General features: G+C 38.6%; 1 protein-coding gene and 1 pseudogene across 1 annotated transcript; one reads left to right on the top strand and one right to left on the bottom strand.

Annotated features, from left to right (window-relative positions):
* Positions 1 to 25,791: 25,791 nt before the first annotated feature.
* LOC100661203 (RNA binding motif protein, X-linked-like-1) lies at positions 25,792 to 53,638 on the bottom strand (annotated as a pseudogene).
* A 13,889-nt stretch (positions 53,639 to 67,527) lies between these two features.
* LOC100677022 (serine/threonine-protein kinase WNK3) lies at positions 67,528 to 128,487 on the top strand. The gene is made up of 3 exons (XM_023539363.2): positions 67,528 to 68,172; positions 125,962 to 126,134; positions 127,746 to 128,487. The coding sequence occupies exons 1-3, from the start codon at positions 67,636 to 67,638 to the stop codon at positions 127,972 to 127,974; spliced, it is 939 nt and encodes a 312-aa protein (XP_023395131.2). The 5' UTR covers positions 67,528 to 67,635; the 3' UTR covers positions 127,975 to 128,487.
* The last annotated feature ends 15,692 nt before the right edge of the window (positions 128,488 to 144,179 follow it).

Below are 144,179 nucleotides of genomic sequence, written 5' to 3'. Positions count from 1 at the left end.
CCCTCTCCCGGGGTCAGTTCAGGGGGGTAGGGCTGCGCCCCACGTTTGCATTTTCACAGGATGTCCTGTTCAGCCCCCCTGCGCCCAGTCCAAAGTCCCATGCCAAGGTTCCCCGGCTGGGATGATGCACTCCCGGCTCCAAAACCAGTCGCTGGCTCCCGGCGACTTCTCCGCCCACCAGCTGCTTTGCCGCGCCGCCTGCGCTGACCGGCTGGGCCCCCTCCCGAGGTCAGTTCAGGGGGGGTAGGGCTGTGCCCCGTGTTTGCGCTGTCACAGGATGTTGTGTACAGCTCCCCTCCTCCCAGTCCTAAGCCTGGCGCCAAGGTTACCTGACTGGGACGGTGACTCCAGGCTCCGAAAACAGTCGCTGCTTCCCCATAGTTGTTCGTTCTCCGTCTCTGTCACTCAGGTCAACTCTTTAAATCTGTGTTTGTTGTTCAGGGTTCGTAGATTGTCACGTATGTGATCGATTCACTTGTTTTTCCAAGTCTTTGTTGCAAGAGGGATCTGAGGTAGCTTCTACCTAGTCAGCCATCTTGGCCCTCGCCTTGAATTAATCTCTGTGAAGTGCTTTTTATGAGTCGCTTGAGATGATCGTGTGTTTTTTCCCCTTCATTCTGTTAATGGGGTGTGTTACATTGATTTATTTTCTTATGTGGAACCACCCTTGCATCCCAGGGATAAATCGCACTTGTTCATGGTGTGCAATTCTTTAAATATGATATTGGGTCAGGTTTCCTGGTATTTTATTGAAGAGTTTTGCATCTATATTCATAAGGGATATTGTTGTATAGTTTTCTCGTGGTGTCGTTATCTGACTTTGGTGTCAGGATAACGCGGGCCTCAAAAGATGAGTTAGGAAGTATTTCCTCTCTCTCTGTTTTGTGGAAGACTTTGAGAAAGATTGGTGCTAATTTTTCTTTAAATGTTTGATAGAATTCACCAGTGAACCATCTGGTCCAGGATTTTTCCTTGGAAGTTTTTTTTTTATTACTATTTCAATCTCTTTCCTTGTTATAGGTCTTGGAGATTTGCTGTTTCTTCTTGAGTAAATTTAGGTAGTTTGCTTACAGGAATGTATTCATTTCATCTAGGTTATCTAGTTTGTTGGAATACAATGGTTCATAGTATTCTCTTTATAATTATTTAAATTTCTGTAAGGTTGGTAGTGATGTCTCTACCTTCATTTCTGGTTTTAGTTACTAGCATCCTCTCTTGTTTTCCCTTTGTCAGTGTAACTAGGGGTTTGTTAATTTTGTTGATATTTTCAAAGAAATGACTTTTGGTTTCATTGATGCTTTCTGTTCTTCTGTTCTCTATTTCATTTATGTTTACTCTAACCGTTATCATTTCTTTAGTTCTGGTTGCTTCGATCTTAGTTTTGTCTTCCTTTTCTAGTTTATTAAGATATTAAGTTATGTTATTGATTTGAACCGTTAAAAATTTTTTTTGATGTAGGCTTGCCGCATCGTTCAGTTTTTTGCCCATTGAATCCTTCAGTATTGCAACTTGAGGCTTGAGTTTTTTCTTCAGTTCCTCAGCTTGAGAAATGCCAAGCATGTTCTTCCCTTTTGGTTTTCTATTTCCAGGTTTTTGCGTGTTTCATTATAATGCATTGTCTTCTTGAGCTGCCCTTTGGTATCTTTTCTTCAACCCTTTTACTTCATTATTTTTTCCATTTGCTTTAGCTACTCTGTGTTCAAGAGCAAGTTTCAAAGTGTCTTCTGACATCCATTTTGTCTTTTTTTTCTTTCCTGTCTTTTTAATGACCTTTTGCTTTCTTTAAATGTCCTTCATGTCATCCGACAACACCTCTGGTCTTTGGTCATTAGTGTTTAGTGTGTCAAATCTGTTCTTGACATGGTCTGTAAATTCAGGTGGAATGTAGTCAGGGTCATACTTTGGCTCTTAAGGACTTATTTTAATTTTCTTCCACATCAACTTGAACTTGTGTTTCAGCAACTGATGGTCTGTACTGCAATCGGCCCCTGGCCATTTTCTGACTAGTGGTATTGAGCTACATCATCTCAATCCACAGGTGTAGTTGGTTTGATTCCAGTGTATTCCATCCAGTGAGGTCTGCATGTAGAGTTGTCATTTATGTTGTTGAGAAAAGGTATTTCTGATGAATAAGTGGTTGGTCTTGCAAAATTCTATCATGTGATCTTCAGCATCATTTCTATCACCAAGGCTGTATTTCCCAATTACTGACCCTTCTTTGTTCCCAACTTTTGCATTCCAATCACCAGTAAGTATCAGCACATCTTTTTTCATTAATTTTATTTTTTTTGTTGTTGTTGAGAATATACACAGCAATACATATACCAATTCAACAGTTTCTACATGTACAATTCAGTGACATTGATTACATTCTTCGAGTTGTACAACCATTCTAACCTTCCTTTTCTGAATTGGTACTCTCCTATTAACATAAATTCACTGTCCCTAAGGTTCCTATCTGGTCTTTCAAGTTGCTGTTGTTCAGTTTGATCCCGTATAGATATCTCTTAAAAGAGCATAATGCTCAAGGCAGACTTTTTTACTAGTTAAGCTAAACTATTGTTTTAAGAAGACTTCAGGGGATATTTTTGCTCTAAAATTTAAAGATTATCTCAGGGCAGTAGTTTCAGGGGCTCATCTAATGTTCATGGCTTCAAGAAGTCTGGAGTCCATGAGAATTTGAAATTCTCTTCTACATTTTCCCCCTTTTATTCAGGATTCTTCTATAGAATCTTTGATCAAAATGTTAGTAATGGTAGCCAGGCACCATCTGGTCCTTCTGGTCTCATGGCAAAGGCGATAGTTGTTCATGGAGGCAATTAGCCACACATTCTATATCCTCCTTCTATTCCTGACTCTGCTTTTTCTTCTCTTGCTCCAGGTGAATAGAGACCAATTGTTGTGTCTTCGAAGGCTGCTTTCAAGCTTTTAAGACCCCAGGTGCTACTCAATGAACTATGAGGTAGAACAGAAGCACTAAACAAGTTATTAGGCCAGTTAACTGGGATGTCCCATAAAACCATGACCCTAAACCTCCAAACTAAGAAACCAACTCCTGTGAGGATTTTGGTTGTACATAAGCATCTTCAGCAGCTACTCTTTTTTTTGTTGTTGTAAATATATCTGTCACACAACTTTTGCCAATTAAACTTTTTGCAGGTGTACAACTTACTGACAGCAATTACAGTAGTCAACTTTGAGACCCTATCCTTAATCAATGCGATATTTCCATCACTGTTAACACCTTCTCTTTTCCCCCATCTTCCGCCCCTGGTAATCACTAATAAACTTTGTTCTCTATACATTGCCTTTTTATATAAGTGAGGCTGTACAATATTTGCCCTTTTGTGATTGAGTTATTTCACTTAGCATAATGTCTTTTAGCTTCATCCATATTGTAGCATGTACCAAGACTTCATTTCTCTTACTGGCTTAGTAGTAGTACATTGTATATATGTACCACATTTTGCTTATCCGTTCATATGTTGATGGGCATTTAGGTTGTTTCCACCTTTTGGCTGTTGTGAATAGTGCTTCAGTGAACATTGGTGTGCACATTTCTGCTTTCAAGTCTTTTGGATATGTACCTAGGAGTGGAATTCCTGGGTCATATGGTAGCTTTTTTTTTTTAGGTTGAAAATAGCAGTTTTTATTCTCAAGGTATCACAGACGAGGTTTACAAAGCAACGAGTTAAAAGAACGCTGCAGGCAGCGCAACTGTGCTGGCAAATGGATCAGCCATTATGTGCCGAATAATAGCTCACACATGTATAAGTAATTAATGTCCTTCAGATCTCCTTTATCGTACTTACTTTTCACGGTGTTAAATTATTACCCGAATTTTTTAAAATAATTTTTATTGAGCTTTAAGTGAACGTTTACAAATCAAGTCAGTCTGTCACATATAAGCTTATATACACCTTTATCCATACTCCCACTCATTCTCCCCCTAAGGAGTCAGCCCTTCCAGTCTCTCCTTTCGTGACAATTTTGCCAGCCTCTAACCCTCTCTACCCTCCCATCTCCCCTCCAGACAGGAGATGCCAACACAGTCTCAAGTGTCCACCTGATACAAGTAGCTCACTCTTCATCAGCATTTCTCTCCTACACATTGTCCAGTCCCTTCCATGTCTGATGAGTTGTCTTCAGGAATGGTTCCTGTCCTGGGCCAACAGAAGGTTTGGGGACCATGACCGCCAGGATTCCTCTAGTCTCAGTCAGACAATAAAGTCTGGTCTTTTTATGAGAATTTGGGGACTGCATCCCACTGATCTCCTGCTCCCTCAGGGGTTCTCTGCTGTGCTCCCTGTCAGGGCAGTGATCGGTTGTGGCCGGGCACCATCTAGTTCTTCTTGTCTCAGGATGATGTAAGACTCAGGTTCATGGGGCCCTTTCTGTCTCTTGGGCTCTTAGTTGTCATGTGACCTTGGTGTTCTTCATTCTCCTTTGATCCAGGTGGGTTGAGACCAATTGATGCATCTTAGATGGCTGCTTGTTAGCATTTAAGACCCCAGACTCCACATTTCAAAGTGGGATGCAGAATGTTTTCATAATAGAATTATTTTGCCAGTTGACTTAGAAGTCCACTTAAGCCATAGTCCCCAAACCTCCGCCCTTGCGCCGCTGACCTTCGAAGCATTCAGTTTATCCTGGAAACTTCTTTGCTTTTGGTCCAGTCCAGTTGAGCTGACCTTCCGTGTATTGAGTATTGTCCTTCCCTTCACCTAAAGTAGTTCTTATCTACTAACTAATCAGTAAATAACCCTCTCCCACCCTCCCTCCCTCCCCCCATCGTAACCACAAAAGTATGTGTTCTTCTCAGTTTATACTATTTCTCAAGATCTTTTTTTTTTTTTATAATAGTGGTCTTATACAATATTTGTCCTTTTGCTTCTGACTAATTTCACTCAGCATAATGCCTTCCAGGTTCCTCCATATTATGAAATGTTTCACAGATTTGTCACTGTTCTTTATCGATGTGTAGTATTCCATTGTGTGAATATACCATAATTTATTTAACCATTCATCCGTGGATGGACACCTTGGTTGCTTCCAGCTTTTTGCTATTGTAAACAGAGCTGCAGTAAACATGGGTGTGCATATATCTGTTCACGTGAAGGCTCTTACTTCTCTAGGGTATATTCTGAGGAGTGGCATTTCTGGGTTGTATGGTAGTTCTATTTCTAACTTTTTAAGAAAACGCCAGATAGATTTCCAAAGTGGTTGTACCCTTTTACATTCCCACCAGCAGTGTATAAGAGTTCCAATCTCTCCGCAGTCTCTCCAACATTTATTATTTTGTGTTTTTTGGATTAATGCCAGCATTGTTGAAGTGAGATGGATTCTCATCGTAGTTTTAATTTGCATTTCTCTAATGGCTAATGATCGAGAGCATTTTCTCATGTATCTGTTAGCTGCCTGAATATCTTCTTCAGTGAAGTGCGTGTTCATATCCTTTGCCCACTTCTTGATTGGGTTGTTTGTCTTTTTGTGGTTGAGTTTTGACAGAATCATATAGATTTTAGAGATCAGGCGCTGGTCGGAGATGTCATAGCTGAAACTTCTTTCCCAGTCTGTAGGTGGTCTTTTTACTCTTTTGGTGAAGTCTTTAGATGAGCATAGGTGTTTGATTTTTAGGAGCTCCCAGTTATCTGGTTTCTCTTCATCACATTTGGTAATGTTTTGTATTCTGTTTATGCCTTGTATTAGGGCTCTTTGGTCCACTTGGAGTTAGTTTTTGTGCATGGTGTGAGGTATGGGTCCTGTTTCATTTTTTTGCAAATGGATATCCAGTTATGCCAGCACCATTTGTTAAAAAGACTCTCTTTTCCCCAATTAACTGCCACTGGGCCTTTGTCAAATATCAGCTGCTCATATGTGGATGGATTTATATCTGGGTTCTCAATTCTGTTCCATTGGTCTACGTGTCTGTTGTTGTACCAGTACCAGGCTGTTTTGACTACTGTGGCTGTATAATAGGTTCTAAAATCAGGTAGAGTGAGGCCTCCCACTTTTTTCTTCTTTTTCAGTAATGCTTTACTTATCTGGGGCTTCTTTCCCTTCCATATGAAGTTGGTGATTTGTTTCTCTCCCACATTAAAAAATGTCATTGGAATTTAGATCAGAAGTGCATTGTATGTATAGATGGCTTTTGGTAGAATAGACATTTTTACTATGTTAAGTCTTCCTATCCATGAGCAAGGTATGTTTTTCCACTTAGGTAGGTCCTTTTTTTAGTTTCTTGTAGTAGTACTTTGTAGTTTCTTTATATAGGTCTTTCACATCTTTGGTAAGATTTATTCCTAAGTGTTTTATCTTCTTGGGGGATACTGTGAATGGTACTGATTTGGTGATTTCCTCTTTGATATTCTTTTTGTTGATGTAGAGGAATCCAAGTGATTTTTGTATGTTTATTTTGTAATCTGAGACTCTGCCAAACTCTTCTATTAGTTTCAGTAGTTTTGTTGAGGATTCCTTAGGGTTTTCTGTGTATAAGATCATGTCATCTGCAAACAGAGATAATTTTACTTCCTCCTTGCCAATCTGGATGCCCTTTATTTCTTTGTCTAGCCTAATTGCTCTGGCTAGGACTTCTAACACAATGTTGAATAAGGGCGGTGATAAAGGGCATCCTTGTCTGGTTCCTGTTCTCAAGGGAAATGCTTTCAGGCTCTCTCCATTTAGAGTGATGTTGGCTGTTGGCTTTGTATAGATGCCCTTTATTATGTTGAGGAATTTTCCTTCAATTCCTCTTTTGCTGAGAGTTTGTATCATGAATGGGTGTTGGACTTTCTCAAATGCTTTTTCTGCATGACTTGATAAGATCGTGTGGTTATTGTCTTTTGTTGTATTTATGTGGTGGATTACATTAATGGTTTTTCTAATATTAAACCAGCCTTGTTTTTACCTGGTATAAATCCCACTTGATCGTGGTGAATTATTTTTTTGATATGTTGTTGAATTCTATTGGCTAGAATTTTGTTGTGGATTTTTGCATCTATGTTCATGAGGGATATAGGTCTGTAATTTTCTTTTTTTTTTGTGATGTCATTACCTGTTTTTGGTATCAGGAATATGGTGGCTTCATAGAATGAGTTAGGTAGTATTCTGTCATTTTCTATGCTTTGAAATACCTTTAGTAGTAGTGGTGTTAACTCTTCTCTGAAAGTTTGTTACAACTCTGCAATAAAGCCGTCCGGGCCAGGGCTTTTTTTTGTTGGGAGTTTTTTGATTACCGTTTCAATCTTTTTTGTTATGGGTCTATTTAGTTGTTCTACTTCTGATTGTGTTAGTTTAGGTAGGTAGTGTTTTTCTAGGAATTCATCCATTTCTTCAAGGTTTGCAAATTTCTTAGAATACAATTTTTCGTAATAATCTGATATGATTCTTTTAATTTCAGTTGGGTCTGTTGTGATGTGGCCCATCTCGTTTCTTATTTAGGTTATTTGTTTCCTTTCCTGTATTTCTTTAGTCAGTCTGGCCAATGGTGTATCAATTTTGTTAATGTTTTCAAAGAACCAGCTTTTGCCTTTGTTAATTCTTTCAATTGTTTTTCTGTTCTCTAACTCATTTAGTTCAGCTCTAATTTTTATGATTTGCTTTCTTCTGGTGCCTGATGGATTCTTTTGTTGCTCACTTTCTATTTGTTCAAGTTGTAGGGACAGTTCTCTGCTTTTGGCTCTTTCTTCTTTTTGTGTGTGTGCATTTATTGATATAAATTGACCTGTGAGCACTGCTTTTGCTGTGTCCCAGAGGTTTTGATAGGAAGTATTTTGATTCTTGTTGCATTCTATGAATTTCTTTATTCCCTCCTTAATGTCTTGTATAACCCAGTCTTTTTTGAGCAGGGTATTGTTCAGTTTCCAAGTATTTGATTTCTTTTCCCCAATTTTTCTGTTATTGTTTTCCACTTTTATGGCCTTGTGGTCTGAGAAGATGCTTTGTAATATTTTGATGTTTTGGATTCTGCAGAGGTTTGTTTTATGACCTAATAGGTCTATTCTGGATTATGTTCCATGTGCGCTAGAAAAAAAAGTATACTTTTCAGCAGCTGGGTGAAGTGTTCTGTATAAGGCAGTGAGGTCAAGTTGGTTGATGGTAGCAATTAGGTCTTCCGTGTCTCTGTTGAGCTTCTTACTGGATGTCCTGTCCTTCTCTGAAAGTGGTGTGTTGAAGTCTCCTACTATAATTGTGGAGGTGTCTATCTCACTTTTCAGTTCTCTTAAAGTTTGTTTTATGTATCTTGCAGCCCTGTCATTGGGTGCATAAATATTCAATATGGTTATATCTTCCTTGTCTATTGTCCCTTTAATCATTATGTAGTGTCCTTCTTTATCCTTTGTTGTGGATTTAACTTTAAAGTCTATTTTGTCAGAAATTAATATTGCTACTGCTGCTCTTTTTTGATTATTGTTTGCTTGATATATTTTTTTCCATCCTTTGAGTTTTAGTTTGTGTCTCTAAGTCTAAGGTGTGTCTCGTGTAGGCTGCATATAAACCAATCATGTTTCTTTATTCAGTATGAGACTCTCTGTCTCTTTATTGGTGCATTTAGGCCATTTACATTCAGCGTAATTATAGATATGTATGTATTTAGTGCTGTCATTTTGATACCTTATTATGTGTGTTGTTGACAATTTCTTTTTTCCACTTTTTTGTGCTGAGACGTTTTTCTCTGGAAATTGTGTGTTCCTCATTTTTATAGTAGTTGACTTCATGTTTGCTGAGTCCATATGTTTTTCTTGGTTTTTATTTTGAGTTATGGAGTTGTTATACCTCTTTGTGGTTACCTTAATGTTTACCCCTATTTTTCTAAGTAAAAACCTAACTCGTATCATCCTATATCACCTTGTATCCCTCTCCATATGGCAGTTCTGTGCCACCTGTATTTAGTCTCTCTTTTTGATTATTGTGATCTTTTACATATTGACTTCAATGATTCCCTGTTTTGAGCGTTTTTTTCTTTTTAAAATTAATCAATTTGTTTTTGTGATTTCCCTATTTGAGGTGATACTAGGATGCTCTGTTCTGTGACCTTGTGTTGTGCTGGTATCTGATATTATTGGTTTCCTGACCAAGCAATTTCCTTTATTATTTGTTGTAGCTTTGGTTTGGTTTTTGCAAATTCTCTAAGCTTGTGTTTATCTGTAAATGTGTTAATTTTGCCTTCGTATTTGAGAGAGAGTTTTGCTGGATATATGATCCTTGGCTGGCAGTTTTTCTCCTTCGGTGCTCTATATATGTCATCCCATTTCCTTCTTGCCTGCGTGGTTTCTGCTGAGTAGTCTGAACTTATTGATTCTCCTTTGTAGGAGACCTTTCTTTTATCCCTGACTGGTTTTAAAATTTTCTGTCCATCTTTGGTTTTGGCAAGTTTGATGATAATATGTCTTGGTGATTTTCTTTTTGGATCAATCTTAAATGGGGTTCGATGAGCATCTTGGGTAGGTATCCTTTCGTCTTTCCTGATGTCAGGGAAGTTTTCTGCCAACAGCTCTTCAACTATTCTCTCTGTGTTTATTGTTATCCCGCCCTGTTCTGGGACTCCAATCGCACACAAGTTACTCTTCTTGATAGAGTCCCACATGATTCTTAGGGTTTCTTCATTTTTTTAAATTCTTTTATCTGATTTTTTTTCAGCTATATTGGTGTCAATTCCCTGGTCCTCCACATCTGCCACTCTGCATTCCAATTGCTCGAGTCTCCTCCTCTGACTTCCTATTGCGTTGTCTAATTCTGTAATTTTATTGTTAATCTTTTGGATTTCTGAATGCTGTCTCTCTATGGATTCTTGCAACTTATTAATTTTTCTACTATGTTCTTGAATAATCTTTTTGATTTCTTCAACTGTTTTATCAGTGTGTTCCTTGGCTTTTTGTGTAGATTGCCTTATTTCATTTCTGAGGTCATCCCTGATGTCTTGAAGCATTCTGTAAATTAGTTTTTTATATTCTGTATCTGGCAATTCCAGGATTGTATCTTCATTTGGGAAAGATTTTGATTCTTTAGTTTGGGGAGTTGTAGAAGCAATCATGGTCTGGTTCTTTATGTGGTTTTAATATCGACTGCTGTCTCCGAGCCATCATTAAGATAGTGTAGTGATTTATTCTATATTTGCTCACTGAGTCTTATCTTGTTTTGTTTTCTTTCAATATACGTAGATGGGTTCCTAGATTGTGCTGTCTTGATTGTTGTAGCCTTTGAGTCACTTATGTCCTATTACCAGCTGGTTTTGGCTGTTACCAGATATAGAAGCCTGAGTCTATTCACTATTCTTGAGTAGAATCTGATTTTGGGTCATTAAGTGTGTGGTGCAGACTGTCACCTATCCACCTAGAGAAGTAGTGGTGATAGTTGTGTGCACCAGATTCTAGTAGCAGCAGGGGTGCACAACCCAGGGAGGGCAGGATGCTGACAGGCTTCCCCCAAGTGCCAGTGAGGTACGTGTGTCTCTATTCCTAAAGCACCTTGGTGGGTAAGCTCTGCAGCTGTACCTTAGGCCCCCCGTGCAAGTACTACTCCGTATTGGTAGGTGCCACCATCCTTAGACCCTTAAGTCAGGAGGCTAGATGGTCTGGGGGGAGCTTCAGCCCTCAGTTCCCTGTTGTGGGTCAGTGAGGGCTCTGTTGAATAGGCGGAGATATCAGACATGGGAAACTTGTCTTTCCAGTAATCCGCTAAAAGAATTACAGTCAGATCCCTATCAGAAATGCCTTTGCGTTATAATAGCCACCTTTTTCCCTTTAGGGATGAAAGCCGAAGACTGTGGATCACATATGCTTGGGTGTAGCTGGTTCTGTGTTTTTAGTCCAATTAGGGAAGGATTTTTGTTCCCTGGGTTTTTTGTAGCTGCTTCTCTCAGGCCAGGAGAATGGGTTAGGAAAATACCAAAAAGAAAGAAAAACCGCAGCGCAGTTCACTCTCTGCCTCAGGAAATTCCAATATTAATGAAGCCGCCTGGGAAGGGAAGGGGAGAGTTCAGATAAATAGTAGAGAGTAGCTACCTGGAATATAGAGAAAGTTACTTATCTTGCTTGGGATGACTCTTTTATCTGAGATTCCCGAGGGGCGCGTCGACTGTGTGCGCTGGCTGGGTAGAGATTGCCCCCGAGGGTCAGGCCCGCGTCCTGTGCCTGCGCTGTCTCAGAAGCCGTGGTCAGTTCCTCCGCTCTGAGTCCAAAGCCCAGCGCCAAAGTTCCCTGGCTGGGTCTCTGCACTCCCGGCTTCAAAACCAGTCTCTGCCTCCCAGTGACATCTCCTCCTGTCAGCCACGTCACTGCGCTGGCTGTGTGCACTGGCTGGGCTTCCCCCGAGGTCAGTTCTGGGGGCTAGGGCTGCATCCCATATTTGCGCCGTCTCAGGATGCCGTGCTCAGCTCTCCTGTGCCCAGTCCAAAGCCCGGTGCCAAGGTTTCCTGACTGGGATGCTGGCTCCAGGCTCCGAAAACAGTCGCTGCTTCCCCGTGGTTGTTCGTTCTCAGTCTCTGTCACTCAGGTCAATTCTTTAGATTTGTGTTCGATGGTCAGGGTTCGTAGATTGTCATACATGTGATCTATTCACTTGTTTTTCTGAGTCTTTGTTGCAAGAGGGATCTGAGGTAGCTTCTACCTAGTCAGCCATCGTGGCCCCGCCTCTAGTTTTTAGTTTTTTGAGGAACTGCCACACTATTTTCCACAATGGCTTACCATTTTGCATTCCCAGCAACAATGGGTTAGGATTCCAATTTCCCCACATTCTCACCAGCATCTGTTATTTTCTGTTATTTATTTATTTTATCTTAGCCATCCCAGTGGGAGCAAAATGGTATCATATTGTGGTTTTGATTTGTGTCTGTCTGATGGGTAATGACGCTGAGCATCTTTTGATGTTTTTGGTGGCCATTTAAATGTCCTCTTTGGTTAAATGTCTATTCAAGTCTTTTGCCCATCTTATGATTGGGTTATTTGTCTTTTTGTTGTTAGGTTGTGAAAGTTTTACATATACTTTTGTTATTAGATTCTTGTCGTATATATGGTTTCCGAGGATATTTTGCCACTTGGTAGCTTGTCTTTTTACTTAATTCGTCATTGTCGACATAGTAGATTATATGATTGTCTGATTCAAAATGCCCAATAGCAGTCTGTTGGAGTTTGCTAGTGCCTAGGATATTGATTTTCTAGTTTTCAGTTTCATCTTTGACGACTTCTAGTTTTCCTTGGCTCATACTTCATACATTCTAAGTTCCAGTTACTGATGGATGTTCGCATCTGTTTCTTCTCATTTTGGGTTGGTCTGCATCAGCAGAAGAAGGTCCCGAGAGCTTTACTCCATCCATGTCATTAAGATCGACTGCACTTTGAGGAGACAGCTCTTCCCAGTTGTATTTTGAGTGCTCCCAACTTGAGGGGCTCATTTTCAGCTTTGTATCAGACAGTGTTCTGCTGATATCTATAACGATTTTACTGGCTAATTTTTTTTTCTGGAAGTAGATCTTGAGGTCTTTCTTTCTAGTCTGTCTTAGTCTGGAAGCTCACTGAAACCTGTCCACCATGGGTGACCCTGCTGGTAATTGAAATACCACTGGCATATCTTCTAGTATCACATCAACACTCAAACCACCACAGTACGACATACTGACACTCAGTAAGTAGAGATGGTAGTAAAAGAACCTTCCAGGCTGAGGAAATAGCAGAATAGAAGGGGCAAAAAAAAAAAAAGGAATTATAGTATTTTTTTAACTTTTTTTTCCCACAGATTGTTAATGGTCAATTGTGCTTTCAAAGATTAAAATAATATGGAAAAAAAAGTTGTGCTTCATGTGATTTTCAATGGCTGATTTTTTGAGGTAGATGTAGAGGTAGATTAAAACCTGAAGGTCCCCCTTTACCCAATCTGTTGCTGTCAGAGAGGGTAACCATTGTTCAGACTTGTATGCACTTATACAGTTCTTTTTCTCTGTATATACTTGCATATGTATGTGCATATACAAATGAAAACACATAATATACATTTTGTGATTTTTTTTCACATGTGAATATGACTTTGGGCTCTTTTCATGTCAGTACATAAAAAAAAATTTTTTTTATGTTCATACCCACTTCATTCTTTTTAATGGGTACTTAGTATTCCATACTATATGCTTCTCTACCTGTAACCACTAGGATAACTTTAGAGCCTATCTTTCCATAGTTTTTTTATATGCATTTACACATATATGAGTGCATTTAGAAATATATAGCTTTGAGGAGTTTCTTTGTTAGATGTAATGTATATAACATTTTACGGTTTGTTTTTTTTATTTAACGGTATGTATGTGTTTTTTTTTTATGTGTTGGAGATTTTTTTTCATGTGTCCAAAACTTGCTTAATATTCATCTACATATTTGGACAGCCCCCCAAAATTAAATGTATATAATCATAACTGATTTAAAGTTTAAAGGGTTTTGCTAGAATTTTGAATATTAGGCAAAATTATGTTATTGATGTTTTGATTGTATTTTGTATGCACATGTGTGTATGGTTTTAAAAATGTAATTATTTTTTTGTAAAATACATAAAAAGAGACACCATTTCTATAATTTCTACATGTATAATTCAGTGACATTGATTACATTGTTCAAGTTGTACAACCATTCTCATTATCCTTTTCCAAATTATTCCACCACCATTAACATAAACTCACTGCCCCCTAGCCTTCTCATTCTAACCTGTCGAGTTGCTGTTATCAGTTTGCTTTCATATAGACAGTTCTTTAAAAAAGCAAAGCGCTCAAGGCAGATGTACTTTACTAGTTAAGCTAAACTATTTTTCAGTTCAAAGAAGACTTCAGGGGATAGATTTGGATTGAGGTTTAAAGATTAAAGATTATCTCAAGTTGATAGTTTCTCAGGTTTATCCAGCCTCAGTGACTCCAGAAAGTCTGGATTCCATTGAGAATTTAAATTTTTGTTTCGCATTTTCTCTTTTGGTCAGGATTCGTCTATAAGATCTTTGATCAAAATGTTCAATAGTGGTAGCTGGGCACTATCTAGTTCTTTTGGTCTCATGGAAAAGGAGGCAGTTGTTCATGGAGGCAACCAGAGAAGTGTTCCCTTTCCTCTTCTGATTCCTGACTTTGCTACTTTCTCTGCTGCTTTAGGTGAATGGAGACCAATTGTACCTTGGATGGCCACTTAAAAGCTTTTAAGACCCCAGGCACTACAGAACGAACTAGGTAGTAGAACAGAAGCACTGAAAAACAACATTAGGTCAATTGGCTGGGATGTCCCATGAAACCAAATTATGTGTAGGAGGTTTTTTATCCATCAGTATATATCCATTTCTCATTTTCTAAACAGGTGCATATTATTTCATAGTATGGTCATACCACTGTTTATTTTACCATTCTTTTATAGATGGATATTTAAGTTCTGTTCAGCTTTTGCTATTTCAAACAATGCTTTAATGAAAAATCCCTGTACATACATATGTGCCCACATGCAGTAGTATTTCTGAGGTAGATACTAAGACATGGAATTGGTGGATGACAAGTATGCACTATATACTTGGAATCTGCCCTATGAAAAGGCTATTCCTGTTTATCTACCCAGTTTCTCATACACTCCTCAAAACTTCATATTAATAAATACATTTTTTGTTCATCTAATGGACAAACAGTGATAACTCATTGTTTGTATTTGCATTTCCCTGTTTACTTACGAATTTGAGCAATATCCCCACCATATATTTTGGCAATTTGCATTTTTTCCTACTGATATTTTTAGTTGTCTTTATATTTTGGATATTAATGCTTTACTGTTGTATTGTGAAGGAGCCCTGGTGGCAGAATGGTTAGGCACTCGGCTGGTAACTAAAAGGTCAGTGATTTGAACCCAACAGTGTTTCTGTGGGAGGAAAGACCTGGTGATCTCCTCCCATAAAGATTACAGCCTAGGAAACCCTATGGGGCATTTCTGCTCTGTCCTATAGAGCCATTGTGAGTCACAGTCGACTCAGTGGCACACAACAACAACATATGTGTTGTAAATGTTTTCTCTCAGTCTGTTGCTTACATTTTAGCCTTGCTCATGGTCAAATGGCAGAACTTATTAGCTTTTTTTTTGTTCTTGGTCTTTGCATTTCGTATTTTTAAGGTAGTCATTCTTCCAGTTAGAAATATATTCTGCCATATTTTAATACTTTTGTTTTTAATATTTCGCCCTTTAAATCATTTGGAATGTGTTTTCCTGAACTGGTTTAGGTAGAGCTTTAACTTTTTTACCCTAAATGGATAGCTGAGTTATCCTGACATCATTTATTATACTATCTGTTCTTCACAAATTTGAATTGCCACCTTTCACATGGATTACATTCCCGTACACATGTGTGTTTCTCTATTGGCTCTGCTATTCCATTATTCCACTTGCCTATTTCTGTGCTGAAACCAAATTGTGTAAGTTACTAGAGCTATATTATATGTTAATACCTGGTAAGGCAAATTCTCACTCTTCTTTTTCAAAATCTTCTTTGTTTTCCTTGTGCTCTTTTGGGAATCAGCTTGTCAGTTTTGTTCAAAACCATATCTTTGGGATTTCGATTGGATTTGCATTGACTTAAGATGTTAATGTTGGGTCTTTCCACCAAAAACATGGTGCCTTTTTTTTTTAATATAATTTTTATTGTGCTTTAAGTGAAAGTTTACAAATCAAGTCAGTCTTTCCCATAAAAACTTATATATACCTTGCTACATACTCCTAATTACTCTCCCCCTAATGAGACAGCCTGCTCTCTCCTCCACTCTCTCTTTTCATGTCCATTTCGCCAGCTTCTAACCCCCTCTACCCTCTCATATATATATATATATATATATATATATATAAAATTTATATCGAAGAAACGGCTCACACGATTATACAGGCTGGAACATCCCAAGTCTGTGGATTAGGATAGAGGCTTGTCCCGATGCACGTAGCCGCAAGTTCTGGCAAATTCAGGATTGGCAGGTCGGAAAGCAGGAATCTTGCTCACAGGCTGTGACTATTGATGAATCCCAAGATTGGCAGGCAAGACCTCAAGGCTTCTCCTGATTTCCCGTAGCTGCAGGGGCTGGTGAACCCAAGATTGGCAGGTTGGAGAGCAGGGCTCCACGCACAGGCTGTGAAGATCAAAGAATCCCAAGATTGGCAGATAAGCTTTTAGCTGAAGTCCCAAGAATTGGAGGTCAGACGAACAGGTGGCAGCTGCAGGATCCAGAGCAAGCACGTCCAAAGCCAGAACGCCTGCTTATATTTGGGTGCAGGCCACACCCCCAAAGAAACTCCCTTTCAACTGATTGACTACTCACAGCAGATGCCTTCATGGGAATGATCACATATAAACACTGAGAATCATGGCCTAGCCATGTTGATACACAATCTTGACCATCATAGTAATCCTTGTCAGAGTAGTCAGTGGTGGTAACCGGGCACCATCTAGTTGTGCTGGACTCAGCCTGGTGGAGGCTGTGGTAGTTATGGTCCATTAGCTCTTTAGACTAATCTTACCATTGTTTGTTTGGTTTTCTTCATTCTCCCTTGTTCCAGACAGGGTGGGAAGAGTGGATTATCTTAGATGGCTGCTTACAAGCTTTAAAGACTGCAGCAAGCTTTGGGTTTTGCCTTCTCCTTTTCAGTATTCCCATGTCTTCCTTTTATTTTCTTCAGTGGTAGCAGTGATAATAGGAATTCTTGGCTTATTCCAGACTTATATGATTGTTTATGCGAAAGATGCCTAACCTTAAAAAAAACCTTACTAATATATAAATTCTAATTGAAACCACAGAGATTCTTTTTTTTAAACCTTTCAGATTGTTAGACTTCAAAACGTTTGATAACATCTGTTGTCAAGGCTGTGGGGTAAAAAACATCCTCACACACTGCAGGCAGGAGTTTAAATTAGCATAACTCCCATGAAAGGCAATTTGACAAAATAGTATAAAGGTACATATGTGTTATATGCACTCTTCTTGATATATGAAAAAACCAAACCCACTGCCATTGTCGATTCCGACTCATAGCGACCGTATAGGACAGAGTAGAGCTGCCCCATAGAGTTTCCAAGGAGCACCTGGTGGATACGAACTGCTGGCCTCTTGGTTAGCAGCTGTAGTACTTAACCACTACACCACCAGGGATTTCTCTGGATGTGTAGTATACTTCGGGGTATAGTATACTTTAATAAAAGTTGTTGTTGTTAGGTGCCATCCAGTTGGTTCCGACTCATAGGGACCCTATGTACCACAGAACGACACACTGCCCAGTCCTGTGCAGTCCTCAAAATTGTTATGCTTGAGCTGATTGTTGTAGCCACTATGTCCGTCCATCTCCTTGAGGGTCTTCCTCTTTTTCACTGACTGTGTACTTTACCAGGTATGATGTCCTTCTCTAGGGACTGATCCCTCCTGACAACAAGTCCAAAGTATGTAGGATGCAATCTCACCATCCTGGTTGTACTTCCAAGACAGATTTGTTCTTTTGGCAGTCCATGGTATATTCAATATTCTTTGCCAGTACCACAATTCAAAGGCGTCAATTCTTCTTCAGTCTTCCTTATTCATTGTCCAGCTTTCACATGCATATGATGCGATTGAAAATACCATGGCTTGGGTCAGGCACAACTTGGTCTTCAAGGTGACATCTTTGCTTTTCAACACTTTAAAGAGGTCCTTTGGAGCAGATTTGCCCAATGCAATGCATTTTTTGATTTCGTGACTGCTACTTCCATGGTTTCTGATTGTAGATCCAAGTAAAATGAAATCCTTGACAACATCAGTCTTTTCTCCATTTATCATGATGTTGCTTATTCGCCCAGTTGTGAGGATTTTTATTTTCTTTTTGTTGAGGTGTAATGTATAATGGTCTTTGATATTCATCAGTAAGTGCTTTAAGTCCTCTTTACTTTCAGCAAGCAAGGTCGTGTCATCTGCATAATGCAGGTTGTTAATGAGTTTTCCTCCGATACTGATGCCCCGTTCTTCTTCATATAGTCCAGCTTCTCAAATTATTTGCTCAGCATACAAACTGAATAGGTATGGTGAAAGGATACAACCCTGACGTACACCTTTCCTGACTTTAAACCACTCAGTATCCTGTTGTTCTATGCGAACAGCTGCCTCTTGATCTATGTACAGGTTCCTCATGAACACAATTAAGTGTTCTGAATTGCCATTCTTCTCGATGTAATCCATAATTTGTTATGACACACACAGTCCAATTCCTTTGCTTAGTCAGTACAGCACTGGTAAACATGCTTCTGATATTCTCTGTTTTCAGCCAGGATCCGTCTGACATCAGCAGTGATTTCCGTGGTTCCATGTACTCTTCTGAACCCAGCCTGAATTCCTGGCAGTTCCCTGTTGATATACTGCTGCAGCCGCTTTTGGATGACCTTCAGCAAAATTCTGCTTGCGTGTGATATTAATATTGTTCGATAATTTCCACATTTGGTTGGATCACCTCTCTTTAGAATAGGCATAGATATGGATCTCTTCCAGTTGGTTGGCTGGGTAGCTGTTTTTCAAATTTCTTGGCATAGATGAGTGAGCATTTCCAGTGCTGCATCTGTTTACTGAAACATTTCAATTGATATTCGATCAATTCCTGGAGCCTTGTTTTTCGCCAGTGCCTTCAGTGCAACTTGGACTTCCTCCCCGAGTACCTTCGGTTGAACGTCGACTAATTCTGTGTATTCCTTCCATCTTCTTTTGATGGCTCCTGCGTCGTTTAATATTTTTCTCATAGAATCCTTCACTATTGCAACTTGAGGCTTGAATTTTTTCTTCAGTTCTCTCAGCTTGAGAAACGCCTAGCATGTTCTTCCCTTTTTGTTTTCTATCTGTAGCTCTTTGCCCATGTCATTATAATACTTTACTTTGTGTTTTTGAGGCACCCTTTGCAATCTTCTGTTCAGTTCTTTTACTTCATCATTTCTTTCTTTTGCTTTAGCTGCTTGACGTTCAAGAGTAAGTTTCAGAGTCTCTTCTGACATCCATCTTGGTCTTTTCTTTCTTTCTTGTCTTTTCAGTGACCACTTGCTTTCTTCATGTGTGATGTCCTTGATGTCATTCCACAACTCTTCTGGTCTTTGGTCATTAGTGTTCAATGCATCTCATCTGTTCTTGAGATGGTCTCTAAATTCAGGTGGGATATACTCAAGGTCATGTTTTGGCTCTTGTGGACTTGCTCTGATTTTCTTCAGTTTCAACTTGAACTTGCAATAAATAAAATAAAAGTTAAAAACATAGATACGCAAATTCACTTTGATCCAGCAATGTCATTTCTCTGAGTTTATTCTACATATACATGTCCAAAAAGAAATATGTAATTTTGTATGTAATAGCAAACAATTCAATACTACATAGGTATTAAAAAAATAAGAATGAGAAACCTGTATTTATTGAAGTCTTGGTTATATAGTGCTGCTTTAACAGAAATACCACAAGCGGATGGCTTTAAAAGAGAAATTTATTCTCTCACAATCTAGGAGGCTAGAAATCTGAATTCAGGGTGCCAGCTCCAGGGGAAGGCTTTCTGTCTGCTCTGGGCAAAGTTCCTTGTCATTGATCTTCCCTGGTCGAGGAGTGTCTCAGTGCAGGGAGCCTGGATCCAAAGGATGCAATATTCTCTTGGCTCTTGTTTCTTGGTGGTATGAGGTCCCCATGTCTCTCTGCTCACTTCTCTCATATATCTCAAAAGAGATTGTTTTAAGACACAACCTAATCTTGTAGATTATCTCCTGCCTCGTTAACATAACTGCCTCTAATCCTACTTCTCCCACGCCATCCCTTAGCTTGTCATACTGTGGGGGCTTGTGTGTTGCCGTGATACTGAATGCTGTGCCACCAGCATTCAAATACCAGCAGGGTCACCCATGGTGGACAGGTTTCATCTGTGCCTACAGAATAAGACAGACTAGGAAGAAGGACCTGGCGGTCTACTTCTGAAAATAATTAGCCAGTGAAAACCTTATGAACAGCAGCAGAACATTTCTGATATAGTGCCAGAAGTTGAGACTCTGAGATTGGAGGGTACTCAAAAGACAACTGGGGAAGAGCTGCCTTCCCAAAGTAGAGTCGAACTTAATGGCGTCGATGGAGTCAAGCTTTCGGGACCTTTGTTTGCTGATGTAGCATGACTCAAAATGAGAAGAAACAGCTGCAAACATCCATTAATATTTGGAACGTGGAATGTATGAATTATGGATCTAGGAAAATTGGAAATCATCAAAAATGAAATAGAACACATAAAGATTGATATCCTAGGCATTAGTGAGCTAGACTGATATTAGCCATTTCGAGCCATGTGGTCTAATACGGCGAGAATGACAAACTGAAGAGAGTGGTGTTGCATTCATCATCAAAAAGAACATTTCAAGATCTATCCTAAAGCACAACACTGTCAGTGATAGGATAATATCTATACACCTACAAGGAAGACCAGCTAATATGACTATTATTCAAGTTTATGCAGCAACCACTAAGGCCAAAGATGAAGAAATTGAAAATTTTTACCAAGTTCTGCAGTCTGAAATTAATCAAACATGAAATCAGAATGCATTAATAATTACTGGTGATTGGAATGCGAAAGTTGGAAACAGAGAAGATGGGTCTGTAGTTGGAACATACGCCCTTGGTGATAGAAGCAATACCTGAGATTGCATGATAGAATTTTGCTAGACCAATGGCTTTTTCATTGCAAATACTTTTTCTCAACAACATGAACAGTGACTACACACGTGGACCTGGCTGAATGGAATACACAAGAATCAAATCAACTACATCTATGAAAAGAGACTGTGGAAAACCTGAATATCATCAGTCAGAACGAGGCCAGGGGCTGACTGCAGAACAGACTCATATGCAAGTTCAATTTGAAGTTGAAGAAAATTACAACAAGTCCACGAGAGCCAAAGTACGACCTTGAGTATATCCCACCTGAATTTAGAGGCCATTTCAGGAATAGATTTGATGCTTTGAACACTAATGACTGAAGACCAGATGAGTTGTGGAATGACATCAAGACATCATATATGAAGAAAGCAAGAGGTCATTAAAAAGACAGGGAAGAAAGAAAGGACTAAAATGGATGTCAGAAGGGACTCCGAAACTTGCTCTTGAACATTGAGTAGCTACAAGAAACAGAAGAAATGATGAAGTAAAAGAGCTGAACAGAATATTTCGATGGGCGGCTCAAGAAGACAGAGTAAAGTGTTATAATGACATGTGCAAAGACCTGGAGTTAGAAAACCAAAGGAGAAGGACACACTTGTCATTTCTTAAGGTGGAAGAACTGAACAAAAAGTTCAAGCCTCGAGTTGCAATATTGAAGGAATCTGTGGGTAAAATATTAAATGATACAGGAAGTATGCAAAGAAGATGGAAAGAATACACAGTCACTATACCAAAAAGAATTGGTGAACGTTGAACTATTTCCGGAGATAGTATATGATCAAGAACCAATGGTATTGAACAAGAGGTCCAGTCTGCACTGAGGACAATGGAGAAAAACAAGACTCCAGGAATTAACGGAATACCTGTTGAGATGTTTCAACAAATGGAAGTAGAGCTGGAAGTTCTCACTCTTCTGTGCCAAGAAATTTGGAAGACAGCTACCTTGCCAACAGACTGGATGAGATCTATATGCCTGTTCCATAGAAAGGTGATCTAGCAGAATAGGGAAAGTATTGAACAATGTCATTAATATCACATGCAAGTAAAATTTTGCTGAAGATCATTCAAAAGCGGTTGCAGCAGTACATCGATAGGGAACTGCCATAAAGTCAAGCCAGATTAAGAAGAGGACGTGGCATGAGGGATATCATTGCTGATACCAGAGGGATCCTGGCTGAAAGCAGAGAATACCAGAAAGATGTTTACCCATGTTTCATTGACTATGCAAAGACATTCAACTGTGTGGATCATAACAAATTATGGATAACATCGCAAGAATGGGAATCCCGGAACATTTAATTGTGCTCATGAGGTACCTGTGCATAGATCAAGAGGCAGTCATTCGAACAGAACAAGGGGATACTGCATGGTTTAAAGCTAGGAAAGGTGTGCGTCAGGTTTGTATCCTTCACCATACTTATTCAATCTGCATACTGAGCAAATAATCCGAGAAGTTGGACTATATGAAGAATGATGGGGCATCAAAATTGGAGAAGACTCATTAACAACCTGCGTTGTGCAGATGATACAACCTTGCTTGCTGAAAGCGAAGAGGACTTGAAGCACTTACTGATAAAGATCAAGGACTACAGCCTTCAGAATGAATTACACTTCAACGGAAAACAAAAATCTTCACAACTGGACCAATAAGCAACATCATGATAAACAGAGAAAAGATTGAAGTTGTCAAGGATTTCATTTTACTTGGATCCACAATAACACCAGTGGAAGCAGCAGTCAAGAAATCAAAGGATGCATTGCATTGGGCAAATCTGCTGCAAAAACCCTCTTTAAAGTATGAAAAAGCAAAGATGTCACTCTTAAACTAAGATGTATCTGACCTAAGCCATGGTGTTCTCAATTGCCTCATAGGCATGGGAAAGTTGAACAGTGAATAAGAAGACCGAAGAAGAATCGATGCCTTTGAATTATGGTGTTGGCAAAGAATATTGTATATACCAACCACCTACTGCCATTGTATATACCATGGACTGTCAAAAGAACGACCAAATTTGTCTTGGAAGAAATACAGCCAGAAAGCTCCTTAGAAGCAAGGATGGCGAGACTATGTCTCACGTACTTTGGACATGTTATCAGAAGGGATCAGTCCCTAGGTAAGGACATCATGCTTTATGAAGTAGAGGTCAGTGAAAAAGAGGAAGACCCTCAACGACATGCATTTGCACAGTGGCTGCAACAGTGGGCTCAAGCATAATAATGGTTGTGAGGATGGTGTGGGACCAGGCAGTTTTTCGTTCTGTTGTAGACAGGGTAGGTATTAGTTGGAACTGACTTGAATGCACCTAACAACAGCAGCAACAACAACAACAACAATCCTACCTCATTTACATCATAGAGGTGGGATTTACAACACATAGGAAAATCACATCAGGTGACAAAATTCTGGACAGTCACACAGTATTGGGAATCATGGAATAGCCATGTTGCCACACATTTTTGGGGAACACAGTTCAATCCATAACTGTTAAGGAAAAAATAAGTTATTGCGAATATGAAAAAGCATGGTTTCTTGTATGATACTTTTATGTAGAAGGGAGACTAATATATATTTATATTAGCTATTTGCATAAATAAATTCTGGAGGAATACACAAAAATCTAATGAGTGGTTACATTAGGGAGTGGTTAAAATGAGTGGCTGGATGGGAGATGGGGTGGGAGTAGCTTGATTATTATGTATCTCTTAATTTCTTTGATTTTTAAACCATATGTATTGTATATTTTAAAAATTTAGATTAAAAATTGTTTATGCTCCTCTAAGGACATTTTTTTTTCTTTTAGTTTATCTTTCACTTCTGTGTTTCAGGTTTTTTTTTCAAATGCTTGTCTCCTGATTCTGCTCATATTTAATAATAAGGTAATGGAAGGGCTGACTGGCATTTATGTGTATTTGGGCAGGGTTATCAGCTGGTAGGTTTTATTTTGAGATGAGTGGGTGGTAGCTGACTAATTACACTTGGAGGCTCCAAATATCAGAAGGCAGAGGGCTTTGCTCTGGGGTACACTAATTCTCCCGAGTTTGTTGAATTTGGTATTTTACATACAGGGGTTTGTTTTGGGGAAGATTAATCCAGTGTGTGATAATTCAGACTTTTAGTTAATCTGTTTTCACGTAATTTCTCACTCTGGCCCTCTTTGGGATCAGCTTTCTCTTGAGTATGGAGCCTGTCTGGGGTTTTGTCCTGCAAGTCTGCTCCTTCTGGATTGGAACACCTTCTATAACGTATTTTAGGCATAGCGTCCTTTGATTTATGTTATCAGGCAGTTCTTTTCTGTCTGCTCTGTCAGAAATTGTTGGAATCTTGTATCTGCAGTGTCGTTTTCCATGTGTGTCGTTAACTTGTGATTTATGCATTATAATTCTTTGTCATCACTTTTCTGGGGTCTTGGAAAGTACGAGAGACATAGGTAGTCAGTTCACCTTCTTGAACCAGAAGTCAACAATAGTGTTTTGTAAGCTTGGATCAGTTGTAGGCTCCTTGAGGAAAAGGACTGCCTTTTGTTCTTTTATCCCCAGAGCCTGGCACAGTGCTTGGAATGTAGGCACTTAGTAAATGTTTATTGCCGTGAATCTGTGTATAGGAAAGAGAGAGAGGATTGGTAATAGAAAAATTACCAATAATTTTGACTCTTTAAATATACGTTTTTTCAATTGCTAGTTCTAAAAGTTGAAGCTATTCTTTGACAAAGTACTGATTTTATGCTGGACTGCCCATGGATAGAACAATGATAAGCTACAGGGGAAAATTATTTTGAACTTTTAACTAAAATACTCCAATTTTATATATCAGATATTTTGAAGGAGTAGAGGTAGGGCAAAAATTTGTGAGATTTTTCCTGTAATTTCAACGTCTACAGAAGTGCTTTCACAGTTGTCATTATTTCTAGGGCTTATATCTGTGTGTTTAACACTTCATGAAGGAAAAAACTGTGTAGCATAGGTTATGATTATAGCCATGAACTCAGTAAGAGGCCCCAGGTTTGAGGCCTGATTTTTGTGGACTGTTTCACTCAGCCATGCTTCTGCATTGTTGAGTGTAGTAGAGATATTATCCTGGTAACTAAAGTATACCCTTTTAGCAATGCCAATATGGTTTATTACTGGGAGCACCAAGAGGTAGTGGCCGTGGAGGAAGCCAATCGGATAGCTTTTAAAAAATGTATTATAAACTTTTCTGCCTTTGTAAATAGAATCTTCTGAAAACCACTTAACATTTTGAGTATTGTCGAATGATGCTTTAACATAGTGCTGCCCCTAGGGATTATTAAGAGGCAGAAAACAAAAGCTACCATTTATTGATTATATCATGCCAGGCAGTGTGATAAGTTGTGTGTGTATGTATCTTCATATCAGTCCAGTGAGATTTTACAAATGAAATGGAGAATGAGTGAGATTAAGTAACTTGCTCAAAATTTCCCCGGAGGAGTTAGAGCCAGAATCAGGATTTGCTTCCAGCTTTCTCCCACTCCAGAGCCTATATTCTTAAACTTAGTTTTATTGTCAGGAAGCTACTGGATCCATGGTGAAAAGGCCTCTGATATGCTATGCTTAGTGAAGTTGTTGGCCTCTTTTTTTTTTGCCAAGCTTTTTATTTATTCTGTAGTTGTGTAACACATACTTAAATGGTCTTATTGGGGGGCAGGAGGAAAGGGGAGATTCTTGCAGATTCCCAAGGAAATGTCTGAAGGGCAAGATATGGCCAGCATTATCCATTTGCTTTTTTGAGTTTACAGGGTGAATAGCACTTTGCTTACAAAAGCATCTGATCTCAGGTTTTCCCCACAGAGAGCACTGAGATTTCAGTTTGAAGACACTCTGAAATCCTAAGAGTAGTAAACCCAACCACCCTTCTAATATCTAGCATGTTTGTGTAGGCAGAATGATTCATCTCTCCATTTTAGATGGCTAGATATTTGTGGAAGATCAGTATTGTTTGCCTCATTTACTGGGAAGAATCACATAGGAAGTGGCCTTTAGGGACACTTAGAGAATTACAAAGGAGCCCTGGTGGTGCAGCGGTTAAGTTTTCAGGATTGCTAACTGAAAGGTCAGTGGTTTGAACCCACCAGCTGCTCCACTCTGCAGGAAAAAGATGTGGCAATCTGCTTCTGTAAAGATTTAGAGCCTTGGAAACCCTGCGGGGCAGTTCTATTCTGTCCTGTGGGGTCACCTATGAGTCGAGGATCAACTTGCTGGCAATGGGTGTTTCAAGAGAATTACCACACTAGTACACAAGTCAAGTCTTACACATTTAACATTTTCTTGTTGAAAGCAATGTCATAAAATCAAGTAAAATTTAGTGTGTTTTACTTTTTTTCCTCACAAGAACATGAAAATTATGGAAGGGACCTTAACAGGAAATTTTTTAAAAAGTAACGTAGTTTTTCCTTTTAGTAGTCCTTGGGTAGTTGTGACAGAATAGTTTCCACTTTTTGTTTGTTTGTTTTGTTTCTTTGAACAGGAATTTTGGTCCAAAGTTTTATTTGTTTTTAGTATCTGCTTCTGCCTCCCCCTCTGTCAGATTGGCTTCCTCTGTGGCCACCACTCTTGTGCTCCATGGCTTGAACTACTGTAGGAATCATGTGGAGGAGGGTACCCCCTTTCTATAGAAGGGGGAAGTTCTGTTTCTTGTCTGCCAACCCAATCATGACCACTTGAGTAGAGGTCACTTCGGCTGTTTGAGTAACTGTCTCGACTTCCACTGTGTCTGTTACGCGAAGGCAAGGGCCCTCGTGTAGGTGGAGCACTATGTGAATTACCATAACTTTCATAGGAATCTCTGCTGGAACCTCCACTTGGATGATCTGAATAGTCATGATCACGACCAGAGCCATCTCTATCACTGTAACTTCTGGATGGATGGTCATCACATGAGCTGAAATGATCATAATCACAATACGTGTAATCTCTTGGTGGTGGTGCATAATCTCCTATATCATGAAAAATTGGGTAATCTCTGCTTGAATTGCTGTTATTAGTAGAATATCCATCATTCTTGGGGACAAACATGTCTACGAGAGGGCAGGGGTACCCTTTGTGGTGGGCCTCCATAACTATCCCTTCCATGTGATACAGGAGCTCTTCCTCCTATTCCACTGCTGCCGTGAACTGGTCCCAAAGGGGCAGATCTTTTAGGAGGAGAACCTCTATTTCGTGGTGGTGGTACTCTTTTTATTGGAAGAGGTCTCTTGAAAGAACTCATGTTAAAATTCATGGAATATGTACCATCATCTGTTATCCACCCCCCCATATGAAGGAGGTTCCCTGGTTCCTATACTTCCTCCTCTAAGACCTCTTGAAGGGCCTCTGCTTCTTGGAGGTTGGAGGAGGTCCACGTCTACCACTTTCAAATGATACGTTAATGGTTTGTTCAACTTTAATGGCTTTTCCATTTAAGGATTTTCCATTCCTATCTTTGGCTGTATCTTTGGCATCTGCCGGGCTTTCAAAGGTGACAAAAGGCAATCCTCTCGATTTGTTGGTTTCACGGTCTTTTATCAAGAGTACTTCCACATTTCGTCCATATTTGCCAAAAACTGCCTTAAGGGCTTTCGTATTTGTTTCTGTATTGAGCCCACCAATGGAGAGCTTTCCTGGACAGTTGGCTTCAAACCACCCCTTCCTGTGAGAGGGCCGGCTGCTGGGTCCTAGGACACAAGGGGTAAGCTGCTAGTAGTACTGTACAACCTTGGCCTAGTTTTTTTTTAAAGATCTGAAAATGAATATTTATTTAGAATGAGAAAAGAAATCACAACAAGTAATAAATTTTAAAAGACTGACAAATACTACCCACCAAACCTCCTGCCACTGAGTTGATTCTGATTCATAAGGACCCTATAGGACAGAGTAGAACTGCCCCATAGGATTTCCAAGGCTGTAAATCTTTAAGGAAATGGACTGGTTGGTGGGTTCGAACCACTGGCCTTTCGGTTAGCAGTCAGGTGCTTTAACCACTATACCACCAAGGCCTCGTTACAAATTCTACAAATAATCACAAAATCCAGAGAAATAAGCCAGAATAACTTCTGACTCCACATATTTCAATTTTTTTCTCTCTTACAATCCACAAATTTTTGGTGCTGGGCACTGTAGGACAAATTCATAGCATAATACAACGTCAGGTCTTCTACCTTAATGTCCCAACACTGGGAGAATTGGCACTGTGAGTGATAGGACCATTCTTGGAAGTCATTGCTACTCCATGGTGAACATAACTTAAGTGTACACAGAAGTCACTGCAGACTACATAAATAAAAACATCACACTAAACCCAAGCCAAGGTATCCTCAACTCATCTTCCCCTTATCAAATACTCAAAATAACCTGTGGCCACTCTGGCATCTCCCAACATGAGAAGTGTGATGGAAGAAGGCAAGTCAGAGTAGAAGGAGACAGCAGTCCCTACGCATTATGGTTAAAATATCTCTTACAAATTTTATAAAAATACATCCCCCAAGAACATACACCTAGGACCCCTCTCAAGGTCTGTGCAAAGTGAGCTTAAGTGTCATTAGCTTCACTGGAAATTCCTCTCTGATCCTTGGACATTATCCTGAAACACATTGACTGGCTCAGAAAGGTGGATTTCATTTTGCTTTGAACTTAGGCCTTAACCCCTTATGACCATGGGTTGGCAACCTTGGAGCTGTGAAAAGTTAAGCTGTTCAGCTGATCCAGATCCAATATATTTTTCTCTGTTGAATTCTGTGTTTATGCCCTGTGCATTGGAAAATGAAATTATGGTATTGATAGAACAAGAACAGCATCGGCTATAACATCATTTCCTTTCTTTCTGCCTCCTCTCCAGTGGAAGTTCAACTCTGACAAAGTTGTTGTTGTTAGGTGCCGTCGAGTCGGTTCCGACTCATAGCGACCCTATGCACAAAGGAAGGAAACACTGCCTGGTCCTGCGCCATCCTTACAATCCTTGTTATGCTTGAGCTCCTTGTTGCAGCCACTGTGTCATTCCACCTTGTTGAGGGTCTTCCTCTTTTCTGCTGACCCCGTACTCTGCCAAGCATGATGTCCTTCTCCAGGGACTCATCCCTCCTGACAACATGTCCAAAGTATGTAAGACGCAGTCTCGCCATCCTCTAAGGAGCATTCTGGCTGCACTTCTTCCAAGACAGATTTGTTCGTTCTTTTGGCAGTCCATGGTATATTCAATATTCTTCGCCAACACCACAATTCAAAGGCATCAACTCTTCTTTGGTCTTCTTTATTCATTGTCCAGTTTTCACATGAATATGATGTGATTGAAAATACCATGGCCTGGGTCAGGCGCACCTTAGTCTTCAAGGTGACATCTTTGCTCTTCACCACTTTGAAGAGGTCCTTTGCAGCAGATTTGCCCAATGCAATGCATCTTTTGATTTCTTGACTGCTGCTTCCATGGCTGCTGATTATGGATCCAAGTAAAATGAAATCCTCGACAACTTCAATCTTTTTTCTATCATGATGTTGCTCATTGGTCCAGTTGTGAGGATTTTTATTTTCTTTATGTTGAGGTGTAATCCATACTGAAGGCTGTGGTCTTTGATCTTCATTAGTAAGTGCTTCAGGTCCTCTTCACTTTCAGCAAGCAAGGTTGTGTCATCTGCATAATACAGGTTGTTAATGAGTCTTCCTCCAATCCTGATGCCCCATTCTTCTTCATATAGTCCAGCTTCTCAGATTATTTGTTCAGCATACAGATGAAATAGGTATGGTGAAAAAATACAACCCTGACGCACACCTTTCCTGACTTTAAGCCAATCAGTATCCCCTTGTTCTGTCTGAACAACTGCCTCTTGATCTATGTAAAGTTTCCTCATGAGCACAATTAAGTGTTCTGAAATTCCCATTCTTTGTACTGTTTGTTATGATCTACACAGTCAGATGCCTTTGCATAGTCAATAAAACACAGGTAAACATCCTTCTGGTATTCTCTGCTTTCAGCCAGGATCCATCTGACATCAGCAATGATATCCCTGGTCCCATGTTCTCTTCTGAATATGACCAGAATTTCTGGCAGTTCCCTGTGGGTATACTGCTGCAGCTGCTTTTGAGTGATCTTCAGCAAAATTTTGCTTATGTGTGATATTAATGATATTTATCAGATATGTGATATGCAAATATTTTTTCTCAGTCTGTGGGCTGTCTTTTTGCTTTCTTGATGGTATCCTTTGAAGTACAAAACTTTTTAATTTCGATGAAGTCCATCTTCTCACTTTTCTTTTTTATCACTTTTACTTTTGAAGTTGTACCTGGGAAATCATTTCCTAACCAGGAGCACTAAGTTACTTTTATATTTTCTTTTAAGAGTTTCTTCCAAGAATAATTTTAGTTCTTACATTTAGATCTTTGATCCACTTTGAGTTAATTTTTGTAAGTGGTGTGAGGTACGGCTTCCAGCTTCATTCTTTTTGCATGTGGACATACAGTTGTTCCAGCATCTTTTCTTGAAAAGACTGTTTTTCCCCACTGAATTGTCTTGGCCTCTGTTGAAAATAAATTGCCCATAAATGTTCGGGTTTATTTCTGGACTCTCAGTTCTATCCTATTGATCTAATATAGAAATCAACAACAGAACAATATCGTGATAGATTATACTTTGTCTGATTTTAATTACTTTAAAGTTATTGAGACTTGTTTTATTATATAGCATATGATCTGTCCTCAAGAATATTCTATGTGTGCTTGAAAAGAATGTGTATTTTGATGTTTTTGGATGGAGTGTTCTATAGATGTCAGTTAGGTTTAGTCGTTTTATAGTATTGTCCACGTTTTTCATATTCTTGCTGTTTTTTTTTTTGTCTAGCTGTTCCGTCCATTATTGAGAGTAGAGTGTTGAAATCTCCTACTGTTACTGAATTGTCTGCTTTTCCCTTCAATTCTGTCAGGTTTTATTTCATGTATACTGGGGACTCTGTTGTTAGATGTGTATATGTTTATAATTGTTATGTTGTCCTGATGGGTTAACCTTATCTCCTTATAAAATTTCCCACTTTGTCTGTAGTAACATTTTTTTTTTTTTAGTTATTTGTCTTTGAAGACTGAGGGGAGCTCTCTTTTCCACATCCTTTTTGTTTGCAGCTTCTTATCCTGTAGGTTGGGAAACCAGGTGATTAAACGGTTTAGATTTATTATACTAGAGCAACACTTTTTTAACACTACATGCCCCTGTTTTTTTTTAATATTACGGTTCTGAGTTAGATTTCACTTTTTGAAAGGGGTTCTGCAGTTAAATTTTTCTTTTTTTTTTTTCCTATTTTTTTAAAATTGAGGTTTAGATGAAGGTTTACAGAACAAACTAGTTTCTCATCAAACGGTTGGTACACACATTGTTGTATAACATTGGTTAACAACCCCACGACATGTCAACACTCTTCCTTCTCATTCCCGGGTCCCCTATTACCAGCTTTCCTGTTCCCTCCTGCCCTCTAGTCCCTGCCCCAGGGCTGGTGCTTCCCTCTAGTCTCGATTTGTTCCATAGGCCTGTTCAATCTTTGGCTGAAAGGTGAACCTCAGGAGTGGTCTCATTACTGAGCTGAAAGGGTATCTGGGGCCATATTCTAAGGGTGTCTCCAGTCTCTGTCAGGTCAGCAAATCTGATCTTTCTTTTTGAGTTATAATTTTGTTCTACATTTTTCTCCAGCTCTGTTCAGGACCCTCTATTGTGATCCCTGTTAGAGCAGTCAGTCATGGTAGCTGGGCACCGTCCAGTTGTACTGGACTCAGTCTGGTGGAGGCCGTGGTAGATGTGGTCCATTAGTCCTTTGGACTGATCTTTCCCTTGTGTCTTTAGCGTTCTTCATTCTTCCTTGCTCTTGAAGGGGTGAGGCCAGTGGATTATCCTAGATGGCCACTCACAGGTTTTTAAGACCCCAGAAGCTACTCACCAAAGTAGAACGCAGAACATTTTTTTATGCACTTTGTTATGCCAATTCAGCTAGATGTTCCCTGAGACCATGGTCCCCTGAGCACTCAGCCCAGCAATTTGGTCCCTCAGGGAATTTGGATGTGTCTATGGAGCTACCATGGCCTTGTCTTGTACAGGATGGAGCTACCATGGCCTTGCCTTGTATAGGCTGTCCTGGCTTCCCAGTATTGTGTAATGTCTTGCCCTTTACCGAAGTTACCGCTTATCTTTTGTCTATTGAGTGTTTTTCCATCCCCACCCCCCCCGTAAGCATCAAAGATAGTTTCTTTTTGTATGTAAACCTTTTCATGAGTTTTTACAGTAGTAGTCTCCTGCAGTATTTGCCCTTTTGTGATTGATTTATTAAATGTCCTCCAGATGCATCCATGTTATGAGATGCTTCACATATTCATTATTGTTCTTTATTGTTCAGTTTATTGCTGTCATTTTATAGTGCTTTTTTTTGTGGTGCTAACGTTTTCTTTGTTCCTCTTACTCTGCTGTGCTGAGTTCCTTTTTTTGTGGATTTCTTTTTCATTTCTTTTGTTTTTCTAGATTTTGTTTCTATTGAGACTTTATGTTTTTCTTCTTTATTTTGATGAGTAGGTTTGTTAACTTTCTTTGTGGTTACCTTGAAATTTACCGTTATCTTCCTAGGCTTGAACCAGTCTATTTTTACTTGGTATTGCCTTGGATTCTTCTCTAGTAGAAAGTTCTATACCTATTCCGTTTATTCTCCCTTTTATTGTTCTAACGTTGTCATTTACAGACTAAGCTCTCTGGTTCCCTGTTGCAATTGTTTTGGTTTTGGATAGTCCTTCAGAATTCATTTCCTAGGTCGGTATCTGGCTGGTACAATCTTGTGTCCTAGGTTCAGGCTGTGGTCTGATGTTGTTTGTTCTCAGACCTGTGGACACACTTTAATAATTCTTGAAACTTTAGTTTGGTTTTTACATATTCCCTTAATGTCCATTTATCTGGAAACGTCCTAATTTCATCATCATATTTGAACGAAAGTTTTGCAGGATATATTATTCTTTGTTGGCAATTTTTTTCTTTCAAATTTTTATATATTTCATTCCATTCCCTTCTTGTCTGCATGGTTTCTGCTGAATAATCAGAGCTTAGTCTTATTGTTTCTGCTCTGTATATGACTTTTTGTTTTTCTTGAGCTGCTTGCAGGATCTTTTCTTTGTCTTTGGTTTTAATGAGTGTGATTATGATATGCCTTGGTGTTTTTCTTTTGGGGTCTATCCTATATGGGGTTCGTTGAGCTTCTCAAATGGCCATCTTTTTATCATTCATGATTTCAGTGAAGTTTTCTGTCATTGAGCAATTCTGCAATGATCTTCTCTGTGTTTTCCGTTTTCTCTCCCTGTTCTGAAACTCCAATCACTCTCACGTTTTTGCTTTTGATTGTATCCCAAATAATTCTCAGGGTTTATTCATTTTTCTTTGCTCTTTTTTCTGATTTTTCCTTAAACAGAGTTGTATCGAAGTGTTTGTCTTTAATTCGCTGATTCTGTCTTCCATCATTTCAGACCTACTACTGAGCCCTTCTATGTATGACACTGTCCGTTTCTGAAATCCTGTTGTTTATCTTTTGGATTTCTAATTGTTGTTTTTGTATGATTTCTAGTTGGCATTTTGTTCCTGTATTACTTCCCTGAATTGTTCCATTTTTTTGTCTGTATTTTCTATGAATTTGTCTGCCTTTTCCAAAAGTTTATCAATTTTTCTTCATTTTTGTCTGCTTTTTGCTTCAACTCTTGGATTCCTCTAAATATTAGAGATTTGAATTCCCTGTCAGGTAGTTCTAGTGCCTTCTACTGGAAAGTCATCTGGTTTTTTATTTTGGACTCCCACTGGAGCTATTCTGTCGCCCCCCCCCCCTTTTTTTATATATGTTTTGATATTGTCTGCTGTCTTTGGGACATTCAGTAGTTATTTTCTTCATTTCTTGATTGTAGATTTGTTTCGTCCTATTTTTTGTTTTAATTGGTTATGTCTGAGCAGGTGGACTGTGCATTCTTTGTTGTTTGCTTGTCTGTAGTCAGGATACTTTTCATCTCCTTGTCCAATGGGCAGGGCCAGTCATTCAGCTATGGCCCAGCAGGGCAGGTCCAGCTTAAGGGGAGGGGCTGGGATGGGTTGTTTGTGACATGTACTAGGGCTGACAGGGCAGGCCTGGAATCAGTGCAGGGCAGGTTCCAGTAGGCCATGCCTGTGCTGCTTGAAGGTATGATGTTCAGTGCACAGTACAGGTAGGTTGGAAAGAGGGGGGAGGTTGTGAATTGTGGAGCTAATTGGGTGATAGGAAGGAGGAGAGAGAGGAGAAAAACAGGAGCCAAAAACAAACAAACAATTAAAGAAGAAAAAAAAAGAGTGCTAAGGGAGCTTGCTGTTGGAGTGGATAGATGAGAAACTGAGAAATGGAGAAAAGTAAAAAGGGAGACAGGAAAAAGAAAGAAAAAAACTAGATAAAAATTTTGGAAAAGAAAAAAAGAAAAGCCCCCAGGGGTCCCAGAAGCCCACCCGTGGGAAGCCATGACCCTAAACCTCCAAAACAAGGAACCAAGATTTAATGAGGCGTTTGGTTGTACATAAGCAGCCTCAGCAGCTACTCTTTTTTTGTAAATATGCTTATCACACGATTTTTGCCAATTTAACCTTTTATAGGTGTACAACTCATTGACAGAAACTAAAATAATTTGCTGTGCAACCCTACCCTTAATCAATGTGTTGTCTTGTTCTCGATTTGAAGGGGATACCTCTCAGTCTCCATTAAGCAAAATGTTGAATGTTGGCTTTTCATACATGTCCTGAATTATATTGAGGAATTTGCCTTGTATTCCAATTTTCTACAGAGTTTTCATCAAGAACTAGTGTTGTATTTTATCAAATGTTTTTTCTGTATCCATAGAGATCATCGTGTGGTTCCTTTCCTTTGTTACATTGATATGCTATATTATGTTGATTGATATTCTAGTGCTAAACCATTCCTCCATTCCTGGAATAAATCCCTCTAGGTCATGGTGTATGAATATTTTAATATGCTGTTGGATTCTGTTAGTATTTTGTTGAGGGTTTTTGCTACATTCAGAAGAGATATTGGTTTGTAGTTTTCTCCTTCTACTTTTTTTTTTTTGTGCTTTAAGTGAAAGTTTACAGTTCACATCAGTTTCTCATACAAAAGCTTATACACACATGATTATGTGACCCAAGTTGCTCTCCATATAATGTGACAGCACATTCCTCCTCTCCACCCTGTATTTCCCATGTCTATTCAACCAGCTCCTGTCCCCCTCTGCCTTCTCATCTCCTCTCCAGACAGGGGCTGCCCAGTTAGTCTTATGCGCCTACTTGAGCTAAGAAGCACGCTCCTCACCAGTATCACTTTATGTCTTATACTCCACTCTAATCTTTGAAGAGTTGGCTTCGGGAATGGTTTTAGTTTTGGGCTAACAGAGAGTCTGGAGGCCATGCCCTCTGGGGTCCCTCCAGTCTCAGTCAGATAATTAAGTCTGGTCTTTTTTACTAGAATTTGAATTTGAGTTCTGCACCCCACTTTTCTCCTGTGACATCAGGGACTTTCAGTTGTGTTCCCTGTCAGTGCAGTCAGTCATTGGTGGTAGCCAAGCACCTTGTAGTTCTTCCGGTCTCAGGCTGATAGAGTCTCTGGTTTATGTGACCCTTTCTGTCTCTTGGGCTCATATTTTCCTTGTATCTTTAGTATTCTTCATTCTCCTTTGCTTCAGGTGGGTTGGGACCAATTGATGCATCTTACATGGCCACTTGCTAACTTTTAAGACCCCAGATGCAACTCACCAAAGTGAAATGTAAAACGGTTTCCTAATGAACTTTGTTTTGCCAATTGACCTAGATGTCCCCTGAAACCATGTTCTCCAGACCGCTACCCCTCCTATGCTGTCCCTCAAAGTGTTTGGTTGTATTCAGGTAACTTCATGGCTTTTGGTTTAGTCCAGTTGTGCTGACTTCCCCTGTATTGTGTGTTGTCCTTCCCTTCACTGAAAATAATTCTTATCTATTACCTAGTTAGTGAATACCCTTCTTTCCTCCCTCCCCACCCTCATAACCGTCAAAGAATGTTTTCTTCTGTGTTTAAACCTTTTCTTGAGTTCTGATAATAGTGGTCTCATACAATATTTGTCATTTGGCGACTGAATGATTTCACTCAGCATAATGTCTTCCAGAGTCATCCATATTATGAGATGTTTCACAGATTAATCATTGTTCTTTATTGGTGCGTGGTATTCCGTTGTGTGAATATATCACAAATTTTTTATCCATTCATCCGTTCATAGGCACCTAGGTTGTTTCCATCCTTTTGCTATTGTAAACAGTGCTGCAGTGAACATGGGTGTGCTCACATCTATTCGTGTGACAGCTGTTATTTCTCTAGGATATAGTCCAAGGAGTGGGATTACTGGATCGTATGGTAGTTCTATTTCTGGCTTTTTAAGGAAGCACCAAATCATTTTCCACAGTGGTTGTACCATATTACATTCCCACCAGCAGTGTATAAGTGTTCCAGACTCTCCACAACCTCTCCAACATTTATTATTTTGTGGTTTTTTGATTAGTGGTAGCCTTATTGGTGTGAGATGGAATCTCATTGTAGTTTTGATTGGCATTTCTCTAATGGCTAATTGTGAGCATTTGCTCATGTATCTGTTAGCTGCCTGAATATCTTCTTTGGTGAAGTGCCTGTTCATATCCCTTGCCCTTTTTTTAAAAAATGGATTATTTGTCTTTTTGTTGTTGAGGTTTTGCATAATCTTGTAGATTTTAGAGATTAGACGCTGATCGAATTTGTCATAGCCAAAATTTTTTTCCCAGTCTGTAGGTTGTCTTTTTCCTCTTTCGGTAAAGTCTTTGGATGAGTATAAGTCTTTGATTTTTAGGAGTTCCCAGTTATCTCATTTCTCTTCTGGTGTTTGTGCATTTTTAACACTGTTTTGTTTATGTTTCTGCCATGTATTAGGGCTCCTAGCATTGTCTTTGTTTCTTCTTCCATGATCTTTATCGTTTGAGATTTATATATCTAGGTATTTGATCCATTTTGAGTTAGTTTTTGTGCATGGTGTGAGGTATGAGTCTTGCTTCATGTTTTTACAGATGGATATCCAGTTATGCCAGCACCGTTTGTTAAAGAGCCTATCTTTTCCCCATTTAATGGACTTTGAGCCTTTGTCAAGTATCAGCTCCTCATAAGTGAATGAATTTATTTCTAGATTCTGAATTCTGTTCCTTTGGTCTATGTATCTGTTGTTGTACCAGTACTAGGCTGTTTTGACTACCGTGGTGGTATAATTGGTTCTAAAATCAGGTAGTGTGGGGCCTCCCACTTTGTTCGTCTTTTTCAGTAATGCTTTACTTATCTGGGGTCAGTTCCCTTTCCATAGGAAGTTGGTGATTTGTTTCTCCATGTCATTAAAAAATGTCATTGAAATTTGGTTTGGGTTTGCATTGTATCTGTAGGTCGATTTGGGTAGAATAGACATTTTTACAATGTTGCATCCTCCTATCCATGAGCAAGGCATGTTTTCCCACTTATGTAGGTCTTTTTTGTTTTCTTGCAGTAGTGTCTTTGTATAGGTTTTTTACATCTCTGGTTAGATTTATTCCTAAATATTTTATCTTCTTGGGGGCTATTGTAAATAATATTGATTTGATGATTTCCTCTTCAATATTCTCTTTGTTGGTGTAGATGAATCCAACTGATTTTTGTATGTTTATCTGGTATCCTCATACTTTGCTGAACTCTTCTGTTAGTTTCAGTAGTTTTATTGAGGATTCTTCAGGGTTTTCTGTATATAAGATCATATCATCTGCAAATAGAGATACTTTCACTTTTTCCTTACCAATTTGGATGCCTTTTATTTCTTTATCTTGCCTGATTGCTCTGGCTAGGACCTCCAGCACAGTGTTGAATAAGAGTGGTCATAAAGGGCATCCTTATCTTTTTCCCGTTTTCAAGGGGAATACTTTCAGATGATGTTGGCTGTTGCTTAGTATGAATTCCCCTTCTTATATTGAGGAATTTCCCGTCTATTCCTGTTTTGCTGAGAGTTCTTATCATGAATCGGTATTGGACTTTGTCATTTGTTGTTTTTGTGCATGGTGTGAGGTATGAGTCTTGCTTCATGTTTTTAAGGATGGATATCCAGTTATGCTAGCACCATTTGTTTTCTTCATCAATCGGTAAGATCATGTGGTTCTTGTCTTTTGTTTTATTTATGTTATGGATGTAATCTTTTTCTAATTTTGAACCATCCCTGCATACGTGGTATGAATCCCATGTAGTCATGGTGAATTATTTTTTGATATATTGTTGAATTCTGTTGGATAAAATTTTGTTTTGGATTTTTGTGTCTAAATTCATGAATGATATTGGTCTGTAATTTTCTTTTTTGTGTGGTGTCTTTACCTGGTTTTGAAATCACGGTTATGCTGGCTTAAATAGAACGAGCTTGGGAGTATTCCATCCTTTTCTATGCTCTGAAATACCTTTAGTAGTAGTGGTGTTAACTCTTAAAGTTTGGGAGAATTCTCTAGTGAAGCCGTCAGGGCCAGGGCTTTTTTGATTGGAGTTTTTAAATTACCTTTTCAATTTCTTTTTCTCTTATAGGTTTATTTAGTTGTTCCACCTCTGTTTGTGTTAATTTAGGTTAGGCACTGTGTTTCTAGAAATTCATCCATTTCGTCTATGTTTTCAAATTTGTTAGAGTACAGTTTTTCATAGTATTTTGTTACTATTCTTTTAATTTCAGTTGGTTCTGTGGTGATATCACCCATGTCATTTCTTATTCGGGTTATTCACTACCTCTCCTGCTTTTCTTTTGTCAGTTTGGCCAGTGGTTTATTGATTTTGTTGATGTTTTCAAAGAACCATCTTTTGGTCTTGTTAATGCTTTCAATGGTTTTTTCTTTATTTCATTTAAATCTGCTCTGATTTTTATTATTTGCTTTCTTCTGGTGTCCGAGGGCTTCTTTTGAAGGTCTCTTTCTATTTGTTCGAGTATTTGGGTTAATTGTTTGATTTTGGCCCCTTCTTCTTTTGGGATGTGTGTCTTTATTGCTATAAAGTGACTTCTGAGCACTGCTTTTTCTGTGTCCCAATGGTTCTGATAGGTGTGTTTTCATTCTCACTCGATTCTATGAATTTCTGTATCCTGTCTTTAATTTCTTCTCTAACTCAGTAGTTTTTGAGCAAGGTGTTGTTCAGTTTCCAAGTGTTTGATTTCTTTTCCCTACTTTTTCTGTTATTGATTTCTAGTTCTATAGCTTTATGGTCAGAAAAGATGCTTTGTAATATTTCGATGTTTTGGATTCTGTTAAGGTTTGTTTTATGGCCTAGTGTATGGTCTGTTCTGTAGAATGTTGCATGTGCTTTGGAAGAGAAAGTATATTTGGCTGCTGTTGGGTGGAGTGTTCTTTATGTGTCTGTGACGTCACGTTGGTTGATTATGGCATTTAGCCTGTCTGTGTCTTTATTGAGCTTTTTTCTGGATGTTCTGTCTGTCATCGACAGTGGTGTGTTGAAGACTTCTGCTGTTACTGTGGAGCTCTCTTTCTCTGTTTCAGTGCTTTTGGAGTTTGTTTTATGAATTTTGGAACCTAGTTGTTGGGTGCATAAATATTTATTATGGTTATGTGCTCCTGGTTTATTGATCCTTTAATCATTATATAGTGTCCTTCCTTATCCTTTGTGGTGGATTTTGCTTTAAATTCTATTTTGTCAGAAATTAATATTGCACTCCTGTTCTTTTTTTATTTTTTGATATATTTTTCCCCATCCGTTGAATTTTAGTTTGTGTCTTTAAGGTATATCTCGTGTAGTCAGCATGTATTTTTTTTAATCCATTCTATCAGTCTCTGTTTATTGGTGCATTTAGTCCATTTACATTCAGTGTAATTATTGATAGGTATGTGTTGTCATTTTTATATCTTGTATTTTTGTGTGTGTGTTGTAGACAGGTTCTTTGTTCCACTTAATTTTCTTCGCTGAGTCATTTTTCGCATATATTTTCTTTTCCTCGTTTTCATTGTTGATTTTGTCTTTGCTGAGTCTTTCTTGTTTTTTATTTTGAAGTGTAGATTGTTAGTTTCCTTTGTGGTTACCTTAATATTTACCCTATTTTTCTAAATTTAAACCAATCTTTTATTTCTTTTATATTGCCTTGAGTTCCTCTCCCTATGAAAAATCTATGACTACATTTTTTTATTCCCTGTTTTTTGTTGTAATATCATCTTTTACATGATAATGTCTCTGTTTCCCTGATTTGAGCATTGTAGATTTGATTTATTTTCGTTATTTTCCTATCTGGATTTATATCTGGTTCCTCTGTCCTGTGATCTAGCCTTGGGTTGTTATCTGATGTTATCGATTTTCTAAGCAGGGGACTCCCTTTAGTATTTCTTGTAATTTTGGTTTGGTTTTCGCAACATCCCCAAACTTCTGTTTATCTGGAAATGTCCTTATTTCGCCATCGTATTTGAGAGACAGGTTCACTGGATATATAATTCTTGGCTGATAATTTTTTTCCCTTCAAGACTTTATATATGTTGTCCCTTTTGCCTCCTGGCCTGCATGGCTTCTGCTGAGTAGTCCAATCTTATTCTTATTAACTGTCTTTTGTAGGTCACTTTTTGTTTATCTCTGGCCACACTTAAAATTTTATATTTCGTTTTGGCACATTTGGGTATAATACATCTTGGTGACTTTCTTTTGGGATCTACGTTGTGTGGGGTTTGATGAGCTTCTTGGATAGATATCTTTTCATCTTTCATGATATCAGGGAAGTTTTTGCCAACAAATCTTTGGCACTTCTCTGTGTGTTTTCTGTTATCCCCCCTGTTCTGGTACTCCAATTACTTGTAGGTTATTTGTCTTGATAGATCCCCACATAATTCTTAGGGTTTCTTCATTTTTTTAAATTCTTTTATCTGATTTTTCCTCAAATATGTTGTTGTCATGTGCTTTATCTTCAGTTTCACTAATTTTTAGTTCCACTTCCTCAATTCCTCTTCTCTGACTTTCCATTGAGTTGTCTAATTCTGAATTTTTATTTTTCATCTTCTGGATTTCTGTTTGCTGTCTGTGAATTCTTGCAGCCTATTTAATTTGTCGTTGTGGTCTTCTCTGATCTTCTTAAGTTCCTCTGTTGCTTTTTATACGTGCTGCTTGGCTTGTTCTGCATTTTGCCTAATCGTCTCCTACCTGATCTCTTGAATAGTTCTGTATATTAATCTTTCATTTTCTCCTTCTGGTAATTTCAGAAGTTATCTTCATCTGGAAGATTTCTTGATTCTGTGTTTTGGGAGCTTGCTGAAGGCATCATGGTCTGCCTCTACATTTAATTTGATACAGACTGTTACCTCTGAGCTATCAATAAATTAGTGTACTTATCTATTTTATGTTTTCTTACTGTGTCTTAGCTTCTTGTTTTCATATACCCAAATAGGCTGTTCAAGTGAGCTAGTTTGATTATTGGCACCTTTGAAGCTCTAATATCCTGTCACTAGGTGGTTAGAGGTGTTAGTAGGTATGTGAGCCCACGAGTTTATTCACTTTTCTTGTATGGATTCAGCTCAGGTGTAAAAGGGGGTCATGCACAGAGCAAAGAAGGGGGCTGACACTGCCCTGGGTGTCTGTGAGGAAAGTGTGTTCGTCTTCCCTAGATCACATAAGTGGGTTGTTTTTGCAACTGGTCCATGGGTACCCAGTGCTGCTTGCTGTTAGGACTGGGAGGCACCACTTTTTCTTGGACCCATGTCATTAGTGGCTAGGTGTCATGGGTGGAGCCACCAGTCCTCAGGCCCCTCATGTGGGTAGGTGAGGAGCCTGCTTAATAGGCAGAGTGGTGTTGAATGTCATGAACCTGTCTCTCTGCCATATAGCTGAAACAGTTGAAACAGTTGAATTTATACTACAGGTATATACCCTATTGTACTGGGCTAATGAGGGCCTACTGCTATTGAAGTGGGCCCACAGAGGTCTGTGCAGGGGTGAAAGACATTCAAAGTCTGTGGACCCTTTAAGCCTGTTCCTAGGCAAAAGAGCTCTTTCTGACCTGAGTTCCTGGCTTAGGATAGCTGGCAGATTATTTTTTCCCTGTTTGTTAATTTATTCCCTCTTCAAGCCCGAGAGAATGGCTTGGGGCAAGTGTCAGGTCTTACTTCCATCCCAGGGAATGCAGCCAGTTGGAACCTATTGTAGAGCAGGAAGGGAGCAGGCAAGTGGAGCGAGGTTTTTCCCAAAGGGGTGTTTCTTGATCCATGCAGTACGTTAAACGCAGGTACTTATCTTTTGCTCATTGAGTGCTTTCACTGATTCTGGAGGCCTGAGTAGATTCCCTGCTGCACGGTCTCTCCTGATGTGGAATATGTGTCCCAAATGCAACTGATTGATTTACTATGCTCGCGCCAGCGGAATCAACCTGCAGGGTCCTGGTTCCCGCCAGGTCAGGTCTGGCAACTTCTTGTTGCTTTTGAACTGTTTTTCCCTTCCCCTGCCCCTCTGTCCGATTCCTTAACTTTGCCTTTGGTGTTCAGGGCACCCATTATGTCATATATAATCAATTCACTTGTTTTTTTCGGGTGTTTGTTGTAAGAGGGACCACATGAAGCGTATGATTACTCTGCCATCTTGGCCCCATCTCTGTAGTTTACTTTTCTTTTGGTCTCTTTGTGTGGTTTTGGTATCAGGGTTATGTTTACTTTATAGAATGAATTAGGGAGTAGTACTTCTTTCTCTATCTTTTGGATGAGTTAAATAGGATTAGTGTCAATTCTTGTCTAAATGTTTGGTAGAATTCCCAGTGAATCCATTTGGTCCAGGACTTTTTTGTTGTTGGGAGGTTTTCCATCAGTAATTCGATCTCTTCATTTGTTATGGATTTCTTGCAACTTTGTATCTCTCCTTGAGTCAGTTTGGGTAGGTTGTGTGTTTCTAAGAGTTTGTCCATTTCATATACACTATCTACTTTGTTATCTACTTTGTTGCTGTACAGTGGTTCATCATACTCTGTGATAATGCTTTTTATTTCTATTGGGTCAGTTATAATGTTCCCTCTTTGATTTTTTAGTTTGGTGATGCACATCTTTTTTCTACTTTTCTTTGTGTAGCAAAAGGTTTGTCAATTTTATTTGTCGTTTCAGCGAACCAGTTTCTGGTTTTATTGTTTCTGTCTATTGTTTTTCTGTTTTCAATTTTATTTATTTATTCTCTGATATTTGTTATTTCTTTTTTTCTGGTTGGTTTAGGCTTAGTTTGCTCTTCTTGTAGTTCCTGGATTTGTTGAGTTAGATTGTCGTTTAACCCAAAACCAGACATTTTGCCACCAAGTCGATTACGACTCATAGTGACCTAATAGGACATAGTAGAACTGCTGCATAGAATTTTCAAGGAGCAGCTAGTGGATTTGAACTGCTGATCTTTTGGTTAGTAGCTGTGGCCCTTAACCACTGCCCCACCAGGGCTGTTGTTCAGAGATCTTTTCTTTTTTCATGTGAGCATTTATTGATATAAGTTCCCCTCTGAGTACTGCCTTTGATGCATCCCATAAGTTTTGGTATGCTGTGCTTTCATTTTCATTTGACTTCTTTTTGGATTTCTTCCTTGACCCATTGGTAGTTTAATAGTGTGTTGTTGAATTTCCATATGTTTGTGTATTTTTCAGTCATTAATTTCTAGCTTCACTTTGCTGTGATCAGAGAAAATGCTTTGTATGATTTCAGGCTTTTAAAATTTATCAAAACTTCCTTTGTGACCTAACATGTCGTCTGTCCTGGAGAATGATGCATGTGCACTGCAGTAGAATGTATATTGTGCTGTCGTTGGGTGGACTGTTCTATATGTCTGTTAAATCTAGTTAGTTTATAGTGTCATTCAGGCCCTCTGTTCTTTGTAGATCTTCTTTCTAGATGTTCTAATACTGAAAGTGATGTGTTAAAGTCTCCAACTATTAGTGTAGTGCTATCTTTTTCTTCCTTCAATAATGTCAGTGTTTGCTTTATATATTTAGGTGCTCCGACGTTGGGTGGGTGCATATATTTTTATGATTGTTAGGTGGGTGCATATATTTTTATGATTGTTAAATTTTCTTGATTAATGGACCACTTAGTCATTATATAATGTCCATCCTTCTCTTCTCGCAGATTTTGTCTTAACGTCTACTGTCATGGATTGAATTGCATTTCCCCAAAAATATGTGTCCACTTGGTTAGGCCATGATTTCCAGTATTGTGTGGTTGTACTTCATTTTGTGATTGTAATTTTATGTTAAAGAGGAGTAGGGTGGGATTGTAACTACGTTACCTAGGTCACATCCCTGATCCAATGTAAATGGAGTTTTCCTGGGGTGCGGCATGCACCACCTTTTATCTCTCAAGAGATAAAAAGGAAAGGGAAGCGAGCGAGAGGGGGGACCTCATACCACCAAGAAGGCAGTGCCGGGAGTAGAGCATGTCCTTTGGACCCAGGGTCCCTGTGCGAAGAAGCTTCTAGTCTAGGGGGAAGATTGATGAGAAGGTGGACAGAGAGAGAAAGCCTTCCCCTGGAGCTGATGCCCTGAATTTGGACTTTTCGCCTACTTTACTGTGAAGAAATAATTTCTGTTTGTTAGAGCCATCCACTTGTGGTATTTCTGTTACAGCAGCACTAGATGACTAAGACATCTACTTTGATATTAAAATTGCCACCTCATCTCTTTTTTTGGTTATAATTTGTATGGAAGATTTTTTCTGTGCTTTCACTTAAAACTTATTAGCGTTCTTGAGTCTAAGGTGTGTCTCATGTAAAGAGCATATGGTTGGATCCTGTTTTCTTTTAATCTATTCTGCCACTTTCGAAATTTTGAAATTTTTAATTTTGTTGTTGATAGTATACACAACAAATCATACACCAGTTCAGCAGTTTCTACATGTACCGTTCAGTGACATTGGTTGTATTCTTCATGTGCAACCATTCTCATCCACTTTTTCTGAGTTGTTCTTCCCCCATTAACATAAATTTACTGCCACCTAAGCTTCCTATGGAAACCCTGGTGGTGTAGTGGTTAAGTGCTACAGCTGCAAACCAAGTGGTCGGCAGTTTGAATCCGCCAGGCACTCCTTGGAAACTCTATCGGGCGGTTCTACTCTGTCCTATACGGTCTCTATGAGTCAGAATTGACTTGATGGCAGTGGGTTTTTTTAGGGTTTTAAGGTTTTTAAGGTTCCTGTGTAATCTTTGAAGTTGCTATTGTCAATTTGATCCCATATAGATAGTTCTTAAAAGAGCATGATGCTCAAGGAAGACATTTTTTTTACTAGTTAAGCTAAACTATTGTTGGTTTTAGGAAGACTTCAAGGGATATTTTTGCCTTAAAGCTTAAAGATTATTTCAGGGCAGTAGTTTCAGGGGTTCGTCAAACTTTCATGGCTCCAAGAAGTCTGTATTCCATGAGAATTTGAAATTCGGTTCTATATTTCCCCCTTTTTGATCAGGATTCTTCTATAGAACCTTTGATCAAAATGTTCAGTAATGGTAGCAGGGCACCATGCAGGTATCATGGCAAAAGAGATAGTTGTTCATGGAGGCAATTAGCCACACATTCCATATCCTCCTTCTCTTCCTGACACTCCTTCTTCCTCTGTTGTTCTAGGCGGATAGGAACCAATTGTTGTGCCTTCGTTGACTGTTTGCAAGCTTTTAAGACCCCAGGCACTGTGCAGCGAACTTGGAGGTGGAACACAAGCACTAAACAAGTTATTAGGCTAATTAGCTGGGATGTCTCATGAAGGCATGAGCCTAAACCTCCCAACAAAGAAACCAAATCACATTAGGAATTTGAGTGTACATAGGAAGCCTCAGCATCTATTTTTTTTTTTTTTTTTTTGCCATTATTGTGAATATGTCTATCACCCAACTTTGGCCAATTTGTCTTCTTCCTGGTGTACAACTTATTGACATTAATTACAGTAATTGGCTGTGCAACCCTACCCTTAATCAATGCAATATTTCTAACACCATTAACTTCTCTTTTCCCCCTCCTTCCCATCCCTAGTAACCACTTGTATGTTTTTTGTGATGTATTATGTTGTTTGATTTTCTAATGTTGAACCTTCCCTGCATTCCTGGAATAAATCCCACTTGGTCATGGCATATAACTTTTTAAATATGCTGTTGGAGTCTGTTCGCTAGTATTTTGTTGAGGATTTTTGCATTTGTATTCAGAAGAGATATTGGTCTGTAGTTTTCTTTTCTGTTGGCCTCTTTCTCCTGTTGAGGTATTAGGGTTGTTTGCTTCATAGAATGAATTAGGAAGTATTCCTTCCTGGTCTGTCTTTTGGAAAAGAGTATTGGTATCAATTCTTGTCTGATTGTCTGGTAGAATTCCCAGTGACGCCATCTGTTCCAGGACTTTTTTTGTTGTTGGTGGGAGGTTTTTGATCACTAATTTGTTCTCTTCACTTTTTATGGGTCTGTTGAGACTACTTCCTCTTGAGTCAGTTTGGGTTTTTTAATGTAGTTTGTGTTTTTTTAAGTATTTGCCCATTTCATCCACATTATCCAGTTTGTTGCCATATAGTTCATAATATTCTAATTCTCTTGTAAACAGCATGTAGCTGGATCATTTTTTTTAAATCAATTTTGCCACTCTCTGTCTTTTGATTAGTGCATTAAGCCATTTATATTCAGCATATTTATGGATAAGACGTGATTTACTTCTGCCATTTTGTTGTTTTTTGTGTGTCTTTAATTCTTTTTTGTCTTTTCCTACTGCTTGCTTTTGTGTTTTGTTGGTTTATTGTAGCGAGCCTTTTTGGTTCCCTTCTCTTTTTGTGTGTGTGTGTATTCTCTGCCTTTTGCTTGGAGTATTTAATCCATTTACATTCGCTGATAGTGACTTAATTCTACCATTTTTGTTTTATTTTTGTGTGTATGTGTCTTAAGCCTTCTTTGTCTTCATTCTTTACTACTGCTTGCTTTTGTGGTTTGTTGGTTTATTGTAGTCAACCATTTTGGTTTCCTTTTCCTTTCCTTTTTTGTATGTTTTTAAGATATTTTTGTAGTGGTTACCATGAATATTACTTTTAACTGCTTATAACATCCTAGGGTAAGTTGGTACCAACTTAACTTCAGTAACATAGAAGAAATTCTATACCTACACCATTTCTACTGCCCCCATCACCCATTTTGTTACTGTTATTACTCATTACATATTTATATTTCATGTGTCCTGTAACATGACATGTTTGTCATTAAAAAGTGTGAAGGAGAAAACAGTTGGAATTATGAAACATGAATACCTTATTACTAGTCCTTAAACTTGTCCATACAATTCCCTTTATTAGGAATATATTTTTTTTCTTGTGTATGTCTTTGAGCTACTTTCTAGTGTCTTTTTCTTTCCATCTACAGAGCTCCCATTAGTATTTTTTGTACGGTTGGCCTGGTGGATATGAGCTCTCTCAGCTTCTGTTTGTCTGGGAATGTTTTAATTTCACCCTGGAAGGATGGTTTTCCTGGGTATGCTATTCTTGGTTGTCAGTTTTTTTCTTTTAGCACTTTAAATATTTCATTCCATTGCTTTCTGGCCTCCAGTGTTGTGGAGAAGAAATAGGCACTTAATCTTAATGGTGATCCTTTGTATGTGACTGCTTCTCTTCAGGATTCTCTCTTTTTTAGTTGTTGAGAGACTAACTATGATGTGTCTTGGCGTGTAAATTTCTTTGAATTTATCCTGCTTGAGGTTCTTTGTGTTCTTGGATTTGTAGATTCGTGTCTTTCGTTAGAATGGGGAAATTTTCTGTCATTATTTCTTCAAATATTCTTCCTGTCTCTTTTTCCCTCTCATTTCCTTCTGGAATTCCTGTGGTGCGTATTTCCTTAAACTGTACTCAGCCTTCTTGAGCCTCTGTTCGTGTTGCTATTTAGCCTCTGTAATTTTGAGTATTTTATCCTCTAATTTGATGATTATTTCTTCTGCCTGATTAAATCTGTTGGTAAGTCTTTTTATTGTGTTTCTCATTTCATTTATTGTCCCTTTCAGTTGCAGTATCTCTTATTTTAGATGCTCATTTTGTTCCTGCATTTTTTTCCTTATATCTTTCAGAGCTTTTTCTGTGTTTTCCCTTAACTGTTTGATTATACTTAACATTGTTGTAGTATATTATTCCATTTTTTCCCATTATTTGGTTATCCCTAGGTGTGCTTTCACTCTGTTCCCATGTTCATTTGGATGGGCCATCATTTCTCTGTTTTTTGTGTGTTTTGTGATTTTTTTTTGTTGAGGCATTGGAATTTTCCAGGGTGTTAACTTTCTCACTTCCCCCAGTATTTGGTGTTTCCACCTGCACTACTTTCTGCAAGGAAGTCTTTGGTGGCCAGTGCCTTCAGCTTTTGCTTACTGTTGCCTTTCTTTCTGTGATGGCACTTAATCTTAATGAGAATCATTTGTATGTGCTGTTTGCTTCTCCCTCACTGCTTTCAGGTTTCTTTCTTTATCTTTATTTTTTGAGAACTTAACTATGATGTAGGAGCCCTGGTGGCTGTTCAAACCCACCAGTCACTCCATGGGAGAAAGATGTGTCAGTCTGCGTCCATAAAGATTTACAGCATTGGAAACCCAGAAGGACCATTTTACTCTATCCTATAGGGTCTCTGTGAGTTGGTGTCTACATGACAGCATTGGATTTGGTTTGGTTAGGGTTACCAATGATTTGTCTTGCTGTAGATCTCTTTGGAGCTTCTTGGATTTGTAGATTTATGTCCTTTATTAGATTGGGGAAATTTTCTGTCATTATTTCTTGAAATATTCTTTCTGTCTCCTTATCTCCTTCGGGAGTTCCTGTGATAATGTATATTAGGACACTTGTTGTTGTTCCATGATTTCATTAAACCCTGGTGGCATAGCTGTTAAGAGCTACGACTGCTGACCAAAAGGTTGGCGGTTCAAATCCATCAGGTGCTCCTTGGAAACCCTATGGGGCAGTTCGAAGTTCTACTCTGTTCTTTAGAGTCGATATGAGTTGCAGTCGACTCGACGGAGACAGGTTTGGTTTGGTATTCAGCTTTCTTGAGCCTTCATTTTTGTTGCTCTTCAGCCTCTGTGATTTTGACTAGCTTATCCTCTAATCCGTTGATTCTTCTGCCTTATTAAATTTGTTGGCAGGTTTTGGTATTGTGTTTCTCATTTCAGTTCTTGTCGCTTTCTGTTGTAATATTTTTTTTTTGTATCCTCCTTTTGTTCTTGCATTGTTTTTGTTATTTCTTTTAGCTCTTTGTCTATGTTTTTCTTAAGTTTTAATTATGTTTAATGTTGTTGTATTATATTCTTTCAGTGTTTTTCATTATCTGGTCTTCCTTAGATGGTCTTTTACCCTCTTAGTTACATTCATTTGGATGGGCCATTTTTTCTCTGTCCTTTGTGTCTCTTTATGGTTTTTTGTTGGGTCATTGGCGTTTTAGAGGGTGTTAACTTTCTCAGTTCTCCCCAGTATTTCATGTTTTTGCCCACACTGCTTTCTGTGAAAAAACTCTTAGGCTGGCAGAACTTTCAGCTTTATCTTACCCTTTTCTCTCCCTCTCTGTGACAGCTACTTCTCCCTCCCTGGTTTAATTAGGATTCAAAAGTTCCAGATCCCAGTTTTCAACTTTCAGTGTCTCCCAAGCACATCAGAGAACACACAGTGGTCATTCTGTCCACCAGTGGGTACCACCACTTTGGTGAGATACTGTGCACTAATCTATCTGTATACCAGAGGGCGAAATCCTCTCTCTCTGGTTATTACTCCCCTCTTGTTTTCCTGCATACATTTTCAGTTGTCAAATCCATAATCAGCGAGTCCCCTTCAGGGCTGCTGTTGCCTCCTGGTTTAGTCTGAGGTTTAGTCTGAGGCTTCCTTCCCTTCTTTGTGAGGGTTGCTTGTATCTGAGTTGGCATGCAGGGGAAGCACAGTTAAAGCTTCCTCCATTTCAAGAGGAGGATGGGCTGACACTCCCTAGGACCTTGGAGAGATCTGTCTTGTTGGTTTCAGAGCCCCAGCGACTTAGGTGGCTGGCCTACCTCTTCTATCCACTGTAACCCAGTGCCAGTGCCATCGAGTTGATTCCGACTCATAGTGACCCTATAGGACAGAGTAGAACTGCCCCATAGAGTTTCCAAGGAGCGCCAGGCAGATTCCAACTGCTGACCCTTTGGTTAGCAGCCATAGCACTTAACCACTACGCCACCAGGGTTTCCGTCTCCACTGTAGGGAACCTTTTATAGGATTTTCTATCGGTCCAGCAGCCAACAGTTACCGGGTGTGGGAGGGGTTGTCACACTTCTAATGGACCCTCCAGGGAAGCCTTCCTTGTTATCAAAGCCCTCCCCATAGTATATTAGCTGTGGGTGCAGTCTACACTCAAGATGCCTGCTTCCTAGCACACAGCTACATGCACAGGGAGGCAGGTAGAGCGTTGACTCTGGGAGTAGACTACACTGCAGGAGCCTTCTGTAGCAGTTTGCAGTAGGCTTGCAGCTGACAGTGTTGGGTGGAGGGGGTGCTGGCACAGTCCAAACGGACCCCCAGGGTAGATCTGCCATGTTGATTTTAGAGCAGAAGCTTGTGGTCCTGTCTCTTTGCATAGGCAAGGGGTGTGGTGATTTGGGAAGCAGGCTCTTTTGCTGGGGTGCTTCCCCAGTTCATAGCAGATGGTGGCCCACATGCCTGGCGGGAGGAGCAGGGATGGTGCCTGAAATGATTTTCCTACCATAGATGACTCATTGTTGATTCTTGCCTGCAGTTTCCCTCTGCTTTCCTCTGCTTCCCAATTCTGAGTCCCTCAAAGGTGAGCAGTCCTTTCTTTGTTGTATTTTTGGCGGAGGGTCAGAAGGATGGTCTGTTTATGCCACCATCTTTCCAGAATCCAGTTTTCTACCTAGTTTTTTTTGGAACCCCTACACTTTTTTTCCCACAACAGTTGTACCATTGGGCATTTCTACTAGCAATGAATGTGGGTTTCAATTTCCCCACATCCCCTCCAACACTTGTTATTTTCCATTCTTTTTACCTTAGCCTTTATCTTAGTGGGTGTGAAATGGTATTTCATTATGGTTTTTATTTGAGTTTCTCTGATGGCTAATGAGGACCCTGGTGATGCAGTGGTTAAAGCGCTTGGCTGCTAACCAAAAGATAAGCAATTGGAACCCACCAGTCAATGTGTGGAAGAAATATGTGGTACTCTGCTTCCGTAAAGATTTACAGCCTTGGAAACCCTAAAGGGCATTTCTCCTCTGACCTATAGGGTTACTGTGAATTGGAATCAACTTGACAGCAGTAGGTTTGGTTTGGGTTTGGATGCCCAGTCATGTTGAACATCTTTTCATGTGTCTGTTGTTCATTGGAATATCTTAATCCATTCTGCCGCTCTATATCTCTTTATTGGTACATTTAGTTCATTTACATTCAGTGTAATTATGGATAGGTATGAATTTAGTGCTATCATTTTGATGTCTTTTTTTGTGTGTTATTGACAGTTTTTTTCCCACTTAGTTTTCTATGCTGAGTAGTTTATATATTGTCTGTTCCTCATATTTGTTGTTGTTGATTTTGTTTCTGCTGAGTATGTTTTTTTCTTGTATTTTATTTTTGATGAGTAGGATAGTTGGTCTCCTTTGTGGTTACCTTAATATTTACCCCTGTTTTTCTAAATTTAAACCTAACTTTTATTTATTTGTATCACCTTGTCTTCCTCTCCATATGAAAGATCTATGACTACATTTCCTAGTCCCTTTTTATTATTTTAATGTTCTCTTCTTTTACATAGTAACATCGCTGTTTCCTTGTTTTGAGTGTTTTTTTAAATCTTCATTTATTTTTGTGATTTCCCTGTCTGGGTTGACATCCGATTGCTTTGTCCAGGGTTCTAGTCTTGGGTCGATACCTGATATTATTGATTTTCTAACCAAAGAACTCCCTTTAGTATTTCTTGTAGTTTTCGTTTGGTTTTTACGAATTCCCTAAACCTCTGTTTATCTGGAAATGTCCTAATTTCACCTTCATATTTGAGAGACAGTTTTGCTGGATATATGATTCTTGGCTGGCAGTTTTTTCCATCAATTCTTTATATAAGTCATCCCATTGCCTTCTTGCCTACAACTCTGCTGAGTTGTCCAAGCTTATTCTTATTGACTGTCCTTCGTAGGTGACTTTTCATTTATCCCTAGCTGCTCTTAAAATTCTCTCTTCTCTGGTTTTGGCAAGTTTGATTATAATATGTCTTGGTGACTTTCTTTTAAAATCTACCTTATGTGGAGTTTGATGAGCATCTCGGGTAGGTATCTTCTCATCTTTCACAATATCAGGGACATTTTCTACCAACAAATCTTCAACAGTTCTCTCTATTTTCTGTTAACCCTCCCTGTTCTGGTACTCCAATCACTCGTAGGTTATTTCTTTTGATAGAGCCCCGCATGGTTCTTAAGGTTTCTTCATTTTAAAAAATTCTTTTATCTGATTTTTCTTCAAATATGTTGGTGCCAAGTGCTTTATCTTCAAGTTCACAAATTCTGCCTTCTACTTCCTCAGTTCTGCTCCTCTGACTTTCTATTGAGTTGTCTAATTCTGTAATTTTATTGTTAATCTTCTGAATTTCTGATCATTGTCTGTCTATGGATTTTTCCAACGTATTGAATTTTTCATTATGTTCCTGAATAGCCTTTTTAATTTCTTCAACTGTGTGTTCCTTGGCTTGTTCTGTGTATTTTCTCATTTCCTTCCTGATGTCCTGAAGGGTTCTGTGTATTAATCTTCTGTATTCTGCATCTGATAATTGCAGGAAGGCACTTTCATCTAGAAGATCCCTGGATTCTTTGTTTTGCGAGCTTGTTGAGGCGATTGTGGTCTGTTTCTTTATGTGACTTGATATTGACTTTTGTCCCCAAGCCACCTGTAAGTTATTGTTTTAGTTTATTTTATGTTTGCTTACCGTATCGTAGCTTCTTGCTTTGTTTTGTTTTGATATGCCCAAATGGGTTGCTTGAGTGAGCTAGCTTGATTATTTTCGCCTTTGGAGCTCTGACGTCCTGTCCCCAGATGGCTAGAGCTGTTATCAGGTATATCAGTCTAGGAGTCCATTCACTTTTCTTGTATCATTTCAGCTCCGGCGTCCAGGTAGCTGATCATCAAGTGTGTGGTACAGGCTCTGTCCTACAGCCTTAGAGGGGCAGGGGTGATTGGTGTAGGTTCCGGTGTCTGGTTGCAGCAGGGGGTCACGCTCTGAAAAAGGCAGGTGGCTGAGAATTGTCCCCCACGTGTCTCTGAGGAAAGCGTGTCCCTCTTCCTTAGGGCATACAGGTGGGTGGGTTTTACACACGAACCATGTGCACCCAGTGTTTTTGGTTGTAAGGACTGGGAGGTACCAGTTTTCCTTGGACCCCTGTAGCCCATGGCTGGGCGACCTGGTGGAGCCACCAATCCTTAGGCCCCTGATGTGGGTAGGTGAGGACCCTGTTTAATAGACAAAGCAATGTCAAACATCAAACGCTCACCTCTCCGCCCCACAGCTGAAATGGTTGGAGTCTGCCAACAAGGGCCTATTCTCCTGAAATAGGCCCACACAGGTCCATGCAGGGGGAAAAGGTACTCAAAGTCCACGGACCGTTTATGCCTGTACAGGATCCGCTTCTGTCTTGAGCTCCCCGGTTAGTGGAGCTGGCAAATTATCTTTTGCCCCAGTTGTAGGTTTACTCCTTTTCCAAAGCCAGAAGGATGGCTCTAGGTGCTCAACAGGGCCTCTCTCAGGCCCAGGGAAATCAACAGCCACTGAAGCCGGCTTGGAAGTGAGGGGCATGGTAAAATATACGCAAGTACTTACCTTTTGCCAAAAACGCCATTCTTCTCTGGTTCCGGAGGTGTGAGTAGGCTGTGTGGCTGGCTACTTCTCCCTCAGGAAACTGCGTCTGAATGCTAGTAGCAGGCCACTGCAGCTGCTCCCGGGAATGGTGCCTGAGGCCTCCTGGTGATTCAAGTCTGGTCACTCCTCTCCGCTTCTGAACCATCTCTTCCTCCCCCTGCCACTCGGTTCATTTTGTAACTTTGCCATTGATGTTCAGGGTTCCTAACTTGTCATAAATATACTCGTTTCACTTGTTTTTTTGGGTCTTTGTTGTAAGAGGGCTCGCCAGAATTGCCTGGCTATTCCGCCATCTTCGCCCCACCTCCTTGAATATCTTCTTTGGTGAAGTATCTGTTCAGGTACTTTTGTTGGGTTCTTGATTGGGTTATTTGTCTTCTTGTTATTAAGTTGGGAAGTTTTCCATATATTTTAAATATTAGACCCTTATCAGTTTTATCATTCCTGAAGATTTTTTCCCAGTCTATAGGTTGTGTCTTTACTCTCTTGGTAATTCTTTTGATGAACATCAGTTTTTAACTTTTGTGAGGTCCCAGTTATCTATTTTATTTTCTCTCGCTTGTGCATTTATTGTTGCGTTTGATAATCTAACACAAAAACATTAGGTCCTGAAGCTTTGCTCTTATATTTTCTTTCAAAAACCTTATGGCTTTAGATTTAATGTTTAGAGTTTTAACCCATTTTGAATTAGTTTTTGTGTATGGTGTGAGGTATGGATCTTGTTTCATTTTTCTCCATGTGGAAATCCAGTTTTGCCCACATCATTTGTTGAAGATACTGTACCTTCCCTATTGAATGGGTTTGGCACCCCTTTTTAAAAATCAGTTGATCATAGATGTTTGGATTGCTTTCGGGATTTTTAGTTTTGTTTTGTTGGTCTATGTGTCTATTATTAAACCAGTACCAGCCTGTTTTGGTTACTGTAGCTGTGTTATGTGTTTGCAAATCAGGAACTGTGAGGCGTACTCCTTTATTCTTCTTCAAAATGACTTTAGCTATTCAGGGTCTCTTGTATTTCCGTATAAAATTGATGATTAGGTTTTCCATTTCTGTAAAGAGTGCTGTTGGATATTTAGTTGAGATTGCATCGTATATGTAGATAACTTTGCATAGTATTGACATCTTGTTTATATTAAGCTTTCCAGTCCATGAGCATGCAATGTCTTTCTGTCTGTTTAGGTCTTTTTTAGTCTCTTTCAGTAGTGTTTTGTAATTTTCCTTGTAAAAATCTTGCACATCCCTTGTAAATTTATTCCTAGATATTTTATTGTTTTAGATGCTATTGTAAGTGGAGTTGTTTTCTTAATTTCCTTTTCAGAATATCTAGTCATCATTTGTTGGAAATTTATGTTGTTTCCCCTTTTGGCTACTATGGATAATGCTCTTGTGAGCAGTCATAATATTTTTTGTTTGAACATTGTCTTTTTACTTCATATATCTTGAGTTCCTCATGCATCTGTCAGTTTGTCATACTGTGGGGGCTTGTGTGTTCCTGTATACTGGAAGCTATGCCACCAGTATTCATATACCAACAGGGTCACACATGGCAGACAGGTTTCAGCTGAGCTTCCAGACTAAGACAAGACTAGGAAGAAGAACCCGGTGGTCTCCTCCTGAAAAGAATTAGCCACTGAAAACCTTATGAATAGCAGTGGAACATCGTTTGGTATAGTGCCAGAAGCTGAGCCTCTCAGGTTGGAAGGCACTCAAAACATGACTGGGGAAGAACTGCCTCCTCAAAGTAGAGTAAACCTTAATGATATAGATGGAGTCAAGCTTTCGGGACCTTCATTTGCAGATGTGGCACAACTCAAAATGAGAAGAAATAGCTACAAACATCCGTTAATAATCAGAATGTGGAATGTATGACGTATGAATCTAGGGAAATTGGAAATTGTTGCAAATGAAATGGAACGCATAAAGATCTGTATCCTAGGCAGTAGTGAGCTAAAATAGACTGGTAGTGGCCATTTTGAATCGGACAGTCATATGGTCTGCTATGCTGGTAATGACAACTTGAAGAGGAATGGTGTTGCATTCATCATTAAAAAGAACATTTCAAGATCTATCTTGGCGCACAGTGCTGTCAGTGATAGGGTAATATCCATACACCTACAAGTAAGACCAGTTAATGTGACTGTTATTCAAATGTATGCACCAACCCCTAAGGCCAAAGATGAAGAAATTGAAGATTTTTACCAACTTCTGCAGTCTGAAATTGTTGGAGCACACAATCAGGATGCACTGATGATTACTGGTGATTGGATGCAAAATATGGAAACGAAGAAGGATCGATAGTTGGAACATATGTCCTTGGCGATAGAAACGATGCCAGAGATTGCATGATAGAATTTTGCAAGACCAACGGCTTCTTCATTGCAAATCACTTTTTTCACCAACATCAGTGGTGACTATACACATGGACCTTGCCAGATGGAATACACAGGAATGAAGTCGACTACATCTGTGGAAAGAGACAATGGAAAAGCTCAATATCATCAGTCAGAACAAGGCCAGGGAGCAATTGCGGATCAGGTCATAAGTTACTCATATGCGAGTTCAATTGAAACTGAGAAAATTAGAACAAGTCCATGAGAGGTAAGGTATGACCTTGAGTATATCTCACCTGAATTTAGAGACCATCACAAGAACAGATTTGATGCATTGAACACTAATGACTGAAGACCAGATGAGTTGTGGAATGACATCATGAAGAAAGCAAGAGGTCATTAAAAAGACAGGAGAGAAAGGTAAGACCTAAATGAATGTCAAAAGAGACTCTGAAACGTGCTCTTGAACATTGAGTAGTTAAAGCAAAAGCAAAAAAATGACTAAGTAAAAGAGCTGAACAGAAGATATCAAAGGGCGGTTTGAGAAGAAAAGTATGATGACATGTGCAAAGAGCTGGAGATAGAGAACCAAACGGGAAGAACACGCTCAGCATTTCTCAAGCTGAAAGAACTGCAGAAAAAATTCAGGCCTCAAGTTGGAATACCGAAGGATTCTACGGGAAAATATCAAAGGATGCAGGCCACATCAAAAGAAAATGGAAGGAATACAGAGTCACTATACCAAAAAAAAATTGGTCAACATTCAGCGATTTCAGGAGGTGGCATATGATTACGAACTGATGGTAGTGAAGGAAGAAGTCCAAGTTGCACTGAAGGCAATGGTGAGAAACAAGGGTTCCAGAATTGACAGATTACCAGTTGAGATGTTTCAACAGATGGATGCAGTGCTGGAAGTGCTCACTTGTCTATGCCAAGAAATTTGGAAGGCAGCTACCTGGCCAACTGGTTGGAAAAGATCTATATTTATGCCTATTCCCAAGAGAGGTGATCCAACCAAATGCGGAAATTATCCAACAATATCATTAATATCACATGCAAGCAGAATTTTGCTGAAGATCATTCAAAAATGGCTACAGCAGTATATCTACAGGGAAGGGCCTGGAATTCAAGCCAGATTTAGAAGAGGGCGTGGAATGAGGGATATCATTGCTGATGTTGGATGGATCCTGGCTGAAAGCAGAGAACACCAAAAAGATGTTTACCTTTGTTTTATTGACTGTGCAAAGGCATTTGACTGTGTGGATCATAACAAATTATGGATAACATTGGGGAGAATGGGAATTCCGGAACACTTAGTTGTGCTCATGAGGAATCTGTACTTGGGTCAAGAGCCAGTTGTTGAAACAGAACAAGGGGATACTGTGTGGTTTGAAGTCAGGAAAGGTGTGTGTCAGGGTTGTATTCTTTCACCATACCTTTTCAATGTGTACGCTAAGCAAATAATTTCAGAAGCTGGACTATATGAAGATGAACGGGGTGTCAAGATTGGAGGAAGACTCCCTAACAACCTGCGTTATGTAGATGACAACATTGCTTGCTTAAAGCGAAGAGAACGTGAAGCACTTACTGATGAAGATCAAAGACCACAGCCTTCAGTATAAAGAAAACAAAAATTCTCACAACTGGATCAATAAGCCACATCATGATAAACAGAGAAAAGATTGAAGTTGTCAAGGATTTCATTTTGCTTGAATCCACAATCAACACCTATGGAAGCTGCAGTCGAGAAATCAAACAACGCATTGCACTGGGCGAATCTGCTGCAAAGGACCTCTTTTAAAGTATTAAAAAGCAAAGATGTAATCTTGAAGACTTAAGATGTGCCTGACCCAAACTATGGTGTTTTCAGTCGCCTCGTATGCCCGCGAAAGCTGGACAATGAATAAGGAAGACTGAAGAAGAATTTACTCCTTTGAATTGTGGTGTTGGAGAAGAATATTGAATATACCGTGGACTCCTAAAAGAAGGAACAAATCTTCTGGGAAGAAGTACAACCAGAATGCTCCCTGGAAGCAAGAATGGCGAGACTGCTTCTCACATACTTTGGATATGTTGTCAGGAGGGATCAGTCCCTCCAGAAGGACATCATGCTTGGTAAAGTAGAGGGTCAGTGAAAAAGAGGAAAACCCTCAGTAAGACAGATTGACACAGTGGCTGCAACAATGGGCTGAAGCATAGCAACAACTGTGAGGATGGCGCAGGACTGGGCAGTGTTTCGTTCTGTTGTGCACAGGGTCACTATGAGTCGAAACCGGCTGGATGGCACCTAAGAACAACAACACAATATCTTGAATATGTACAGTGGTGTGGAATTGCTGGTTCATATATTAACTCTTAAGTTACTGAGGAACTTCCAGACTGTCTTCCAAAGTGGCTGCACCATTTTACATTCCCTCCAGCAAGGTGTGAGGATTCCACTTTCTCCACATCCTTGCAGATGGTTGTTATTGTCTGTCTTTTTTATTGCCATTCTTGTGGGTGTGATGTGATATCTCATTTTAGTTTTGAAACACTAGACGACTAGCTGAGAGGTTGGTGATTTGAACCCACCTAGAAGTACCTTGGAAGACAGGCCTAGAGATCTGCTTCTGAAAGGTCACAATGTTGAAAACTATGGAGCATTTCTGCTATGTACACATAGGGTCACAGCGGGCCACCATGAGTCAGAATTGACTCAATGGCAACTAGAACAACAATTAGTAATGATGTGGAATATCTTTTCATGTGGTTATTGGCCATTTGTATATCTCCTTTAGAGAAATGTCCATTCAGATCCTTTTCCTGTTTTTAAATTGGATTATTTGTCTTTTCATTGTTGAATTGTAAGAGTTCTTTATGTATTTCTTATCAGATGTATGACTTGGACATATTTTCTCTAGTCTGTGGATTGAGTTTTTACTTTATGGTGTCCTGTGAAACACAAATGTTTTTAATTTGAGAAAGTCCAATTTATATATTTTTTATTTTGTTGCTTATGCTTTCATTGTTATATATAAGCAGTCTGCCTTATCCAGGTCACAACGATTTACACTTATCTTTTCTCCTAAGAATTTTAGTTTGAGCTCTTAAATTTAGGTCTATGATCCATTTTGAGTTAATTTATATATGTAATGTGAGGCATGTGGTCCAACTTCATTTTTTTACTTGTGGATCCAGTTGTCCCAGCACAATTTGTTGATTTCCCCATTAAATTGTTTTGGCACCCTTGTCAAAAATCAGTTGACCTTAACTATGTGGGTTCATTCCTGGACTCAGTTTGTATTCCACTTACCTCTGTGTCTATCTTTATGTCAGTACTATACTGTCTTCATTACCATAGCTTTGTAGTAGGTTTGAAATTGTAAAGTATGAGTCCTCCAACTTTCTTCTTTTTCAAAATTGTTTTGCCCATTCTGGATCCTTGGAATTTCCATGTGAATATTAGGATCAGCTTGTCAATTTCTGCAAAAAAATCCAGCTGGGATTTTGATAGGAATTGCATTGAATGTTTAGAACAATTTGAAGTATTTCTTCCTTTTTTTGTTGTTTTGGTTCCGTTTTTTTCTCCAGGTTTTCAAATGTAATACTTCTGTGTAATTTTGGTTTGGCATCATTCTTTTTTTAAAAAAATCTATTCTGGTAAAATATATATAACATATAATACTTGACATATGAACCATTTTTTTAAATTAACTTTTATTAAGCTTCAAGTGAACATTTACAAGTCGAATCAGTCTGTCACATGTAAGTTTACATACATCTTACTCCCTTCTCCCACTTGCTCTCCCCCTATTGAGTCAGCCCTTTCAGTCTCTCGTTTCGTGCCAATTTTGCCATCTTCCCTCTCTCTCTATCTTCCCATCCCCCCTCCACTCAAGAGCTGCCAACACACTCTCAAGTGTCCACCTGATTTAATTAGCTCACTCTTCATCAGCATCTCTCTCCCCCCCGCTGACCAGTCCCTTTCATGTCTGATGAGTTGTCCTTGGGGATGGTTCCTGTCCTGTGCCGACAGAAGGTCTGGGGAGCATGGCCGCCGGGATTCCTCTAGTCTCAGTCAGACCATTAAGTTTGGTCTTTTCATGAGAATTTGGGGTCTGTATCCCACTGATCTCCTGCTCCCTCAGGAGTTCTCTGTTGTGCTCCCTGACAGGGCAGTCATCGATTGTGGCAGGGCACCAACTAGTTCTTCTGGTCTCAGGATGATATAGGTCTCTGGTTCATGTGGCCCTTTCTGTCTCTTGGGTTCTTAGTTGTCGTGTGACCTTGGTGTTCTTCATTTTCCTTTGCTCCAGGTGGGTTGAGGCCAATTGATGCATCTTAGATGGCCGCTTGTTAGCATTTAAGATCCCAGACTCCACATTTCAAAGTGGGATGCAGAATGTTTTCGTAATAGAATTATTTTGTCAATTGACTTAGAAGTCCCCTCAAACCATGTTCCCCAGACCCCCGCCCCTGCTCCGCTGACCTTTGAAGCATTCATTTTATCCCGGAAACCTCTTTGCTTTTAGTCCAGTCCAGTTGGGCTGACCTTCCATGTATTGAGTGTTGTCTCTCCCTTCCCGCAAAGCAGTTCTTATCTACTGATTGATCAGTAAAAAACCCTCTCCCTCCCTCCCTCCCTCCCTCCTTCCCCCCTTTGTAACCACAAAAGTACGTGTTCATCTCAGTTTTTACTATTTCTCAAGATCTTATAATAGTGGTCTTATACAATATTTGTCCTTTTGTCTCTGACTCATTTCGCTCAGCATAATGCCTTCCAGATTCCTCCATATTATGAAATGTTTTAGAGATTCGTCACTGTTCTTTATCGATGCGTAGTATTCCATTGTGTGAATATACCACAATTTATTTACCCATTCATCGGTTGATGGACACCTTGGTTGCTTCCAGCTTTTTGCTATTGTAAACAGAGCTGCAATAAACATGGGTGTGCATATATCTGTTTGTGTGAAGGCTCTTGTATCTCTAGGGTATATTCCGAGGAGTGGGATTTCTGGGTTGTATGGTAGTTCTATTTCTGTTTAAGATAACGCCAGATGGACTTCCAAAGTGGTTGTACCATTTTACATTCCCAAGAGCAGTGTATGAGAGTTCCAATCTCTCCGCAGCCTCTCCAACATTTATTATTTTGTGTTTTTTGGATTAATGCCAGCCTTGTTGGAGTGAGATGGAATCTCATTGTAGTTTTAATTTGCATTTCTCTAATGGCTAATGATCGGGAGCATTTTCTCATGTATCTGTTGGCTGCCTGAATATCTTCTTTAGTGAAATGTGTGTTCATATCCTTTGCCCACTTCTTGATTGGGTTGTTTGTCTTTTTGTGGTTGAGTTTTGACAGAATCATGTAGATTTTAGAGATCAGGCGCTGGTCGGAGATGTCATAGCTGAAAATTCTTTCCCAGTCTGTAGGTGGTCTTTTTACTCTTTTGGTGAAGTCTTTAGATGAGCATAGGTGTTTGATTTTTAGGAGCTCCCAGTTATCTGGTTTCTCTTCATCATTTTTGGTAATGTTTTGGATTCTGTTTATGCCCTGTATTAGGGCTCCTAGGGTTGTCCCTATTTTTTCTTCCATGATCTTTATCGTTTTAGTCTTTATGTTTAGGTCTTTGATCCACTTGGAGTTAGTTTTTGTGCATGGTGTGAGGTATGGGTCCTGTTTCATTTTTTTGCAAATGGATATCCAGTTATGCCAGCACCATTTGTTAAAAAGACTCTCTTTTCCCCAATTAACTGACACTGCTCCTTTGTCAAATATCAGCTGCTCATACATGGATGGATTTATATCTGGATTCTCAATTCTGTTCCATTGGTCTATGTGCCTGTTGTTGTACCAGTACCAGGCTGTTTTGACTACTGTGGCTGTCTAATAGGTTCTGAAATCAGGTAGAGTGAGGCCTCCCACTTTCTTCTTCTTTTTCAGTAATGCTTTGCTTATCCGGGGGTTCTTTCCCTTCCATATGAAATTGGTGATTTGTTTCTCTAGCCCCTTAAAATATGACATTGGAATTTGGATCGGAAGTGCATTATATGTATAGATGGCTTTTGGTAGAATAGACATTTTGACTATGTTAAGTCTTCCTATCCATGAGCAGGGTATGTTTTTCCACTTAAGTATGTCCTTTTGAATTTCTTGTAGTAGAGCTTTGTAGTTTTCTTTGTATAGGTCTTTTACATCCTTGGTAAGATTTATTCCTAAGTATTTTATCTTCTTGGGGGCTACTGTGAATGGTATTGATTTGGTGATTTCCTCTTCGATGTTCTTTTTGTTGATGTAGAGGAATCCAAGTGATTTTTGTATGTTTATGTTATAACCTGAGACTCTGCCAAACTCTTCTATTAGTTTCAGTAGTTTTCTGGAGGATTCCTTAGGGTTTTCTGTGTATACGATCATGTCATCTGCAAATAGTGATAGCTTTACTTCCTCCTTGCCAATCCGGATACCCTTTATTTCTTTGTCTAGCCTAATTGCCCTGGCTAGGACTTCAAGTACGATGTTGAATAAGAGCGGTGATAAAGGGCATACTTGTCTGGTTCCCGTTCTCAAGGGAAATGCTTTCAGGTTCTCTCCATTTAGAGTGATATTGGCTGTTGGCTTTGCATAGATGCCCTTTATTATGTTGAGGAATTTTCCTTCAATTCCTATTTTGGTAAGAGTTTTTATCATAAATGGGTGTTGGACTTTGTCAAATGCCTTTTCTGCATCAATTGATAAGATCATGTGGTTTTTATCTTTTGTTTTATTTATGTGATGGATTACATTAATGGTTTTTCTGATATTAAACCAGCCTTGCATACCTGGTATAAATCCCACTGGATCAGGGTGAATTATTTTTTTGATGTGTTGTTGGATTCTTTTGGCTAGAATTTTGTTGAGGATTTTTGCATCTATGTTCATGAGGGATATAGGTCTATAATTTTCTTTTTTTGTAATGTCTTTACCTGGTTTTGGTATCAGGGAGATGGTAGCTTCATAGAATGAGTTGGGTAGTATTCCGTCTTTTTCTATGCTTTGAAATACCTTCAGTAGTAGTGATGTTAAGTCTTCTCTGAAAGTTTGGTAGAACTCTGCAGTGAAGCCGTCCGGGCCAGGGCTTTTTTTTTGTTGGAAGTTTTTTGATTACTGTTTCAATGTCTTTTTTTGTTATGGGTCTATTTAGTTGTTCTACTTCTGAATGTGTTAGTTTAGGTAGGTAGTGTTTTTCCAAGAATTCATCCATTTCTTCTAGGTTTTCAAATTTGTTAAGAGTACAATTTTTCGTAGTAATCTGAAATGATTCTTTTAATTTCAGTTGGGTCTGTTGTGATGTGGTCCTTCTCGTTTCTCATTCGGGTAGTTTGTTTCCTTTCCTGTATTTCTTTAGTCAGTCTAGCCAATGGTTTATCAATTTTGTTAATTTTTTCAAAGAACCAGCTTTTGGCTTTGTTAATTCTTTCAATTGTTTTTCTGTTCTCTAATTCATTTAGTTCAGCTCTGATTTTTATTATTTGTTTTCTTCTGGTGCCTGATGGGTTCTTTTGTTGCTCACTTTCTATTTGTTCAAGTTGTCGGGACAGTTCTCTGCTTTTGGCTCTTTCTTCTTTTTGTATGTGTGCATTTATCGATATAAATTGGCCTCTGAGCACTGCTTTTGCTGTGTCCCAGAGGTTTTGATAGAAAGTATTTTCATTCTCCTTGCATTCTATGAATTTCCTTATTCCCTCCTTGATGTCTTCTATAACCCAGTCTTTTTTCAGGAGGGTATTGTTCATTTTCCAAGTATTTGATTTCTTTTCCCTAGTTTTTCTGTTATTGATTTCTAGTTTCATTGCCTTGTGGTCTGAGAAGATGCTTTGTAATATTTCGATGTTTTGGATTCTGCAAAGTTTTGTTTTATGACCTAATATGTGGTCTATTCTAGAGAATGTTCCATGTGTACTAGAAAAAAAAGTATATTTTGCAGCAGTTGGGTGGAGAGTTCTGTATAAATCAATGAGGTCAAGTTGGTTGATTGTTGTAAGTAGGTCTTCCGTGTCTCTATTGATCTTCTTACTGGATGTCGTGTCCTTCTCCAAAAGTGGTGTGTTGAAGTCTCCTAGTATAATTGTGGAGGTGTCTGTCTCACTTTTCAATTCTGTTAAAATTTGATTTATGTATCTTGCAGCCCTGTCATTGGGTGCATAAATATTTAATATGGTTATGTCTTCCTGTTCAATTGTCCCTTTTATCATTATATAGTGTCCTTCTTTATCCTTTGTGGTGGATTTAAGTTTAAAGTCTATTTTGTCAGAAATTAACATTGCTACTCCTCTTCTTTTTTGCTTATTGTTTGCTTGATATATTTTTTTCCATCCTTTGAGTTTTAGTTTGTTTGTGTCTCTAAGCCTAAGGTGTGTCTCTTGTAGGCAGCATATAGATGGATCGTGTTTCTTTATCCAGTCCGTGACTCTCTGCCTCTTTATTGGTACATTCAGCGTAATTACAGATAAGTAAGTGTTTAGTGTTGTCATTTTGATGCCTTTTCATGTGTGTTGTTGGCCATTTCATTTTTCCACATACTTTTTTGTGCTGAGACGTTTTTCTTAGTAAATTGTGAGATCCTCATTTTCATAATGTGTGACTTTTATGTTAGTTGAGTCGTTACGTTTTTCTTGGCTTTTATCTTGAGTTATGGAGTTGATATTCCTTTTTGTGGTTACCTTATTTTTTACCTAGAAAAAAATTTTTTTTTCTAAGTAAAAACCTAACTTGTATCGTTCTATATCGCCTTGTATCACTCTCCATCTGGCAGTTCAATGCCTCCTGTATTTAGTCCCTCTTTTTGATTATTGTGCTCTTTTACCTATTGACTTCCATGATTCCCTGTTATGTGTGTTATTTTATTTATTTTTTAGAATTAATCTTAATTTGTTTGTTTTTGTGCTTTCCCTATTTCAGTTGATATCAGGACGTTCTGTTTTGTGACCTTGTATTGTGCTGGTACCTGATATTATTGGTCATCTGAGCAAACAATATCCTTTAGCATTTCTTGTAGCCTTGGTTTGGTTTTTGCAAATTCTCTGAACTTGTGTTTATCTATATATATCTTAATTTCGCCTTCATATTTCAGAGAGAGTTTTGCTGGATATATGATCCTTGGCTGGCAGTTTTTCTCCTTCAGTGCTCTGTATATGTCGTCCCATTCCCTTCTTGCCTGCATGGTTTCTGCTGAGTAGTCTGAACTTATTGATTCTCCCTTGAAGGAGACCTTTCTTTTCTCCCTGGCTGCTTTTAAAATTTTCTGCTTATCTTCGGTTTTGGTGAGTTTGAGGATAATATGTCTTGGTGTTTTTCTTTTTGGATCAGTCTTAAATGGGGTTCGATGAGCATCTTGGATAGATATGCTTTCATCTTTCATGATGTCAGGGAAGTTTTGTGTCAGGAGTTCTTCAACTATTTTTTCTGTGTTTTCTGTCCCCCCTCCCTGTTCTGGGACTCCAATCACACGCAAGTTATCCTTCTTGATAGAGTCCCACATGATTCTTAAGGTTTCCTCATTTTTTTAAATTCTTTTATCTGATTTTTTTTCAGCTATGTTGGTGTTGATTCCCTGGTCCTCCAGATGTCCCAGTCTGCATTCTAATTGCTCGAGTCTGCTCCTCTCACTTCCTATTGCGTTGTCTAATTCTGTAATTTTATTGTTAATCTTTTGGATTTCTACATGCTGTCTGTCTATGGATTCTTGCAACTTATTAATTTTTCCACTATGTTCTTGAATAATCTTTTTGAGTTCTTCAACAGTTTTATCAGTGTGTTCCTTGGCTTTTTCTGCAGTTTGCCTTATTTCGTTTGTGATGTCTTGAAGCATTCTGTAAAGTAGTTTTTTATATTCTGTATCTGATAATTCCAGGATTGTATCTTCATTTGGGAAAGATTTTGATTCTTTTGTTTGGGGGGTTGTAGAAGCTGTCATGGTCTGCTTCTTTATGTGGTTTGATATGGACTGCTGTCTCCGAACCATCACTGGGAAACTAGTTTTTCCGGAAAATCCGCTGACTGGTATGCTGGCTCCAGGCTCTGAAAACAATCGCTGTCTCCCCGTATTTGTTCGTTCTCCATCTCTAAATCTGTGTTTGTTGTTCAGAGTTCGTAGATTGTTATTTATGTGATCGATTCACTTGTTTTTCCGAGTCTTTGTTGCAAGAGGGATCCGCGGTAGCATCCACGTAGTCCGCCATCTTGGCCCCGCCTCCTGAACCATTTTTAAGTGTAGAATTCAGTGGTGTTACATTCATAACATTGTGCAGTCTTCACCGCTTTTTAAAAATTTTTTCGTTACCCTAAACAGAAACTTTTTTTTTTTTAACCCTTAAGTAGTAACTCCCTATTTCTGTCTCTAGGCATTTGCCTATTGTAGATATTTCATAGAAATGGAATCATGTAATATCTGTCCTTTTGTGTCTCACTTACTTCATTTAGTATAATGTTTTTAAGGGTCATGTATGTTGTAGCGTGTATTAGAAGTTTATTCTTTTTATGGCTGGATAATATTCTGTTGTGTGTATATACACTGTATTTTGCTCATTCATTTGTTGTTGCACATTTGGGCATTTTCCACCTTTTGGCTGTTGTAAATAATGCTGGCGTACAAGTATCTGTTTGAGTCCCTATTTTCAGTTCTTTTGGGTATGTATTTAGGAGTGGAATTGCAGTTCTACTCTGTCCTGTAGGGTTGTTATGAGTTGTAATTGACTTGACTGCAATGAGTTTGGTTTGGTTGGGTTTTAAGGCACTTAACATAATAACAGGTATACAGGTTTAACTTTGTGGTGAGAAAAGAATTTTCTTGTTGTTGGTTTGAACATCCACTTGAAAAAACTTTTTCCTTATATACAGATATAGCACATGTATATTGTGGAAAGTTTTAGAAAATACAGAGAAGTAGAAAGATAAAGTCCATAATCCCACTATTCCAAGTTAATAACCCCATTATCATTTTACTGTACACCCTTCTAGCCTTACATATATTCATACAAAATGTGCATATATACACTTGTACACACACATTTATATATAAATTATTTATAAAAATGCAAGCTTGTGTATATTCCTTTTTTCATTTAATCATATAATGGTAACTTCTGTCCATCTTACTAAAAACTAAAGTTACAGTTATTCGTAACGATGTATCATGGTGAGATATTTAAACCCCTTTTAGGCTTCTGTTTGGTTTTTGGTTACAGGTGTTCCAAATTGTAAGTGCTAGAATGAATGTCTTTGTATAGATTCTTGCTGGTTCAAGGAAATTCTTGCTGGATGCATATTTTTTAAGTCTTTCATGTCATTCTTTTAGTGTAGTGTATAAATATTGACAGTAGTTTCTTTCCGTTAAAATCTGAAGGTAAGATCATAAATATTTTATTCAAAACTACAATATATTAATTCTAGAATTTTAGACAAAAGTCAGGATTTTGGTACTTGTTTTGAACTAGGTTCTTAACCAACATTCATGCAGTTGAAGGTTCGAGATTTATAATCAGCTAGGCACTGGGGGTTATAGTGGTAAACAAGATTAAGAAACATTCCCTGGAGTCTGCTGGTTGCTAAGATTGGACAAAAAAAAGAATAAACTTCTTATTAAGAAAAAAGGGATTAAAAAAAATCAGGTGACTTGTTTTCTTCTTAATGATTTCCTTTGTGGGGTGATTTTAAAATATCCCTTTTTTCCCCTCAGGTTGCTATGGAAATATATGAACACATGAAAGGAAGTTCATTCTGATAATTCTGATGCCTGAAATGTAACTGGACTGAAGAGTAGAAAAGGAAAAAAATCTAGTGCCGATATTAATTACAATGGCTACCGATTCAGGGGAGCCAGCCAGCACAGAAGATTCTGAGAAACCTGATGCAGTTTCATTGGAAAATGTAGTTCCTCAGGTTGCTGCAGCTTTGACAGTGGAAGCTAGACTAAAGGAAAAAAGCGGTACTTTCTCTGCTTCTGGGGAAACTATAGAAAGGAAGAGATTTTTCCGAAAGAGTATTGAGATGACGGAAGATGACAAAGTTGCTGAATCTTCCCCCAAAGATGAGAGAATAAAGACTGCAGCAGATATTCCCAGAGTAGATAAACTTACTACAAACGTACTAAGAGGTGGGCAAGAAGTTAAATACGAACAGTGTTCAAAGACAATTTCAGAATCCTCAAAAGATTGTTTCAAGGAGAAAAATGAAAAAGAAATGGAAGAAGAAGCAGAAATGAAGGCTGTAGCTACGTCTCCTAGTGGCAGATTCCTGAAATTTGACATAGAGTTGGGAAGAGGAGCATTTAAAACAGTATATAAAGGACTGGACACGGAAACATGGGTTGAGGTTGCTTGGTGTGAGCTGCAGGTGGGTATATAATCTTTTAATAAATTCTTATTTTGGTTGGCCTGGCCTTCTGAGTGATGCAGGATTAAAATGTATCATGGATTGAAAAGAAGGGCTTGTCTTCCCTACCCGCTGAAATTATATTCCTTTCCTAGATCCTTTTAGGAGCTCACACCAATCTTTTTTTCTCCTGTTATTTTTCCTTTTATTTTAAGGGGGAAATAATCTATCATGACTTTCATTGGGAAAATGCTATTAATTTATTAACTGTAGGAGATTCCCCAAACTCTTCTTGTTTTGAAAGCTTTTAGTAAATGTATGCCTTATGGGTTGATTGTTTGACTAATATTTGAGAGAGTGAAATGTCAGGGATATATTCAGTGTGATATGTATTCCTTTCTTCTTTTATCTTTAAGCAAACTTTTTGGGTTCTTGTAGTGTTTTTCAGAGAGCTCTCCATACTTTTGTGTTTCTCATAGAGAATCTGTAGAAGAAATAATCACCAGAATCTGCTGAAGATAGCCAACTGGAATGTGTTTAGAAAGGGAGAAATGAAGCACAGGAGAAGGGTTGAATTACCTAGAAAAAAGGATTGAATTACCTAAATATTTGGTTCCATAATAAATGTTTATAGAATACTTTTAAATAATGAAGGACTAATGGGGACAGAACATCAAAGGCTATAATAAGAATAGTTTCAGACAAAATCGCATTCATTAAGGGTAGAGTTGCACAGCTGGAAAAAAAAAACCACTATGTCATGTTTGGAAAAAGTTCCTTTCTTCTTAGAATCAAGAATGGTTGTGCTTCTTAGGAAGTTTTCATTTTCTGTTTTTATGTTCTGGACATGATGTGCTTTGTGTTTTTCCTGTACAGTACTTACCACAATTTGTAATTACATATTCATTTGAGAGATTTCTTGGCCTGTTTCTGAAATTCATCTGTTAAGTGCCATCAGGGCAGAAACTGTGTCTGCCTGCTTTACACCTTTGTTCCCAGTACCTCTTACAGAATGTGGCTCATAGTAGGCCCTCACTAAATGTTTGTCGAGTAATTGAGTGAATAAGTCACCAAATAAATAAAACATATAAACCATGGGGGAAAAAAAGAAGTTTCAGACACATATAGGCCAAATATAAGGGAAACCTTTGTGCCTTCAGTCAGCTCCTGGGAAATGGTCAGTGTTCACATGAGGTGCTTAAAATTAAGATTGAATAAAGCCAATAGCTAAGTACAGGTGGTGGTAGTTGTTTTTAAAGGACTAGAAGAGGCTTTAAAAAAAACAAAAACAAACCCATTGCGGTCAAGTTGATTCCGACTCATAGCGACCCTATAAAGGACAGAGTAAAACTGCAACATAGGGCTTCCAAGGCTGTAATCTTTACAGATGGCAAGACTTTATCTCATGTACTTTGAGCATGTTATCAGGAGGGACCAGTGCCTGGAGAAGGACATTGTGCTTGGTAAAGTAGAGGGTCAGCGAAAGAGAGGAAGACTGTCAACGAGATGGATTGACACAGTGGCTGCAACAATGGGCTCAAGCATAACAACGATTGTGAGGATGGCTCAGGACTGGGCAGTGTTTAGTTCTGTTGTATGTAGGGTCACTATGAGTTGGAACTAACTCGACAGCATCTAACAACAACAACAGCAGCAATCTTTATGGAAGCGGACTGTCACTTCTTTGTCCCAGAGAGTGGTTTGTGGGTTTGAACCTCCAACCTTTGAGTTAGCAGCCAAGCACTTTAACCACTGTGCCACCAGGGCTCCCTAGAAGAGGCCTTAGAGATGACGTAAAAACTGGGTGCATTAGTTTCTGAATGTGAATCTAGACTTTACCAAAACCCATTGCCATTGAGTCGATTCCAACTCGTAGCGACCCTGTAGGACAAAGTAGAACTGCCCGATAGAGTTTCTAAGGAGTGGCTGGTGAATTTGAACTGCCAACTGTTTTGATTAGCAGCGGAGCTCTTAACCACTGTACCGCCAGGGCTCCAAATCTAGACCTTGGGTAGTATGATATTCTATTGTTATGAGCACCACTAGCTATCATTTTTGGATCACTTAATACAAGCTAAGCCTTCACTTATACTATCTTTAATCCTCACAGCAGCCCTGTGAAAATTAGATAATCTTATTGTCATCACCATTTTACTAATAGGGAAAGTGAATGAGGCTCAGGGAGGTGAAGTGACTTGCCCAAGGTTACACAGCTGGTAAGTGGCAGGAACTAGAGTCAAATCCAGGCATTCTGCCTCCAAAGCCTGTGTTCCTGATCACAGAGTGCTGTGGCTTCCTCAGCGGTGGAAAGAGCAGACACTTTTGAGTCAGAATGCCAGAGTTCAAATTCTGATCCTTTTTTTTTAAAATAAATTTTATTGTGCTTTAAGTGAAAGTTTACAAATCAAGTCAGTCTTTCACACAAAAACCCATATACACCTTGCTACACACTCCCAATTACTCGCCCCTTAATGAGACAGCCTGCTCTCTCCCTCCACTCTCTCTTTTCGTGTCCTTTTTGCCAGCTTCTAACCCCCTCCACCCTCTCATCTCCCCTCCAGGCAGGAGATGCCAACATAGTGTCAAGTGTCCACCTGATCCAAGAAGCTCTCTCCTCACCAGCATCCCTCTCCAACCCATTGTGAGTCCAATCCATGTCTGAAGAGTTGGCTTCGGGAATGGTTCCTGTCCTGGGCCAACAGAAGGTCTGGGGACCATGACCACCAGGGTCCTTCCAGTCTCAGTCAGACCATTAAGTCTGGTTTTATGAGAATTTGGTGTCTGCGTCCCAGTGCTCTCCTGCTCCCTCAGGGGTTCTCTGTTGTGTTCCCTGTCAGGGCAGTCATCGGTTGTGGCCGGGCACCACCTAGTTCTTCTGGTCTCAGGCTGATGTAGTCTCTGGTTCATGTGGCCCTTTCTGTGTCTTGGGCTCGTAATCACCTCGTGTCCTTGGTGTTCTTCATTCTCCTTTGATCCAAGTGGGTGGAGACCAAATGATGCATCTTATATGACTGCTTGATAGCGTTTAAGACCCCAGAGGTCACTCTTCAAAGTGGGATGCAGAATGTTTTGTTAATAGATTTTATTATGCCAGTTGACTTAGATGTCCCCTGAAACCATGGTCCCCAGACCATCGCCCCTGCTACACTGGCCTTCGAAGCATTCCGTTTATTCAGGAAACTTCTTTGCTTTTGGTTTAGTTCAGTTGTGCTGACCTCCCCTGTAATGTGTGCTGTCATTCCCTTCACCTAAAGTAGTTCTTATCTACTATCTAATTGGTGAATACCCCTCTCCCACCCTGCCTCCCTCCACCCTCTCATAACCACAAAAGAATGTTTTCTTCTCAGTTTAAACTATTTCTCCAGTTCTTATAATAATGGTCTTATACAATATTTGTCCTTTTGCAACTGACTTATTTCACTCAGCATAATGCCTTCCAGGTTCCTCCATGTTATGAAATGTTTCACAGATTCCTCACTGTTCTTTAAAAATGTGTAGTATTCCATCGTGTGAAGATACGATAATTTATTTATCCATTCATCCGTTGATGGGCACCTTGGTCGCTTCCATCTTTTTGCTATTGTAAACAGTGCTGCAGTAAACATGGGTGTGCATATATCTGTTCATATAAAGGCTCTTATTTCTCTAGATATATTCCAAGGAGTGGGATTGCCAGATCGTATGGTAGTTCTATTTCTAACTTTTTGAGGAAGCGCCAAATCGATTTCCAAAGTGGTTGTACCGTTTTACATTCCCACCAGCAGTGTAGAAGTGTTCCAGTCTCTCCACAGCCTCTCCAACATTTATTATTTTGTGTTTTTTGGATTAATGCCAGCCTTGTTGGAGTGAGATGAAATCTCATTGTAGTTTTGATCTGCATTTCTCTAATGGCTAATGATCGTGAACATTTCCTCATATATATGTTAGCTACCTGAATGTCTTCTTAGTGAAGTGTCTGTTCATATCTTCTGCCCATTTTTTAATTGGGTTATTTGTCTTTTTGCAGTATCATGTAGATTTTAGAGATCAGGCGCTGATCAGAAATGTCATAGCTTAAAACTTTTTCCCAGTTTGTATGTAGTCTTTTTAGTCTTTTGGTGAAGTCTTTGGATGAGCATAAGAGTTTGATTTCTAGGAGCTCCCAGTTATCTAGTTTTTCTTCTATGTTCTTTATAATGTTTTCTATACTGTTTATGCCATGTATTAGGGCTCCTAACATTGTCCCTATTTTTTCTTCCATAATCTTTTTTGTTTTAGATTTTATATTTAGGTCTTTGATCCACTTTGAGTTAGTTTTTGTGCATGGAGTGAGGTATGGGTCTTGTTTCATTTTCTTGCAGATGGATATCCAGTTATGCCAGCACCATTTATTAAAAAGAATGTCTTTTCCCCATTTAACTGTTTGGGACCTTTGTCAAATATCAACTGCTCATATGTGGATGGATTTATGTCTGGATTCTCAATTCTGTTCCATTGGTCCATGTATCTGTTGTTTTACTAGTACCAGGCTGTTTTGACTACTGTGGCGGTATAATAGGTTCTAAAATCAGGTAAAGTAAGGCTTCCCACTTTGTTCTTCTTTTTCAGTAAAAGCCTTATCTTATCCGGGGCCTCTTTCCCTTCCATATGAAATTGGTGATTTGTTTCTCCATCTCCTTAAAGAATGTTATTGGGATTTGGATCGGAATTGCATTAAATGTATAGATTGCTTTTGGTATAATAGACATTTTTATAATGTTAAGTCTTCCTGTCCATGAGCAAGGTATGATCTTCCGCTTATGTAAGTCTCTTTTGGTTTCTTGGAGAAGTGTACTGTCGTTTTCTTTGTGTAAGTCTTTTACATCTCTGGTAAGATTTATTCCTAAGTATTTTATCTTCTTGGGGGCTACTGTAAATGGCATTGATTTGGTGATTTTTTCTTCGATGTTCTTTTTGTTGGTGTAGAGGAATCCAACTGATTTTTGTATGTTTATCTTGTATCCTGATACTCTGCTGAACTCTCCTATTAGTTTCAGGAGTTTTCTAGAGGATTCCTTAGGGTTTTCTGTGTATAAGATCATGTCATCAGCAAATAGAGATACTTTGACTTCTTCCTTGCCAATCTGGATGCCCTTTCTTTCTTTATCTAGCCTGATTCCTCTGGCTAGGACTTCCAGCATAATGTTAAATAAGAGTGGTGATAAAGGGCATCCTTGTCTGGTTCCCGATCTCAATGGGAATGTTTTCGGTCTCTCTCCATTTAGGGTGATGTTGGCTGTTGGCTTTGTATATACACCCTAAAAAAAAACCCAAAGCCCTTTACTATGTTGAGAAATTTTCCTTCTATTCCTATTTTGCTGAGAGTTTTTATCATGAATGAGTGTTGAACTTTGTTAAATGCGTTTTCTGCATCAATTCATAAAATCATGTGAATCTTGTCTTTTGTTTTATTTATGTGGTGGATTACATTAATTGTTTTTCTAATGTTGAACCATCCCTGCATACTTGGTATGCATCCCACTTGGTCGTGGTGAATTATTTTTTTGATATGTTGTGGAATCCTATTAGCTGGAATTTTGTTGAGGATTTTTGCATCTACATTCATGAGGGATATAGGTCTATAATTTTCTTTCCTTGTGGTGTCTTTACCTGGTTTTGGTATCAGGGATATGGTGGCTTCGTAGAATGAGTTTGGTAGTATTCCATCCTTTTCTATGCTATGAAATACCTTTGGTAGTAGTAGTGTTAACTCTTCTTTGAAAGTTTGGTAGAACTCTGCAGTGAAGCCGTCCTGACCAGGGCTTTTTTTTGTTGGGAGTTTTTTGATTACCTTTTCAATCTCTTTTGTTCTGGGTCTATTTAGTTGTTCTACCTCTGTTTGTGTTAGTTTAGGTAGGTGGTGTGTTTCTAGGAATTCTTCCATTTCTTCTGGGTTTTCAAATTTGAATAGAGTTTTTCATAGTAATCTGTTACGATTCTTTTAATTTCAGTTTGTTCTGTTGTAATATTGTCCATCTCATTTCATATTTGGGTTATTTGCTTCCTCTCCTGTTTTTCTTTTTTCAATGTGGCCAGTAATTTATCAATTTTGTTGAATTTTTCAAAAAAACAGCTTTCGGTCTTGTTAATTCTTTCTGTTGTTTTTCTGTTTGATTTAGTTCAGCTCTAATTTTTATTTTTTGTTTTCTTCCGGTGCCTGTGGGTGTCTTTTGTTGCTCTCTTTCTATTTGTTCAAGTAGTAGGGACAGTTCTTTGATTTTGGCTCTTTCTTCTTTTTGGTTGTGTGCATTTATTGATATTAATTGGCTTTTGAGCACTGCTTTTGCTGTGTCCCAAAGTTTCTGATAGGAAGTGTTTTCATTCTCATTGGATTCCCTGAATTTCTTTTTCCATCCTTAATGTCTTCTATAATCCAGTCTTTTTTGAGCAGGGTATTGTTCAGTTTCCAAGTGTTTGATTTCTTTTCCCTGCTTTTTGTGTTATTGATTTCCACTTTTATGGCCTTATGGTCAGAGAAGATGCTTTGTAATATTTCAGTGTTTTGGATTCTGCTAAGGCTTGCTTCATGAGCTAATGTGTGGCCTATTGTAGAGAATGTTCCATGTGCACTGGAAAAGAAAGTATAGTTCGTTGCTGTTGGGTGGAGTGTTCTGTATATGTCTACGAGGTCAAGTTGGTTGATTGTGGCATTTAGATCTTCCCTGTCTTTATTGAGTTCCTTTCTGGATGTCTTGTCCTTCACCGAAAATGGTGTGTTGAAGTTTCCTGCTATTATTGTGGAGCTGTCTGTCTCACTTTTCAGTGCTGATAGAGTTTGTTTTATGTATCTTGCAGCCCTGTCATTGGGTGTATAAGTATTTAATATGGTTATATCTTCTTGTTGTATTGTCCCTTTAATTATTATATAGTGTCCTTCCTTATCCTTTCTGATGGATTTAACTTCAAAGTCTATTTTGTCAGAAATTAATTTTGCCCCTCCTGCTCCTTTTTGATTGTTGTTTGCTTGATATATTTTTTTTCCATCCTTTGAAATTTAGTTCATTTGTGTCTCCAAGTCTAAGGTGTGTCTTTTGTAGGCAGGATATAGATGGATCTTGTTTTATAATCCATTTTGCCACTCTCTGTCTCTTTATTGGTGCATTTAGTCCATTTACATTCAGGGTAATTATGGATAGGTATGAATTTAGTGGTGAAGTACAAAATGTGACACAGGAGGAGGTATAAAACTGAAAAAAAAATTGCCGTAGAGTCGATTCTGACTCATAGCGACTGTCATAGATTGAATTATAACCCCCCAAAAATGTGTGTATTAACTTGGTTAGGCCATGATTCCCAGTATTCTGTGTTTGTCTTCCATTTTGTAATTGTAATTTTGTGTTAAAGAGGATTAGGGTGTGATTGTAACACCCTTACCAGGTCACATCCCTGATCCAACGTAAAGGGAGTTTCCCTGGGGCGTGGCCTGCACCGCCTTTTATCTCTCAAAAGATAAAAGGAAAGGGAAGCTAGCAGAGAGTGGGGACCTCATACCACCAAGAAAGCAGCACCAGGAGCAGAGCGTGTCCTTTGGACCTGGGATGCCTACACCTGGGAAGCTCCTCGACCAGGGGAGGATTGATGACAAGGACTTTTCCTACAGGGGCGACAAAGAGAGAAAGCCTTCTCGTGTAGCTGACACCCAGAATTTGGACTTGTAACCTACTAGACACTGAGATAATAAATTTCTCTTTGTTAAAGCCATCCACTTGTGGTAAAATTATAGCAGCACTTGATGACTAAGACAATGACCCTATAGGACAGAGTAGAACTGCCCCATAAGGGTTTGTAAGGAGCGGCTGGTGTATTCAAACTGCCAATCTTTTGTTTAGCAGCCAGGCTCTTAACCACTGCGCCACCAGGGCTCCAGGATGAGATAGGCTGCATTCCAAAAGAACTGCTTGACTTTTCTAATATGTACAAACAAACCTGGGAATATGTGTGGAAATGGCTATTAAGGGTGTGGGATAATGAGGCAAGGAATGTAAAGATGGATCGGTCTACATCTATTGATATTGGCCCACTATGCACAGATTCGTCATTCAGTGTTTCAGCTCGAGACGTTAGGAAAAGATCTAATAATTTATTTGGTTGGGTTGCTGAAGCATGGATTACATGGTGACCTACACTAAACCAAGTTGGAGTACCAGACTTGCCTTGGTATACTGTAGAAGAAGGTACCCAAGGGCTTAGGGAAATTGGCATGCTTGAGTGGATTTATCAGGTTAGACCCACAGACCCACACACGGAGTGCTCCGATGACACACCTTTTACCACAATGGTGAGGAACAAATTTGTGAAGGGTGCCCAGCATCCTTGAAGACTGCTGTGATTTCTGTTTTGTGTAAGTCAGATTTGACAGTGGGAATTCCCCTAACTGAATTAACACACCTAACTGCAATGGGACTGATTGGGCCCTATGGTGGTAGGGGCTAAGTGGTGGCACTCAATCGACAAAGACAGGGCAGGTGTGGTTACTGTAATGGACAATTGAGTCAAGCAGTAATCATAATAGTGTGATTCATATGTACTTACGGTGTTGGCTACTTAGTCATGGTGTCCTTAGTAGTGAAATCAATGGGAAGCCTACTAAATATTTACTTGATATGTATAAGCTGAAGGATTCTAGATCAAGTGAACGGCAGTCTAACTCAAATTGCCCAAATAGAGAGTCATGGCTTCTCAATCATTTCCCTGATTTAAGCCAGTTTACAGACTCGCAACTCCTTGAATGAATGGGAGGCCAGGTCCCCTCGTTGAAGGACCCCACTACACTGCCAAAAATTTATACTGTTATCTTTCCCCCAGCCTTCCCCAGAGGGATATACAGCCTATTACGAGAGTGACTGTTCACTGGGGAAAAGGAAATAATCAGACTTTTTGGGGATTACTGGGTACTGACTCTGAACTGACACTAATTCCAGGAGATCCAAAACGTCACTGTGGCCCACCAGTCAGTGTAGGGGCATGTGAGGTCAGGTTATTCATGGACTCTTAGCTCAGGTTCATCACACAGTGGGTTCCTGAACCCATCCTGTAGTGATATCCCCTGTTTCAGAATGTATAATTGGAAGACCCAGCAACTGGCAGAACCCCCACACTGGATCCCTGACAAGTGGAGTAAGGGCTATTGTGGTAGGAAAAGCCAAGTGGAATCCATTAGAATTGCCTTTACGTAGGAGAATAGTAAACCAAAAGGAAACCCCATCTTTGGAGGGACTGCAGAGATTGCTGCCACCATCAAGGATTTGAAGGATGCAGTGGTGGTGATCCCTACCATATCCACATTCAACTTGCCTATGTGGCCTGTGGAAGAACAGACGGATCTTGGAGAATGACAATGGATTATTGAAAACTTAGCCATGTGGTGACTCCAATTGCAGCTGCCGTTCTAGATGTGGTTTCATTGCTTGAGTGTATTAATACATTTCCTGGTGCCTGCTGTACAACTATTGACTGGCTAATAATGCCTTTTTCTCCACACTTGTTTCGAAGAACCACTAGAAACAGTTTGCCTTCAGCTGGCAAGGCCAGCAGTACACCTTCACTGTCCTATCTCGGAGGTATATCAACTCTCCAGCTCTATGTCATAATTTAGTCTACTGAGACCTTGATCACCTTTCTCTTCCACGAGTTGTCACATTTGTCTATTACGTTGATAACATTATGTTAATCAGACTTAGTAAGGATGAAGTGTTAGTAAATCTGGACTTATTGGTGAAACATTTGCATGCCAGAGTTTGGGAGATAAATTCAGGTGCCTTCCCTATCTGCAATTTCTAGGGTTCCAGTGGTGTGGGACATATCAAGATACTCCTTTTAGGGGGTGGCACCAACATGGCACCACCATAGACAGAAGCACCATGCTGTACCTCTGCAGCAAAGACCCAAGAAACTAAGTAAAACTAATACAGTTGTCAGTCCTGGAAGCCTAAGCACTAAATGAAGGAATAAAGAACTCGATCAAGCACTGAATGGGATAAGAAACAGAGAGTGAGGAGAGCTACCAGCTGACATGGCTGGGATTCACCGTCTTGGACTGCATCCACAGGGGAGCACAGATGGGAAGTGCAGGAAGGCAGCTTTGTGGAACTCCCAACAGGAGACAGAGCATTGGTGGCCAGGGATGCATGCTTTCTGATCCCCCACCTTTCTTCACTGTGTGGGGCCTCTGCCACTTTCCAAGGAGCCACAGTTGTTCCGCCAGAGAGGTATCAGCTCACTGCTGCCTGGATTTACCATCTTGGACCTCAGCCACCAAAGACTGTAGACAGGGAGTACAGAAATGCAACTTCATGGAGCTACTGACAGGAGACAGAGCACCTTCTAGCCAGGGATACACACTTTCCCACCCCATACCCATCTTCCCTCTATGCATCATCCACTGTTTTCCATGGGGCCAAGGCTGCTCGGCTAGAGAGATACGAGCTCACTGCCGCTGGGGTTCACGCTGTCTTCATCAGCTGGACCCCTTTAGCGCCGTTTTCTTTGTGTCTACACACACACATACATACTGACTAACCCCATTGTGTGTTGCCCTTCTCTTTGCCTAAAAAATTTTTGCCTACTTTCTAATTAGTGAATATCTCTCTCCCTCCCTCCCCACGCTCATAACCATCAAAGAATATTTTCTTCTGTGTTTAAACATTATCTAGAGTTCTTATAATAGTGGTCTCATACAATATTTGTCCTTTTGCAGACTAATTTCACTCAGCAAAATGCGGCAGTGGGTTTTTTTTTTAATGCCTTCCAGATTCTTCCATGTTATGAAATGTTTCACAGATTCATCATTCTTCTTAATCTTTGCATAGCATTCCATTGTGTGAATATACCGTAATTTATTTATCCGTTCATCCGTTCATGGGCACCTTGGTTGCTTCCATCTTTTTGCTGTTGTAAACAGTGCTGCAGTGAACATGGGTGTGCGTATATCTGTTTGTGTGACGGCTCTTATTTCCTTAGGGTGTATTTCAAGGAGTGGAATTGCTGGCTCATATGGTAGTTCTATTTCTAGCTTTTTAAGGAAGTGCCAAATCAATTTTCAAACTGGTTGTACCATTTTACATTCCAACCAGCAGTGTATAAGCGTTCCAATCTTTCCACAACCTCTCCAACATTTATAATTTTGTGTTTTTTGGATTAACGCCATCCCCGTTGGGGTGAGATGGAATCTCATTGTAGCTTTGATTTGCATTTCTCCAACAGCTAATGATTGTGAGCATTTCCTCATGTATCTATTAGCAGCCTGAATGTCTTCTTTGGTAAAGTGCCTGTTCATATCCTCTGCCATTTTTTAATTGAGTTATTTGTCTTTTTGTTATTTAGTTTTAGCAGTATCATGTAGATTTTAGAAATCAGGTGCTGATCGGAAATGTCACAGCTAAAAACTTTTTCCCAGTTTGCGGGTAATCTTTTTACTCTTTTGCTGAAGTCTTTGGATGAGCATAGGTGTTTGACTTTTAGGAGCTCTCAGTTATCTAATTTCTCTTCTGGTGTTTGTACATTGTTAGTAATGTTTTGTGTAGTGTTTATGTCATGTATTAGGGTTCCTAGCATTATCCCTATTTTTTCTTCCATGATCTTTATTGTTTTAGATTTCATATTTAGGTCTTTGATCTATTTTGAGTTAGTTTTTGTGCATGGTGTGAGGTATGGGTCTTGTTTCATTTTTTTTGCAGATGGATATCCAGTTACGGCAGCACCATTTGTTAAAGAGACTGTCTTTTCCCCATTTAATGGACTTTAGGCTTTTGTCAAATATCAGCTGCTCATCTGTGGATGGATTTATGTCTGGATTCTCAATTCTGTCCCATTGGTCTATGTGTCTGTTGTTTTACCAGTATCAGGCTGTTTTGACTACTGTGGTGGTATAATAGATTCTAAAATCAGGTAGAGTGAGGCCTCCCACTTTGTTCTTCTTTTTCAGTAATGCTTTACTTATCTTTCCCTTCCATATGAAGTTGGTGATTTGTTTCTCCATCTCATTAAAAAATGTCATAAGCGCTTGAATCAGTATTGCATTGTGTCTATAGATCACTTTGGGTACAGTAGACATTTTTACAATCTTGAGTATTCCTATCCACGAGCAGGGTATGTTTTTCCACTTATGTAAGTCTCTTTGGTTCTTGCAGTAGTGTTTTACAGCTTTCTTTGTATAGGTCTTTTCACATCTCTGGTTAGATTTATTCCTAAGTATTTTGTCTTCTTATGGGCTATTGTAAATGATACTGATTTGTTGGTTTCCTCTTCAACGTTCTCTTTGTTGGTGCAGAGGAATCCAGTGATTTATGTATGTTTAGCTTGTATCCTGATAAAGTGCTAAACTCTTCTGTTAGTTTCAGTAGTTTTATTGAGCATTCTTTAGGTTTTCCTGTGTATAAGATCATATCATCCGCAGATACCTTTAGTTCTTCTTTGCCAGTTTGGATGCCCTTTGTTTCTTTATCTAGGTTAATAGTTCTGGCTAGGACCTACAGCACAGTGCTGAATAAGAGTGTTGACAATGGGCATCCTTGTCTGGTTCCCATTCTTTAGGGGAATGAATGCTTTCAGTCTCTCTCCATTTAGCATGATGTTGGCTGTTGGCTTTGTATAAATGCCCCTTCTTATGCTGAGGAATTTTCCTTCTATTCTTATTTTGCTGAAAGTTTTTACCGTGAATGGGTGTTGGACTTTTTCAAATGCCTTTTCTCCATCAATTGATAAGATCATGTGGTTCTTGTCCTTTATTTCATTTATGCAGTGGATTACATTGATTGTTCTTCTAATGGCGAACCATCCCTGCATACCTAGTATGAATCCAACTCGGCCTTGGTGAATTATTATTTTTTTAATATGTTGTTGAATTTATTGGCTAAAATTTCTTTGAGGATTTTTGCATCTAAGTACATGAGGGATATAGGTCTGTAGCTTTCTTTTTTTGTGGTGTCTTTACACAGGGATTTTTGTATCAGGGATATATTGGCTTCATCGAATGAGTTTGGGAGTATTCCTTTTTTTTCTGTGCTCTGAAATATTTAGTAGTAGTGGTGTTAATTCTTCTGTAAAACGTGTAGTAGAGCTCTCTAGTGAAGCTGTCAGGGCCAGGGCTTTTTTGTTGTCTTTGGGACTTTTTAAATTTCCTTTTCAATCTTTTCTTTTGTTATAACTTTATTTAGCTGTTCTACCTCTGTTTGTATTAGTTTAGGTCGGTAGTGTGTTTCTAGAAATTCATCCATTTCTTCTAGGTTTTCAAACTTGTTAGAGTATTTTTTTTTTGTGATAATCTGATATGATTCTTTTAATTTCTGTTGGGTCTGTTGTGATATCGTCCATATCATTTCTTATTTGAGCTTCTTGCTTCCTCTTCTGTTTTTCTTTTGTCAGTTTGGCCAACGGTTTATCAATTTTTAAAAATTTTTCCAAAGAAGCAGCTTTTGTGTTAACTCCGTCAGTTGCTTTTCCATTCTCTTATTTTGTTTAATTCTGCTCCAGTTTTTAACACTTGCTTTTTTCTGGTGCCGGAGGGTTTTGTTTGTTGTTCTCTTTCTGTTTGTTCAAGTTTTAGGGATTTTGGCTCTTTCTTCTTTTTGTATGTGTGCATTTATTGATCTAAATAGACCTCTGAGCACTGCTTTAACTGTGTCCCAGAGGTTCTGATGCCAAGTGTGTTCATTGTCATTGGAGTCTATGAATGTCTTTATTCCATCTTTAATTTCTTCTATAACCGAGCAGTTTTTGAGAAGGGTACTTTTCAGTTTCCAAGTGTTGGATTTCTTTCCCTGCTTTTTCTGTTACTGATTTTTACTTTTATAGCCTTGTGGTCAGAGAAGGTTCTTTGTAATATTTTGATGTTTTGGATTCTGCTAAGGCTTGCTTTATAACCTAGTATGTGGTCTATTCTAGAGAATGTTCTGTATGCGCTAGAAAAGAAAGTATACTTGGTTGCTGTTGGTTGGAATGTTCTGTATATGTCTATGAGTGAAGTTGGTTTATTGTGCCATTTAGATCTTCTGTGTGTTTATTGAGCTTCTTTCTGGATGTCCTGTCCTTCACTGAAAGTGGTGAGTTGAAGTCTTCTACTGTTACATTGGAGCTGTCTATCTCCCTTTTCAATGCTGTTAGAGTTAGTTTTATGTATCTGTCTTGCAGCACTGCCATTGGGTGCATAAATATTTAATATGGTTATATCCTCCTGGTATATTGTCCATTTAATCATTATATAGTGTCCTTCCTTATCCTTTGTGTTGGATTTAACCTTAAAGTCTTTTTTGTCAGAAATTAATATTGCTACTCCTACTCTTTTTTATTGTTGTTTGCTTGATATATATATTTTTTGAATCCTTTGAGTTTTAGTTTGTGTATTTAAGTCTAAGGTGTGTCTCTTTAGGCAGCATATAGACAGATTGGGTTTTTTTTTTTAATCCATTCTGCCACTCTCTGTCTCTTTATTGGTGCATTTAGTTCATTTACATTCAGCATGATTATAGATAGGTTTGAATTTCTTGCTGTCCTTTTGATGTGGTGGTTTGTGTGTTGTTGACAGGTTTTGTTTCCACTTAATTTTTTGTGTTGAGTAGTTTTTCTTTGTAAATAGTGTGTTCCTCTTTTTCATTGTAGTTGAATTTGTTTTTGCTGAGTCTTTATGTTTTTCTTGTATTTTATTTTGGTGTGTAGGATTGTTAGTCTCCTTTGTGGTTACCTTAATATTTACTCCTATTTTTCTAAGTTTCTACCTAAATTTTATCTCACTGTATCACCTTGATTTCCTCTCCGTATGAAAGATCTATGACTACTTTATTTAGTCCCTCTTTTTTTATTGCTTTAATGTTGTCATCTTTTACATAATGACATCGCTAATTCCCTGTTTTGAGCTTTTTTTATCTTGATTTATTTTTGTGATTTCCCACTCTTTGTAGATATGTGGTTGCTCTGTCCTATGCTGTAGTGTTGGCTCGATATCTGATATTATTGATTTTCTAGCTAGAGAGTTCCCTTTAGTATTTCTTGTAGTTTTGGTTTGGTTTTTGCAAATTCCCTAACCTTCTGTTTATCTGGAAATGTCCTAATTTTACCTTCATATTTGAGAGACAGTTTTGCTGGATATGTGATTCTTGGCTGGCAGTTTTTTTTCCTTCAATGCTTTATATATGTCATCCCATTGTCTTCTTACCTGCATGGTTTCTGCCGTGTAGTCTGAGCTTTTTCTTATTGACTCTCCTTTGTAGGTGACTTTTCGTTTATCCCTGACCGCTCTTAAAATTTTTTCTTTATCTTTGGTTTTGACAAGTTTGATTATAGTATGTCTTGGTGACTTTCTTTTCTTATCTACCTTGTATGGGGTTTGGTGAGCATCTTGGATAGATACCTTCTCATTTTTCACGATGTCAAGGAAGTTTTCTGCCAACAAATCTTCAACAATTCTTTCTGTATTTTCTGTTATCCCTCCCTGTTCTTGTATTCCAGTGATTCGTAGGTTATTTTTCTTGATAGACTTGCATATGATTATGTTTTCTTCATTTTTTAGTTCTTTTATCTGATTTTTCTTCAAGTATATTGTTGCCAAGTGTTTTATCTTCAATCTCCCTAATTCTTCCTTCTGTTTCCTCAGTTCTGCTGCACTGACTTTCTACTGAGTTGTCTTATTTTGAAATGTTATTGTAAATCTTCTGAATTTCTGATTGCTGTCTCTATATGGATTGTTGCAGCCTATTAAATTTTTCATTATGTTCTTGAATAATCTTAATTTGCTTGTCTGCTTTATCTGTGCTCCTTTGCTTGCTCGGTGTTTTGCCTGATCTTCTTCCTGATGTCTTGAAGAGTTCTATATGTTAATCTTTTGTATTCTACATCTGGTAATTCCAGGAATACATCTTCATCTGGAAGATTACTTGGTTCTTTGTTTGGGAGTTTGTTGATACAATTGTGGTCTGCTTCTTTATGTGATTTAATATTGACTGTTGTCTCTGAGCCATCCATAAGTTATTGTATTAATTTATTTTATGTTTGCTCACTGTGTCCTAGCATCTTGCTTTGTTTTGTTTTGGTATACCCACATAGGCTACTAGCGTGAGCTAACTTGTTTATTGGAGCCTTTGAAGCACCAATGTCCTGTCACTAGATCGCTAGAGCTGTTACCATGTATATGAGCCTAGGAGTCCTTTCACTATTCTTGTATAGATTCTGCTCAGGTGTCCATGTAGTTGGTCACCTAGTGTGTGTTGCAGGCTCTCACCTATAGTCTTAGAGAGGCAGTGGTCATTGGTGTATGCACAAATTTCTGGTTGTGGCAGGGGGTCACACTCTGCAGAAGGCAGGGTCTGAGATCTTGCCCCTGAGTGTCTGTGGGGAGGGCATGTCTCTGTTCTCTAGTGTGCTCTTGTGGGTGGGTTCTACAGCTGTATCATAGGCACCCAGTGCTTTCAGGAGTTAGGACTGGCAGGCAGCACTTATCCTTGGTCCCCTGTGGTGGGTGGCTAGGTGTCGTGGGTGGAACCAGAAGTCCTCAGGCCCCTGCTGTGGGTAGGTGAGGAGTCTGTTTAACAGGCAGAGCAGTATCAAATGTCAAACCCCCCCCACCTCACCACCGCACAGCTGAAACAGTTACAGTCAGACATCAAACAGATTTGTCCTTGCAATATAACAGCCAGAGGGTATCTAGTGTAATGGGGTCACCTTCATCCATGCAAGGGTGAAAGACAAAGTCTGTGGACTGCTTATGCCTGGACAGGGGCTGCTTCTGCTCTGAGTTTCCAGATTAGGGGAGTCAGCAGAGTATTTTTTCTCCCTTTGTTAATTTGTTCCTTCTCTGTGGCTGGAAGAATGGCTCAGGATGCTCAGCAGGACCTGTCTCAGGCCCAGGGAAATCAACTTACTAAAGCTGGCTGGGGCGGAGGAAGGAGGAATCAGATAGATGGGAGAGAGTTCCTGCCACGTAGGAGCCATTAGATTTATGCGGTAAATTGGACAAAATCACTTATCTTGTGCTGAGAGTGGTATTCTATCTCAGAATCCTGAGGTGTTCATAAATTGTGTTCAGTGGCTTGGCCCCACTGCTGTTGCACTAAGGGATCTGGGCTGCACCACCTCGCCTGTCTTTCACTGAAGCAGCTGCAGCCTGAACACCGCTGTCAGCCCCGCCACAGTCGCACCAGGGGATCAGGACTGCACCACTTCTTTTAGCTTCTCTCACTGAAGCAGTTGTGTTCTGAACAGTACCACCAGCCCTGCTACAGTCACGCCAGGGAATCAGGGCTGACTTCCCCCCTTACTCGGCAACTCCTCACTGCTTCTGTACCATCTCTCCCTCCCTCTGACACTCAATTTGATTTCTTAACTTTACCTCAGAAGTTCAGGTGTCCTGCCTTGTCTTATATATAATCGAGTCACTTTTTTTTTCAGGTCTTGGTTGTAAGGTACCACTGGAATCATCTGACTACTATGTCATCTTGGCCTTGCCTCCTGTTTATTTTTTTTTCAAATTTATTTTGTTTGTTGGTTTCTTCCCTCTTTTTTCCCTATTTCCTTCTCCTGCCCACCTAGCCCTGGGTGCTGCCTATGCCCTTTCTAGACAGACCAAGGCACACCATTCGGCTAGAGAGCTGCCAGCTCAAGGCCTTGCCGGGTCTGCCTCGTCCTCGCCCACGGAATACTTTCGTGCTGCCATTTTAGTTACCTTTTTTACTTTCTCCATTTCTGTCTTGTTTTTCTCTTTTTTCATCTTTCACCCATCCACTTAGCTCTGTACAGCATTTCCTGTCTTTTGCCTCCTGCCCATTTGCACCATGTTCCAAGTGCCGCACCCCGGCGCAGTACCAACATGGTCCCCTGGATGCTGCACTGCATTGCCCCCCAGCCCCATCCCGTTGGCCCCAGTTTGTGCTACAAACTAACCATCCACAGTCCTCCACTTCTGCTGGACCCGCTATGCTACACCATAGCTAAGCGACCAGGCTCTGCCCACCTGGACAAGGGAGTGAGATGTATCATGCCCACAGAAGAGCAAACAGCAAAGAACGCCCAGTGCACCTGCCCAGACTTAACAAAATAGAACAAAAAAGCAGGCAAAAACAAACATATAACCGTAAACAAAGAAAATAATTGCTGAATGTTTCGAAGACTGTGAACAATATCAAAATGTATTAAAAAAAGCATGGTAGGATGGCTCCAGAAGCATATAAAATAAAATACTGGATGACCTTCCAGTAGAAGAAAAGGCACTGAAACTACCTGATAGGGAATTCAAAACTCAAATATTTAGGGTTCTCCAACAGATGAAGGAATATGCAGACAAAAATTAGGAAAAAATAGAGAAAATCATGGAAAAGACAGACAAAATCATGGAAAAGATGGATAATGGAATGGAAGACTTTAGGAAAATAATATAGGGACAAAATGTGAAAATAAACAAGCAGCTAGAAACCATACAAACATAACACGTAGAAATCCAGAAGATAAACAGGATCTCAGAAATGGACGTTGCCGGGAGCCAAATGGTGGAATAGATAGTCACTTCCGGTGAGCCCTCTTTACAACAAAGACCTGAAAAAAAGGTGAAACAAGTATATTTAATGCAAACAAGGAGCTCTGAACATCAGAGGCAAACTTAGAAAACAAAATGAGGGGCAGGGGTAGGAAGAGATGGTTCAGAAACGGAGAGGAGTTACTGGATATGAATTGCAGGGAACCCTCAGGCACCATTCACGGAGCAGTGGCGTCGGACTGACACTAGCGTTCGGCCGCAGTTTCCTCGGAGAAGCAGCCAGCCACACAGTCTACTCCCACCTTCGCATCCAGAGAAGAGCGGCGCTTTCGGCAAAAGCTAAGTATTTGCGTATATTTTACCGCCCCCCCCTGCAAATCTGGCTTCAGCAGCTAAATGCCCTGGGCCTGATACAGGCCCTTTTGAGCGCCTAGAGCCATTCTCCCGGCCTTGGAAAAGGGAAAAAGTTTGCGGTTGGGGAAAAGATAATTTACCAGCTCCACTAACTGGGGGAGCTGAGGCATAAACGGTCTGTGGACTTTAAGTACGTTTCCCCTCTGCATGGACCTGTATGGGCCAATTTCAGGAGAATAGGCCCTTGTTGGCAGACTCAAACTGTTTCAGCTGTGTGGTGGAGAGTTGGGTGTTTGATGTTTGATGTTGATTTGCTTATTAAACAGGGTCCTCACCTACCCACATCAGGGGTCTAAGGACCAGTAGCTCCACTCATGTCACCCAGCCACCCATGACACGGGTCCAAGGATAACTGGTATCCCCGAGTCCTTACAACCCAAAACTTTGGGTGGCCATGGTCCATCTGCAGAACCCACCCAGCTATATGCTCTAGGGACTGGGGACACACTTTCCTCAGAGACACGTGGGGGAAGATTCTCAGCCCCCTTCCTTGTTCAGAGTGTGACCTGCTGCTGCAACCTACACCAATCACCCCTGCCCCTCTAAGACTGTAGGATAGAGCCTGTACCACACAATTGATGATCAGCTGCCTGGACACCTGAGCTGAATTCATACAAGAAAAGCAAATGGACTCGTAGACTGATATACCTGATGACAGCTCTAGCCATCTGGGAACATGATGTCAGAGCTCCAAAGGTAAAAATAATCAAGCTAGCTCACTCAAGCAACCCATTTGGGCATATCGAAACAAAACAAAGCTAGAAGCTATGACACAATAAGCAAACATAAAATAAACTAATATAATAACTTATAGATGGCTCGGAGACAACAGTCAATATGAAGTCACAGAAAGAAATCGACCATGATCACCTTAACAAGCTCTGAAAACAAAGAGTTCATAGATCTTCTAGATGAAAGTGCATTCCTGGAATTACCAGAGCCAGAATACAAAAGATTAATATACAGAACCCTTCAAGACATCAGGGAGAAAATGAGGCAATACGCAGAACAAGCCAAGGAACACACAGATAAAGCAATTGAAGAAATTAAAAAGATTATTCAGGAACATAATGAAAAATTTAATAAGCTGGAAAAATCCATATACAGCAAACAGAAATTCAGAAAATTAACAACAAAATTACAGAATTAGATAACTCAATAGAAAAATAAATCACTTGGCACTAATATATTTGAAGAAAAATCAGATAAAAGAATTAAAAAAAATGAAGAAACCTTAAGAATCATGTGGGACTCTATCAAGAGAAATAACCTATGAGTGATTGGAGTACCAGGACAGGGAGGGATGACAGAAAATACAGAGAGAATTGCTGAAGATTTGTTGGCAGAAAATGTCCCTGGCATCGTGAAAGATGAGAAGATATCTATCCAAGATGCTCATCGAACTCCACATAAGGTAGATGTTAAAAGAAAGTCACCAAGACATATTGTAATCAAACTTGCCAAAACCAAAGATAAAGGGAGAATTTTAAGAGCAGCTAGGGATAAACGAAAAGTCATGTACAAGGGAGAGCCAATAAGAATAAGCTCAGACTACTCGGCAGAAATCATGCAGGCAAGAAGTCAATGGGACAACTTATTTAAAAATTGAAGGAAAAAATTGCCAGCCAGAAATCATAAGTGTCTCTTAAATATGAAGGTGCAATTAGGATGTTTCCAGATAAACAGAAGTTTATGGAATTCGTTAAAACCAAACCAGAACTAGAAGAAATATTAAAGGGAGTTCTTTGGTTAGAAAATCAACAATATCAGGTATCAACCCAAGACTAGAACACTGGGCAGAGCAATCAGAAGGCAACCCAAACAGGGAAATAAAAAAAAAAAACAAAGTAAGTTAAGAAAAAAAAGAAAAAAAAGCTCAGAACAGGGTAATAGTGATGTTATTACGTAAAAGAAGACAACATTAAAACAATAAAGGGGGACTAAGAAATGTAGTCATCGACCTTCCATATGGAGAGGAAGATAAGGGGATACAAGGAAGTAAAAGTTAGGTTTACATTTAGAAAAATAGGGGTAAGTAATGAGGAAGCCACAAAGGAGACAAACTTTCCTATACATCAAAATAAAATACAAAAAAAAAAAATAGAGACTCAGCAGAAACAAAATCAACAAGAACGAATATGAGGAAAGGACAATATATAAAGGTGATCTACGCAGCACATAAAATTAAGTGGGAAAAAGAAACTGTCAACAACACAGAAAGAATACATCAAAATGATAGCACTAAATTCATACCTTTCCATAATTACGCTGAATCTAAATGGACTAAATGCACCAACAAAGAGACAAGACAGTGGCAGAATGAATTAAAAAACAAGATCTGTCTATATGCTGCCTACAAGAGACACACCTGAGACTTAGAGACACAAACAAACAAAAACTCAAAGGATGGTATGCAGACAACAATCAAGCAAACAACAATCAAAAAAGAGCAGGAGTAGCAATATTAATTTCTGACGAAATAGACTTTAAAGTTAAATCCATCAGAAAGGATAAGGAAAGACACTATATAATGATTAAAGGGACAGTATACTAAGAAGATATATTAAATATTTATGCAGCCAGTGACAGGGCAGCAAGATACATAAACTCTATCAGCATTGAAAAATGAGATAGACAGCTCAATAATAATAGTTGGAAACTTCAACACACTACTTTCGGTGAAGGACAGGACATCCAGAAAGAAGCTCAATAAAGACAGAAGATCTAAATGCCACAATCAACCAATTTGACCTCATAAACATACATGAACAGTCCACCAAACAGCAACCAAGTATACTTTCTTTTCTAGTACACATGGAACATTCTCTAGAATAGACCACGTATTAGGTCATAAAGCAAGCCTTAGCAGAATCCAAAACATTGAAATGTTACAAAGCATCTTTTCTGACCTTAAGGTCATCAAATTGGAAATTAGTAACAGAAAAAACAGGGAAAAAATCAAACACTTGTAAACTAAACAATACACCACTCAAAAAAACGAGTATAAAAGACATTAAGGATGGAATAAAGAAATTCATAGAATCCAATGAGGATGAAAACACTTCCTATCAGAACGTTGGGACACAGCGAAAGCAGTATTCAGTGATCAATTTATATAAAAAAATGCACACATCCAAAAAGAAGAAAAGGCCAAAATCAATGAATTATCCCTACAACTTGAACAAATGGAAAGAGAGGAGCAAAAGAAACCCTTAAGCACCAGAAGTAAACAAATAATAAACATTAGAGCAGAACTCAATGAACTAGAAAACAGAAAAGCAGTTGAAAGAACTAACAAGACCAAAAGCTGGTTCATTGAAAATATCAACAAAATTGATAAACCACTCGCCAAACGGACAAAAGAAAAACAGGAGAGGAAGCAAATAACCCGAATAAGAAATGAGATGGGCGATATTAGAACAGACCCAACTGAGATTCAAAGAAGCATATCAGATTACTTTGAGAAGTTGTTCTCTAACAAATTTGAAAACGTAGAAGAAATGGATGAATTCGTGGAAACACGCTAGCTACCTAAACTAACACAGAGAGGCAGAACAACTAAATAGAACCATAGCAAAAGAAGAGATTGAAAAGGTAGTCGAAACTCTCCCAACAAAAAAAAAAGCTGTGCCCCGGATGGCTTCACTGCAGAGTTCTAAGAAACTTTCACAGAAGAGTTAACACTCCTACTACTAAAGGTATTGCAGAGGATAGAAAAGGACGGAATACTCCCAAACTCATTCTATGAAGCCAGCATATCCTATATCCCTTATGAACATAGATGCAAAAATCCTCAACAAAATTGTAGTCAACAGAAATAAACAACATATCAAAAAATAATTCACCATTGACCAAGTGGGTTTGGATTCATACCAGGTATGCAGGAATGGTTCAACATTAGAAAAACAATTAATGTAATCCATCATATAAATAAAACAAAAGAAAAGCATCACATGATTTTATGAATTGTTGCACAAAAGGCATTTGACAAAGTTCAACACTCATTCATGATAAAAAAAATCTCTCAGTAAAACAGAAATAGAAGGAAAATTCCTCAGCAGCATAAAGGACATTGATAGAAAGCCAATAGCTAACATCATCCTAAATGGAGAGTGCCTGAAAGCATTCCCCTTGAAATGGGAAACCAGACAAGGATGCCCTTTATCACTGTTCTTATTTAACATTGTGCTGGAGGTCCTAGCCAGAGCAATTAGGCTAGAGAAGGAAATAAAATGCATCCAGACTCACAAGAAAGAAGTAAAATTATCTCTTTTTGCAGATGACATGATCTTATACACAGATAATCCTACGGAATCCTCAAAAAAACTACTGAAACTAATAGTTCAGGAGAGTATTGAGATACAAGATAAACATACAAAAATCAGTTGGATTCCTCTATACCAACAAAATGAACATTGAAGATCAAAACACCAAATTAATACCATTTACAGTAGCCCTCAAGAAGATAAAATCCTTAGAAGTAAATCTGACCAGAGATGTAAAAGATTTATACAAGGAAAACTACAAAACACTTCTGCAAGAGACAAAAAGAGACCTACAGAAGTGGAAAAACATACCTTTCTTATGGATAGTAAGACTTAGCATCATAAAAATCTTTATTTTAACCAAAGCGATGTATAAATTTAATGGAATTCCGATCCAAATTCCAACGACATTCTTTAATGAGATGGAGAAACAAATCATGAACTTCATATGGAAGGGCTCGAGGTCCCAGATAAGTAAAGCATTACTGAAGAAGAATAGCAAAGTGGGAGGCCTCAATCTACCTGATTTTAGAACCTATTATCTCGTGACAGTATTCAAAACAGTCTGGTACTGGTACAACAACAGATTCATAGACCAGTGGAACAGAATTGAGAATCCAGAGATAAATCCATCCACCTATGAGTAGTTGATATTTGACAAAGGCTCAAAGTCAGTTAAATGGGGAAAAGACAGTCTTTTTAACAAACGGTGCTGGCATAACTGGATATGCATCTGCAAAAAAATGAAACAAGACCCTTTATCTCACTGCATGCACAAAAACGAGATCAAAATTGATGAATGACCTACATATAAAATCTAAAATGATAAGGATCGTGGAAGAAAAAACAGGGACAACGTTAGGAGCCCTAATACATGGCATCAACAGTATATAAAACTTAAATAACAATGCAGACGAAAAACTAGATAACCGTAAAAAAAAAAAAACCGTAAGCTCCTAAAAATCAAATACCTATGGTCATCCAAAGACTTCACCAAAAGAATGAAAAGATTACCTATAGACTGGGAAAAAGTTTTTAGCTATAACATTTCTGATCCTCGCCTGATTTCTAATATCTACATGATACTGTAAAAACTCAACTACAAAAAGACAAATAACCCAACTGAAAAATGAGCAAAAGATATGAACAGACACTTCAGTAAAGAAGACGTTCAGGTAGGTAAGAGATACATGAGGAAATGCTCACAATCATTATTCATTAGAGAAATGCAAATCAAAACTACAATGAGATTCCATCCCACTCCAGCAAGATTGGCATTAATACATAAAACAGAAAACAATAAATGTTGGCGAGGCTGTGGAGAGATTGGAAAACTTCTACACTGCTGGTGGGAATGTAAAATGGTACAACCCCTTTGGAAATCGATTTGGCACTTTTTTTAAAAAGCAAGAAATAGAACGACCATATGATCCAGCAATCCCACTCCTTGGAATATATTCTAGAGAAATAAGAGCCTTTATACGAACAGATATATGCACACCCATGTTCATTGCAGCACTGTTTAGAATAGCAAAAAGATGGAAGCAACCATAGTGCCCATCCACAGAAGAATGAATAAGTAAGTTATGATTTACTCACACAATGGAATACTATGCATCGATAAAGAACAGTGATGAATCTGTGAATCATTTCATAGAATGGAGGAATCTGGAAGGCATTATGCTGAGTGAAATTAGTTGCAAAAGGACAAATATTGTATAAGACTACTATTGTAAGAACTTGAGGAATAGTTTAAACAGAGATGAAAATATTCCGTGATGGTTTCGAGGGGTGGAGGGAGGGAGGGTGGGAGAGGGGTATTCACTAATTAGTTAATAGAGCAGAATTACTGTAGGTGACAGGAAAGACAACACAATATAGACCAGGTCAGCACAACTGGGCTAAACAAAAGCAAAGAAGTTGCATGAATAAACTGAATGCTTCAAAGGCCAGCATAGCAGGGGCGGAGGTTGTGGGAGGATGGTTTCAGGGGACATGTAAGTCAATTGGCATAATAAAATCTAGTAGGAAAACATTCTGCATCACACTTTGGATAGTGGTGTCCAGGCTCTTAAACACCAGTAAGCGGCCATTTAAGATTAATCAATTGGTCGCAACTCACCTTTAGCAAAGGAGAATGAAGAATACCAAAGACACCAGGTAATTATGAGCCCAAAAGACAGAAAGGGCCACGTAAACCAGAGACTACATCAGCCTGAGACCAGAAGACCTAAATGTTGCACAGCTACAACCAGTGACTCCCCTGACAGGGAACACAGCAGAGAACCCCTGAGGGAGCAGGAGAGCAGTGGGATGCAGACCCCAAATTCTCATAAGACCACACTTAATGGCCTGACTGAGACTAGAAAGACCCCAGTGGTCATGGCCCTAGACCTTCTTTTGGCCCAGGACAGGAACCATTTCCAAAGTCTACTCTTCAGACAGGTATTGGACTGGACAGTGGGTTTGAAAGGGATGCTGGTGAGGAGTGAGCTTCTTGGATCAGGTGGACACTTGAGGCTGTGTTGGCATCTCCTAGCTAAAGGGTAGATTAGAGGGCAGAGGGGATTAGAAGCTGGTGAAGTGGACACTAAAAGAGAGAGTGGAGGGAGGGAGTGGGCTGTCTCATTAGGAGGAGAGCAATTGGGAGTATGTAGCAAGGTGTATATAAGTTTTTTGTGTGAGACTGACTTGATTTGTGAACTTTCACTTAAAGCACAATAAAAATAAAAATTCTTATAGAAAAAAAGGACATTGTCATAGAAGATTTTAGGAGCAAATTTGAAACAACGGATGACAGGATCATTGAAATTGAAGAGAAACCCTTGGTTACCACTTTGAGAAAAATGAGAAAAAAAAGTGAAGAAAGATGACAAAACCCTGAGAACAATGTGGGATACACTCAGGGTTTCATGGGACATCTAGGTCAATTGGCGAAATATAGTTTATTAAGAAAATGTTCTGCATCCCACTGTGGTGAGTGGTTTCTGGGGTCTTAAAAGCTAGCGAGCGGCCATCTAAGATGCATGAATTAGTCCCAACCCACCTGGACCAAAGGAGAATGAAGGACACAAAAGATACAAGGAAAATGTTAGCCCAAGAGATAGGGCTACATAAACCAGAGACTCCATCATCCTGAGATCAGAAGAACTAGATGGTGCCCGGCCATCACCAGTGGCCACCCTCACTGGGAACACAACAGAACCCCTGATGGAGTAGGAGAAAAATGGGGTACATAACTCAAATTCTAGTAAAAACAATAGACTTAATGGTATGACCGAGACTGGGGGAACCCTGGAAGACATGACCACTGAACTCTCTCTTAACCCAGAACTAAAATCATTCCTGAAGCCACCTTTTCAGACAAAGATTAGACTGGAGTATGAGATAGAAAATGATACTGGTGAAGAGTGTGCTTCTTCGTTCAAGTAGATACATAAGACTAAATGGGCAGCTCCTGTCTGGAGGCAAGGTGAGAAGGTATATAGGGACAGGATCTGGTTGAATGGACACGGGAAAGCCAGATTGGAAAGGAGGAGTGCACTGTCACACTATAGAGAGAGCAACTAGGGTCATATAACATGTATATAAATTTTTGCATGAGAAACTAACTTGAGGTGTCAACTTTCATTTTAAGCACAATTAAAAAAAAATGGTGCTGAGACAGCTCAATCTCCACATTGAAAAGAATGGATTTGTACCCAGAACCACACCATGTACGAAAATTAACTCAAAATGGATCAATGACCTTCAGAAGTAAAACCATAAAACTCTTAACAGAAAATACAGGGGTAAAGATTCAAGATCTTGTTTGACAATGGCTTCTTTGATATGACAAAAGCAAGAACGAGAAACCAAGAAATAGATAAATTGAACATCAAAATTAAAGACTTGTGTTTGTCAAAGCACTTTATCAATAAAATGAAGATACAGCCTACAGAATGAGGGAGAATATTTGGTTACTATATATTTGAGAAGGGTTAAATATCCAGAATATATAAGGAGCATTTACTACTCAACAACAAAAAGGCAAACAACCTAATTTTGAAAAATGGGCAAAAGCATTGAATAAACCTTATTCCAAAGATGATCTACAAATGGTCCGCAAAAACATGAACAGCATTACTAGGGAAATGCCAATTGAGAGCACAGTGAACTACTGCATCACCCCCACTAGGATGGCTATTATCAAAAAAATCAAAATCAACAAGTATGGGTGAGGATGTGGTGAAATTGGAACCCTCCTACATTGCTAGTGAGAGTGTAAAATGGTACAACTTCTATTGAAAACAATTCTCATAATGTCAAACATAGAATTATCATATGACCCTGTAAGAGACTTGAAACCAGGGACTCAAACAGGTACTTGTACACCACTATTCAGAATAGCCAAAAGGTGGAAACAACCCAAGTGGGCTTCAACAGATAAATGGAGAAACAAACGTGGTATTTCCACACAATAGAATATTACTCAGCCATAAAGAATGATGAAATTGTGATACATGTTGTTACATTATGAATCTTGAAACAATTATGTTAAGTGAAATAAGTCAAAGAAAAGGACAAATATTATATGACTCCACTTATGTGAAATATCTAGAATAGGCAAATGCATAAAGACAAAATTGTATTAAGTGGTTACCAGAGGCTGTGGGGAGAGGGTAATGGGGAGTTACTTCTTAAGGGGTACTGAGTTTTTGTTTGGGGTGATGAAAAACTTTTGGAAATAGATAATTGTTATGCTTGTACAACAGGGTTAATGTAATGAATGTCACTGAATTAGAGGTACAGTTAAAAATGATTAAAATAACATTTTCTTGTTTATATATATTTTACCACGAACAGAAGAAAGAATGAGTAGAGATAATATGATCTGTGATGATCCAAAGCCAAAAAAACCAAACCCACTGCCATCGAGTCAATTCTGACTCATAGCGACCCTCTAGAGTAGAACTGCCCCAAAAAGTTTCCAAGGAGCCCATGGTGGATTCGAACTGCTACATTTTGTTTAGAAGCCGTTAGCACTTAACTACTATGCCACCAGGGTTTCCAAGATGATCCATGTGTACCTGAAAAGAAGAGCAGCACTATATTCCTTTTACAGTAAGACTTGCTGATCTCCTTGCCCAGTTGTGTCCTCCTGCAGGCATGAGTGGAGCTAAAAGATAGATGGACTAAGTAGATTTTACTCCAGAGTGTAAGAAAGAGAGAGAGCTAGCTTTTGTAGTGTAGGAGGATAGGGAGCTAAAAGATGCTTCTTTGATATCTAACAGTATGTTGGCTGGCACAGAGTTGGCCCTCAGGAGAGAGACCTTCGTATCTTCTATCATTCAAGGGATTATCAGTGCTTATAGGGTTGCTTATAGGGTTTTTTTTTTTTTCCGACGGCACTGGGTTATAGGGTTTTTTAATAGGGTTGCTATGAGTTGGAATCAACTCAACGGCACTGGGTTTGCTTTGGTTTTGGTATAGGGTCATTATGAGTCATAATCAACTTCATGGCAGTGTGTTATTTTTGGTTTTTAAGGTATCCCAGTGTCCCTGTGAGTAAGCAAAGGATAGTGACCCACCTGAGGGGGATTGAAGGTGAGGAGAGAATAGTCACTTTTCAAACCTGAATTAGTGGCCTGGATAATCAAGTAGAAGAAGTATCTGAAAGTAGATATGTGGGTACAGGTAGTCCTTTATTTAAGACAGGCTCTGTTCTGATGACTCTGTGTTGTAAGTTCTGACGTAAGTGGAATACCTCCTTTTTTTTTTTTTTAACGTTTTCATTATTATTGCCTTTTATTATCAGTATTTTATAAATACAATATTTGTCTTTGGGTGTTGAAAACATGTAAGCTTACAGATATATTTTCATACATATGTACATAAAAAATACACAAATCATAAAAATTTACTGTGATGATAAAAAAAAGTTGGACAGCGTTGTCATTTTGTCAACTATGGTAACAAATCCACTTGTGGAAGGTTCTGGATCATCTGGATTATCGCTAGGGATGGGGGTGGCCTTTCTCGCCAGAAAATTAATGAGAGTTGTCTACATGGTCCTTTGTTTGTTTTTCTTCTTCATATATTTCATGGTAACATCTTGCTGCTCCCCAGATCTGCCTGTCAGCTTTAGTAAAGTGATCAGTGTTTGGGTTCATATTTTCAAGCAACTGAGGCCCCTGATTTCGTTTAGAAAAACCTCCAGCTAATCCTCTCACTGAAAAAAAAAATTTAACAACGTCTCTCCTTCCTCTTCCTCATTATTTCTTTCTTCTTCAGCATTTCTTTCCTCTTCAAAATCTATTAATTCCTGATCTGTCAGTTCCCCTTTTTCGTGATCTATGAGCTATTCTATATTGGTGATATCAAGTTCTAAATTCAGCATTTTTGCCATATGCACAATTTTTCCACTGCTCTCTTCCGTCATGTTATCCTGATCAAATGCTTGGAGCGTGTTCACGTAATTCAGTTTTTTTCGATATCCCCTGCATGCATTTTCCCATAACTTCCTGCCAGAAGGATACAGTGTTCAGATACTCTTGACTGTCAGGGATCGAATTGTGTCCCCCCAAATATGTGTCAACTTGGTTAGGCCATGATTCCCAGTATTGTGTGGTTGTCCTCCATTTTGTGATTGTAATTTTATGTTAAGAGGATTAGGGTGGGGTTGTAACACCACCCTTACTCAGGTCACCCAAGTTTCCCTGGGGTGTGGAAAGGAAACGAAAGGGAAGCAAGCAAGAGTTGGGGGCCTCATACCACCAAGAAAGCAGCACCAGGAGCAGAGCTCGTCCCTGTGCCTGAGAAGCTCCTCGACCGGGGGAAGATTTAGGACAACGACCTTCCTCCAGAGCTGACAGAGAGAGAAAGCCTTCACCTGGAGCTGATGCCCTGAATTTGGACTTGTAACCTACTAAACTGTGAGAAAATAAATTTCTCTTTGATAAAGCCATCCACTTGTGGTATTTCTGTTATGGTAGCACTAGATGACTAAAAAACTGGCTGTCATAAGTGCAGTTCATTGTAACTTGAATATGTTATAAGTTGGGGACTACCTGTACATCCTGGGGAGTACCTGGACTCACCAGGGGTAAAGAATCAGACTTGCATCTGAGTTCTCATCAGCAATGCTAGACTCTAGAAAATGGTGGACTATACACTGTTAAGTACAAAAGGCTGTGTAAACCAAGAATATCCAACCAGCCGTGATATCATTCATTAGCCGGGGTGGAAAAAGATATTCATGGATATACAAAAACCATGCTGTGGAAAACTATGCAACAGTTAAAAAGAAGATAGATCTATGTAACTAGCATGAATAGAGCTCCAAGACATAATGAGTGAATGAAATATTTGATAAAAATGCAGAGGAAAATTAGTAATAATGTAGTACTTTTAGTTCTATACCATTTCAGCAAAACCTAGGCTGACAGCGTGAGGTAGGAGTTGCAGTGGCAGGGAAGTGAGTAAGTATTCTACGTGTCTCATATACAGGATATGGTAGAGAGAGGGAAGAAAGAAAAGAAACAGAGTAAAATAAAAAGCATAAAATACTATGAAAATAGTAAAATTAAAGCATATCCTTTTCTGTACCAAATGTGGATATGCTGCATTCAGTTATTTAATAACGGACTGTCATATGGGGTTAAAAGACAACAACATTAATGTCTATCAGAGAAGGAGGATATTCAGGTTAAAACTTTAAAGAGGATATTATGAAATGCTATTTTTTCCAGTTTTTTCATCATTTTTAATGTAGTGAAATATATACAACATAAAATTTGCCATTTAATCTTTTTCAAGTGTACAATCCAGTGGCATTACTCATACCCTGTTGTGCAACCATCACCTCTATTTGTTGCCAAAACTGTTTTCATCACCCCAACTAGTAACTTAATATCCATTAAGCAATAACTCCCTATTTTCTCCCTCCCTGCCTCCTGTTCCTGACTACTTCTGCCTCTGTTGCTTCAGGTGAATAGAGACAAATTGTTGTGCCTTGAATAGCCAATTGCATCCCTCTAAAACCTGAGGCAGTATACAACGAGCTACGAGGTAAAACAGAAGTGCTGAACATGTTATTAGGCCAATTAGCTATGATGTCCCATGAAACCATGGCCCTAAACCTTCAAAGCAAGGAACCGAATCTCATGAGGTGTGTGTTCATAAGCAGCCGTAGCAGCTACACCTTTTGTGTGTGTGTGTCATTGTTATACAAGTTTTGTCAATTTAGCTTTTTATAAGTGTATGACTTATCAGCAGCACTTAAAATAATCAGCTGTATAACCATACCCTTAATTATTGCAATTTTTCCATTACCATAAACAGAAACTCAGTACTGCATGCACACTAAACCTCCTTTCCCCCTCCCCCTGGCCCCTAAAAGCCTGGCCCCTAGTAACCACTGATAAACTTTGGCCTCTATCCATTTGCCTATCTTGTCTTTTTATAAGCAAGGTCATACAATATTTGTCCTTTTGTATAGTGCTGCAATGAACATTGTTATACAAGTATCTTTTTGAGTCTTTGGTTTCAAGTCTTGGGTATATACCTAGGAGTGGAATTGATGGGTCATATGGTAGTTCTATTTTTAGTTTTTTGAGAAACTACCACACTTTTGGAAACGCTGGTGGCATAGCTGCGGCTGCTAAACAAAAGGTCAGCAGTTCGAATCCACCAGGCATTCCTTGGAAACCCTCTGGGGCAGTTCTACTCTGCCCTATAGGGTTGCTATGAGTTGAAACCAACTCGACGGCAGTGGGTTTGGGCTTTTATTGTGGGGTACCATTTTGCATTTCCATCAGCAATGGAAAAGGGTTCCAATTTCCCCACATTCTCGCTAACATCTATTCTTTTCAGTTTTTTTTTAATTTAATCTTAGCCATCCTTGTGGGAGAGAAATGGTATCTCATTGTGGTTTTGACTTGCATCTCTCTGATGGGTAATGATATTAAGTATCTTTTGATGTATTTGGTGGCCATTTGAGTGTCCTCTTTGGTGAAATGTCTATTCAAGTCCTTTGCCAACTTTATGATTGGATTATTTGTTTTTTTGTTGTTAAGTCATTCAAGTTTTATATATATTTTGGTTATTAGATTCTTACTATGTATATGGTTTCTGGGAAACCCTGGTGGCATGGTGGTTAAGTGCTACGGCTGCTAACCAAAGGGTCAGCAGTTCCAATCTACCCAGTGCTCCTTGGAAATTCTATGGGGCAGTTCTAGTCTGTCCTGTAGGGACACTATGTGTCGGAATCGACTCGATGGCACTGGTTTGGGGTATATGGTTTCCGAAGATACTCTCTCAGTTGGTAGCTTGTCTTTTCACTTTTTCAGTAAAGTCTTTTAATGAACAGAAGTTTTTAATTTTTTTTTTATTAACTTTTATTCAGCTTCAGGTGAAAGTTTACAAATCAAGTCAAACTGTCACATATAAGTTTATATACACCTTACTCCATACTCCCACTTGCTCTCCCCCTAATGAGTCAGCCCTTCCAGTCTCTCGTGACAATTTTGCCAACTTCCAACTCTCTCTATCCTCCCATCCCCCCTCCACACAGGAGATGCCAAAACAGTCTCAAGTGTCCACCTGATACAAATAGCTCACTCTTCATCAGCGTCTCTCTCCTACCCACTGTCCAGTCCCTTTCATGTCTGATGAGTTGTCTTCGGGAATGGTTCCTGTCGTGGGCAAACAGAAGGTTTGGGGATCATGACCGCCGGGATTCCTCTAGTCTCAGTCAGACCATTAAGTACGGTATTTTTGTGAGAATTTGGGGTCTGCATCCCACTGATCTCCTGCTCCCTGAGGGGTTCTCTGTTTTGCTCCCTGTCAGGGCAGTCATCGGTTGTGGCCAGGCACCAACTAGTTCTTCTGGTCTCAGGATGATGTAGGCCTCTGGTTCATGTGGCCCTTTCTGTCTCTTGGGCTCATAGTTATCGTGTGACCTTGGTGTTCTTCATACTCCTTTGCTCCAGGTGGGTTGAGACCAATTGATGCATCTTAGATGGCCGCTTGTTAGCACTTAAGACCCCAAACGCCACATTTCAAAGTGGGATGCAGAATGTTTTCATAATAAAATTATTTTGCCAATTGACTTAGAAGTCCCCTTAAACCATGGTCCTCAAACCCCTGCCCTTGCTCCGCTGACCTTTGAAGAATTCATTTTATCCCGGAAACTTCTTTGCTTTTGGTCCAGTCCAGATGAGCTGACCTTCCATGTATTGAGTATTGTCCTTCCCTTGACCTAAAGCAGTTCTTATCTACTAACTAATCCGTAAATAACCCTCTCCCACCCTCCCTCCCTCCCCCCCTCGTAACCACAAAAGTATGTGTTCTCAGTTTATACTGTTTCTCAAGACCTTATAATAGTGGTCTTATACAATATTTGTCCTTTTGCCTCTGACTAATTTCGCTCAGCATAATGCCTTCCAGGTTCCTCCATGTTATGAAATGTTTCACAGATTTGTCACTGTTCTTTATCGATGCGTAGTATTCCATTGTGTGAATATACCACAATTTATTTACCCATTCATCCGTTGATGGACACCTTGGTTGCTTCCAGCTTTTTGCTATTGTAAACAGAGCTGCAATAAACATGGGTGTGCATATATCTGTTTGTGTGAAGGCTCTTATTTTTCTAGGGTATATTCCGAGGAGTGGGATTTCTGGGTTGTATGGTAGTTCTATTTCTAACTGTTAAGATAACGCCAGATAGATTTCCAAAGTGGTTGTACCATTTTACATTCCCACCAGCAGTGTATAAGAGTTCCAGTCTTTTGGCAATCTTTCCAACATTTATTATTTTGTGTTTTTTGGATTAATGCCAGCCTTGTTGGAGTGAGATGGAATCTCATCGTAGTTTTAATTTGCATTTCTCTAATAGCTAATGATCGAGAGCATTTTCTCATGTATCTGTTAGCTGCCCGAATATCTTCTTTAGTGAAGTGCGTGTTCATATCCTTTGCCCACTTCTTCATTGGGTTGTTTGTCTTTTTGTGGTTGAGTTTTGACAGAATCATGTACATTTTAGAGATCACGCGCTGGTCTGAGATGTCATAGCTGAAAATTCTTTCCCAGTCTGTAGGTGGTCTTTTTACTCTTCTGGTGAAGTCTTTAGATGAGCATAGGTGTTTGATTTTTAGGAGCTCCCAGTTACCTGGTTTCTCTTCATCATTTTTGGTAATGTTTTGTATTCTGTTTATGCCTTGTATTAGGGCTCTCTAACGTTGTCCCTGTTTTTTCTTCCATGATCTGTATCGTTTTAGTCTTTATGTTTAGGTCTTTGATCCACTTGGAGTTAGTTTTTGTGCATGGTGTGAGGTATGGGTCCTGTTTCATTTTTTTGCAAATGGATATCCAGTTATGCCAGCACCATTTGTTAAAAAGACCATCTTTTCCCCAATTAACTGACACTGGGCCTTTGTCAAATATCAGCTGCTTCTATGTGGATGGATTTATATCTGGGTTCTCAGTTCTGTTCCATTGGTCTATGTGCCTGTTGTTGTACCAGTACCAGGCTGTTTTGACTACTGTGGCTGTATAATAGGTTCTGAAATCAGGTAGAGTGAGGCCTCCCACTTTTTTTCTTCTTTTTCAGTAATGCTTTGCTTATCCAAGGCTTCTTTCCCTTCCATATGAAGCTTGTGATTTGTTTCTCCGTCACACTAAAAAATGACATTGGAATTTGGATTGGAAGTGCATTGTATGTATAGATGGCTTTTGGTAGAATAGACGTTTTTACTATGTTAAGTCTTCCTATCCATGAGCAAGGTATGTTTTTCCACTTAAGTAGGTCCTTTTTAGTTTCTTGTAGTAGTACTTTGTAGTTTTCTTTGTATAGGTCTTTTACATCTTTGGTAAGATTTATTCCTAAGTATTTTATCTTCTTGGGGGCTACTGTGAATGGTATTGATTTGGTGATTTCCTCTTCGATGTTCTTTTTGTTGATGTAGGGGAAGCCAAGTGATTTTTGTGTGTTTATCTTATAACCTGAGACTCTGCCAAACTCTTGTATTAGTTTCGATAGTTTTCTGGAGGACTTCTTAGGGTTTTCTGTGTATAATATCATGTCATCTGCAAATAGAGATAATTTTACTTCCTCCTTGCCAATCCAGATGCCCTTTATTTCTTTGTCTAGCCTAATTGCTCTGGCTAAGACCTCTAGCACAATGTTGAATAAGAGCGGTGATAAAGGGCATCCTTGTCTGGTTCCTGTTCTCAAGGGAAATGCTTTCAGGCTCTCTCCGTTTAGAGTGATGTTGGCTGTTGGCTTTGCATAGATGCCCTTTATTATGTTGAGGAATTTTCCTTCAATTCCTATTTTGGTGAGAGTTTTTATCATAAATGGGTGTTGGACTTTGTCAAATGCTTTTTCTGCATGAATTGATAAGATCATGTGGTTTTTGTCTTTTGTTTTATTTATATGGTGTATTACATTAATGGTTTTTCTAATATTAAACCAGCCTTGCATACCCGGTATAAATCCCACTTGGTCATGGTGGATTAATTTTTTGATATGTTGTTGAATTCTATTGGCTAGAATTTTGTTGTGGATTTTTGCATCTATGTTCATGAGGGATATAGGTCTGTAATTTTCTTTTTTTTTTGATGTATCTACCTGGTTTTGGTATCAGGGAGATTGTGGCTTCATAGAATGAGTTAGGTAGTATTCCGTCATCTTCTATGCTTTGAAATACCTTTAGTAGTAGTGGTGTAAATCTTCTCTGAAAGTTTGGTAGAACTCTGCAGTAAAGCCATCCGGGCCAGGGCTTTTTATTGTTGCGAGTTTTTTGATTACCGTTTCAATCTCTTTTTTTGTTATGGATCTATTTAGTTGTTCTACTTCTGATTGTGTTAGTTTAGGTAGGTAGTGTTTTCCAAGAATTCATCCATTTGTTCTAGGTTTGCAAATTTGTTAGAGTACAATTTTTCGTAATAATCTGAAATGATTCTTTTAATTTCATTTGGTTCTGTTGTGATGTGGCCCATCTCGTTTCTTATTCGGGTTATTTGTTTCCTTTCCTGTATTTCGTTAGTCAGTCTGGGCAATGGTTTATCAATTTTGTTAATTTTTTTGAAGAACCAGCTTTTGGCTTTGTTAATTCTTTCAGTTGTTTTTCTGTTCTCTAATTCATTTAGTTCAGCTCTAATTTTTATGATTTGTTTTCTTCTGGTGCCTGATGGATTCTTTTGTTGCTCACTTTCTATTTGTTCAAGTTGTCGGGACAGTTCTCTGCTTTTGGCTCTTTCTTCTTTTTGTATGTGTGCCTTTATCAATATAAATTGGCCTCTGAGCACTGCTTTTGCTGTGTCCCAGAGGTTTTGATAGGAAGTATTTTCATTCTCGTTGCATTCTATGAATTTCCTTATTCCCTCCTTGATGTCTTCTATAATCCAGTCTTTTTTCAGGAGGGTATTGTTCATTTTCCAAGTATTTGATTTCTTTTCCCTAGTTTTTCTGTTATTGATTTCTACTTTTATTGCCTTGTGGTCTGAGAAGATGCTTTGTAATATTTCGATGTTTTGGACTCTGCAAAGGTTTGTTTTATGACCTAATATGTGATCTATTCTAGAGAATGTTCCATGTGCGCTAGAAAAAAAGTATATTTTGCAGCAGTTGGGTGGAGAGTTCTGTATAAGTCAATGAGGTCAAGTTGGTTGATTGTTGTAAGTAGGTCTTCCGTGTCTCTATTGAGCTTCTTACTGGATGTCCTGTCCTTCTCCGAACGTGGTGTGTTGAAGTCTCCTACTATAATTGTGGAGGTGTCTATCTCACTTTTCAATTCTGTTAAAATTTGATTTATGTATCTTGCAGCCCTGTCATTGGGTGCATAAATATTTAATATGGTTGTATCTTCCTGGTGAATTGTCCCTTTTTTCATTATGTAGTGTCCTTCTTTATCCTTTGTGGTGGATTTCAGTTTAAAGTCTATTTTGTCAGAAATTAATATTTGTACTCCTGCTCTTTTTTGATTATTGTTTGCTTGATATATTTTTTTCCATCCTTTGAGTTTTAGTTTGTTTGTGTCTCTAAGTCTAAGGTGTGTCTCTTGTAGGCAGCATATAGACAGATCATGTTTCTTTATCCAGTCTGAGACTCCCTGTCTCTTTTTTGGTGCATTTAGTCCATTTACATTCAGCGTTAATTATGGATAAGTATGTGTTTAGTGTTGTCATTTTGATGCCTTTTTATGTGTTTTGTTGACAATTTCATTTTTCCACTTACTTTTTTGTGCTGAGATGTTTTTCTTTGTAAATTGTATGTTCCTCATTTCATAGTATTTGACTTTATGTTTGGTAAGTCTTTGCGTTTTTCTTGGTTCTTATTTTGAGTTATGGAGTGGTTACACCTCTTCGTGGTTACCTTAATATTCACCCCTATTTTTTCTAAGTAAAAACCTAACTTGTATCGTTCTATATCGCCTTGTATCCCTCTCCATATGGCAGTTATATGCCACCTGTTTGTAGTCCCTCTTTTTGATTATTGTGATCTTTTACATATTAACTTCAATGATTCCCTTTTTTGAGCATTTTTTAAAAATTAATCTTAATTTGTTTTTGTGATTTCCCTATTTGAGTTGATATCAGGATGTTCTGTTCTGTGACCTTGTGTTGTGGTGGTATCTGATATTATTGGTTTCCTGACCAAACAATTTCCTTTAGTATTTCTTGTAGCTTTGGTTTGGTTTTTGCAAATTCTCTAAGCTTGTGTTTATCTGTAAATATCTTTTTTTTTATTAACTTTTATTAAGCTTCAAGTGAACATTTACAAATCCAATCAGTCTGTCACATATAAGTTCGCATATATCTCACTCCGTACTCCCACCTGCTCTTCCCCTATTGAGTCAGCCCTTTCAGTCTCTCCTTTCATGACAATTTTGCCAGCTTCCCTCTCTCTCTATCCTCTCATCCCCCCTCCAGACAAGAGCTGCGAACACACTCTCAAGTGTGCACCTGATATAATTAGCTCACTCTTCATCAGCATCTCTCTCCCACCCACTGACCAGTCCCTTTCATGTCTGATGAGTTGTCTTCGGGGATGGTTCCTGTCCTGTGCCGACAGAAGGTCTGGGGAGCATGGCCGCCGGGATTCCTCTAGGCTCAGTCAGACCATTAAGTCTGGTCTTTTTATGAGAATTTGTGGTCTGCATCCCATTGATCTCCTGTTCCCTCAGGAGTTCTCTGTTGTGCTCCCTGTCAGGGCAGTCATCGATTGTGGCCGGGCACCAACTAGTTCTTCTGGTCTCAAGATGATGTAGGTCTCTAGTTCATGGGGCCCTTTCTGTTTCTTGGGCTCCTAGTTGTTGTGTGACCTTGGTGTTCTTCATTTTCCTTTGCTCCAGGTAGGTTGAGACCAATTGATGCATCTTAGATGGCTGCTTGTTAGCCTTTAAGACCCCAGACGCCACATTCCAAAGTGGGACGCAGAATGTTTTCATAATAGAATTATTTTGCCAATTGACATAGAAGTCCCCTCAAACCATTTTCCCCAGACCCCCGCCCCTGGTCCCCTGACCTTTGAAGCATTCATTTTATCCCGGAAACTTCTTTCCTTTTGGTCCAGTCCAATTGAGCTGACCTTCCATGTATTGAGTGTTGTCTTTCCCTTCACCCAAAGCAGTTCTTATCTACTGATTGATCACTAAAAAACCCTCTCCCTCCCTCTCTCCCTCCCCCTCTCCCTCCCCCCTTCGTAACCACAAAAGTATGTGTTCTTCTCAGTTTTTACTATTTCTCAAGATCTTATAATAGTGGTCTTATATAATATTTGTCCTTTTGCCTCTGACTCATTTCGCTCAGCATAATGCCTTCCAGGTTCCTCCATGTTATGAAATGTTTCACAGATTCGTCACTGTTCTTTATTGATGCGTAGTATTCCATTGTGTGAATATACCACAATTTATTTACCCATTCATCGGTTGATGGACACCTTGGTTGCTTCCAGCTTTTTGCTATTGTAAACAGAGCTGCAATAAACATGGGTGTGCATATATCTGTTTGTGTGAAGGCTCTTGTATCTCTAGGGTATATTCCGAGGAGTGGGATTTCTGGGTTGTATGGTAGTTCTATTTCTAACTGTTTAAGATAACGCCAGATAGATTTCCAAAGTGGTTGTACCATTTTACATTCCCACCAGCAGTGTATAAGAGTTCCCAATCTCTCCGCAGCCTCTCCAACATTTATTATTTTGTGTTTTTTGGATTAATGCCAGCCTTGTTGGAGTGAGATGGAATCTCATCGTAGTTTTAATTTGCATTTCTCTAATGGCTAATGACCGAGAGCTTTTTCTCATGTATCTGTTGGCTGCCTGAATATCTTCTTTAGTGAAATGTGTGTTCATATCCTTTGCCCACTTCTTGATTGGGTTGTTTGTCTTTTTGTGGTTGAGTTTTGACAGAATCATGTAGATTTTAGAGATCAGGCGCTGGTCTGAGATGTCATAGCTGAAAATTCTTTCCCAGTCTGTAGGTGGTCTTTTTACTCTTTTGGTGAAGTCTTTAGATGAGCATAGGTGTTTGATTTTTAGGAGCTCCCAGTTATCTGGTTTCTCTTCGTCATTTTTGGTAATGTTTTGTATTCTGTTTATGCCTTGTATTAGGGCTCCTAGGGTTGTCCCTATTTTTTCTTCCATGATCTTTATCGTTTTAGTCTTTATGTTTAGGTCTTTGATCCCCTTGGGGTTAGTTTTTGTGCATGGCGTGAGGTATGGGTCCTGTTTCATTCTTTTGCAAAAGGATATGCAGTTATGCCAGCACCATTTGTTAAAAAGACTATCTTTTCCCCAATTTATTGACACTGGTCTTTTGTCAAATATCAGCTGCTAATACGTGGATGGATTTATATCTGGATTCTCAATTCTGTTCCATTGGTCTATGTGCCTGTTGTTGTACCAGTACCAGGCTGTTTTGACTACTGTGGCTATATAATAGTTTCTGAAATCAGGTAGAGTGAGGCCTCCCACTTTCTTCTTCTTTTTCAGTAATGCTTTGCTTATCCGGGGGTTTTTTCCGTTCCATATGAAATTGGTGATTTGTTTCTCTATCAGCTTAAAATATGACATTGGAATTTGGATCGGAAGTGCGTTATATGTATAGATGGCTTTTGGTAGAATAGACATTTTTACTATGTTAAGTCTTCCTATCCATGAGCAAGGTATGTTTTTCCACTTAAGTATGTCCTTTTGAATTTCTTGTAGTAGAGCTTTGTAGTTTTCTTTGTACAGGTCTTTTACATCCTTGGTAAGATTTATTCCTAAGTATTTTATCTTCTTGGGGGCTACTGTGAATGGTATTGATTTGGTTATTTCCTCTTCGGTGTTCTTTTTGTTGATGTAGAGGAATCCAAGTGATTTTTGTATGTTTATTTTATAACCTGAGACTCTGCCAAACTCTTCTATTAGTTTTAGTAGTTTTCTGGAGGATTCCTTAGGGTTTTCTGTGTATAAGATCATGCCATCTGCACATAGTGATAGCTTTACTTCCTCCTTGCCAATCCGGATACCCTTTATTTCTTTGTCTAGCCTAATTGCCCTGGCTAAGACTTCAAGTACCATGTTGAATAAGAGCGCTGATAAAGGGCATCCTTGTGTGGTTCCCGTTCTCAAGGGAAATGCTTTCAGGTTCTCTCCATTTAGAGTGATATTGGCTGTTGGCTTTGCATAGATGCCCTTTATTATGTTGAGGAATTTTCCTTCAATTCCTATTTTGATAAGAGTTTTTATCATAAATGGGTGTTGGACTTTGTCAAGTTCCTTTTCTGCATCAATTGATAAGATCATGTGGTTTTTATCTTTTGTTTTATTTACGTAATGTATTACATTAATGGTTTTTCTGATATTAAAGCAGCCTTGCATACCTGGCATAAATCCCACTTGATCAGGGTGAATTATTTTTTTGATGTGTTGTTGGATTCTATTGGCTAGAATTTTGTTTAGGATTTTTGCATCTATGTTCATGAGGGATATAGGTGTGTAATTTTCTTTTTTTGTGGTGTCTTTACCTGGTTTTGGTATCAGGGAGATGGTGGCTTCATAGAATGAGTTGGGTAGTATTCCGTCATTTTCTATGCTTAGAAATACCTTCAGTAGTAGTGGTGTTAACTCTTCTCTGAAAGTTTGGTAGAACTCTGCAGTGAAGCCGTTCGGGCCAGGGCTTTTTTTTGTTGGAAGTTTTTTGATTACCGTTTCAATCTCTTTTTTTGTTATGGGTGTATTTAGTTGTTCTACTTCTGAATGTGTTAGTTTAGGTAGGTAGTGTTTTCCAAGAATTCATCCATTTCTTCTAGGTTTTCAAATTTGTTCGAGTGCAATTTTTCGTAGTAATCTGAAATGATTCTTTTAATTTCATTTGGTTCTGTTGTGATGTGGCCCATCTCGTCTCTTATTCAGGTTATTTATTTCCTTTCCTCTATTTCTTTAGTCAGTCTAGCCGATGGTTTATCAATTTTGTTAATTTTTTCGAAGAACCAGCTTTTGGCTTTGTTAATTCTTTCAATTGTTTTTCTGTTCTCTGATTCATTTAGTTCAGGTCTAATTTTTATTATTTGTTTTCTTCTGGTGCCTGATGGGTTCTTTTTTTTGCTCACTTTCTATTTGTTCAAGTTGTCGGGACAGTTTTCTGCTTTTGGCTCTTTCTTCTTTTTGTATGTGTGCATTTATCGATATAAATTGGCCTCTGAGCACTGCTTTTGCTGTGTCCCAGAGGGTTTGATAGGAAGTATTTTCATTCTCGTTGCATTCTATGAATTTCCTTATTCCCTCCTTGATGTCTTCTATAATCCAGTCTTTTTTCAGGAGGGTATTGTTCATTTTCCAAGTATTTGATTTCTTTTCCCTAGTTTTTCTGTTATCGATTTTTACTTTTATTGCCTTGTGGTCTGAGAAGATGCTTTGTAATATGTCGATGTTTTGGACTCTGCAAAGGTTTGTTTTATGATCTAATATGTGATCTATTGTAGAGAATGTTCCATGTGCACTAGAAAAAAATATATTTTGCAGCAGTTGGGTGGAGTGTTCTGTATAAATCAATGAGGTCAAGTTGGTTGATTGTTGTAGGTAGGTCTTGGTGTCTCTGTTGAGGTTGTTACTGGATGTCCTGTCATTTTCCGAAAGTGGTGTGTTGAAGTCTCCTACTATAATTGTGGAGGTGTCTATCTCACTTTTCAATTCTGTTAAAATTTGATTTATGTATCTTGCAGCCCTGTCATTGGGTGCATAAATATTTAATATAGTTATGTCTTCCTGATCAATTGTCCCTTTTATCATTATGTAGTGTTCTTCTTTATCCTTTGTGGTGGATTTAAGTCTATATTCTATTTTGTCAGAAATTAATATTGCTACTTCTCTTCTTTTTTGCTTATTGTTTGCTTGATATATTTTTTTTCCATCCTTTGTGTTTTAGTTTGTGTCTCTAAGTCTAAGGTGTGTCTCTTGTAGGCAGCATGTAGTGGGATCGTGTTTCTTTATCCAGTCTGTGACTCTCTGTCTCTTTATTGGTGCATTTAGTCCATTTACATTCAGGGTAATTATAGATAAATAAGTTTTTAGTGTTGTCATTTTAATGCCTTTTCATGTGTGTTGTTGGCCATTTCATTTTTCCACATACTTTTTTGTGCTGAGACGTTTTTCTTAGTTAAATTGTGAGATCCTCATTTTCACAGTGTTTGACTTTTTGTTAGTTGAGTCGTTACGTTTTTCTTGGCTTTTATCTTGAGTTATGGAGTTGTTATACCTTTTTGTGGTTACCTTATTATTTATCCGTATTTTTCTAAGTAAAAACCTAACTTGTATCGTTCTATATCGCCTTGTATCACTCTCCGTCTGGCAGTTCAGTGCCTCGTGTATTTAGTCCCTCTTTTTGATTATTGTGATCTTTTACCTATTGACTTCCATGATTCCCTGTTATGTGTATTGTTATTTTTTTTAATTAATCTTAATTTGTTTGTTTTTGTGATTTCCCTATTTCAGTTGATATCAGGACATTCTGTTTTGTGACCTTGTATTGTGCTGATATCGGACATTATTGGTTCTCTGACCAAACAATATCCTTTAGTATTTGTTGTAGCTTTGGTTTGGTTTTTGCAAATTCTCTAAACTTGTGTTTCTCTGTAAATATCTTATTTTCGCCTTCATATTTTAGAGAGAGTTTTGCTGGATATATGATCCTTGGCTGGCAGTTTTTCTCCTTCAGTGCTCTGTATATGTCTTCCTATTCCCTTCTTACCTGCATGGTTTCTGCTTAGTAGTCTGAACTTATTCTTATTGATTCTCCCTTGAAGGAAACCTTTCTTTTCTCCCTGGGTGCTTTTAAAATTTTCTGTTTATCTTCGGTTTTGGTGAGTTTGAGGATAATATGTCTTGGTGTTTTTCTTTTTGGATCAATCTTAAATGGCGTTCGGTCAGCATCTTGGATAGATATCCTTCCATCTTTCATGATGTCAGGGAAGTTTTGTGTCAGGAGTTCTTCAACTATTTTCTCTGTGTTTTCTGTCCCCCCTCCCTGTTCTGGGACTCCAATCACTCGCAAGTTATCCTTCTTGATAGAGGTCCACATGATGCTTAAGGTTTTTTCATTTTTTAAAATTCTTTTATCTGATTTTTTTTCAGCTATGTTGGTGTTGATTCCCTGGTCCTCCAGATGTCCCAGTCTGCATTCTAATTGCTCGAGTCTGCTCCTCTGACTTCCTATCGCTATGTCTAGTTCCTTAATTTTATTGTTAATCTTTTGGATTTCTACATGCTGTCTGTCTATGGATTCTTGCAACTTATTAATTTTTCCACTATGTTCTTGAACAATCTTTTTGAGTTCTTCAACAGTTTTATCAGTGTGTTCCTTGGCTTTTTCTGCAGTTTGCCTTATTTCGTTTGTGATGTCTTGAAGCATTCTGTAAATTAGTTTTTTATATTCTGTATCTGATAATTCCAGGATTGTATCTTCATATGGGAAAGATTTTGATTCTTTTGTTTGGGGGGTTGGAGAAGCTGTCATGGTCTGCTTCTTTATGTGGTTTGATATGGACTGCTGTCTCCGAACCATCACTGGGAAACTGGTTTTTCCAGAAAATCTGCTGACTGGTACGCTGGCTCCAGGCTCTGAAAACAATCGCTGCCTCTCCGTATTTGTTCGTTCTCTGTCTCTAAATCTGTGTTTGTTGTTCAGGGTTCATAGATTGTTATGTATGTGATCGATTCACTTGTTTTTCCGAGTCTTTTTTGCAAGAGGAATCCGCGGTAGCATCCACCTAGTCTGCCATCTTGGCCCCGCCCCTGTAAATATCTTAATTTCGCCTTCATATTTGAGAGAGAGTTTTGCTGGATATATGATCCTTGGCTGGCAGTTTTTCTCCTTTAGTGCTCTGTATATGTCATCGCATTTCCTTCTTGAGTGCATGGTTTCTGCTGAGTAGTCTGAACTTATCTTATTGATTCTCCCTTGTAGGACACGTTTCTTTTATCCAGTTTTTAGTTTTTATGAGGCCCCATTTATTTATTGTGTTTTACTCTTTGTGGTTTTGTTATTATATCAGATAATTTATTATTAAAACCTAGACCTGGCAGTATTGCCCCTGCATTTGCTTCTAAGAATTTTAAGGTTTTAGTTTTCACATTTAGATTCTTAATCCATTTTGAATTTGTTTTCGTGTATGGTGTGCAGCGTGGGTCCTGTTTCATTGTCCTGCATGTAGAAATCGAATTTTTCCAATACCATTTATTGAAAAGACTCATTTCCCCCATCAAATGAACTTAGCACCCTTCTCAAAAATCAGTTGACTATGATTGTGTGAGTCTATTTCTGGGCTCTCTGAATTCATTGTTCTGTATGTCTGTTGTTATGCCAGTAACAGCCTGTTTTGATTACTGTAGTTGTGTAATGTTTTAAAATCAGGAAGTGGGAGTCCTCCTACTTTATTCTTCTTTTTCAACATTTCTTTGATATTCGGTGCCTCTTACCATTCCGTATAAATTTGAGGATTGGTGTTTTTCCGTTTCTTTAAAAAATCTTTTTGAAGTTTTTGGGGATTGCATTGAATCTACAGATTGCTTTGGGTAGTATTGACATCTTAACATTATTAAGTCTTCCAATCCATGAACATGGAACATCTTTCCATTTATTTGTGTCTTCTTTAATCTTTTTTAGTAGTGTTTTTCAATTTTCATTGTATAAGACCTTCACATCCCTGGTTAAATTTAGTCCTATGTGTTTTATTCACTTAGATGCTATCCTAAATGGAATTGTTTTTCTAATTGCCCTGTTCAGATTTCTCATTGCTGGTGTATGGCAGCCAAACTGTTTTTTGTTTTTTGCCTGTGTCTTGTCCCATGCTGCGTATATTTCACCACTCCTTGTCCTTGTCTGGGCTGTCTTATTTATTTATTGTGCCCTGCATGCTTCACAAGGTCGGATGGCAGACAAGTGCAAGGTGTTCCCTGGGCTTTTCTCTGTTAGGCTGGTAAGGGTAGAGAGAGAGACTCCTCCACATTTTGCCTAGGAACTTTGCTTCTGACTTTGGAGCCACTGGCTGGGTTTGCAGTTTCCTGTGTCAGGCGGATCAGTCATGCTTCTTTGCCTGGTTGAGTCAGGGCAGATGCATCTACCACTTTGGGCCAGGGACAGAATTTTCCTGCTCCTTTTGGTCCAGGGGTGTGATGTGTTACCCACATTGGGCTGGTGGCAGGGCACTCATGATTTGGGGCTGGTTTTGCGGCACTCCTACTGCATCGAGGGGAGTGTGGGCCTTTCCTACTGCATCGTGCTGGGGCAGGGGCTCCTTCCATGTCGGGCACGGGGCAGAATGTGTCTCTCACTTTGTGTTAGGGGCAGGGCGTTCCTGCTGCATGGAGCCTGTCTTGGTCTTCCAGTGTCAGGGCAGGGGTGTGCAGTTGCGTTGTTGGGTTGGGGTGGCCATGCTATAGGGGGTGGGACTGTGCCAGCCATGGTGCGCCAGAGTGCAGTTCCTGCCATGGGTATCTGAGTAGTGTTCCTGCTGAGGCCTACTGGCTCCCAGTGGGGTGTTCAGTCAGTGTGTTCCCCCCTGGTAGATGGCTGGGTTGATGAACATTCCCCATTGCCTCCAACAGATGGGTTTCACGCATTATGTGTGGTTGCAGGACCAATTCCTGTGGTTTCCATTTGTTGTACTCTTTGGGGAAAGGGGAGGAGAAACCCATGCTGTTGTGCTGTCCTTGCACCCCTCCTCTGGGGCACCTGTTCCAACCTTTCTGCTCCTTGCCTGGAAGCTCCTAGAATTCACTCCCCACCACTCACTCTGGGTAGCGCTCCCCTGGGACCCCTGGGGTTGAGGTCTATGCTACATGTGAGTGCTGCTCTTTCCTAGGTCTGCCCAGTTCCTGCAAACCCCTTCCCACCTTGCTGCTCTGTTCCAGAATTATTTTCTCAATCCCTCTGATTTGGTCCATTTTCTCTGTGTTGCTCCTTCCCTGTGCTACTTGCTTGGAGGTACCTTCTGCCACCATTCCAAGATGTCCACTCTGAGCTGCACTGGTAAGTCAAGTGGGGACAGTCTACCAGCCTCTGCCTTCCCGTTGTATGTATTGTATCTTTCTGTTACTTCGGTCTTTCCTTTGGTTCTCCAGTCTACAATTGCTATCTGGAATTCTGAGATCTTTGGTTGCACTGATTCTTGGTTGTTTTCTTTTGATATTGTTATGGGAGAATATGAGTGTGTGAGCAGCTATGCTACCATCTTGCCCTTCTTCCCCTGAAATGATATTCTGTACAGTTTAAGAATATATATAAAAAACTTGTGGGGACCAAAAAAAAATTTAGATAATAATTTAAAATGAGAACATCTAATATAATCAAGAAAAATGGATAAACATATTTTGGTATTTTTCTTTTAGAATAGTTCTACTAGACATAAAAATGAATAAGTGTAGATGATAAATAAAATAATCCACAAACTCCATTTGCTCAGTATATAGAACTTTATACCCTTCAAATAAAAAAATTTTTTCAAATAGGGCATATATATTTTTTAGATGTCTATGAACCACTGGGAAACCCTGTTGGCGTAGTGGTTAAGTGCTACGGCTGCTAACCAAAGGGTCGGCAGTTTGAATCCGCCAGGCACTCCTTGGAAACTCTGTGGGGCAGTTCTACCCTGTCCTGTAGGGTCGCTATGAGTCAGAATCGACTCGACAGCACTAGGTTTGGTTTTTGGTTTATGAATCACTAAAAAAAGTTGATTATATACGTGGCCCAAAGCAAACTTTAAAGTGAAGAGATTTATAGTCTGCATTACTCAATAAAATTAGAAATAAATAAAATAAATAACAAAGTAATTCTTAACTACTTAGAATTCAAAAAACACACTCGTGGATAACTTTTGGATCAAGGAGGAAATCAAAACTGAAATTACAAACTATCTAGAAAGCAACGGAAAAGAGAAAACATTACAACAAAACCCGTGGGCCACAGAAAAAGCTGCACCAGAAAGAAATGTATAACCTTTAGTGTTGTCATGGATTGAGTTGTGTCCCTCCAAAATATGTTTCAACTTGGTTAGGCCATGATTCCCAGTCTTGTGTGATTGTCTACCATTTTGTCACTTGATGGGATTTTCCTATGCGTTGTAAATCCTATCACTATGATGTTAATAAGATGGATTAAGTGCAGTTATAATGATGAGATCTACGAGATTAGCTAGTGTCTTAAGCCAATTTCTTTTGAGATATAAAAGAGAGAAACAAGCAGAGAGACATGGGAACCGGGAGGAGAGCGCGTACTTTGGACCTGAGGTCTCTGCGCTGAGATGTTCCCAGACCAAGGGAAGACAGAGCCTACAGAGAGAGAAAGCCTTCCTCTGGAGTCAGTACCCTGAATTCAGACTTATAGCCTACCGGACTGTGAGAGACTAAACTTCTCTTTGTTAAAGCCATCCACTTTTGGTATTTCTGTTATAGCAGCACTAGATGACTAAGACAGATGTCTTCATTATTAATGAAGTATGACTAAAAAAATAAAGGAATTTAGTACTTAAGAAATTAGGAAAATAGCATCAAAGAAAGCAAAAGAATGGAAGAATAAATTAATAAAGGTAACTGGAGTTAATGAGAAATGTAAACATAAAAATAGTAGGTTAAGTAAATTGTAATTTTGACTCTCAGAAATAATTGATGAGCCTGATGAAAACAAGAGGGCTGAAATACATGAGAGTAGGAATGAGAAATGAAACATGGCCATGCTCTGAGATTTTAAAAATTATAAGAAAATATGATGTACAGCATAGACAATAAATATTTTGAACCTTTTAGTATGGAAAATTTTAAGTATATAGTAAAGCTGAAAGACTTTTACTGAGAACACCCATAATACCCACCATTTAGATTCTTCCATTAACATTGATAACAAATTTTAAATCTTAGATTATGAATTACTACTAAGCAAAATTAAATACAAAAAGTACACTTGAAAAAATTAGAAAAGTTGAATAGGCCAGTTATTATAGAAAATATAGAAAGGTGATTTAATTTTTTTTCCTGAATACCAGGACAAAGAAACATATTGTTGAATGTATAAAAAAAAAATTTTTTTTATACATGCAGTGCAGCATTGTTCATAATATAGAAAAATTGGAATCAACCTAAATGTCTATCAGTAGGATAAATTGTGTTAGAGTCATACAATGGGATGCTATGTAATAGTTAAATAGAGCTATCCATGTCAAAATGGATAAATATAAAAAATATACTGAGCACATAATTTCTATATAAAGTTGTAAAACTATATTATGAATAAAAAAAATGTAGAGCAAAATTCTAACTCACAAAAAAAGACCAGACTTACTGGTCCAACAGAGACTGGAGGGACCCTGAGAATATGGCCCTGGACACCCTTTAAACTCAGTACTGAAGTCACTCCTGAGGTTCACCCTTCAGCCAAAGATTAGACAGGGCCATAAAAGAAAACGAGACTAAATGGACACACCAACCCAGGGGCAAGGATGAGAAGGCAGGAGGGGACAGGAAGGCTGGAAATTGGGGAACACAGAGTCGAAAAGGGGAGAGTGTTAACATGTTGCAGTGTTGGCAACCAGTGTCACAAAACAATATATGTATTAATTGTTTAATAAGAAACTAATTTGCTCTGTAAACCTTCATCCAATGCATAATAAGATAAAATTTAAAAATGGAAGCAAATAGTGGCAAAGTGTTTAAATTCAACATAGCTGGTTGGTAGTACCTTTTTCCTTTATGTTTGAAACTTTTTATAATTGAAAAAGAAGAAAACAGCATCATCAGGAGAAGGTGGATTTAGAACTGAGTGTAGGTAACCTTTAAAGGACAAGTGATTCCAAAATTATAACTATTTTACCCCAATTAATTGCATGAAGCCAGTATCATCTTAATACCAAATCCTTACATATTACAATAAAGAAAACTATAGTTTATAAATATAGATGTCAAAATCCTTAGTGAAATATTAGCAAATATAATTCACCAGTGGATCAAAAAAATAATATGCTGGGACTAGGTAGGGTTCATTTTAAGAGTTTAAGAATAGCTCAGTATCAGGAAACCTATCAGCTAGCCATATGATCATGTCAGTAGGCACTGAGAAACTATTTGATAAAATTCAGCAGCCATTTCTAATTAAACAGTAAAACAAAGTCAGAATATAAATGAATGACTTAAACATGTTAGACTATGTGCAAAAAAAAACTAGTGAACATTCTAATCTATTAGTAGTAAAAGTTATTTTATTGAAGTGGGGTATAAGGCAGTGATAACTGCTATCACCATTATTTTTTTTCAATTTTGTGTGGCTATTTTAGCAAAATCAATAATATAAGAAAATAAAACAATACAAACATTGGGGAAGAGGTAAATTTAATTCTTCCTGCTGATGATAGAATTGTATACCTGGAAAATCAATGTGAAATCTCTAATATTTGTTTCCCCTTGGAGGGGAAATTCACAGATATGGTATGGCGAAATGGAGGCCCAAGCTCCATTTTTGTACTAACTTTTCCAGGACAATGTTTGCCTCAGGATCAGCACAGCAAGAGTCAAGTCAGAACCCACCCACTTAATACCAAACCCAGAGAAAGACATTAGAAGAAAAGAAAACTAAAGACCAGTATTCCTCATGAACATTGATCAAAAAATTTTCAACATAACATTAAAATCAAACCCATTGCTGTCGAGTTGATTCTGCCCCATAGGGTTTCCAAAGAGTGACTGGTATATTCAAGCTGCAGACCTTTTGGTTAACGGCTGAGTTCTTGACCACTGCGCCACTATGGCTCCCTTCATAACATTAGCATTTCGAATTCAGCAATATATAAAAAGCAAAACACATGATGACTATATGTGGTTTTCCCAGGAATTCAAGGATTGTTCAACATTTGAAAATCAATATAATTCAACATATTAACAGAGTAAAGAAAAACATGATCATTTCAATAGATGCAGAAAAAGCATTTGAAAAATTCATCTATTTATTATAAAAACTCTCACCAAGCTTACAATAGAAGGGAACTTCCTCAGCCTGAAAAAGGACATCTATAAAAATAATCTACAGGTGACATCATACTTAATGGTGAAAGACTGAATGCTTTCCTCTAAGATTAGAAACAAAGCAAGGATGTCTGCTCTCACTACTTCTGTCCATCCTCATCCTGGAAGTGCTAGCCAGTGTAATAAGGTATGGAAAAGAAATAAAAGGAATGCAGTTTGGAAAAAAAGAAATAATTATCTATAAAGAAAATCCCAAGGAATCTACAAAAAAGCTCCTGGAACTAAGCGATATTAGGTTGTAGGATATAAGCTTAATACACGAAAACCAATTATATTTCTCTATACTAGCAATGAACAATTAGAAATTAAAATTTTATAAAAGTACCATTTACAATAGCATCAAAAATGAAATACTTAAGTATAAATATCACAAACTATGCAGAATCTCTGTCCTGAAAACTAAAAAATACTGATGAAATAAATCAAAGATCTCCATAAACAAATTGGTTGGAACACTCAGTATTCTTAAGATGTTAGTTCTTCCCAGTTGACTTATAGAGTCAGGGCCAAAAAAAAGAAACAAACCCATTGCCATTGAGTCGATTCCGACTCATAGTGACCCCATAGAACAGAGTAGAACTGCCCCATAGAGTTTCCTAGGAGCACCTGATGGATTTGAACTGTGAACCTTTTGGTTAGCAGCCATAGTACTTAACTGCTGTGCCACCAGGGTTTCCAGATTCAGGACAGTCACATCAAAATCCCAACAGGAACTTCAGTAGATGTCAACAAGCTGATTTAAAATTAATATGGAAAGACGAATTAACTAGAATAGCTGAAATAATTTTGGTAAAGAACAAAGTTGGAGGATTCACACTAATATTTCCAGACTTACTCTAAAGGTACAGGAATCAAGACATGTATGGTATTGGCAAAAAGATAGATACAGATCAACAGAACAGATAGAGTCTAGAAATAGACCTAAACAAATATGGTCGAGTGATTTTTTTTTTAAAGGTGTGATGGCAGGTCAGTGTAAAAAAGTTGGCCCTTTCAATAAGTGGTGCTGTAACAATTGGACATGCATATGCAAAATAATGAATCTCAAACTAAACCTCACTCATTATATAAAATTTACTCAAAATGGATCATACAGCTAGAAGTAAAACCTAGAAGAATAAAACTTCTAGAAGAAGACTTATGAGAAAATCTTCGTGACCCTCAGGCAAAGAGTTCTTGGATATAATAACAAAAATATGATCCATAAACAAAAAAAGTCAATAAATTGGACTTCATCAAAATTAAAATCTTTTGCTCTGTGAAAGGCAGTATTAACAGAATGAAAAGGCAGTCAGCCCACAGACGCCTGGCGGAGAATATATTCAAACCTCATTTGTGATGAAACTCTCAAAAGTCAACAGTGACAAAATCAAACAATCCAGTTAAAAATTGAACTAAAGATTTGTGCAGACACTTTGTCATAGAAGATATATGTATCACAAATAAGCACATGAAAAGATGTACAGCATCATTAGCTGTTAAACTCATTTTGCTGCTGGGTAGATTCTGACTCAGAGTGACCCCATAGGACAGTAGAACAGTCCTCATAGGGTTTCCAAGGCTGTGTATCTTAATGGAAGCAGATTGCCACATCTTTTTCCCGTGGAGTGGCTGGTGGGTTTGAACCGCCGACCTTTTGGCTAGTGACTGAGCACTTTAACCACTGTGCCAGCAGGGCTTCTTCATCAGTTGTTAGGGAAATGGTAGTAAAAGCCACACTCTGATCTTCCTACAGAGCTATTAGAATGGTTAGAAACAAACAAACAAAACCTTGACAGTACCAACTGCTGCTGAGGATGGTGAGTGTTGAGAAACTTGACCTCTCATATATTGCTGATGGGGAAAATGAAATGGTAGAGCCACTTTGGAAATGCTATGGGGCAGTTCTCCTCTGTCCTGTAGGGTCACTGTGTGTTAGAATTGACTTGATAGCAGTGGGTATAGAGCCACTTTGGCAGTTAACAGTTCCTTATAAAGTAAAACACACAGTTACCACATGATCCCTCAATCCCACTCTGAGGTATTTGCCTAAGATAAATGAAAACCTCTGTTCCCACAAAAATCTGTACATGGAAGTTTATAGCAGCTTTATTTGTAACTGACAAAAGCTGGAAACCATCCAAATGTCCCTCATCTGGGGAATGAATAAATGGACTATGATAGTCCATATGATGTAATATTGTTCTTGTGTGCCATCAAGTTGATTCTGACTCATAGCAACCCTATAGGACAGAGTAGAACTGTCCTGTAGGGTTTCCTAGGCTGTAGTCTTTTGTGTGTGTGTAGAATAAATACTAGGCTATAATTGTTCTGGGAACAGATTGTCAGGTTTTTTCTACCACAGAGCGGCTGATGGGTTTGAACCACAGACCTTTCGATTAGCAGACAAGCGCTTAACCATTGCACCACCAAGGCTCCTATGATGTAATACTACTTAGTAAAGTAATTAAAAGTAATCAGTTCCCCCTCACATCCCCGAAAAAAATGTTATTGAAGCTCTGGACAAATGGAAAGATACATACCGTGTTCTTAAATGGCTTTTAGATAACTGCTTTCTCCAAATTAATATGTACATTTAATATTAATTCCAATTAGGAGTCCAATAGATCTTTCATTATCATAATTGGAAAAAATGATCTTAATGTTTGTGTGGAACAAATAGATGAGAATAGCCAAGAAAATAATGAAGAATAGGAAAGCGACTTGCCTTACCGATTATTAACGTACTGGAACCATAGACAGTATGGTAACTGACAGGAATGGACAAATAGATCAGCGGAACAAAAGCAGAACCCAGTATACGTAGAAATACAACAAACATGTTCTTCAAGTCAGTGGGAAAAAATAGTTTATGAAATGTTGCTAGCAGAACTGAGAACAATCTAGAAGATAGTATTGCATGTACAGAAATGAATTCCAGGTGGATTAAAAAGTTAAATAAAAGTAAGGTCATAGGAGACTAAGATTTAGGTATTTATATAATACGTATTCAGTAAAGTAGAATATATTGTTGAATGACTGTGGGACATGCCAAATGGTTGTCAATCAGAGGAGGACTCTTACATGCCAGTCTTCACCTACTTTTCCAAAGTACAGTTATTTGTGTATCTGTCTGTTCTTTTTCTATGACATTTAAATGTGTAGTAGAAAATGTACCTGTAGAAAATATGGTATTGTTCAGGATGATTCTTTTTATGTACAAAGTGTCACATTGTACATATTTTTTTCAGATTGCTTTTGTTACTCAACAGTATGACTTAGCAATCTATCCACATTAGTACATGTATATCTAGCTCATTCTTTTAACTGTTATTTGGTTATTAATAAGTTTGGCATACTGTGACCTGTTTGATCCTGGACAAATTACTTCACCTTCTTAACCTCAGTTTCTTTATTTGTGAAATGGTGATGATAGTAGTGGTGCCTATCTCAACGTGTTGTTGTAGGAATTGTTGTTGTTGTGTGCTGTCCAGTTGATTCTGACTCATGGTGACCCTATATGACAGTGTAGAAATGCTCCATAGGATTTCCTAGGTTGAAATCTTTATGGGAGCAGATTGCCAGGTCTTTTATCCTGTGGAACCACTGGGTGGGTTTGAACCACCAGCCTTTCAGTTAGCAGTCAAGCACTTAACCATTACACCACTAGGGCTCTTTGTTGTGTGGATTAAATGTGTTAATATATATAAAGCTTTTAGAATCGTGCCTGGAATATAATAAACATCATTAATGACGTTTTGGTTCTAATTTTTTCACAGTTACAAGCAATGCAGCATTGAATATCCTTACACACATCAAGAAATGATGTGAATAAAGTTAAAAAAAAAAAAAGGAAATCACCAGTGCTCCAGTGTGCTTCTGTTCCTAGGGTTATTACGAAGGCTTCCCAGAAAAAACACATCAATGGAAGTGTTTTCTTTTGCCTCTATGAAGTTTCTGTTTCCTCTGCTCTCTTGAATGTCATAAAAAATATTTTTATCATGAAATTGAAGATTTTAAAAAACTTATGCAGTCTGAAATTGATAAAACACGCAATCAGGATGCATTGATAATTACTGGCTTTTGGAATACAAAAGTTGGAAACGAAGAAGGGATTGATTGTTGGAAAATACAGCCTTGGTGATAGAAACGACACTGGAGACAGCATGATAGAATCTTGCAAGACCAATGACTTCTTTACTGCAAATACGTTTTTTCAACAACATAAATGGCAACATGGACCTCACCAGATGGAACACAGAGGAATCAAATCAACTAAATCTGTGGAAAGAAACAGCTCAATATCAGAGTCAGAACAAGGCCAGACGCTGACTGTGGAACACACCATTAATTGCTCATATGCAAGTTGAGGTTGAAATTGAAGAAAATTAGAACAAATCCATGACAGCCAAATATGACCTTGAGTATATCCCACCTGAATTTAGAGATCATCTAAAGAACAGATTTGACACATTGAACACTAATGACCAAAGACCAGACGAATGTGGGACGACATCCATCATACATGCAGAAATCAAGAGGTCATTCAAAAGACAGGAATGGAATAAACCGAATGCTTCGAAGGCCAGCGTAGCAGGGGTGGGGGTTTGGGAACCATGGTTTCAGGGGACATCTAGGTTAATTGGCATAATAAAATCTATTAAGAAAACATTCTGCATCCCACTTTGGAGAGTGGTGTCTGGGGTCTTAAATGCTAGCAAGCAGCCATCTAAGATGCATCAATTGGTCTCAACCCACCTGGAGCAAACGAAAATGAAGAACACCAAAGACACAAGGTAATTATGGGCCTAAGAGACAGAAAGGGCCGCATAAATCAGAGATTACATCACCCTGAGAACAGAAGAACTAGATAGTGCCCGGCTACAGCCGATGACTGCCCTGACAGGGAACATAACAGAGGACCCCTGAAGGAGCAGGAGAGCAGTGGGATGCAGAGCTCAAACTCTCATAAAAAGACCAGACTTAATGGTCTGACTGAGACTAGAAGGACCCCAGAGGTCATGGTCCCCAGACCTTCTGTTAGCCCAAGACAGGAACCATTCCCAAAGCCAACTCTTCAGACAGGGATTGGACTGGACTATGGGATAGAAAACGACAGTGGTGAGAGTGAGCTTCTTGGATCAAGGAGACACATGACACTGTGTGGGCAGCTCCTGTCTGGAAGCGAAATGAGAAGGCAGAGGGGAACAGAAACTGGCTGAATGGACACACGAAATACAAGATGGAGAGAAGGAGTGTGCAGTCTCATTGGGGGAGAGCTACTAGGAGTACATAGCAAGGTGTATATAAATTTTTATATGAGAGACTGACTTGATTTGTAAACTTTCACTTAAAGCACAATAAAAAACAAAATAATAAAATAATGAGGGGAAAAAATGTGCAAAGACCTGGGAATAGAAAAGCAAACGGGAAGAAGATGCTCGGCATTCTCAAGCTGAAAGAACTGAAGAAAAAATTCAAGCTTCGAGTTGCAACTATGAAGAATTCCACAGGGAAAATATTAAACAACACAGGAAGCATCAAAAGAAGATGGAAGGAATACACAAAGTCACTATACCAAAAAGAATTAGTCAACATTCAGCCGTGTCAGGAGGTAGCATTTGATTAAGCACTGATGGTACTGAAGGAAGAGGTCCAGGCACTGGGAAAAAACAGGGCTTCAGGAATTGATGGAATACTGATTGAGATGTTTCAACAAATGGATGCAGTGTTGGAAGTGCTCACTCGTGTATGCCAAGAAATTTGAAAGACAGCTAGCTAGCCAGCCAACTGGAAGAGATCCATATTTGTACCCATTCCAAAGAAAGGTGATTCAACAGAATGTAGAAATTATTGAACAATAGTATTAATATCACACAAATAAAATTTTGCTGAAGATCATTCAAAAGTGGTTGCAGTAGTACATCAACAGGGAACTGCCAGAAATTCAGGATGGATTCAGAATAAGTGATATCATTGCTCATGTCAGATGGATCCTGGCTGAAAGCAGAGAATACCAGAAAGATGTTTACTTCTGTTTTATTGACTATGCAATGGCATTTAACTGTATGGATCATAACAAATTGTGGATAACATTGTGAAGAATGGGAATTCCAGAACACTTAATTGTGCTCATGAGGAACTTGTACTTAGACCAAGTGGCAGTCCTTTAAGTAGAACAAGGGGATACTGAGTGGTTTAAAGTCAGGAAAGGTGTGTGTCAGGGTTGTATCCTTTCACCATACTTATTCAATCTATATGCTAAGCAAATAATTGGAGAAGCTGGACTATAGCATTTTTATTTCACACTGTGCTTTTTGCATTGTGTATCTTCTATTTTAAATAATGTTTACAAAATTCATTTTTATCAACTACATTAACAACAGTTACTTAGGCTTAACTCTTAAGTAAGATTTATTGGAAATTTCTTACTGATGTTTATTGTATGCCACACCTTTTTAACTACTTTATTCTACCAAATTTTTATGGAAGTTCTTTGAATAATATTTTAAGAATGGATGTGTGGTGGTATACTTTCTTTGTACTTACTGTGTAGAAATGTGCATATTTTTCCCTTAGAAACTTGGTCAATTGCTTGTCTGGGTTCAGAATTTAGGGTCACAGTCCTCCCTCAGAATTCTGTGAACATTGCTCCTTTAACTTCTAGAATTTAGTGTACCAGACTGCAGGTTCAATGCCTATTTGAATTTCTTTCAGTGATTGGTATGCTGAGTTTTTTTCTGGATACCTGGAGCACTTTTGTTTTGGCAATTCAGAAATTTAATCAGGGTTATTGTCTGGGTGTCTAACTTTCAATTATTTCTGCCTTGACTTTGTAGATCCTTTAGATGTGGAAACTCAGGACTGTCTTAGAGAAAATTTCTTACCTGTTTTGAGTATTACTTTTTCACAATTCATTTTGAGATACTCTTTTTCAAGGTATTGATTTATTATGCAAGTGGATTTATAATATAGGTATGAAATGTAACAACTGCTGTATTGCTGTGTGAGATCAGTGGCTATATAGGTCTTAAAAAAAGAACTGACAGGCAGTAATAAATCAAAAATTCACTCTTTTGAGTCATTTTAGGAATGTGCATGAGAATTTCTATGACTTTAATTTGGAACTTGATTCTCCATTTCAGGATCGGAAGTTAACCAAAGCTGAGCAGCAAAGGTTCAAAGAAGAAGCAGAGATGTTAAAGGGTTTACAGCATCCCAATATAGTTCGATTTTATGATTCCTGGGAGTCTGTATTAAAAGGAAAGAAATGTATTGTACTAGTGACTGAACTAATGACATCAGGAACCTTAAAGACGTAAGTAGACTCTGATAGTGCCAGTGGAGTTTGATTCTGAAATAATTTCAGGAGTCATAAGAGTTGTTTGTAAAATAACATTATTTGATTAAAGAATTTGTAGAATCTGAATCTAGTGACTAAAAAGTGACTATGCAGGTAAAAAAAAAGAATGTTAGTAATGTTTGTTATATAGTGTTGGAAAATTAATATTTGTGGGATGTCATGAAATTTTAGAATTGGAAATGATGTGGAGATAATGTAGTGCCATTTTGGAAAAGATAAGGAAAGGTTGGGGAGTTGTCCTAGTTCACGTATTTATGTAATTATAGTTGTTTTTTTTTTTAGCTAATATTTTTCATTTGGTGGTTTCATCACTTATTTGTAAATATTAATTATGAGACATGCATTTTATGTTTTCTAGCATCTTTGCACTAAAATTTTACATAGCTAAAACCAGAGATGATTGTATATAAGCAATTGTTATGGAATAGAGAAGGCTTTTCTTTTTAGAACTGTGCTGCCATTCAGTAAAAGGCCACTCCGATTAGAACATAGGTGTTCCTGACTTACGATGGAGTTCTGTTCCTGTGACTCTATCGTGAGTCAGTTCTGACGTAAGTCAAATACCTCATTTTTTTCTTTTTAGTTTTTCATTCTTGCCTTTTATTATCAATATCTTTATAAATCTGATCTTTATTTGTCTTTGTGGGTTGGAAACATTACATATAAACTTAGATGTATTTGAATGCATACATAAAAAAAATACACAAATCATTAAAATTTACTCTGACAATGAAGAAGAGTTGGAAGATGTTGACGTTTTGTCACTTGCAGTAATAACTTCACTTGTGGAAAGTTCTGGATCATCTGGATTATCCCTGGAAATGGTGTTTCTAGTCAGAAAATTAGTGAGAATTGTCTGTATGGTCCTTTTCTTTTTCTGTTGATATTTCATGGTAACATCTCATTTCTTCCTGAATCTGCCTATTGATTTTAGCAAAGCGATCAGTGTTTGTGTCCATGTTTTTCAAGCAACTATAAAAATTTATGACAACTTCTCTTCTTCTTCTTCTTCCTCATTATTTCTTTCTTTCTCAGCATTCCTTTTCTTTTCAAAATGCATTAAGTCCTGATCTGTCAGTCCCCCTTCTTCATAATCTGTGAGCTGTTTCACCTCGGCGATATTAAGTTCTAAATTCTGTGTTTTTGCCATATGGACGATTTTTTCACTGATCTCTTCTATCATATTAATCTCATCAAATGCTTGGAGCATGTTCACATATCCACTGCACGCATTTGCCCGTAACTTCCCCTCAGGAAGCTGCAATGTTCCAGATATACCGATGGTCGTAAGTGCGGTTCATCGTAACTTGAATACGTCGTAAGCCAAGGACTACTTTTAATTCCTGTTTGGAATTAAAAATGTTAAACTTGGTAGGATGTCTTGTCTAAGAATGAGGACTTAAATTAAAAAAAAACTTTTTGCCATAAGAGAAAATAGGAAATAACTCAGTAATTGCAATTGTAGTGTATGAAATATCAGCTAACTTTTGTGATTTACCCTAATAGTGCTTGTACAGTAAGGTAGGTATAAGTTCATTTATCTGTGCTTTTTGTTTCTTTGTGTAGGTACTTAAAACGATTCAAAGTCATGAAACCAAAGGTCTTAAGGAGCTGGTGCAGGCAAATTTTAAAGGGGTTGCAGTTCTTGCACACTAGGACTCCTCCTATTATTCACCGGGATCTAAAGTGTGACAATATTTTCATCACGGGACCCACTGGATCTGTGAAGATTGGTGATCTAGGACTAGCCACCTTAATGCGTACATCATTTGCTAAGAGCGTTATTGGTGATTAATATTTTATAATTTATTGTTTGGGTGAAGAGATATTTGTCAATTCTAAGGTCTAGAAGAGGGATTAGGTCTCAAATCTATAGGTCTAGAAGAGGGATTAGGTCTCAAACCTGTTTTTGTAAATAAAGTTTTATTGGAAGACAGCCACACCCATTATCTTACATATTGTCTATGGCTGCTTTACCAAAAGGTTGGCAGTTCAAATCCACCAGGTGCTCCTTGGAAACTCTGGGGCAGTTCCACTCTGTCCTATAGGATTGCTATGAGTTGGAATTGACTCAACGACAATGGTTTTTTTCAGGATGGCTGCTTTTGCCCTACAATGGCAGAGTTGAGTAGTTGTTTCAGAGACCAAAGCAACGCTTAAAATATTTACTCCCTGGTCCTTAACAGAGAATATTTGCTGGCCCCTGGCCTAGAATAAGGAGCCCTTTTGGCACAGCGGTTAAAGCACTCTGCTGCTAACCAAAAGGTCTATGGTTTGAACCCACCACTTGGTCCACTGGAGAAAGATGTGTCAGTCTGCTTCCATAAAGATTTACAGCCTTGGAAACCCAATGGGGGCAATTCTACTCCGTCCTGTAGGGTCACTATGAGTTGGAATTGACTTGATGACAGTGGGTTTGGTTTGGCCTAGAATGTGAATTTGCTTTGAAATATCTATTTTATATTGACTTATTTCAGAGATACCTAGTGTATTTTTTTTTGTGGGATAATATATTTAAGATTATCGAAAGTTTCTGAGGACTTAAGAAGATGGTTTAGTAATTTAACTTGAAAAAATCTGAATAGCTAAAAAGAAATATTTTAGTAATCTCGAGCATTTCAATTTGTAATGTAACAGTAAGGAAAGTTAGGAAATACTGTAAGTGCTTTATATAGATATAACAAGTGTTAAATTTTATATTTATAAATTTGCTTTTAGTAGCAGAAATTAACTCATGTAACCCTTATGGTAAAGGGAATGTGCTCTTGGTGGATCCATTTTTCTCTTTAATAAAAATGTGATTGTGGTGTTATTTTGTAGGAACTCCTGAGTTTATGGCCCCAGAGATGTATGAAGAACACTATGATGAATCTGTAGATGTCTATGCTTTTGGAATGTGTATGCTGGAAATGGCTACTTCAGAGTACCCGTATTCTGAGTGCCAGAATGCAGCTCAAATATACCGTAAAGTAACTAGCGTAGGTATAACTTTATTTTTTTTAATTAACATAAATTTCTGTACATGCTGTTAAAGGTAAAGTCAGCTTACTCAAGCTAATTTTGGTTTACTTCTGTATAGCAGTATTAAATTTAATATAATGGTTAAGAAACATGCTTTAATTGTAATGACACAAGACTTGTATAACCTATACTCTGTTGAGGTTATGTAAAATGTTCTATATTTCGGAAAATATACAGGTATATCATCCATATACACTTGTAAAGAAGTTTTAGATATTTATTAGGTGGATCTTATTTTTTCAGAGCTAAATATTACAGATTGGGCTAATTGGTTTTGAAGGTTACTTCCAGTTTTGAAAGCCTGATCCTGAAGGGATATTCAAAATGTAGTTCATCAGGGAGGTAGGGCCAAGATGGCAGAATAGTCAGACACTTCATGTCATCCGTTTTACAACAAAGACCCAAAAAAACAAGTGAATCAGATATATAAGACAATCTAGGAACCCTAAGCATCAAAGACAAAGATGAAGACTCGGACTGAGTGACAGGTGGAAGGAGAGACGATTCAAAAACAGCAGAAAAGAGGAATTATGAACCACTGGATCATCGGTGTCCTGCTAGCTGGACCTGCACAGTGAGGACATATTGAGATAAGCAGCAGCACTCCATCTCGTGCAGCTAAGCAGGAGCAACTCACCAGACCTGCGAAAGTTAAGTGAATGCTGCCAACCCACCACACGTACCACAGTACCTGTCCACTGCACCAGGACTACATGGGCCGAGGATCACTCCCTTCCCCCTCCCATCACCCTCGCTGCTCCAACGCCAGTCCTGTGGCATTCAACACCACCATGCCCCCTAAGCTGGGAACTCACAGCCCTGATCCAGAGGTGCCTACCCCTTCACCCAGCCACTGGCACAGGGGTTCCATGTGATTGCAGTGCCTTCCACCCCCTCTAATCACTAGCACCAGTGCCTTGCTGGTCGAGTTGGCACAGCCTGTACGTTGTTGGCATAAGGCCGGCAGAGTTCCCAGTTGAAGCCTATTTTCACCTGCAGCAGCAAGTGGTAGCTGCAGATCTGTGCCATTTGACACTGCCCCACCCCCTAAAAAGGGGCCTTAACTACCTACACCAGGAGCCTGAGGGTCTGTCGGCAGTACCAATTCACTCCATCCGGCCGTCCATATCGGGGCCTGAGATCAAGTGGTGCCCCCCAATTCCTCCAGCCAATGACAGCAGGCACCCAAGGAGGGGCTACACTACCCCTCCCCCCCACTATGCATTCTAGTGGACGGGGCACACCCTCTATCCGGGCACCCAGGGGCAGCTGATGGCCCACTGCCACCAGAGATCTGTGCCTGCTCTGAACACACCCACACAGCCCTGCCTGCCCAGGACTGTAGGTGAGAGTCCCCACACCACACTCAGTGACCAGTGACCTGGGCACCTTCACCCTGATCAGCTGGCAAGTGGTGGAGTGTACACACAACACCCAACCCAATGACCAGGGAGAACACCCCATGCACCCACTGCCAGATAACCAGCAGGACAGATACCTCACCTCACAAAAACGCCACCTACATCCTCAGCAGCAGCACAAGAACAGTGGATAGAATCCTGGGCTCACACACCTAGTAGCTGCTCTGCTTACCAGGAGATAGGAGGTGAGAGCTTCAGCATGGCTAGATTAATGACCAGTGTAGCACACACACCCAGCCTACTTGGATATATCAAGACAAAACAAAAATTTAGGACATAGCAGCTGAGCTCTTAACCACTGCACTACCAGGGCTCCAAACAAATATATGATAAATAAATAAATATAATAACTTCTCGATGCCTCAGTTACAACAGTCAATATCAAAATCACCTAAAGAAGCAGGACAGTATGGCTCCAGCAAACAACCAAAATAAAGAGCCAGAAAACCTTCTGGAGGAAGATAAAGCAATGGAACTACCTGATAAAGAATTCAAAAGGCTCATGTACAGAGCTCTCCAAGTAATCAAGAAGGAGATTGGGAAAACACAGACAAAACCAAGGAACACACAGACAAATCAATAGAATTCAGGAAGACAATACAAGAATAAAACAACAGAATAAATAGGCTACTAGAAACCATACAAAAACATCAACTGGAAATCCAAGTGATTAACAGTAAAATTTCAGAATTAGATAACTCAATAGAAGGTCATAGGAGCAGAAGTGAGACAATGTAAGTCCAAATTAGTGAGATTGAAGATAAATCCCTTGACACCAATTTGAGGAAAAGTCAGAAAAAAAAAAAGAAAAAAGCCTGAGAATTATGTGGGGATACTATCAAGAGGGAAGACCTACAAGTGATAGGAGTTCCATAATGGGAGGTGGGGGAGGAATAACAGAAAACACAGAGAGAATTGTTGAAGATTTGCTGGCAGAAAACTTCCTTAATAACACAGAAAGAATTGTTGATGATTTGTGGCAGAAAACTTCCTTAATATCATGAAGGACAAGAAGATACCTATCCAAGAGCTCAACAAACCCCATGAAGAGCAGGTCCCAAAAGAAAGTCACCAGGACATAGCATAATCAAACTTGCCAAAACCAAAGACAAAGAATCCTGAAAGCATTTAGGGATAGATGAAAAGTCACCTATACAGGGAAACCAATAAGACTAAGCTCTGATTAGTCAGCAGAAACCATGCAGGCAAGAAGGCAATGGGATGATATATATAAAGCCTTGATAGAAAAAATTGCCAGCCAAGAGTTATATGTCTAGCAAAATTGTATCTCAAATACAATGACAATATTAGGTCATTTCCATATAAACACAAATTAAGGGAATATGTAAAACCAAGCCAAAATTGTAATATTAAAGGGAATTCTCTGGTTAGAGAACCAGAAACATCAGACAACAATCCAAGACTAGGACATCGGAAAGATGAACCAGATACCAACGCAGATACAGAATTCTCAAAAATAAAAGAAAGCAAAAAGACTGACAACAGGGACCCAGAGATGTGAATATGTAAATGATAACACTGTAAAGACAAAAAAGAGGGAATAAATGGTGTAGTCATAGAACTTCTATATGGAGAGGAAGTCAATGCGCTATCAAGAAATAAAAGACTAGTTTAAACTTAGAAAAATAAAGATAGATTTCAAGGTAACCACAAAGGAAGCTAAGAAGCCTACCCACCAAAATAAAAAAGAAAAACATAAAGACTCAGCAAAGACAAAATCAACAGTAATGAAAGAAATGAAAAGAAAATTGGTAAACGAAAAGAACTCAGCACAGAAAATTAAGCCGAACAAAGAAACTGTCAAAACCACACACACACACACACACACACAAAACACAACAAAATGAAAGCATAAACTCATGCCTATCAATAATTACACTGAATGTAAATGACCTAAATGCACCAGTAAAGAGACAGAGTGCCAGAATGGATAAAAAAAAATTCGATCCATGTATGTACTATCTACAAGAGACACACCTTAGCACAAAGACATAAACTAAAAGGATGGAAAAAAATATATCAAACAAAAAATAATGAAAAAACAGGAGTGGCAATATTAATCTCTGATAAAATAGACTTTGAAGTACAATCCACCATAAAGGATAAGAGAGGACATTATATGATGATTAAAGGGTTAATACACCTGGAAGACATAACCATAATATTTATGTACCTAATGACAGGGCTCCAAAATACATAAACTGTAACAGCATTGAAAAGAGAAATAGTTCTACAGCAATAGTAGGAGACTTCAGTACACCCCATTTGGAGAAGAACAGAACATCAAGAAAGAAACTCAATAAAGATACCAGAAAAGAAAAACAAAAAAACCGAAGTCTTTGCTGTCAAGTTGATTCTGACTCGTAGCGACCCTATAGGACAGGGTTCCAAAAATCTTCTGATAGATTCAAACTCCTGACCTTTTGGTTAGCACCTGAGTTCTTAACCACTGCACCACCTGGTGTGCAGGGATGGTTTAACATTAGAAATCAATTCACCTAATCCACCACAATCCACAATAAAAGAATCATATGATCATCTCAGTTGACACAGAAGAGGCATTTGACAAAAGCCAACACCCATTCCTGATTAAAAACTCTCAGCAAAGTAGGCATAGAAGAGAAATTCCTCAACATTATAAAGGGCATTTGTACAAAGGCAACAGCCAATATCATCCTAAATGGAGAGATTCTGAAAGCATTCCCCTTGAGATTGGGAACCAGACAAAGATGCCCGTTAGCACCACTCTTACTCAACGTCATGTTGGAAGTCCTAACTAGAACAATAAGGCAAGAAAAAGAAATAAAGGGCATTCCAATTGGTAAGAAAGAGGTTAAACTACCCGTATTTGCAGATGATATGATCTTATACACAGAAAACCCCAAAGAATCCACAACAAATCTGCTGGAACTCAGAAGGATTCTGCAAAGTAGCAGGATACAAACCAGTTGGATTCCTCTACACCAACAAAGAGAACTTTGGGAAGAAAATTGCCAAATCAATACCATTTACAATAGCCCCCAAGAAGATCAAGTACTTAGGAATAAAACTAACCAGGGATGTAGAAGACCTATACAAAGAAAACTATAAAACTACTGCATGAAACCAAAGAAGACCAACATAAATGGAAAAAACATACCATACTCGTGGATAGGAGTACTCAACGTTATGAAAATGTCAATACTACCCAAAATGTTCTACGGATACAATGCAATCCTACAGATACAATGCAATCCTGATCCAGGTTCCAACAGCATTATTTAATGAGATGGAGAAACACATCACCAACTTTATATGGAAAGGGAAGAGGCCCTGGATAAGTAAAGCATTATTGAAGAGGAACAATGTGGAAGGCTTCATACTACCTGTTTTTAGAACCTATTTATACAGCCATGGTAGTCAAAACAGCCTGGCACTGGTACAACAGACACATAGACCAGTGGAACAAATTGAGAACCCAGACATAAATTCATCCATCTATGAGCAGCTGGTACTTGACAAAGGGCCAAAGTCCGTTAAATGGGAAAAAGACAGTCTCCTTAACAAATGGTGCAGGTATAACTGTATGTCCGCCTGTAAAAAATATAATTAGGCTGCTAACCAAAGGGTCGAATCCGCCAGGTGCTCCTTGGAAACTCTGTGGGGAAGTTCTACTCTGTCCTATAGGGTCGCTATGAGTCGGAATCGACTCAGCGGCACTGGGTTTTTTTTTTATATATATAACTTATTATATGTAATATATAATTTATTCAGTTATAAATAATATTATATTAAAAGATAAGGTAATAAATACTGAAAACTCATCCCTCCCAATTATTTTAGTACATTTTACTAGTATCTATTTTATGCTCTTGAGGTTATTTACATCTATTGTATTTGTATAGTGGATGTACTGTACAATGAGTGCCACTGTGCATCTCTTCCCAACTATACATTTAGTGAAATCACACTGGCTACTTGAAATCAGTCATGGTGGGAGCATTTCCACGATGGAAATCAGCAAGCACTCGAAATCAAGAGCTTTTTCTTTTTTCAGAAAGTCATTTGTTAAATATTTACACACTTAACACTACTCCTAATTTGCTTTTATAACAGCCCTCCTTCTCTTTATATTTCATGAAATTATTTGTTGGAGAAACGAGGTCATTTTGTCCTATGGAGTGTCTCACATTCTGGATTTTAGTCTTATTTCTTGCTGTTTCCCTGAATAAACCTTTGGAGTCATACTGGGGGTCAAAACCTTCCAATATCAATCAGTAGCTGTGTGAACTTGGGCAAGTCACAACCTCTGATTCTCAGTCTCATTATTTGTAAACTAGAGATAATGTCCGTCCTGTAGGGATATGAAGGTTAAAATATATGGCATACAGCATGTTTTAAAAAATGGTAGCTTTTAGTATTATTTACCTGAATATTTTTTTATAATGCCTGTTTAATAATTGCCCTGCAAAATTCCTGAAAATTTAATAGCTGGCTCTGGCGAGATGGTATGAGCCAGCTCCAGGGTGCCTTTGCAAGAGACTTACCAACCACGTATAATGTATGGACCTTATTTGCATCTCGATTTGAATAAACTAACTGAAAAGACATCGAGACAATTTGCAAAATTTGAATGTGCACTGAATTTTAGATGATATTAAGGAATTGGAAACCCTGGTGGCGTAGTAGTTAAGTGCTACGGCTAGTCGGCAGTTCATATCCACCAGGTACTCCTTGGAAACTCTATGGGGCAGTTCTACTCTGTCGTATAGGGTCACAATGAGTCGCAATCGACTCGATGGCACTGGGTTTTTGGGTTATTAAGGAATTACTGGTAATCATTTTGGGTGAAGTAATTACATGACTTTTAAAAAAAAAAAAAGACCCTTATCTGTTAGGGTTGCAAACTGGTGAATTTGTGGTTGAAATGATATGATGCATAGAATTGGCTTTAAAATATTTCAGGTTACAAAAAGCTTTGGGAGGAGACAGCTGAAACAAGGTTGACAAAATGTTGATTGTTGTTGAATCTGGTGATGTTAATGGGGGTTCATTATACACTTTTCTCAATACATTTGAGTTTATTTGAAATTTTCCATAACAAAGAGCTGATAAAACAGATAAGGCTAAAAAGTTTGAGTCCATACTTCGGAGGGTCACAAATAGAAAAGGAGTTTGTACTTGATTTTGTATGTTACAGCTCCTCAGTAACTTTTACCTAGAAGTAGAGAAAGGCAATAATTACCTAGCATTGGGGAATGGTTAGAGATCAGTGGAAAGGCTAAAGAGGGTTTTTTCTGCAATAAATAAAATATTATAATTCCGTTTTTTGAATGATGACCTTGTTATTAAATCACACAAATGCCATATTACAATTCTGGTTTCCATCCAAAATCTTCTTGAATTTGGGGTCCAAATTAACTCATCTCACCAGATTTATCTAGTGTATAAAACTAGGCTTTCTGATCCTGGGTCCTGTGAGGTAGTATGACAGATCCAGAACTAGAGCTCAGATTGCGACATTCTATGATAGTTATTCTTACTATTATACCTTTCTGTTGCGGCCTTTATTTGGAATTTTCTATTAAATGAATGCAATGATTTTTTTTTTAAATTGTACTTTATATGAAGGTTTACAGAACTAATTTCTCATTAAACTGTATACATACAGTTTTATGACATTTGTTAACAATCCCATGACATGTCAACACTCTCCCTTCTTGACCTTGGGTTCCCGATTACCAGCTTTCTGTCCCCTCTGCCTTCTAGTCCTTGCCCCTGAGCTGCTGTGCCCCTTTAGTCTCATTTTGTTTTATGGGCCTGTCTAATCTTTGGCTGAGGGGTAAACCTTGGGAGTGACTTCATTACTGAGCTAGAAGATTGTCCTGGGGCCATACTCTCGGGGTTTCTCCAGTCTCTGTCAGGCCGGTAAGTCTGGCATTTTTTGTGAGTTAAAGTCTTGTTCTACATTTTTCTTCAGCTCTGCCCGGGACTCTCTATTGTGATCCCTGTGGGAGCAGTCAGTGGTGGTAGCTGGGTACCATATAGCTGTACTGGACTCAGTCTGGTGGAGGCCATGGTAGTTGTGGTCCATCAGTCCTTGGGACTAATCTTTCCCTTGCATGTTTAGTTTTTTTTAATTCTTCCTTGTTTCCTAAGGGGTGAGACCAGTGGAGTATTCTTCGGTGGCCACTCACAGGCTTTTAAGATCCAAGATGCTACTCACCAAAGTAGAATGTAGAACATTTTCTTTATAAATGATGTTATGCCAATTGAGCTAGATGATCCCCAAGATCATGGCCCCCACAGCCCTCAACCCAGCAATTCGGTCCCTCAGGGAGTTTGGATGTGTCTATGGAGCTTCCATGACCTTGGCTTCTACAAGTTGTGCTGGCTTCCCCAGAATTATGTACTATCTTACCCTTCACCAAAGTTACCACTTATCAATTGTCTATTTAGTGTTTTCCCATCCCCACTCCTCCCCTCCCTTGTAACCATCAAAGATTCTTTTTGTGTGTAAACCTTTTCATGAGTTTTTACAGTAGTGGTCTCATACAATATTTGTCCTTTTGTGATTGACTTATTTCACTCAGCGTAATGCCCTCTAGATTCATCCATGTTACGAGATGCTTCGCAGATTCATCATTATTCTTTATCATTGTGTTAGACTCCATTGTGTGTATATACACCATAGTTTATCCATTCATCTGTTGATGGACATCTAGGTTGTATTTCCATCTTTCTACTATTGTGAACAATACTGACTGCAGTGATCTTCCTTGGATTCTTTTAAATCTAAAGCTGATGGAAAAAAAGGATAATAGAATGTAAAATAAGTAGATTCTAGCAGCTAATACAGTTATCACGGGACTTTTGAAAATTGTCTGGACTTCATTTATATGTTACTGAATTCCTAGAACCTGAAAATTAACTTGAAGTTCAATATTTTAGTATTGCTTAAGGATGAAAATAATATAGATTACTTGAAAGTATATACAGAAACAAACACATACATATATGTTGATTTGGAATGTGTGAGATAAACCCCTTATTTGGAGTTTTCGAAAATATGTAAATATATTTAAAAATTTTTATTGTGCTTTAAGTGAAAGTTTACAAATCCAGTCTCTCGTACAAAAATTTATATACACCTTGCCATATAGTCCTGATTGCGCTCCCCTTAATGAGACAGCCTGCTGCTTCCCTCCACTTTCTCTTTTCATGTCCATTCCGCCAGCTTCTGACACCCTCTGCCCTCTCATCTCCCCTTCAGCTAGGAGATGCCAACATAGTCTCAAGTGTATACTTGATCCAGGAAGCTCATTTTCACCAGCATCTTTTTCTATCCCATTGTCCAGTCCAATCCCTGTCTGAAGAGTTGGCTTTGGGAATGGTTCCTGTCTTGGGCTAACAGAAGGTCTGGGAACCATGACCACTGGGGTCATTCTAGTCTCAGTGAGACCATTAAGTCTGGTCTTTTTTATGAGAATTTGGGGTCTGCACCCCACTGCTCTCCTGCTCCCTCGGGTTCTCCGTTGTGTTCCCTGTCAGGGCAGTCATTGGTAGTAGCCGGGCACCTTCTACTTCTTTTGGTCTCAGGCTGATGTAGTCTCTGGTTTATGTGGCCCTTTCTGTCTCTTGAGCTCATAATTACCTTGTGTCTTTGGTGTTATTCATTCTCCTTTACTCCAGGTGGGTTGAGACCTCTTGATGCATCTTAGATGGCTGCTTGGTAGCATTTAAGACCCCAGATGCCATTCACCAAAGTGGGATACAGAATGTTTTCTTAAAAGATTTTATTATGCCAATTGACTTAGATATCCCCTGAAACCTTGGCCCCCAAACCTCTGCTCTGCTACGCTGGCCTTTGAAGCATTCAGTTTATTCAGGAAACTGCTTTTGGTTTAGTCCAGTTGTGGTGACCTCTCCTGTACTTTGTGTTGTCTTTCCCTTCACCTAAGTAGTTCTTATCTACTATCTAATTAGTGAATACCCCTCTCCCTCCTTCCTTCCCTCCCCACTCTTGTAATCAAAGAGTATTTTCTTCTCTGTTTAAACTATTTCTACAGTTCTTATAATAGTGGTCTTATACAGTATTTGCCCTTTTGCAACTGACTAATTTCACTCAGCATAATGCCTTCCAGATTCCTCCATGTTATGAAATGTTTCACAGATTCATCACTGTTCCTTATTGGTGCGTAGCATTCCATTGTGTGAACATACCATAATTTATTTATCCGTTAGTCCATTTTTTTTCCATTGATGGGCACCTTGGTTGCTTCCATCTTTTTGCTATTTTAAACAGTGCTGCATTGAACATGGGTGTGCATATATCTGTTCATGTAAAGGCTCTTATTTCTGTAGGATATACTCCAAGGAGTGGGATTGCTGGATGGTATGGTAGTTCTATTCTAGGTTTTTAAGGAAGTGCCAAATTGATTTCCAAAGGGGTTGTACCATTTTACATTCCCACCAGCAGTGTATAAGTGTTCCAGTCTCTCCACAACCTCTCCAACATTGACTATTTTGTGTTTTTTGGATTAATGCCAGCCTTGTTCGGGTGAGATGGAATCTCATTGTAGGTTTGATTTGCATTTCTGTAATGGCTAATGATTGTGAGCATTTCCTCATGTGTCTGTTAGCTACCTGAATGTCTTGTTTAGTGAAGTGTCTGTTCCTATCTTTAGCCCATTTTTTAATTGGGTTATTTGTCTTTTTGCAGTATCATATAGATTTTAGAGATCGGATGCCAATCGGGAATGTCATAGCTAAAAACTTTTTCCCAGTCCATAGGTTATCTTTTTACTCTTTTGGTGAAGTCTTTGGATGAGCATAGGTGTTTGATTTTTTGGAGCTCCCAGTTATCTAGTTTTTCTTCTGCGTTGTTATTAATGTTTTGTGTACTGTTGATGGCATGTATTAGGGCTCCTAACGTTGTCCCTATGTTTTCTTCCATGAACTTTATCGTTTTAGATTATATTTAGGTCTTTGATCCATTTTGAGCTTGTTTTTGTATATGGTGTAAGTTATGGGTCTTGTTTCATTTTTTTGCAGATAGATATCCAGTTATGTCAGTACCATGTGTTAAACAGGTTATCTTTTCCCCATTTAACTGACTTTGGGCCTTTGTCAAATATCATCTGCTCATATGTGGATGGATTTCTGTCTGGATTCTCAATTCTGTTCCATTGGTCTATTGTGGTACCAGTACCAGGCTGTTTTGACTACTGTAGAGGTATAACAGGTTCTAAAATCAGGTGAAGTGCGGCCTCCCACTTTGTTCTTCTTTTTCAGTAATACTTTACTTATCTGGGGCCTCTTTCCTTTCCGTATGAAGTTGGTGATTTGTTTCTGCATCTCCTTAAAGAATGTTGTTGGAATTTGGTTTGGAATTGCATTAAATCTGTAGGTGGCTTTTGGTAAATACGTATTTTTACAATGTTAAATCTTTCTATCCATGAGCAAGTTATGTTTTTCCAGTTACGTAGGTCTCTTGGTTTCTTGCAGAAGTGTTGTGTAGTTTTCTTTGTATAAGTCTTTTACATCTCTGATAAGATTTATTCCTAAGTATTTTATCTTCTTGGGGGCTACTGTAAGTGGTATTGATTTGGTGATTTCCTGTTTAGTGGTCTTTTTGTTGGTGTAGAGGAATCTAACTGATTTTTGTATGTTTATCTTGTATCCTGATTCTCTGCTGAACTCTTCTATTAGTTTCAGTAGTTTTCTTGAGGATTTGTTAGGGTTTTCTGAATATAAGATCATGTCATCTGCAAATAGAAATAGATACTTTCACTTCTTCCTTGACAATCTGGATGCCTTTTATTTCTTTATCTAGCTTAAGTGGTCTTTCTAGGACCTACAACACAATGTTGAATAAGAGTGGTGATAAAGGGCATCCTTGTCTGGTTCCCGATCTCAAGGGGAATGCTTTCAGACTCTCTCCATTTAGGATGATGTTGGCTATTGGCTTTGTATAAATGCCCTTTATTATGTTGAGGAATTTTCCTTCTATTCCTATTGTGCTGAGAGTTTTTATCATGAAGGGGTGTTGAACTTTGTCAAATGCTTTTTCTGCAGAAATTCATAAAATCATGTGATTCTTCTCTTTTGTTTTATTTATATGATGGATTACATAAATTATTTTTCTAATGTTGAACCATGCCTGCATACCTGGTATAAGTCCCACTTGGTCATGGTGAATTATTTTTTTCATATGTTGTTGAATTCCATTGGCTAGAATTTTGTTGAGGATTTTTGTATCTGAGTTCATGAGGGATATAAAACTTTAGGTATCTTTACCTGATTTTGGTATCAGGTGTATTCTGGCTTCTTAGAATGAGTTTGGGAGTATTCTCTCCTTTTCTATGCTCTGAAATACCTTTAGTAGTAGTGGTATTAGCTGTTTTCTGAAAGTTTGGTAGAACTCTGCAATGAAGCTGTCCAGGCCAGGGCTTGTTTTTTGTTGGGAGTTTTTTGATTACCTTTTCAGACTCTTCTTTTGTTATGTTGTTTTGTTTAGTTGTTCTAGCTTTGTTTATGTTAGTTAAGGTAGGTAGTGTGTTTCTAGGAATTCATCCATTTCTTCTATGTTTTCAAACTTGTTAGAGTAAAATTTTTTGTAGTAATCAGATATGATTCTTTTAATTTCAGTTGGGTGTGTCATAGCATCGCCCATCTCATTTCTTATTTGGGTTACTTGTTTCCTCTACTGTTTTTCTTTTTTCATTTTGGCTGATGGTTACAAGTTTTGTTAATTTTTTCAAAAAACCAGATTTGGTCTACTTCTGTAATTTCATTGTAAATCTTCTGAATTTCTGATTGCTGTCTGTCTGGGATTTTTCCAGCTTATTAAATTTTTGATTACATTCCTGAATAACCTTTTTAGTTTCTTCCACTGCTTTATTTTATCTGTGTGTTCCTTGGCTTGTTCTGAGTATTGCCTGATTTCCTTTCTGATGGCTTGAAGGGTTGTGTGTATTCATCTTTTGTGTTTTGCATCTGGTAATTCCAGGAAGGCACTTTCTTTCAGAAGATTCCTTGAATCATTGTTTTGAGAGCTTGTAGAAGTGATCATCATCTATTTCTTTGTGACTTGATATTGACTGTTGTGTCCAAGCCATCTGTAAGTTATTGTATTAGTTTATTTTATGCTTGCTTACTGTATCGTAGCTTCTTGCTTTGTTTTGATTTTCCTAAATGGTGGCTATGCATGAGATGCACTAGATAGGAATTGAACCCAGGTCTCCCTCCTGGAAGGATGTATTCGTCAGAACAAATCTGAAAGATGGGTACAAATGTAACAAAACGATATACCTGATGGATATATTTTTCTCTTATATTGCACTGGGTCATTTTCTGACCTTTCAGACTTTCTGGGTATGGCTCTTGAGTGGGAGCCAAGTCATATTGTATAGAATGAAGTGTATCAGTCAATGTTGTTTGCCATTTTAGACTTTGACATCATGTGCTGAACTTTTCTTGAACCATCATTTGGGTTGTATTTGTATGTGTGTTGTGACAAACTTTCATCACCTTCATATATCAGTTTGTCATTGGGCCCTCACAGGTTAACTTGCTTCTAACAGTTGATAGTAAAGAGCTTCCGCATAATATGCCACTTTCAGGTATGTTCTTAAATCCTTTTTAATAACAGTTTTGGTTTTGTTTTTAATTTTAACCATCAGACTAGCAGATATTTTTATTTGATCATACGTCCTTGTGTTATGATAATGGTAAAGGTGATAAGGCTATTTTTGTTTTAGAAAGATTATTCTGAATTTATTTGTATCACAATTCTGTTTTCTTATAGTCAACCCCTTTAGTGTTAGCTTTAATTTGAGAATTGGACAGTTGCTGACAGGTATTGATAGGTTTATGTTTTCATTTATATATGTCCTTTATAGAAATTACACATCCATGCAGAGGGGAAAGGTACTCAAAGTCCACGGACTTCTTATGCTTGGACAGGAACCGTTTCTGTCTTGAGCTCTCCTGGTTAGTGGAGCTGGCATATTATCTTTTCTCACACTTACGAGTTTATTCCTTCCTTAGTCCTTCCCCAGGGCCCGGAGGATGGCTCTAAGTGCTCAACAGGGCCTATCTCAGCCCATGGAAATTAACAGCCGCTGAAACTGGCTTGAGGGCGGGGGGTGTGGTAAAATATACGGAAGTACTTAGCTTCGCCAAGAGTACTGTTCTTCTCTGGTTCCGGAGTTGTGAGTAGACTGTATGGCTGGCTGCTTCTCCCTGAGAAAACTGTGGCTGAACACTAGTATCAGCCTGCCGCAGCTGCTCCTGGGATGGTACCTGATGGCTCCTGGTGATGTAGGTCCTGTTCTCCTCTCTGCTTCCAAACCGTCTCTTCCTCCCCCTGCCATTCAGTTCATTTTCTGACTTTGCCTTTGATGTTCAGGGCTCCTAGCTTGTCATAAATATACTCGTTTCACTTGTTTCTTGGGGTCTTTGTTGTAAGAGGGTTCACCAGAAGCATGTCTATTCCACCATCTTGGCCCTGCCTTGTCTTAGAAATATTTTTAATGACTTAATTTTTTTTCTGATTTTCCAAAATACTTATTATATTTTGCTAATTGAGTGTTAAGCTTATGTAAAAGTTGGGATTCTACTTTTTTCCCTTCTTAGTGTTAAATTATGAAAAATTTTCCATGTCATTAAATACATTGACGATGTTTTCAATTTTTGCCTGTTAGTATCCTATATGTAAATAATATTATTTTATGTCAGTTTCTCTTTATTGTTAGAGATTTAGTTTGTTTCCAGTTTTACACTGTTATTTATAGACGTAAGACACAATCCTTGTCAAAATAGTTGTTAGACTTATATTGTATTTCTCTCATTGAAAACTGGAATACGATTTAATAGTAAAAATAATGTTTAATAAATATGAAGTTGACTCAGGCTTTGAATTATTTAATTTGTGGCTAGAAACCATTTTTTTTTCTCCTAGGGGATAAAACCAGCAAGTTTCAATAAAGTCACTGATCCTGAAGTGAAAGAAATTATTGAAGGATGTATTCGTCAGAACAAATCTGAAAGGTGGGTACAAATGTTGCAAAACGGTATACCTGATGGATATATTTTTCTCTTATATTGCACTGGGGCATTTTCTGACCTTTCAATCATGCTGGGTATGGCTCTTGAGTGGGAGCCAAATCATATTGTATAGAATGAAGTGTATCAGTCAATGTTGTTTGCCATTTTAGACTTTGACATCATGTGCTGAACTTTTCTTGAACCATCATTTGGGTTGTATTTGTATGTGTGTTGTGACAAACTTTCATCACCTTCATATATCAGTTTGTCATTGGGCCCTCACAGGTTAACTTGCTTCTAACAGTTGATAGTAAAGAGCTTCCGCATAATATGCCACTTTCAGGTACGTTCTTAAATGCTTTTTAATAACAGTTTTTTTTTTTATTTTAACCATTAGACTACCAGATATTTTTATTTGATCATATGTCCTTGTGTCATGATAATGGTAAAGGTGTTAAGGACATTTTTGTTTTAGAAAGATTATTCTGAATTTATTTGTATCACAATT

Source organism: Loxodonta africana, chromosome X (genome assembly GCF_030014295.1).
Source record: "Loxodonta africana isolate mLoxAfr1 chromosome X, mLoxAfr1.hap2, whole genome shotgun sequence".
Taxonomy (NCBI): domain Eukaryota; kingdom Metazoa; phylum Chordata; class Mammalia; order Proboscidea; family Elephantidae; genus Loxodonta; species Loxodonta africana.
The sequence above is the reverse complement of the archived record's forward strand: the minus strand, read 5'-3'. Positions and strand labels throughout refer to the sequence as shown.

What these genes read in the sequence shown, in the direction of transcription:
- LOC100677022 (XM_023539363.2), top strand. Translation starts at nt 67,636, where the DNA reads ATGGCTACCGATTCAGGGGAGCCAGCCAGCACAGAAGATTCTGAGAAA. An exon ending in TTGCTTGGTGTGAGCTGCAG is followed by an intron (nt 68,173 to 125,961) that starts GTGGGTATATAA and finishes TCTCCATTTCAG; the next exon opens with GATCGGAAGTTAACCAAAGC. An exon ending in ACATCAGGAACCTTAAAGAC is followed by an intron (nt 126,135 to 127,745) that starts GTAAGTAGACTC and finishes TTCTTTGTGTAG; the next exon opens with GTACTTAAAACGATTCAAAG.